We start from the raw sequence: 137,506 nt of genomic DNA, 5'->3' as shown, positions 1-137,506 counted from the left end.
ACAAATATATTTTTAGGTGTATTTTTTACTCCTTTTACACATGTGTGTCTGTAATCTCTTGTGTATCTATGCATATTCACCCTTTTAACATATGTACTATTATATATGTTTTCTAGCTATAAAATAATATATAATTGCATTTATGTGTGGTTTACATATACCCTGTATATGTAAAGTAACAGCACAAGGGCTTATTTGTGGCTATTTGTTCAGACCCGTGAGACCCTGCCTGCCCCAGCATGGACACAGAAGTTGTTGGAGCTGATCTCCTTGGACACCAGGATTGTAAAACTGCATGTGATCCTTCTGTACCCATCCCTTAGCTGAGGGAAGCCTGTTCACTTTCAAGTAGTAAGAAGGATGTCTGTCTCGGTGGTGCATGTGCTTGTACATAGCCACACCACACGAAGCTGTCCTTAGCATGCAGCTGCAGCATGTTTAGGTGTATGAAGTGGGCTGGGCAACTCCAGGCTGACTTGTCCCAAGGGAAACCCCAAAAGGACATGGATTGTAAGTCAAAAGTGCAGAAGAGTTTAAATGTTCTCAATCAGTGCTGTGACAAGCAGTGCAATGAAATGCTGCTTCATACCCTACAGCATACAGCATTAGGGGAGAAGTCTATGTATGCTTTATAGAGCTATGTTACATAGATGACAGTGTTTCTATTCCTAATTAACATATAATTAATGTTTGTGTCATGTTTTATTGACGTGTATCTCACTATATGACATTGCATAACATGCTATGGTGTGCCCCATGGTGGGTGTTGCACCCTCACTTCATGCCCCATGGCAAGTCCTAATTGCTTTCTGTTGCCTAAAGCTGCATCCCATGTGCCTGTCCTGCTTGGTCTGTGCTCATATGGACCAGTGCTGGGTTAATCCCTGGTTCTGGGCTCCAGAGGCAGCACAAAGGGAAATGGTCTTTAACTGTGAACCTGATTTTGCTGCTGCTTATGCTGGGGCAACTGCCCTGAGCAGGGCAAAACCCTAGAGTCACTCTGGACACTGCAGGGAGCATCTGGCTGAAAACTCAGGGTGGCTGGTCCCTCCAAATCCAGGCTAAAAATGCCAAGGTAGCTTATGGAAAAGGCACTGGACTCATCTCATCGCTGCAGAGTGGTTTGTTATGATCTCTCTCTGGATAATCCCAGAAAGTTGGGATTTCAGCCATGCAGTTTATTTTCTCTGGACTCAGAGCAGTGGCAGAGGTGGGATACCACCCTGCAGGCATAGCCAAGCCTCGCTTCATGGGAGGTCAGTGGTGAGCTTGGAGACTGGAATTGTCTATTCTAATTAGTCCCTTATGCTGCAGCCCTGCTGCTGCGTTAGGGAAGCTCTCTAATGGCAGTGAGTTTGGAGGAGGCTCAGTGGTGTGATGCCCTGTGTGTAAGGTGAGAGGGGGAAATAAATTCACTGGATTGCTGTGCCCAGAGGGTAAACAGTCAATATTTAACACGAGAAACTAAACTGCCTCCTGCTTTCCGTCCACATGGACTTAATTAGATGGTTTTGTTAACAAAGCAAAGAGCGTTTCCTGTCACTGGGCTGTTCCTCACCAGCACGGATGCTGGGAGCTGCCTGAGCCCAGAGCATGGGAGCAGAAAGCTGCCAGTGTGAGTGGCTCCAGTCTCCCCCGCTCCAAACCAGCCTTACTTTGTGTGTGTCTTGAGTGTGGCCAAATGGAAGCACCAGGGAGAAAGGCTCTCGCTAAACCTGTGTGTAACACATTGACAGGACGAGGTGGTGTCTAAAGTACCAAGACAACACCTACTGCAGTACATGGGGCAAGATAATGCTCCATCAGGCTTAGTCCTGGGAGAGGTTTGAGGCACAAGGCTGAAGTCCAAGTTGTATCAGTCCTTCACTGGATGTCAGTCTCTGGTGCTCCCCTGGGCAGAAGAGTGGCGATGTGCAATGGAGAAAACAGGCAGTGGCTTACCTGCAGCACTGGAATTTACTCACCTCCCACAGATTCAGTACATCTCTGGCTGGTGGTTGTAAACTGAGCGCAGGGGGGCAGAGAAGCCAGGCTGTGTTGTCCTCTGCTGGCTAAAGGCTTCCTGTTTGCCTGTTAGGAGCTTGCTGTCCTGCTGGGAGGCTCTTTGTGGTCCCCTTCCTCTTGTTGTTGTTTGTCAAGGCAGGAGACTGCAAACATCTTGAATTCCCCGTAGTGCAGTTGCTAGTTTTTGAGAGGAGGTAGATCCTTAGTTCAGCAAGGCAGCCTTGCACAATATAAATCAGAGAAAGACCCTTAAGTCCAGACTCTCATTGCCTTGACTTGGTCTGGTTTCAAACTGGTGAAATTGGTTCCAAGAATTGCCTCCAGCTGATCCCGAGCATGTTACAGGCCGATGGGGCTCCTCCCTGGCATATGGCTGTTCCTCTGCCGTTTGTAATGACTTGCAGTTGTTGGAGTGATTTGGAACAGCTGGAGTTTGGTGTGGATGGGGGAGTAGGAGCTGTCACAGCCATTCTCCTCCTGCAAAACACTGGCCTTTTAATCAGGCAGCCTGGAGATGAAAGGACGGGATCAACGCAACCTGCGGCTGAAACAGCTTATTCCAGGAAACTGCTCTGATGGCACCGGAGAACTGTGCTCAGGATGGAGGCTTTGATACCTCACTGTGCTGCGAAACCACACAGGAAGCAGGCTGCGAGCCCTGCAGGGCTTACAGGAGAGATGCAATCGCCTGAAACAAAGAACTGAAGAGGATGCTGGTGGTGGAACATGGAGGAGAATTTTCAGTAAGAACAATAACCCGGGATCCTATTAGCAGAAAGAAGAGATCTCCCTTGGTTACTAATGGCTGTCTTGCTAAATGTGCTGCTGGAGCATGCTGAAGTCAGGAGGACGGTGTGAAGCTGTGGCAGAGAGGTCTACAGTCTGTTAATGACTGGTCCTCTACCAGTCTCCTCAGACAGAGGAAGGTGCCTGGCTTACCCCCCCAAAAATCATTTATTCCTATTGCTATCTGACTGTTAAAACAGTTTCAATTCAGACTGTGTGGTAAGTTACAAAGACCTGCTCCTGAAGGCAACAGGAAGAAAACTCCAGCTTCAGTGAGAACAGGCTTCAGTGCAAAATGAATCCTAAAGATTAACTTTGAATTTAGGGGCATTTTCATGGTTTGACTGTAATTTCTGTAATTTTACCCCATCTCCAGAAATATCAGAGTCATCAAATACCTTAAGTTCTTCTTTCTGGATAATGAAGAGAAACATTCTGGCTTCAAGCTAGTTAAAATCAGTCCCTTTATCCCCGTGTACATCCAGCAGCTGAAGGGCAGCTCTGGTGGATGAGCTGCTGTTCAGGATGGTTCTCTATTGGGGCAGAAAGGTTTAGAAACAGATGACAAGCAATGACTTCCTGCTTGGCAAGAATACATGGAACACCAGCCGGTGCCTGCGTCCAAAGAATAAAGGTGACCTCCTGCTATTCGTGCCTGCAGGAAATACCAAAATCCTGGTGCTTCCTGAGGCTGAGCCATGCAGGAGCATGTGGCTGCTGCTGGCTTGGTTCAGGCTGTGCTGGGGGGACCTGCTGACAGCCAGCCCAGCTCCAAGGCTGCTTTGAGAGGTCCTTTCCCATCCTTCCCATGTACAGAATGACTTGCAGGGCTACATCCCACACTTGGCTCCTCTCCTTCCCATATCCAAGTGCTGGTTCTCAGCCGGGAGCCTGGTCCAGAGCAGAGCTGCAGGTTGCATCCAAGAGCAAGGTTGTATCCAGGAGCAAGGTTGTACCCTAGGGGTAACCCTGGCTTTACTACCCCACCACCCTTTACCACCTCACCACAGCCTGCTCTCCTCACTGCTCTTACCTGAAAGGGTTCCAGCGTCTCCCAGCCCGAGCTGTATGTGATGCTGGGGAGGATAAAAAAGAGCATCGGCACGCACTGCACCACCACTCTAGCAAAAATCCATTGGTGAAAATAGATGCTCTGCTCTCTTCCCCCGAGGTAGCCCCATCTGAGGACTTGTTTTGTGGAGAACTCCTAGCTAAGATGGACAGCTTGAGCTGGAAGGAGTGTTTAGATGATTCCTACCTGGCAACAGCTTCAGGGGTGTATTTATCCCGGAGGAGTGAGGTTGGTATTAACAGGGGGACCGTTTGTTTCCCTGCTTTCCTTTTCTATCCAGCAGCATCACAGCCACGTCAGACCCAGGGTCCTTCTTGCACGCCATGAGAAAAGAGCTGGTTCCTTTTACAGGGGTATTGGATGGTGCAGATATCCCTGTACCGACCCCAGGACCTGCAAGGGATGTACCTCATAGGACAGGATGCACACCACAGTGTAGAACTCACAAAAGCAAATTCGTGCCTCACATTTCAGCCCAGCAAGTCAAAGAGCAGCCTGATCTGGTCCTTTTCAGATTGCTCATGTAATGGAGAAGCAATAAAACTGCAAATCTGGAAAACTGAGCTCTTGGGCATCGTCTGTACAAAGCTGAGGACAATAATTAGCAGGATTCATTTTACTTTCAGTGCCCACTGCTCCCAGACAGGTTGCACAGGCAATTAAAACAGAGTGGCAGACAAGAGATACTGTTCAGAATTAGTAGACAGTATTAATAAGATTGCCTGATTTATGAAGAGACATATGTGATTTCTGCATAGAGGCAGTGTTAAAGGTCTCATATTTTTCTGTCTGTTTTCCCTTCCTCCCCACCCCTGGAGGAAAACAACTACTTTTCCAACAGGAACACTGTAAAAAGAACCATTCTTTCCTTTGGAGGTGTCACTTTTAAGTCATAATCCACCATTTTTTTTTTAGTCCTATTTAATTTTCTCCAGTGCAGATCCAACATTTCCATCAAACATCCCCAACAGTGAACAGTCTCTGCAGCCTGGTCTGATCCTGCTCCCCTCAGATCTCTGACAGTGGGGTAAATCCCATGGGAAGAGGTGTCACTCAAGCTGGAGCACCATGGGGGTTTGCACAACCAAGGCAATAGGTTGAAGAGCCACAGGCAGGAGGTAGGGAAGTGTTGGTCTGTGCTGAGGAGGTGCTGCACAGCAGATGTAGGGCTTTGCTTTATCTCTTAACCAGGGCTTTTCTAGTTTCCAGTACGTGACAATGCCTTGTGCACTGTGTCCAGCAGTTACAGTGCAGAGATGGCTGTTTTTAAATGCCCAATTTCATGTTCAAGTTAGCTGTTAGCAAGCTGGACTGCTGTTATGTTTAAATGAGGATTTGTGGCATGGTTTAGGGATGGACTTGGCAGTCCTGGGATAAAGGTTGGACTTGATGATCTTGAAGGTCTTTTCCAATCTAGTTGATTTTATGATTCTCTATAAAATGTTTATCACCCATTTCTCTTCAAACCCAGAATGAGTCCAATCCAGTGCAGTGATAACCATGGAAAGTGCTCTTTAGTCAGGTCAGCACTTCCTTCCCCTTGGGTAACACAGAGGCCTGTGCTGACAGAGTGGTCGTGCTTACACAGTGGGGATGCTCAGGACTGCCTGTCCACAGGATCAGGGGTGCTAAAACAGTGGGAAAATCGAGATTAAAATGTGGAAAGCAGTTGCTCTGATTCTGTTCTGTTCTGTTCTTACTCATGTATTTCCAAATCCAACCTTGTATCAGATCTGATCCAAAGCCCATGAATCTGAGTTTGCGCTCAGTTGTTTTCAGCTTCCTCCTGTTTGAGGGATACACTTGGGTTACATTCTCACCTTGTTCTTCCTCCACCTCAGTGGGGAAAGGGAAGAAATGAGGGAACACTAAACTTTCCTCAAAAAAGGCAACTGAAATTCTCCCACAGCCACCCATTTCCAGGAACTGGAGTTTTAAGTAGCATTTCCAGCTTCAGCACCGCGGGAAACTCCCAGTGCAAATGTGAGGGCTGATTTGTACCACAGTAAACCCAGCACAGACAAGGAGAGGCAACGCTCAGCCCCTGTGCTCTCAGGTGTAATACGTTGGGGACATAATGAGAAACCACCAAACCCGGGTGTTCTCAAAGCGAGAGCTGTGCGGAGTTTCACCTGTATTACACGCACTCGTACGTGAGCAAACACTTGCTGATGGGAGTGGGGCTGGCATCTCCGAGGCTGGTGTAGATGAGCAGCAACCTCCAAGCCCTCAGTTCAAACCCGACGCTCCGAAGCGCGGCTGCACCATCGGGTATTTCCCCTAGGTGTCCCCATTGAATACTCAATTTCAAACCGGGTTTTCGGCGGAGCTGAGGCTTTGCCAGGGAGGAGATGATGAGAACCTTCACACTTAACACCGGTTGGGTCCCATCTCCTCCAAAACAAACTCATGACGGGTACCCGCCGTGCTGACACCCGCAAACCCCCGTTACCGGGCGTTTGAAACTATTGGTGTTGGGCCGTTTCCACGGGAGATGAGCCAGGAGGAGGAGGAAACGTGCTCCTGTCGCTAAGGCTTCCACCTGCGGACCTATCTCCGCGCTCTGCCCGGGCATTGCTCGGCTGTGCCAAGCGGGGCCGTGCCGGGCCGAGCGATGCGAACCGGGGCCATGCGGGGCGGGCGAGGGCGGTGCCGGCTGATGCGGGGCGGGGTCAGCGGGGCCCGCAGGTGGAGCGGCGCCGGCCCCGGCCCCATGTGCGCGGTTGGAGGCGGTTCCGCTCCCCGCTTCCCCGGCGCGCAGCGGCTCGGACCTGCTCGGGGCCGGGACTCGGTTCCCCGCTGCTCCCCGTCCCCGCTCCGCTCCACCATGGCTTTCGCCAATTTCCGCCGCATCCTGCGCCTTTCCACCTTCGAGAAGCGGAGGTCCAAGGAGTACGAGCACGTCCGCCGCGACCTGGACCCCGGCGAGGTGTGGGAGGTGCTGGGGGAGCTGGGAGACGGAGCCTTCGGCAAGGTCTACAAGGTGGGAGCGCAGCGCTTGGCTCGGGGCTGGGGCGGGGGGGAGCGGTGGGTTTAATTCCCCCCTTTCAGTCGCTCGCTTTCGGAGCGGTGCTTTTGTGAGGCGATGTGGTCCTTGCCAAGCCTGGCGGAGCTCTTGGAAGTCAGCGGTCTCGGGCTGCCTCCAAGCTCTGCGGGTCTCCGGGACTGACACTCGTTGTATTCCTGTGGTCCTCGCCGGCGGGAAGCGTACAGCGAGCAGAGGAGCCCAGCTCCTCAGGAGTGGGGCTGTGTCCACTGCTAGGAATGCTTCATCGCTGTGTCAAAGGGCGGGGGGTTCAAGGCCAAATACACTGTTCTTTGCGCTCCAAAGCAACGGTGCTCGTACTGTTACCGGCTCTGAAATCTGTCTTGTGCTACAGCCGAGACTGGAGCCTTTTGGCAGGGGCTAGCTGAAAGAGCAGGTTGGGGATCCAGGCTCCTTGGGGGACCCACGCTACAGGGATAACTTGGGCCGAGAGTGGTGAATTAGCTGTTGGGCAGCTGCGTTTTGGTGGTCTCATCAGATCCCTTAAGAAGGTGTTGCCTTTTCACAGTTGAGGAATAATCAGTAACGATAGAGAAGGCCAGGAAGGGAGCTGGTCTGCTGTGGGTCAGGGCAGAGGTGTTTTACTGCAGTACCCTGGGATCTGTTGTAATGAATTGGTATTTGGTAGAAACTCTATAAAAATGGTCACTAAATATGCATTGAGTCAAAGTTCTAGTGAAGGTTCCTGTCTTACAGTAAAATGCAATTCCTAAAAGTCACCTTTAAATCCCTAATGTAGTCATCCTTCCAAAGGTAGCACTGGTAGCAATCAGAGCTTCTGTTACCAGTTTAGTTGGTGGTGTGTATTGGAAACCCTTTTGCATGTAGCCACGTTCACTCTTTTACTGGATAATTCTTTGCTTATGTTTGCTTATGTTTCTCATCCAATGATGTGAAGGAGGTAGCCGTTGTGAAAGAAGTTAATGACAAGACAAATGAACACTTAAGAGGCATAACTGGTTTAAATCCTGTCTAAACGCGGACAACATCTCTGAAGTGGATGACTTTCAGAATGAAGCTACTTTATACGTGGCTGGTTTGGTTTTGTTGCCATATCCTAATGCCTCTGGTGTTAATTCCAGCCTCAAAACAATAACACAATTAGCAGAGTAAGTTTATGAACTGTAGGCTAAGGATGTCAGCTCCTCAGGTAATGACCTTTCCTCACCTCCATCTACTTCCATCTCCTTTGATCCCCATTTTGACCCAAATGAGAATGTGGATTGCAGTAAACAAAGCAGTGGAGACTACATGTTTATAACCAGAAGCTGACTTCCTCTACAACTAGTACGTTTGGGCAACTGTCTGCTTTTCTGTTGTTTTAACGTGGTTTATCGGGATAGCGGATTAACGTTGTGAAGAAATCAAGGGCTATTTTATTCTTCTTAGTAAAGTTTTAATCCTCCATCTTCTTTGAATCTCCTCTCCACATCTTGGCTCGCCAGTGGGCATGGTTGAGTTTTGAAGAGTTCTCATGCAAGATTTTGTTTGCTTGTTTAAGAATCCTACATCACTTGGGTGCCATGTACTAGAACACCTTATTTTTAGGTAGTAGCCAGTAGCATTATTGCAGAGACATAGTTTCCTGCCATGCTAAGATTTCACTTGCATCTTGTTTTCCGCTGCCCTTCTCAATCTGGAGCAGCACCCTGCGTGCTGATGCACATAGGATGGCGATGTGAAAGATGAAGCTTGCCTTCTTGCTCTGCACAGCTGCCAGAAAAGCCCCAAACAAAACACCCCACTGTGTGCAAGGAGAATGTAGGTGGCCAAGACGCAATGAACAGATTTAATCATTCTCTTGAACTCACTTTAAAGTCAGTTTGCTTTTCACACAAAAGCGATCATTTAGAGCAGCTCTGAGTGTCTGTAGGGCTGTGAGAGTTTCAGGATGTTTGAATGAAGTTCCTGTCTGTCTGCTGCCCCTTTCCCACACACGGAAGTGCAGGGAGATGATATAATCCACCTATGCCTACATCCTGCCCTACGTACCATATGTTATACTTGCTCTGAAGAGCCTGAGCAGTGCAAAAGAGTGGGATTTGTATGCTGAAGAGTATGACCTGGGAGAAATTTAGACGTGGGTAGAAGAAAAAATGTGCTTGTTTTAGTATTATAAGACCAGGTTTGAGCAGGACGAAGGGGTGCTGGGCTGGGTAATGGTTTCATTGCCCTGCAGAACACTGTCAGGGAGCTGTGTCTTGGACTCCCCATGCACTCAGCTGAGCAAACTTGAACTGGTTTGACACAGTATGAAAGAAAAGTAGGACAGGCTTAATTTAAATATATATTAATTAAAAATAACCAGATCTGTATTGGAGGCTGAAATGCATGCAGCAGGCCATAAGAAACCTGCAGCCAGCAGAAACTACTGGGATTTCCCTGGTTTTGTACAAAAGCCTTTTTCAGCAGAAGAGGACCCTGATGGTATGAGGAAACAGTGAAACTCGTTGCAGAGGGTAATGAAGCTGAAAAGTAGGAAGGGGGTGGGGAGAAACTGTTTCTTTCTAGCTCTCATTCTAGTAATGTCTTGGTTTGGGTAAGTCCAGCAGGTATGATAAGGAAGCGATAGCAGCCCATAGATAGCAACATGCTCTGTGCCAAATACACCTTGTTACTCCCCTCATGCAAAGCTCCCTAAATTGATGCTCTTAAATCATTCATTAGGCCAGCAGCTGGGAGCTGTGACCCATGTGTGCTAGCCTGGGCAGGCTGCAGCACCTCTAGGGTTGTGAGCCTATAAAAATACAAGTTCCTAACTCAGATTTCTCTTTCTTCAGAAACACCTAAGATACAATCCATAGAATATATGGTGGTGGCTTTATCAGTTTGAAGTTAACTGTTTGTTTGTGTGTGCAGGGAGGGAGAAGTGGTAGTGGCACCCTAGAGAGCTGTGTTGGTGAAGCAACGCCCTGCTGATCTCGGGGCCATGCAGATGCTCAGCATGAAGCCAGCAGTGCAGGCTGCTGTGGGCTGGCTGCTCGGAGCTGCTATATCGCATCTCGGTCCTGCAAAACCTAACAGTTGGTGCAGCATTTACTATTGCAGGTAGTTGTGTGCCTGTCAGCAGGAATAGATGTGCAGGGCTCTTCTGGGCATTGAGAACTCACGAGCTAGCAGGGGATGGACTGGATCTTACAAGAGCATAGGCTCAGCCTTGGGATTGGATTGTTCTGCTGTGCTCATGTCTCTTGTGAAACGGTATCTCCCCTTCCCAGCCTGCGGATGGGGATGCTGGCCCCTGATAAGGCTTTCTCTTCATAGGGTGGGGAGCATGGGCTGCTGTGCTGCCCGCAGCCCCCAGTGCAGCCGGAACTCAAACTTGCCCTCCAACGGCTCCGTGTGCGGGTTCCCAGAGAGATATCACTGAGCCCCATGTCACAGTGCCTCACAGCTGTGCCTTTTATGTTGTTGTTCTTATTTCTTCTTCAGATAACGGCTTGGGTTATCTGATCTGTGAGGGTGGTATTGCTGCTGTACATGCTGCACACTGTAAGTGCTCCCTTTTGAAATGTGGGTAATAAGACTGATTTTTAAATGTTGTGCAGCTGCTCTATAAGCCTGGCTTTCACAGTGATGGGCCTGGAAGACCATCCCTGTCACCTGCAGACCTCTGTCTGCTCACCAGCTGAACCTGCACTGTTCTGGCTTTGCATGAGTCTGCTCCAGTGACATGGGCTCAGCTCTTGTTGGTTTGATTCATGGGGGATTTAACATGTAATTCCTGGAAAGGGTGTCACTGAGAGATGCTAATCTGCTGAGTTAGCTTAAAAAAATGAAAGAGAGGAAGTTAACAAAGGGGGGTGGTGGAGTTTCAGTTGATTGTAACTATGGCAGCAAAAGAAAAAGAAGAAAGATTAAATCATTGTCCCTTAGAATGGCTGAAAGGTTTTCGTACAATGTTTCAGCTGGGGAGGGAAGAGGAATGGGAAGACGCCACTCTTCTGGGCAGGCAGTGGCCCAACAGTGTTAAACCTGATAGAACTTTAAGCTCAGTGTTCACTTGAAACTCACTTTGAAACATGTGATGCCCCGTCTGTGCTGAAGTCCAAATGAAGCTTGTCCCTTCAGAGCCAAGGCTGTATGAGTGTGGCAAGGGAGAGGATACATCTCCATGGCCTAAATATTTTGTTAATGAGTTCAGTGCCATGGCCCAGAGCTTGGCAGTGCTGCTGACAGCGGGAGCTGTGGGCAGCAGCATGGAAGAGAAAGCTTAGATGAAGGCTTTGAGCCTTTCACCCTCTAGCGCGTGGCAGTCGTTGTTCCTTAGAAAAATCCCTGCTCAGCACATCCCATAATTCTTAATATTTTTATTTTTATTTTCTTTGAACATGCTGTTTCCTTGGAAAAAAAGATTCTTTTTCTCACCTTTGCGATGCTGCTGCGTGTAGAGCTGGGGTTCTCCTCATGAGTCTCAAGTCAAACCCATCCTTGCTGCCATACTGCTTGGTTGCAGGTCCTGGGTGGCACCAGCACTGCCAGCCTTGCTTAGCCTCAAGTCCTGGGAGAAAAGGAATTCGGCTACGAAGAGCGAAGTCACTTAAAACATATTCTTTGACACCCTGAGGTAATGGGTACTTGTTGACAAACTTGGCTCTCCAAGGCAGCAGGAGTGGTGCAGGCTTGTGGTTTGCCAGGGCTGGGTGCTGCAAACCACAGGCACAGTGAACTGCTGCCTCGCTCAACATAGCCCATCTGCTTCAGCAGCTGGGCCTGAGCATCACTGTGCTGATGAACCTGCTTAGCTCCTCTTGGAGAGGCGAATGCAGTCACATTCAGGATCGGTGTCTCTATGTGCTGTCTCTGGGATGAGGGGTTGGAAGGGGGCCCTTGTGAAGAGCAGAGTGTTGCCACTTAGTGCTGCTGGAGTTGAATTAACTGACTTCTGCCTCCTGGCCATAGAAAGGCACCTCACTTCCACCCCTGAATGTCATCTCTTCAAAACAGAATGCTTTTCCAATCCAACATACGGGAACCTTCTTGACATTTTCCCTTCCTATGCTGACACCTGCCTGTGCTTGTGTCCCCATGGCTCTTATTCTCATTCAACCAAACAAACTGTTTGTGTGGTATTTCAGTAGGTGGAAAGGACAGTGCAGCAAGTTGTGCCCCAGCAAAACCAGCTGCTGGTGGTGGACCTCAGTGCTTGCTGTTGTTGTCGAGCCTGCCTGCCCTGCATTTCTCTCTTGACAAGTGCAGGAGTGCTGCTGGGTGTCCTCCCTGGGCAGGCTGGTGCTGCAGAGATAGCAAAGGTCTCATCAGTTCTTTATTCTTCTACTGGGGCCTTTTCTCACACAAAGGGAAAGTGCTGACACAGACATGCCTGCTACAACAGCCTGTCTAAGCCATCTTGGGCATAGCAAGCACTCAGCCTTAGCTCACTATGTACCGAATTGGAGCAGAAAGCTGCTGGGAAGCTCAGAAGTGGCTGCATGGGGTTCTCCCCACCAGTTTAATTTTCTCTTTCAATATTGTGGCGTTGACTGAGTGAAGACCAGGCAGGAATGCTTCACTCACAGCACTGGCTTCCGTTGGAGCACCGTGCGCTTCCAGGGGACCAGTGATCTGAAGGATGTTTTGTACTTCTGAGTTCTAGACCTGTGTAGGCTGAAGGTGTTGGATCCATGTGGATCGTCCCTCTCTTCAAGCCTGGGGTGGGTGTTTGTTCACTTCTCACTCACACCAGGACCATGAGGTCCACTTGGTTTCTATGGGTGGGCTATAGTGGGGTATAGCAGCAAAAAAGACTCATGTTGTTCTGGGCTCTGCTGCTGCGCTTGGGTGCAAGGTCTGAAGCATTGCACGGGGCTTTCCTTGACTAACAAACTGCTGCTTGGGCTTGTTATCTCTCACCCTCTTCTACTGGGCCAGTGCTGAGCTTTTAAGGCAAGAAAAGGTGTTTGTGCCATGCTTTGGTCACGCTGAGTTTTGGCATGTCTACAGAGAAAACAAGTCCCTGGCTGTAGTTTGAGCTCTCTGGCGATGTTGCTTTGCCTCTAGCTTGTAAAAACCAGGGGAAGACATTTCTGCATGGTTTTTTATAGCTCACACTGACTTGTTTCACAAGCCACTTCCATTTCCCCTTTGCCGCTGCACAAGTGTTGCCACAGCTGCCAAAGCAGCGGCGCTGATTCAGCCTGACCCTGCTGCTGTGTGTATCAGGGCTGCCAGACCAGGGCTGTGCCAGCCTTGCTGCTGTCCCTGCTCATCACCAACTGCTCTGCTGGGTCTGCCAAGGGCTGAATTCAGCGTTTCCAAAGAGCCCCAAACTGGTGTTCACTTAGGGTGACAGACTGAAATGGCTCTGGGGAGCTTGTTGGGCACGGAACTTGTTTCAGCTCCCGTTGATTAGTGAACAATAATATGAGCACTGACTCAAGCCTGTCTATTCTGAGCTCGGTCACTGATGCAGACAGCTTGGGCAAAGTGCATCAGAAAGCAATTAGTCATTAGGTAGTCCCTGAGAAATACGTAAGTGAGCACTTGCTCGTGTACAAAGGCACACAATGGGAATGTGGTGTGGGAGGTGGGGGAAGTCGGAGCTGTCACCCCCCCAAACACAGCATCCACTGAAAGCACCAGGCTTTTTACTCCTGCTTCTGTAACTCGGTGATATGTGAAGCATCAGCTGTCCCACAGAGAGAAAACTTATAAGGAGGTGAAGAGTAGCTCACACCAAAAATATGGTGACATGATATGGCAGACCAGCTTAAAAAGGATTGTCCCTTGGCTTGGGAATATACTGTGGGCAAGCACATGTAGAGGACACGATTGGGTGCTCTTGGTGCTAGCTCTCTTTTCCACTAGTGAGTGAGAGTTCATGTGGGATTTCCCCTGCCTCACCTAGAAACTGGCCGTTGCCTTCAGCAGCAATCCTGCATGAGGAATGACCCAACAATCCAGCCTTCCGGTAATGTGTGCTTTAAAGGCTTAAAATAGTTCCTGCGTTTGTCACAATCTGGGTTTCACAATAGCTCAGAGGTTGAGTCACAGGCAAAGCCAAACAGCCTCTTCTGTCACCTGAACAGGCACCCCTTAAATCCATAAGCAGTTTCTCTATGCTTCTGCCTTCTAGGAGTAATCCTGTTCATCCCCTACCCCTTGGTATTCCAAGTGTGTTTGGTAACAGCATGTCCAGCACCCATCTTGCTCTGGAGGACTCCAGCAAGATCCTTTCCTTTGTACCCTGCTTGGCTCGTGGTGTTCCTTTCTGGAAGTGGTTTACTGGATAACTTTTATGGGGTATGTTTTCTGTTGTGGAATGCACGTTCCGATCCTGTTTCTGCACAGACCTGTCACGGGGTCTCTGCAGTGCATTGATTTGCACTAAGGCTGGAAGTGGCCATAAGGGCTTGTCAGGTTTGAAATGCCAAGGCTGTAATGAATCGAACTGGAGCTCAGCAGCACATCCTGGGCACTGTGCTGGCAGCTGCCTGCTCTGTTTGTTTAGTTTTGGTACTAAATTGCACTCCAGGGACAAATTATCCATGCCATTAAAACACCCAGGAGTGGAGGAGCTACAAGATGATGGAACTGGATGCGTGCTTTTGACTGGCCAGCTGTAGGCCATAGGCTGACATCAAACTATTTCTGTTATTGGAATCTCACCACTTTGGTGGGTCTTTTGCTCCTGTCCACAAATTCCACTGGAAAAAAATGTGAAAAGCCACAGATTCCCCTAAAGCTGCTCTTTTTGGGGGTGTTCTGCCTGAGAACAGAAGCTCTCTCCCCATCTCTGCATTCTCTACCTGGGCTTTTGCTGGGATGGAGACCCTGTAATGAGGCTGGCGTTTGCAGAAGACCTGAGGTTTGTAATTCAACCTGTGTTTCTCAGGATTCCATTTCAAACACCTAACAAACTGTTGGTGAGTAGCGCTAGGGTGCTTTCTTAATAGTTCTTGGTTTTCTTCTGTCCTCTGTATCATTGTCTCTTCCTTTCTTTGGCATTTAAAGACAAACCAAGCAGCAGCATGAGAGAAGTTTTCATGTCCCTTGCTGCAAGGTGAGGGCATGATCCCTTGTCAGGTAAAGGTGAAGCTGCAGAGAGGTTGGTGCATCCCTTTCCTTCCCTTCTGCATCTCTTGCTGAGTGAGCAGCAGATGCTGCCTCTTCTCAGCCTGGCACTATGCATCCCCTTGCTGAAAAGGTCATCATCCAGGCCTGCAGATCACAGACTTGGAGCTGCTGGTTCCTTCTGCCTGATTGCTAGCTTGGCTTGTTGAGGGCAGAGCAGGCTGTGTTTTGCTTTGTGCTAACATCTCCGGGCAGATTCACGTTCGTTGCACAAGGATAAGAAGAAATCAAGAAAGAGCCTTAAACCCTAGAGCATCATCTCATGCTGGGGATATCTGAAAGCAGCTCCGAGGGTTAGCAACGTTTGCCTTTGGCCTATTTGGGATCGCAACAAACCTTCCTGGAAGAATCTCTCTGTCGTAATACAACGTATGCAGGAAAATACCAGCAGAGAAGCCGCAGGAAATCACCAGATGTGAGTTGCAGAGAGGCTGCCTGGCGTACTTGGCCAAAACGTGACGCTGCCTGTACAAATGTGGCCTGCTGTGAGCAGCTTTGGGACCTGCTGGCTGCTGTGAGGGGCTGTGATGCAGCAGTCTGCCTGATGGCAGGCACCTGCCATTCCCAGGGAGGCTGAAGCCTGGTGTCACTGCTGGAGGACAAACAGATGGAGAGAAAATGAAGGTGGAGAAAGGGACAGAAGCCCCTTGGATTTCCAAAGCTCTTGTGGTGACAAACGTGACTTGCTGAGCTTTGTCCAGGAATGCACACACCATACGGTGGGGATCTCCCTCTGTCTTGTACGGTAGAAGCACCACAGGCTGGGTTTGGGCTCAGATCAGCTACAGACAACTGCGGAGCGGATGAGCTGTCCAGGATGTGTGAGTGTTGGTCCTCTCAAAGGACTGGGACCACCACTTTCCTCTCCACACTGCAGTGGGCAATGCCAGAGGAGATTAATCTTCCAGGATCTCCTTCCTATTTCACCTTCTTCTGCTGTCCTGCAGGGCTAAGGGTCATTTTGGTCCCCTCTGGGAAGTGCTGTGAGTGCACTCAGTTGTAGCTGTGACATTATCATAGGAGCAGGCACAGTACAGGGCTCATGCCTGCAGCACCCCTACCCCTGCGAGCCCTGCTCTTTCAGACGTTGTGTTCTTGCTTCCTGGGTTTGTGTTGTCCTGAGCTGACTTCTCCTTGCAGATGGTGGTGGTCCTTCCGCTGGTGTGACCAAGTGGTGTGACATCCCTGTGCCTGCTGGTCTCAGGGGATCTGGGACAGTGCAGTGCTCCTCTCCCCCTGGGGTGAAAGCCCACCTCACGCAGCTCATGGGATTCCCTTCTGTCCCCGGGCTGTGTCCCCTGCTAGAACGGATGAGGAAATGGAGATGGATGGGTAAATACCCTCATCTGGGACTGTCCAACGTGATGGAGAAAGGCAGCAGCTAATTCTCTTATGGACATCTTTAAAGGCTGAACATCAGGCAGAATGTACCTGCGCTTGTATCTAGACAGGAAGCTATTGCTGGCGGTTGCTGGGTTGCTCATCCATTAGTAATGATGAATGAGGTCAGTCTGCCACAATGAACGTGTGGGCTGCAGTCACTTCCTCACCCACAGCTTGCAGCCCTGTTTGCAAACCCATGTCCTCCAGCTCAGCATCCAGCATCCCTGCACTTTCGCCTCCAGAAAGCCCAGAAGGGGATCAGAGGTGGCAGAGTGGCTGCTGCAGTGGCTCCTTCAAGGCTTGGGAGTGAGAGCAAGTCAGTTCAGACCTCTCAGTAGGTGATGATGCTATAGGCAACCGGGGCATGCTCTGCTCCCGGGCTTTTTCACGTGCCTGCAGGGCCCCAGCATCCTGGAAAGGCTGAGCTGGCCAGGACCCTGCCAATGGGAAGCGTGTGATGGCTGACCTCCAAGGGAAGCCCCACCTCTTCTCACAATATTTACTTCCCCTTCTTGGACCTCTCCCAACACCATAAGTGCAGAGCAAACAGAGTGGGGCACCTCTTGCTCCGATTTGGAAGCGCTCTGCTTTTCCCTATGCCTAACTGTGCTCCCCATCTCCCGCTGCCCTGCTCTGTGTGCTCTCCTCTGGGCATCTGTGTAAGATGGTAAGAAACAAACCGCAGGAGCAAAAGAAACCAGCATCAGCTTCTGTCTTGAGATTGGGCATCAAGCCCAGATGGAAATGGATTTGTCCCCTGTGGTAAAGACAGAGCTGTCGATGCCAACTCATGTGAATGCAGCAAGGCTTCAAAACCCAGCAGAGACTCAGGGGTCCTATGCTTTCCTGAGTACGTTGTGTTGTTTTCCCCCTACTCCTTGCCCCCCTTCCCAGCCTATTCCTCAGTACACAGTTGTGCTATCACCTAAGCTATGTAAAACTGTTCACTGGGGCTTGCAGTGTTTATACTAGGAATTAATCATGCTGTAAGCTCCTGTGTAGGTTTTCCAAACACATATATATAAACTACAGAGCAGTAAGGAAGTTCACAACCAGACCTTGCCCAGCTCCCGCACTAACAGCACCCGCAGTGGGACTTCTTTCCCTGGGGGAGAGGCAGTCCAAAGCGAGTGTGATGGAAGGAAAATAGGAAATGAACTGCAGTCATGGCATAAGGGCTTGCCTGCATCCATGGGGAGCAGGATGGGTGAGGTATAGGGATTTATCCTGCCATTTGATCTGGTGATTCGATGTGGTGCTGGGAATGGCAGGGTGCTCCTGAGTAAACAGCTCCTGCCTGGCCCCCCCTACCAGCATGTGACACATCCTGGTGCACAGACTGTCTGGCAAACGCCCTTTTGGTGTTTTGTTGTTCTTGCACCAATTTGTACAAATTGCATTTGCGAAATGTGAACCTGCCCTGGCTATTTTGGGAGAAGCCATGGACAGTGCTGGGCAAATGATGCTGAAACAGTCCTCTATGGGAGCAGCTCCATCCCTGCTCACAGGCGCTTGTTGTTAGCCAAGTCTTTTGTCAGCTGCCTTTTCCTCATATGGGATGGGACACAAGAGGAGTGGGTGACAAGAAATGTGTCTGCAAATGCTTCCGGTCCAGCGTGGATTTACTGCCCTATTGCTGGTGTGTGGCCCCTGAGAGCAGAGCATCCCCTTCCTAGGTAGATTGCTGCTTGGGGAGTGGTGTCGGGGGGGGGAGAAGGTCAGCAAACCTGTAGTGGTATTGAGGAATGGGGAGGGAAAGTCAGGAAAAGTTTTCCAACCCCTGGATATGGAGGTTTTGGTGGTTTTCTGGTTATTTGGCGAATAAACTGGTTAAAGGGACAATGTACAATGGAGGGGGCAGCTCAGAAAGCATGTGTACTATTGTTCTTACTGTCATCTGAAACGCTCGCTGATATGCACCATCAGGAATCCTGGCCAGTCCTGGGAAATCAAAATACACCCGTCTTGAATTTGTCTGGATTATCTGTGTACTCAGGACTGCTAGTAATTGGAACTGTCACCTATGATATTATTGGAGAGCCTGATGCTACAAACAGTAGGATGCATCTCCTTTTCTAAAAGCTTCTTTCTCCGCATGATGGGAAGTGGTGTGGGCACAGGAGGCTGGAAAGAGGATGCTTTGGCCCTGGCACAGCATTCACCCTCTCTGCAAAGCTATGGGCAGGTTTAGGAAACAGAAATGCCTTTGCAAGTTTCTGTGCTTGTGGTGTGGCTGGTCTAGTCAAGCTGAGCATGAATTGGAAGGACTTGTTCAAGTACTGTGTGCTCCTGGCTCTTCTTGCCTTTGTTGTGCTCACACTGTTTTCTTTCTTGCAGGCCAAGAACAAGGAAACCGGTGCTTTAGCGGCTGCCAAAGTCATTGAAACAAAGAGTGAAGATGAACTGGAGGATTACATGGTGGAGATTGAAATACTGGCAACCTGCGACCACCGGCACATCGTCAAGCTGCTGGGAGCCTTTTACTGGGATGGCAAGCTCTGGGTAAGAGGCTGTTGCTGTGTGTGACCTGTACAGCTGCACATTTCTGCCCGTGGCAGAGGTTGGAGCTGGATGAGCTTTAAGGTCCCTTCCAACCCAAACCGTTCTGTCATGCTATCAGTTTCAAAGCCATCTTCATGGCCAGGTCCTCTTCTCCTTCTTAAAGTTATTGGCAAGTCAGGAGAGTGTCAAAGGGTGCGTTCAGCAGCTCTCTTACTTTGTCTTTTTAATCAGGTACATTTATGGCCTCCCAGGGCAGCCTTACCAGGGTTAAAAAGAGATCTCAGCTTTTGAGACCTGTACTTGTGTCTTGAGCTGTCAGAGCTGTGGGTCTCTGCTTGTTATGCAGGAGCCAAGGCCTGAGCCTCAGGGCTGTCACAGGAATAATGCAATCCATGCCTGGTTCATTCCTTGGTTAAGCAATGCAGGAGAGGTACTGTTCTATTGGGCAATGTGTGCTTATTCAGCGAGTGCCTTTTGCAGTGTCAGCATGCATCAGTGTCCCTTCTTATTTAAAAATCCATCACTAAAGCCCCCAGCTTCTCTGTGACACCCTGCTCGAAGGGCTGCCATAGCCAGCACTGAGCACTTCCACCCATGCATTGTCTTGCTTCAAGGGAGCTGGGCTGCAAGTTGCCTAGAGACTAGGTATTTGTGATGCCGAGCCCTGAGTGCGTTGAAGAATGAAGTAAATATGTACACTTCTGAGGAAGTGAAAGACAAACATCTCTGCTAGGAGGGGACTCACGACTTCGACAGGTTGCAAATGCAGCAAAACTAATAGCAGCAGAATTAGAAAGGCAAACACAGGCAGAGCTTGGGTGAGAGGTGGGGCTGGTCTATATTCCACTCTGCTCTGCTGGTTTCACCTCCCTGCTTTGTGCCTGACCTACACTGGCCTTGTTCATCCTATCTAAAATGTCAGCCCCCTCCCCTTTCCCCTTCCACCTCCTCCCTGCAAAAGGAAGCTTTGCCTTCCTTCCTGTAGGGAAAATGGATTGCGGGGCTCCTCAGCTCTGCTTTTGTCTAAGAAGTGCTTTGTAATGTCATACGCTTGCCGACCTACTAAATTTAAACAGCCTCTTCGAAGCGACTGGAACAAGAGCCTCCTGTATGAGGCTTTCCCGTGAGGGTAGATGTTACAGCTCTGTCCATTGTTTTGGGAGGAGGATCGTTCTCTTTATTTAATTATTTGAGTGGCATTTGCATTTCATTGCTCAGGCTGTTCTTATTAATGCTCCAGTGTTTTACTGGCTTTGAGGGAAGTAAATAAGTCAGGCTGTTATACTTATGGAAGGCTTCTAGTTTTTAGCAGGTTTTCCCTCTAAGTCTTCCTCTTCTTGGTCACCGGTGCTGCTGGGGAAAATTTGCATCCAAATAGAACACCAGCTTTCCTTGTCTTGTCCGTATCCCATCACCATTTCTTTGTGTGGTTGTTTTAGTCAGTGTTTTCCAGGACTGTTAACAAATGATCCATTTGATGGGTGCATGGACTCTGCTGTACTTTTGGCCTCATGTGGCTCAGGTTTTGAGCATGTGCTGTGAGTGCGTGTCTGGTCAGTGATTCCCTGTGGTTTCCCTGTCCCTGTAGCCTGGTGTGGAGAGACAGTGTTCAAAGTGACACAGGGGCAGCAGTGGGACCATGCAGGCGGACTGGCAAGGGGTCCAGATGTGCCCAGCCTCCTGGATGGCAGGAGCTCTTTGGCTTTGTGTAATTTACAGCTTTGTCTGAGCCAACAGCACAGGGGGGCTCAGCGCTGGGAAGGGCTGTTGCTAAATCAGCCCTTGTTGACTGCTCTCCGACTCTTCAGCTAACAAGGAAAATATGTGAGGAAACCTGTTTTTCAGTGGTGGCTGCTGCTGCAGAAGTGTCCTTGTCCCCCTGAGCTGCGTTGGGTCCTCGTGGCTCCTCTGTGCCAGGGGTTGGCTTTGTGCTTCAGTAACCAGAAGGTGACATGCAGTGTTTATGGAGCAGAAAACCTTTCTGTGCAAAGGGAAGTTGCTTAACCCACAGCAGCTGCTTTGGAATCCATAGCGCTGAAATGAAAGCACAAACCAGCAAATTCCTCATGCTTTTATACTTGATGGGCATCAAACTGAAGAACCCCAGCTCACACAGAGGGCAGAGCAGAAGCCCAGTGTGAACCACAGGCAACGGCTTGGAGGACCCCAGTGAGTCCGCAGGAATATAACTGGTGAGATTACAGCATCCGGCATGACCTTCCTCAGCATATAAATACACTGCAGAGATGTTGTGCCCTCACCAGCAGATGCTCTCACTCTGTTCCCCTTTCATCTTCTTCTCATTGCTCACGGTAGAGGCCAAGCAGTCTTGTGCTGGTTGAAAGCAGCCCAGGGATGGCAAAACTGCAGTCGCAGGAGTTTTCATGATTTTATTTGATTTTTATTATAAGCCCTGTGGCATTTGATGTTGTTTTGCATAAATCCCAGCTGCTGGAAATGGGGGCACCAAAGGAAAGCTGAGAATCTCATGCTATTAAGCAAAAAATAATCTGGTTTGAGTCCTTGTGGCTGGGCCACATCTTACAGTCCTTTTTCTGAAGAAGTGTGGAAACACAAAGGCAAACCCTCCTCACCCAGTATACATGCAGCTTTTAAAAAGGAACCATTTTAAAGCTATTTTGTAACTGATGAATGTGTCTAAGGTATGGGGTTTGGTTGCTTGAAATCAGTGGTGCTGGATTTACATTGATAATTATTAGTACATGAGAAAGGAAAACAACAGATCTTGTGTGTTGTGTCCCTCTTGAGGGCTATGTGGTTTGTTGGTTGTTTTGGTTTGGTTTCCCCCTGCCTTCCAAAACAACACAAAGACTGAGACCTCAAAGGAAGGGAGGAACTTTTGATCTCCTGCTTCTGAGTATCTCTGCTGCTTCCAAGTGTCTCCTCTCACAGACACAGGAGCAGTAGGACAATAAGATGACTTTGGAGTGATGAGCTCCAGCTTTCCTGTGGGAGATCTCTGCTCCGGGGGGATGGTGGGCACCTCCACCAGACAACCAACACACTGATGAGTGGGGCAGGAAACCCAGGATTCCTCCTGCAGGATCCTGTCGATGCTCCTTGGGTTTGCAAGATGCTCTGGAAATCAACTTGTAACGTCAATTGGCCCCAGGTGTTTAACCACAGGACTCCATCGGTGGTGGTACAACTTCCCTAGCAAAGCACCGGGGAATTCTGTTCCCCCTCCCTCCTTTTCTATAAACCATGGTTGCTGCAGCAAATGGGTTTTGAATAAGCAGACGTTTCCTGGAGATCAAAGCAAAAACCGCTGCACCATGCAGGTAACCCTGCCTTGCCAGAGCATTTTGGGGATGGTTAATTTAATCAGCTTAAGAGTTTCTTCTCACCAGCCCGCTGTGTGGGTATGTAACTGGTAGAGCTTGCAGATAGACACCAGCTTTGTAGCTCATCTTTGTACTTCCCTTAAGAAAAGCCTTTTGCATTTTCTGTGGGCAGGCTCTGACCTGCTCAGCCAGGGACGTTTTGGATTGCTACCCCTTTGATATGGATGTTGACTGGAGATTTGGGCATTCTTGAAAATCCTGTATCGTAAAGAAGTGTTCATTATCCCATGCACTAGACTGCTGGGCTATGTAAAGCATCTGCAGCTTTTAATCCTCAAGTTGGAAATAACCTTTTCTTTAAAACAAACAATAAAGAAAGCTGATAACCCAACCAGATTCCCTAAGGTTTTCCTTAGCAGAGGAAGGTTGCAGGGAGAGCAGCCTGAGCTGTGGCTGGATGCCCACAGGGGACCCTTCACATGAATGCTGTTCCAGGCCAGGACTCTCCAAGCTTCTCAGTCATCTGTCCCCAAGGAATCCAAGGGCTATTCGGGTCCCTTTAAAATTTAACTTGGCAGGAGTGCTGCAGTCTAAACTGGCCCTTCCTGCTTGGCCTCATGCTCCTGAAGCTTTGTACCAAATGTCCCCCTGAAGTGCTTGAATCTCTACAGTTTCCGAGTGTCAAGCTGCGCGTAGTGCTTGAGCATAGTGAAGGAGAGACCCATCGAAACAAAGTGAGCTTTGTTAAACATCTACCCAGTGTCCTGTTCTGTTCTATTCCTCCTTTCTCCCAACTGCAGAAACTTAAATCCATGCCAGATTTGGCTGTACCCTGAGAGCCCCCAAGAGCACACAGCACTGTGTTGCTGGCCAGGCCATGCTCTGGTACCCATGAACTGCTGTAGTGTAAGCATGGAGGTCTAAGTCTTCTTCTGCCCTCCTCTCTGATGTAAAACTGAGCAGTGGGTTGCATGAGACCAACACATCTGCTTTGGTTTGTGAACGTGAGCTTTAGCATTCAGGTCCCTGGCGAGTCACTGGAACTGCTATTTCTGGGTAAAACTGGGTCTTTCCCTTAAAGCAAGGATGGAATTGGAGTGATTTTGATCAACCACCTATAATGACTTATGCAGCAGGTAAATTACCATCGCCCAGCTGAGTTCAAGAGCACTTCTTCTACAGGTAGTAACATGACAATGCAAACTAGAACAGAAACCTTTTGTCTACCATCCTTTAGAGAGGGTAATGTTACAAGACAAGGTTATTGAAGCCATAATAATGCCTTGGGATTACATACCCTTGTCATCTATACTTCGTGGAATGTTTTATAAAAGAGACCTGGTGTTGTTATCCTGGTTATTAGAAGGGGGAGTGGAGGCACAGACAAGAATTTGCCTAAAGTTTACCCAGCAGGTAAATGGAACTTGGGAATAAGTCTTACGTGCTGAATCCCAGTGCAGGGTTATAACCATGAGACTATAGTTTTATGAAAAGAAAGCAGCAGACAAGAACCCCATAGGCAAATTAGCTTTCAAAACACTTTAAAACTTTGGTTAGAAAGGTATTTCAATAAGCCACGTTCCCACTTGGCTGACTTGCCCAGGGAAATGCTAAGGAATGGTGTTTGCATATAGATGAATACTTATGAACTATCTATGTATAAGAGACAGTGCCTTGAAAGCTAGCTTCAGCCTATGTCCTGGAATAAGCAATAGATTGCAGGTTTAAAGTTCTTTATTTCAGATATAGCCTGAAAGTTGTCATTTGGGAGGAATGGATGGCCTTGTGCAGAGTTATGGCTTGGGGTGATATCCACTGACTTCAAAGCTCTCACTGAAACAGTTAAATAGCATCTTGTGTGCTGGCTCCATCCACCTCATGTTGTGACTTTGGGGATGATCAGAACAAATAGTTGGTTCTAAGGAGATGCCAGGCACAAGTAGAAAACTTACCAAGTCCTTTGCCACCCCTTGAATGAGTTGTCCTGCTGGGCAGGTGAGGCTTTGAGGCTGTGTTGGAACTGCTGGCTGTTAATGATAAAAGACATCAAGAAACTTGTCCTGGGTCAAACTCCAGCTCTGAGCTGGAGCAGACTCTAGCAATGAGCTCTGCCCCTCTGAAATGCATCATGTGTTTCTGATGCTCCACAAACTTGGGACACTTGAGGTTAGTAAATCTTCCCACTGGAGAAGCAACTTGTTCCTTTTAGCTATTTAGATTTGAAAGGATTTTCGACGTTTTTCTACCCATCCAGTAAGAAATGCTCATGTGAACCGAGTGGCCTCTAAATGCTGATTAATCTTGGTGAGAGAAGGGGATCCCAGTCCAAGCCCTCTAAGCAGCAAAGGCTTTGCCCCATGCCCGGGCAGGGAGCCATTGCCTGGGTGTTTTTCTGGTTTCTATAGCAAACAAGAGTGCTGGCCTTCCTCTGGATGTCCCTGTGTCCCTGGTATACAGAGGCTGCGAGTCCAAGCGCTGAAAGGAGAGCTCATGAACAAGCCTGAGCATGTTGTAATTAACCCTCCCTGCACCACTCAGCATCCAGGTACCACTGCCTGGTCACAGCTGTGCTGACCCTCTCTGCTCTGCAGCTCGTAGCCGTTTCTGTTCCCTGGCCATGGGTGTACTTGAATTCTTGTCCCTCTGGGATGCTGGTTAATGAGTCAGGATGGTGAATTCAAAAGGGTCAGATAACAGCCCTTGTCAAAAGAAACGGAATGCCCTGTGTGATTCTAGCAAGGGAAGGATGCTTTTTGCAATGTCAAAAACATTCTGTTAAGCTAAAAGGAATTTTGATTTGTTCTGCCAAAATTTCAGTAGGAATGGGAATATTTCTGCCAACCTGAGGGGGTAGTTCAAGGAAATGTTTTGTCATCTCAGAATGATTTTGATGTGAAGACCTCATCCCCAGTCTCCTTCTGATCAGCAGGGAGCTCTGCATTTAAACAGGAATATGCAGTGTCATTTGACTTGGTTCTCGAGAAAGCTTTCCTGCTCTGAAACCCCATCAGCCTTGGCTTTCCTCACTTGCTGCCCTGCATCTTCTTGTTATGGGGACAGACCTTTTTTAAATTTCAAATATTTTTCTCTGTAGGTTATTTTGTTCAGAAAAGTTGGGGAGAAAAAGTTCATTATATTTGAAATCTCTGAATGGTGTCCTTGTCTGCAAGGGAAAATTGGCAAGCTTGGAGCACTCTCTTACAGAGAGCTAATTATTTCGCTTCCACCTACAGCATGCTTGTCATGTCAGGCAAGCTGTTGACATTTGTGCTCTGCTGTAGCAGCACAGAGGCTTCTGGTGAGTTCTGTATTGTTTTATGGCCTCTCCAGTGTGTGCTGAGGGCTGCTGTAGCAACAGGGAGCGTGAACCTGGTGGCTTATGCAGGTGCCAGTGGTTCTTGGGTACGTGGCCCCTCTTGTGTTGGTGGCCTCATGGGGCTCTAGAAGTGAGGTTGGGAAGTGTGTGTGTCCTCAGGCTGCTGTAGTGTCTTGCCCTGCCTTCAGCCACCCCCAGCAAATAGCTAGAGCAGCTCAGCCTTGCTTTGAATCACCACTTGGCTTATGAGCAACACTGGCGTAATCTGTTCCCCCTTTTCTTACAGCCCTTTTGCATGTGATGGGTGAAGAGTGTTGGGCAGGAGGGTGGTGGGCAAAGTGCCAAGTTACGTAGGTGTAGGAATGTGATCCACCTCCTCCCTCTGCTCAGTAATGTAAACTTGCTCCTTGGACTTCAGTCGGAGCAGGGCAGGCTGGCCAAGATAACGGGGGACTCAACATGCTTGCAGACAAAATCACTGGTCAGCACAGCCCTTGATTCCAAGGAGGTGCTCCCCAAAACCAGTCCCTGTGGTCCTGCACGCCTCTGTGCTATGGGGGACAGAGGGGAGCTTCTCCTGGGAGGGCTGATGGTATTGCCTGTCTCCTCTTGCAGCCAGCTGGACAGCATAGCTTCGCCATTAACCACCAGAACTCGGGTTCAGATGTCAAGCAGATGGAGTAAAGGACATGCCCCTTGACCGTGGCTAAATGTGGTTTCTGTGCCTAAATATATCCCTGTGTTCTTCCCACCAGCGAATAATAGCTCTGTCCTCTGGGGTTTGTGTCACTCAGAAGCTGAAGCCCCTTTCTCAGCCCTGGGAGGTAGAAATGCATTCAGAGATTTTGTTGGAGGCATGAGAATGGGCTTAACCCATCAGCCCAAGGGGTACGATGGGCTTGGAGGGACAGGGAATGGAACTATTTAGATTTCACCCTGTGCTTGGGGGTTAGGTGCAGGTGGGAGCTTGGACAGAAAATGGGGCAGCTTTTCATCGGGTCTTGCCATGTGTCCAAGCCATAACTGGGCTGTGGAGGCAGTTCTGGGATCTCTGGGTACACATGGAGGTTGCTGTCTGCATCCCGGGTGCCTGCTTTGCCTGTGGGACTGGACTTTGCTTGTGTGACTCTGGCACAGAGTGGTATTAGGGTAGAGCTTGAGATCTGGATCCATCATTTGCCTGTGTGCTTTTAGACAAATGATCATCTGTGTTCTTTGTGCAACACTTCATCTTTGCTGCAGCCAGTGTTGCTGGACCAGGGCTGTCCCTGCTATGGACTTTCTGTAAACCTCAGCCCCTGCTACAGATGCTCCTGACCTTACCAAAGTCCTCTCGGTACTACAGTAACATGCAGAGTTTGACAACAGAGCTGGTTGTTGCCTGTCTCTGTTTTCCATGGCATATGTATTATGGGGCTGAGCAGCAGTGTGGGATAGCCACCAGCAAGCTGCTGGGTGAGTTGGATACTGAAGAACAGGATGGGAAAGCTGGTGTTCAGTAGCTAATGAATGCCCACTGCAGGTAACAGGGCAGGAAACTTTCTGCTGTTCTAGAACCACAACTCAGGGCTGTAGTAAGATGCTTTCCTGGATCTGTGCTGCCTCCTCTAGAGACTGTCGGGGCTTTCAGCTTCCTGCTGCTCCTGCAGGGCTTGGGAAGGAGCCTGTCTCACCCATGGTGTATGATCCAGACGCTGGGAAAAGAGACCTGCCTTGCTGTGACTCCTCCATACCCTGTCACAGGTGGGAAGGTCTAGACAGCTTCCTTATGCTTCCCTTGCTTTTCCTGTTACTTGTGATGCCAGGAGAGTCATCCTGTGCTACAGATGCCATGGTGTGGGATGCATGAGGGGCCTCCAGGACTCCTGGTCCTGCCCTGGGAAGGGAAGCTTTGGCCCCTATGAAACCGGGAAGTGAGGAAATGTTTTGGTGGGTTGGGGTAGCACACAGGAGTGCTGTTCCCAAGGTGGGCTCTTCCCATGGTGCTGGGGAAGGGATGCAAGGTCTCTTGTGCCATCAGTACCCAGGACCCTGCCTGTGTGTTTGCTGTGCTGGGTCCATTTCTGACCGTGGTAGTGTGACTCTGGGTTCTGTGGCCGTGGGGCAGGGAGGTTGTCCCTGTGGGGCTCTGCTGGAGGGACTGACCTGCCTGTGTCCCACTGTTGGGGCTGGCAGGGAGAGGGGAAGGGCTCTGCAGCTGCAGTGGCAGCAGCTATTACTCAATGTGTCCGTTTGTTGAAACGCCGGGAGCGGTTCGTGCCTTGTGGTTTGCACCGGAGGTGCTGCTGCCTCAGTGATGCCTCGGCTGCCTTCTCACCTCCCAGTTCTGCTGCGGTGGGAGGAGGACCTGAACTTCCTCCTTTGGGCAATCCCCCCACAGAAAAGCAGGGCCTGTTCTCTTGCTGTAGCCTAAAAAGCAGCTTTGTAAAGTTCATCTAAAGGGGGTTTCTTTCCCCCTTTTTCTCCTGCAGCCCACCGTGACTGCACTGAACTGGCACTTGTGATGCCGGCAAGGAGGCAACCTGGAGAGCATTTCTCTTCAGCTACTCTAAATGGAGCACAGTTTACTTCACCACATTTACTTATCTCCCCACTCTCTCTATGCTGATACAAGCCAGGAGAGCTTGTGGCTGTGCTGCAGGGTGCTTTCCACTGTGGGTGACAAGGATGCTTGTAAGCTGCCCCATGAGCGTGTCATGGCCGTGAGGCTGTATGTGGGTGATGGAGGCTGCTACCACGGCAGGATGCTACTGGTTGCTTTCTCCCTGATAGCAGGCAGCTGCTTGAAGAAGCAAAACAAAACCCTGTGCTGCAGATTAGGAGAGGAAATTGCTGAAGTACTTCAGTTTTGAAGCAGGTTCTGGGCCAAGGAGGGTGGATGTGGCAGCAGACAGATCCTGGGGACACAGGCAACCTCCTGTTCCTGCTGAACCTGATGCTCAGGGCTCAGTGAGAAGGGAGGTTGCTGGATGATTACAGTGCCTTAGCGTGGTGTGCATCTGTGTAGTAATGGCATGATGCTCTGGAGCACCCCTATGCCTCCAGAGCAGTCGGACTGTTCAGTGTGCAACTGCAACAGCAGCAGTCACAGGAAAAGCCTGCAGGCACCCGCCACTTCCAGTGACTTGGGAGCAACTGGGCTGCCAAGGCAAGGGCTCCTCCATCCTATGGGACCTGGTGGCCTCCCTGGGCAGCCAGCTGCGCTCATGGGAAATGCCTGCCTGCCCAGGGCCACAAGTGCTGAGATGAGCAGCCCCCAGCTTTCCCAACTGATGGCTTTTCCTCCTCTCCCTTTTTGACTGGAAGAGGCATTTCTCCAGTGCTGCTGCAGAGGGAACAGTTCGTGGGCCTCTGCCCTCTGACGTGCCAGTTGGATGAGTAAGAGCTGCCGGAGGGTGGGTCCTCTCCTCTTAATTGGGCTTCAATTGCAAACCTCGGTTCAGGGACATCAGCTGTTCCACCCTTGGCAGCTGAGCAGTGCTTGGTAAAATTACCTTTCAAGATAAGCTTATTATTATTATTAGTTTATTCCTTTTTTAGTATAGAAAGTTCTAGGGGTTCAAACATCCCCAGGAGACAGGACTGCTCCTCCCTGGAGCAGCAGGAGCGAGGAGCAGGATCTCAGGCCTACCCTGCAGGACTTTGGTACCTGGGCAGGAGATGCTGCTTCTGGTTTGTCAGATCCAGGAGCTGCCCTGGGCTGTCACCTGTACTAAGCTTGTTTTCAGGGCTGGTGTCCCTCCAGCCCTCGCCTCATGTGAGGTGCTGGAGGGTTTCTCCTGGCAGTGTCCAATCTGCTGTGTCGAGCTGCAAGGTCCTGTAATGCTTTCTCATACGTGGTGCCCCTCACTCAGGTACAACTTGAAGACCTCTGTCTTTAAGAGCCCTTAATTGAGCTGTTTCATACATCTGTATGTCTGTTTATTCTCCTGGGCAGCCCTAGGCTCACTGGACCCTGCTTCCTCTCCTCCCAGGCAGTCACTTATTACTTGAGCAGCTCAGAACACAGCCCCAGCCCCCTCTGCATGCCCTGCTTCCACTCTGGCTACAAAATGCTTCCAGATCCTGCTGTGCCTAAAGGCAGGATTAGGATGAGCCACTAGGAAAAATCAAGGTCACCAGCAAAGCTCTTTAACTCGAGTGGACTTTTGCTTTCAGATTTAAGCTTGTGTTTCATTTTCCCCGTGCAAAAGTTTCTTGGAAGGGAAAGATTATGTGGCTTCTGCTTGCGGATCTCTTTATTCAGCTGTTTTGCTAAAGGTATAGAAGAAACGAGTCCTTTTTAAAATACAGATATAATCAAAATATAGAATTAAATATATGTATAATTTATATATAAAAAATTTAAAAAATCATATATATGTAACAGTCCTCAAACTGTGGTACAAAGGTTTTGAGAGGTAGTGGGAGTGGGTTCCCTTTTCTGTCTATAAACCAGCTGCCCAAATCTGTTCCCGTGCATGCAGCTCATGCATCCTTGTGGAGCTGTGAATGAGCCGGCACACTGGCTGGGTTTCTTTGGCTGTGATGCTGGAGCTGGGACCGTGGGGCTCTGGCAGTGGTGGAGGGTGGTGCTGCTCACACAGCCCAGTGATGGGAGCTAGCGGTGAATTTGGATGTGCCTGCGAGGTGCAGTTACAACTGCCTGTGGACTTTGGACACTAGGATGCGGATAGTGCTTAATCCCTGGGGTTTCTGACAGCTTTGAGGTGGCAGCAAGAGGGAGAACTCCTGTTTCTGCTGCATGTCCCTGTCCCCCCTGCATCAGCCCAGCGCAGCAGAGGGGCTGGGCAGCCTGCAGCAAGGAAGTCCCTGGATTTCTTGTGCAGAGGAAATCATTATAAACAGGATGTTTGCTCCAGCCCTGTTCCAGGCTGCTCACTGCAGACCCCGCAGGGTGCTCAGACCCCCCTTGCCTGGACCCCGAGCGGGAGGAGGAGGTGAGGTGTAGGTGCTACCCCAGTTTAGCATTGAAAGAGGCATTTTCAGGCTGTCAGCAGTGGGGCAGAGACCCCCGGTTTTCCGATGCTGGTTCACAAGGCTGCAGGAGCTTCCTCGGGTGTGGGTGTGTGAAACCTCTGTTTTGCGGTGCTGCTGTGGCTCAGCTAGCCCTGTGCTAGGTCACAGGAGGATTGCTGGGGACAGCAGATTACAACATGGGCAGCAGCCCAGTGCAGTGTAGAGAGGTGAAGTGCAGTGCTGAGATTGCTTCTCACCAGGGCAGTTACTGCTCCAGCTGTGGTTTGGGGACACCAGTAGTCAGCCCATATATCAAAGCTCATGGAAACAGTCCTAAGCCCTGACTGCACAGATGCACAGGCTCTTGTTCAACAGCTCTGTTCTCAGATCATCCCAACTCATTCCTCATCGCAGCCACAGTGGCAGGCTGCCCACCCCAGGGTGTCAGACCCGCTGCACAGCCTCTGCTCTCTGTGAGCATCTCTGCATCCTCCAGCTCGCACACAGACTGGCTGCTGCTGCTGCTGCTGCCGCCTTCCTACCTGCTCCAGTGGTAAATCGCTTTTCATGCCGAACTTGCTCCTGGAAGGAAGTGTGTGTGTGGTGTATGAGCGATGGGATTGCCAGTTGCATTTGTTTAAATCAGGTTTCCTGGGCTGAAACCAGCCCATTAGGATTTTAGATGCTCAGACAATCTGGCCGCACCCGTAATTATTCTTTGGCACCTCTGCCCTTGTTGAAAATGCATATTTGTAAGTTTTCCATATTTCCCATATTCCCAGTGCCTGGCTTGCAGCCTGCTGTGCCTGCATGAGCATACACAGTCATGCTGGTTCAGATGGACTGATTTCCCTGATTTTCTCATTGCTAGGCTGCAAACCCAGATGGAACTTCGAGATGAAATGCACCCCACACTGATCCAGAGTCAGGCTGCTTGTGCTGGGCCCTTCCCCATTTAAAATCTCAGTGTGTCTCACCAGAGCACATTTGGGCTGTGCCAGCCGTGCCCCTGCCAGGAGACCTTGGCACAGCACCTTCACACGGAGGCTCCTGGGAGGCTGTGGATGTGGCTGTCCCCCAGCTGGCTGCTCTGTGTGCCTCTCACCCCTCAGAATGAAAATCAGGGTTCTCAGTCTGGAGGCTGTGTGAGAGGAGCTGTGTGAGGTGCCAGGGGACTTTGTGTAGCGGGGGGGCACAGAGAGCCTGTAAAGCTGCTTGCTGAGCATTATCAGTGAAAGCACCGAAGTGGCCCTGGTGGCAAAGGCTGCTTTAGCAGGTGATTTGAGATGGGTTTTGTTAGGTTATGGGTCTGTTTAAGCTGAAGAGCTGAGCCTGGTAGCACAGCCAATATTCCCCTCAGGCTTTCTGTACTGACTGGCTGTTGCTTGAGTCTGGAGGCCACCCTCTTTGGGTAGGTGAGTTCCTGAGGTGCCTGGAGCGGCAGGAGCAGGAAAGGATTGCTCATGTGAGATGGAAAAATCCCTTGTACTGTGATTCAGTGATGAGACAGGAGCATTTGTAGGGCAGATTTTCTGTCTGCCGGAGCAGTGCAGAGATGTGACAGTCAGACTTCATGGGACAGATCTGCACTCTTTCTGCAGCCTCAGCAAACCAGAGTCGGCACAGATTTGTTGTCCTGGTTTGCCAATGGTTTAAATGTCTTCCAGTTGCTTCTCTCCATCTGCCTGCTTCAAATGCTTCCCCAGCCCTGGCCTCTGGTTTATTCTTCTCCACTTCCTCCGACAGTGCCTCTGTCGTGCTGCCCAACCTGCCTGGGTTTCTCCGCATTGTCTCCCTTCTGACTCTTGTTCCTGGGCCAGTTCTTGTAGAGCGGTTCTGCCTGGTCCTGCTCCCTCTTCTCCACCGAAACCAAGCAGTTGTGTCTTGCACTGTGGTCCAAGTTGATAGTAGCATTCCTCTTGTCCGTGTGTAGGAACTGCAGATCCAAAGGGTGGGATGTGGTTTGCCTGGAGTTGTAGGCTTACACCATGGGAAAGAGGGAGCTTGAACCTTGGCTCCAGGTCCAGTGCTTAGCGCTGCACGTGACTTCAACTTGAAGGGCTTAGAGAGCTGTGCTGGTAAACGCTGCCTTTGGTTTGCTCAGTTGTCCTCAAAATAAACCCTGGCATTTCACCTCTCTGGTATGTTGTCCTGTGTCACCTCGACAAGGAGAAGAGCTAGTTCGGGAGGTGCAGCATCTCTTCTACCTCGTAACCCCGCTGCTTGAGAGGTTAATCTGTTCATCTGAGCAGCCTGCCCTGAGGGCAGTGGGGAGCTGTGGATGGTACCCGAGCCCCAGCCTGGGCTCTGGCTGAGGTTTTTGCAGAGGTGAGGGTAGAGAGGATCAGTGGGGGGACAGCAGGGACCAGGCAGGACTGGCAGGACTCTGTGCACATCGCTGGGAGAGAAACAGCATCAATCTGGTGAATGTATCCAACCTCTTTATTGACATAGTTTCTCCTCAAATAGCTCAGAATCAAGAGAGCAACGAACTATGGAGCAATGGGGGCAGGAAAAAAAAACAAAGTTAAAACAAAATTAAGACTTGCCAGCCCTCCCCATGTTTCATTTGCCAAAGAAAACCCTGCCTGATTTCTCGCGGCCACGTCAGCTCCCAGCTATGACAGCTATCTCATCCTGTTGGCAAGGCCGCTGTCCGGAACAGCCATCGCTCCAAAATGCAATGGGAAGAGATGTGAACAGGGAGGAAGCGAAGCTGAAGCTGTCTGCTTAGGGTGGGTGTCCAGGTATGGGGCCAGGCATGATGCTGGGGATGTTGCAGTGATGGGGACAGTCCTGCCCCTCCCAGATGGCTGCTGAGGGCAATGTGCTGGATCCTGCCACAGGGCTTGGGTGATTGTTGGTGCTGGGGATGCCTGGGAGGATGTGCCCTGAGGAGCACAGAAGCCTCCTTATCCCTGTGTGGGGCAAAGGAACAGCTTTGCCGTGTGGGGAAGAAAAACCCAGTGCTTTTGTCTCCTCTTCCCTACCCAGTGAGCTTTGCTCAGAGAGATGTGGACCTGAGTTTAATTCCTGTGTCTTTGTTTCCCCAGATCATGATTGAGTTCTGCCCAGGAGGGGCGGTGGATGCCACCATGCTGGGTGAGTGCAGTGTGTGGTGCTGGGCTCCTTTCCGTGCTTGGGGGATGCCCTGAAGGCATTTCCAGCCTTCTGGCATGCTTTCAGGGGCAACCTATGGATGGATGGATGGTGGACGTGGGTGCCCCAGCTTCTCCAGCTACTGTTTCTCTCCCATGAGCTTGCCTATTTTTCACACCTGGAGTAGAAGGTGTGGCAGCCCTGCAGTGTTTCTTGAGCTACTTTGATGTCCTTTTGTGATTTAAATGCTGCTGGCATCAGCAGATCACAAGGCATGGGGAGAAGGGAGAGTCTGGCTGGAGGGGAAAGATGGCTTTAAATATTTATCTGAGGCACTGGGTCTTGGGATCGTGTTCCCACAGCTTCCTGGGAAGAGCAACAGAGCTGAGATGTTTAATCTGTTGTGATGAATCTCCCAGGATCTCCTTGCTGACTTCTCCATATGGTATCGGTCATCTGGCGAAGCAGCAGTGTCCGAATAAACTGCAGTTTGCAGAAATTCCAGGAATCTGCCCATTTTTAACTCCTCCCTTCCACATAGAGCCACTGGGACTGGGAGTGTGCGGGTGTTCCCCAAAACAGCCCTGGCTGGTGCCACAGCCCCTCTGTCTCAGGGCAGTTACGGACCCTAGGGGCAGTGACATCCCATCTACATGGTGAACGTGGTGTTCTGACATCTTCCTGCCTGGAGCCCCTGGGGCAGAGCTGCTTCTCCCCAGGGGTTATTCCTTTTCAGCTCTGATATTTCTAAAGTCCTATCTTGCTTTTTATTTCCAGAGAAAGTATGGACACAAATTTGCCTTTTTTGATTCAGCCCTGAAACTTAGTGCATTCTTTAGGAAATTCTTTAAAGCAGGCCCAAATCACTGCATCAAAAAGTACCTGTTACAAAGTGCTGGGTGAAATGATGCCTTCTCCCTGGGAAACCTCAGGAGGGGCTCCCTGCCTCTTGGGACATGAAAATCCCCCTGAGCATCTGTGGGGCTGTGTCCGTGGCAGTCGGTCTCTGGAGGACCTGGGAAGGGGGAAGATAGAAAACCATGAGCAAGTGACCTGCCTGTAGCACTATCACCCTCTGAATGAGAGCCAGGAGGAGCTCTGAGAAGGAACTCAAGAATGCTCCCAGCATCAGTAGATTCAGAGCTGCCTATTCCACCTCCCCATCACCACCAGCAACTGGTGTTTGCCTTTGAAATCTTTTATACAAAACCTGTGGCCTGTTGCACCTCACTTGTTCCAGATGCTCCAGGGAGAGTGAAAAGCATCAGCTTCCTCCAGAGCAAGGGAGATCTTGGTAAGGAAGAGGAGGAACAAAGTGGCTCACCCAGCATCCCCCAGCCTGTGGTTAAGCATCTGTCCCAGTTGCTAGGGTCCATCCATCAGCCCTCATCCTGGCTGTGTAGTTTGGGCAGCTGGAGCGTCTGCTCTGCTCTGCTGTGCTGGAGGAGGGATCTGCACTGCAAAGGGAGGGAGGGAAGCTCGGGTGATGCTAACCATCTGGAAGCTTGATGATTTGCAGAGCTGTTGCTTTGGAAAGTAGTCTTGGGTGGTGGAGGTGGCTGGGCAGAGCGCAGCAGGGAGGTCATACCAGTGGATTCAGAAATAGGGACAGAATGCAGGGTACAAAGTGATGGCTGGTGTCTGGTGCTACCTGAAAAACCAGCTCAAAGCAGTGGACAGGGATAACGTAGATGAGCATTTTATTGCTTGTTGCTTTGGGAAGTAGTGTGCCCCTCATATGTACAGGGAGATATGCTGCATCTCCATGGCAGGGGTAGCTCCTTAGGTGATGACACCACGGCTGCATATGAAGCTGCTGATTTTTCATGCTTGTGTCTGGCCCTACTGCTGCCTGCAGCCAAGTTCACCTCCCTCCTCCCGGCAGCAGCATCCCCACACTGGGTATGACCCAGCTTGTCTGTAGGGACCTCTTTTCCAAATTGGCAGGGAACTTACAGTTCAGACCCCTGTTGCAGGCGTGCCTGGCTCTCCCTCTCATGCTCCTTATCCGCTATTCCTGGGCCAGATGCCTCAGCCAAGCATCCCTGGGAGGGAGCTATAAACCAGCAGCCTCAGGCAGGCATTGTGCTGAGTGCTGGTTTAGGGAATAGATTACCTTAGCAAGCTGATTTGCATTGGTCTCCTGTGACTTTGACACATGGACGGTGGTTTTTAAATGGTCTACTGGACAGCAAGTGCCTTCCTGCTGCTTGTGTGGAGCATCGCTCCAATCCCTGCCCTGTTTAACAGCTCCCTCCTCCCCACAGAGCTGGACCGGGGCCTGACTGAACCTCAGATTCAAGTGATTTGCCGCCAGATGTTGGAAGCCCTCCATTACCTCCACAGCAAGAAGATCATCCACCGTGACCTGAAGGCAGGCAACGTGCTCCTCACCCAGGATGGGGACATCAAGCTCGGTGAGCTGGCCTGCACAGAGGCACAGCAAGTGTTTGCTTGGTGAATTCAATGGGAGAGCTGCTTGGGACCATCTCATGCTACATTAATGACAGCCATGTGCTGCTGGGAGCTGGACGATAGTGTTCAGCTATACCCAAGGATGGGGGAGATCAAGGGATGCTCTCTGCTTTCTGCCCTGCCTATGGAACATCAGCCACTTTGCTGCTGATGAGCTCAGGCAGGAGGTATGAGGCTCAGTCTGCTGTTGAGTTGTGTGCTGTGTTTAGCACCCAGCTGGGTACCAAGCCACAGCTGTACTCATGCTCTTCATGGACGTTCCTTTAGTGAATTTGTTTAATCCTTCTTTGAACTCAACTTTTATGCTTTTTGGCCGCTGAGCATCCTGTGCAGGGTGCCAGTTGGCATAGCTGGGAGCTGGAAGAATTCATCTTATCTCCAGAGCAGGTCTGGTGGTGACAGGGGGAGTTTTGCCAAAGGGTTGTTTTGCCAAGCAACTTGAGTTAAACTGACATCCAACTACCTGCTGGAGGGTGAGAAGGTAGCTTTGTCTGTAGGGACTGGTCAGAAAGATGCAGATCTTCTTTTGTACTCTGATGAGTGGTGCTGGTAGCTGTGGGTGCTCTTGGGATGTGTCTGTGGGTGCTGATGGAGACCAGGAGTCAGCCTGGGAAGATAGAAATGTTCCTAAGAACGGGGTGCAGATGGATAACAGCTCCTCCAGAGGTCATCAGGAGCGATCTGGAGAGCAAAGTAACCTGAAGTGAGCTTGGTACCCTTTGCAGGTCTTACCAGTTTGATTTGAGTCTAGTTGGCTTCAGAAGCTCTCTATAAAAGGGACATACTCACTGAAAGGCATCATGCAGTGACCACTGTAAGCAGGGCTTGAAGGGAAAAGAAAGAATGCAACAGTGCTTTGGTTTTTCTAGTGTAAAGTGAGACTTTTTGCCATGAAATAGCAGTCCTGAAAGTAATCTGCCATGGCTCTGCTTTTGTTTGCTTGTGGAAAAGAGCTCAACTTCCCTCTAGATGTGTAGGGTTTGGGTTACAGTAGGGGCGACTTGTTATGCCCCTGGCTTACAGCACATCGGAGGGGGAAGGTCCCTGGTCCTTACGTGTCCAAAAGCAAATCTAATTTCTGATGCTCTGTTTAGAAGAAGCATCACTTTGTATCATGTTCTTGCTTTAAATGTGTATTTGCTTTTAAACCTGCATTTCAGCCAAGTGTGCTGATTTAGAAGGGTCTTTAGGTTTTTCTGAAGCATCTAATGTTACTGCTCTTTGCAGCTGACTTTGGAGTGTCTGCCAAAAACATGAAAACCTTGCAGAAGCGAGACTCCTTCATTGGTACCCCTTACTGGTGAGTGACCTGCTTGCTAAGAAACCCTGTCTGTGTTCATGAGGAGCTTCACTCTTCTGAAAATCAGGCTTGCGTAGAAACGGGGGGCAGATGGCCTTTGGGATGTGATGGACCATAGTGCTTTACCAAGCACGGATGGGAGGGTTTTAACAAGGAGTCTTGGCCAGTGTCTGCATGTGCAAGGTTTTCCCTTGCTGAAGGGAGCTGTGAGCAGCCTGAGTGGTGTGGGAGCATTGTCCAGTGTCGCAGTGCCCTGAGCTATCGAGGGGCCACCATGCTCCATGCTTGGAGCAGTGAAGGACACACGTGTGCTTGCGTGTGTGTGCTCCTCGCTCCCTGCCCCCGGGGGGTGGAGTGGGCTTTGAAGCAGCTCCAAGCACATGGGAACAGCTCCTCGCTCCAGAAACACAATCTCTAAATCACCCGACTTGCTGAAGGAACAGCATCAACGAGGATTAATTTATTGTCTGCAGCAACGTCCATGCCAGATGTCAATGGCCTGGGGGTTTCTATGGGCTGTCTTGGTTGGTCTGCGGAAGAGGGAGGGAGTTGGACCCCTTAGAAAAGATGCTGCTGCTTCTGAAACCCAGAGCTAGGAGGAAAGGCTGATTTTATGGAACGCTGTGTATTATTTAAAGCATTTAATTGCTGTGGCAAGCCTCACATTGTCTGTGGTGTCATCCGTCCCCATCCGTGCTCCTTGCTCTGCCCCTTGCAGGATGGCCCCGGAGGTGGTGATGTGTGAGACCATGAAGGACACTCCATATGACTACAAGGCAGACATCTGGTCTCTGGGAATCACGCTGATCGAAATGGCCCAGATCGAGCCACCCCATCATGAGCTCAACCCCATGAGAGTCCTGCTGAAGATTGCCAAGTCTGACCCCCCCACGCTCAGCTGCCCTTCCAAATGGTGAGGGGTTTGGGGCAGCAGAGTGTGTGCTTCCCAACTTACACAGTGTTTCAAGAGAGAAAAAACCCACTCTTTTCTAGCAGTATTGTTTCATTTGAGAACCCAATGCAGAAATCGAGCTCGGTGCCATGACTGTGCTGACACTGTGATGATGTGCAGGCAGCACGGGGTGAGCTGCTGCTCACCCACAGCCCTGCTGAAATGAGGGTGATCTCTTGGCTGCTTTCAGAGCATCCTGGTTTTGTATGAAAGGCAGATTTTCCTCTAAACCTGGAGACAGCTGAGAGCTCTAGAATTTCTTTCCTGGAGTCTGGGAAGTCTCTTCTCCATTTAAAAAATACCAGCAGATTTTTCTTTTAATCATGATAAAACCCACTGCACAATAGCCAGCAGTAAGTTACTGCTGGGAGAGCACTGGAGCCACAAGCGTTGATACAGCAGTTCAGGTAGCAGGCAGGATCGCAACACCAAAACCCAGCAGGAGCAGGCAGCACAGAATATCAGGGACATGCTTTGTATTTCAGAGCTGTGCTTTGCAGGCTGAGGGTGCCCTCCTATGGGGTTTCTGGTCCTTCACAGCCATCCTTTCACACTTGAAGCTGTGGGGATGGGCTCTGGAGCATCCTTGTCCAAGCAGCTCCACCCTGTGCTCCCTTTGGAGGATGACTGCTGGTGCCCTTTCTTAACTATGCCTTGGCCCAGGGACACAGAGCCCAATGCTCAGTCCCTCTGTCTGTCTGTTGCCATCACAAGTAAGGCAAAATCTAGTCCCACATTTAGCCACACTGCTGATTCTCCTACAGATGATCAGAATAGCCGAGCACAGGGTTTCCCGTGCTGGAGTGAAACGATGATTCGTACCAGTTGCAAACTGGGACAGAACCTGCCCAGGGATGGAGCAGACCTCTGTGGTGTTCAGGGCCTTTCCCTCTCTGAGCATCTCACCAACAACTGTGTTTTAAGGTCCCTGGAGTTCAGAGACTTCCTGAAGAAGGCGCTGGACAAGAACCCAGAGACCCGGCCCAGTGCTGCCCAGCTGCTGGAGGTAGGGATCAGCACGGGACTCAGGGCTGGGTCTGTGTTTGTGTCTGTGTCTGACCCGGTCCGGTCTGTGAGTGTCCCTTGTGTGTACAGCATCGTTCTCCTTGAGGAGAGCTAAAACACCCCACTGAGGTGCTCATGGGCCCCAGGCTGGTTTCAGATTGTTTTTGTTTTGTTTAGAAATCTCATAGCACTTTTCAGCCACTAAAATGCTCCAAAAAGCAATAGCAATGCTTTTTCTATGTAGAGCTAACTGCAGAGTCCTTGTGGACAAAAGCTGGAATAGAAATGGCTCCCGTTGCCTGAAAACACCCGTGTGGCAGCCAGCTTGGATTACACCTGGTTATCCCAGATTCAGATTCAGCTCCATTCCTCCTGTCCACTTCCAGAACAATAGCAAGTATCTGGAAGCTGCTTTTCCCCAGTGGCTGTGGTTGGCAGGAGGAAGCATGCAACAGTCCCTGCAAACCCAAGGGACTCCCCAGCCTTTTGCTGCAGCTCAACACAAACACTTCACTGTGTGTCCTGAGCAATTTGAGCTCAATTTCAACCAAACCTTCCCTCTGTTTGCCCCCCAGACTGGCTCTTGCCCTATTGCTGGTGGCACTCTGGGCTTGGACCTGCACCCTGGAGTTCAGCCTGCTTGTGGAGACAGGAGACATCTCCTCTGCAGCAAGGGCCCCTTGTTTAAATGCAGCTGGTGATTTTGTTTGGGGGGCATTGACAAAGCAGCTTCACAGAGCACCATGCTTTGAGCATCTGTGTGCAGAGCTGGTGCTTAACCTTGGCATTGTGCTCGTTCTTGTTCTGCCTCATACATGCAGCACGTATCTGTTGATTCATCTGGGGGTTAAGAATGGTGATGCTGTCAAGAATTGTATCCTTAGGACTCTGTGATTGTTTTAAGCAGGAAGTGGTCCATGCCGTTGCTGTCCCCATGTGCTCACTTGGCTACAAGCTCACAAAGTCTGCTTTATGGCCACCTCACACATGTGCGTTGTGCTTGGCTTTTCAGCATCCCTTCGTCAGCAAGGTGACCAGCAACCGTGCCTTGCGTGAGCTGGTGGCCGAGGCCAAGGCTGAGGTGATGGAAGAGATCGAGGACAGTCGGGATGAAGCGGAAGAAGATGACTCGTTGGAGTCTGCCTCGGTGAGCGCTCCCAGCACCATGCTGGCAAGTTTGTGGCTGTGGTGAGGGAAAGAGCCCAGCAACTTCCCTAGGCTCCCAGAAGGTGGTTTACAGCTATTCTGGGCCCCATCAGGTGGAGTGGGGGGGAGCAGTTTCTTGGCCAAGGAGAGGCTGTTTTTTGACGGCTGCCTGTGCAGCTTTGTTGGGGGCCATGCTTCAACCTCCTCTGTACCAAAGGACAGTGATTAATCCATGGTGGAGTTAGCTATGGGAAAAGGTGCTTGATAAGCAAACTCCTAGGATGATTCTTAATAAGTTGCAGGTTTTGCAGCTTCCCCACTCTGCTGTTTCCTTCCAGCCAGTGTTCACAGTCCTTGGGACCACAAACCTGGAGAAAGATATCCCAGGGCAGATGTTCTGAAAGGGGAAAATCCCTCCCAGTAACTCTTTAGCTGTGGGTGACTTTGCTGTGAAGCGTGGGGACTTGCAGCTCTTGCAGTTGTGTTAAAGCAGTGGTGCAAAACCCAACACCTTCCCTTCGCTGTCTTTCCAGCCCCCTGGTAAGCACAAGCGGGACCCCTCTGAGGCAAGTCAGCTGAGTTTCGATGGGGAGAAGCCTCCAGAATCTCCTTTGCCCAAGGTAGTGAACGGGCCTGTGGGGACTGGCAAGGAAATCACAGATGGACATAGCGATAAACTCTCCCGTGAAAGGATAAACGGTGATGATGACAAGCTGGAGAACAACCACTCCACAAAAGCCCTTGCCAGCTCTGCCACCTCGGCCACCCAGGGCAAGCCAGACATCATCTTGCAGCCTGGCCGGCTCAGTAACTCAGTGGAGGGAGAGAAGCAGCCCGGGCCAGGCGGCAAGGAGCGGAAGAGCATCGTGGAGCGACCAGAGAGCAGCCACCTGGAGACCTTAATGGAGGAGAAGCTTGCCAATGGGAGCTTGGATTCCCCAGCTCCGTTCCCAGGCAGCCGGTCCAAAGGGGATTCAGATTCTGGCAGCACTTCGGCCTCCGAAAGTATGGACCTCACCATCTCCCTGTCTGCTGACCTGTCCCTCAACAGGGAGAGTGGCTCTATCTCCCTGAAGGTGAGTGGTGTGGAGGGCAGAGGGTGTGAAGAAGGAAGAGCAGCCACCCCCTGTTAAAAAGCACTGAGGTTCTCTTTTCAGCCAAAACCTGAAATTCAGATCCTTTCCTAGAGAGGCTGTGGACTTGCACACTTCAGCCATAGCCCCTTAAACTCCTTCCTGAGAAAGCAGCATGTTGTGCTCTATGTGGGGTTGAGCTTTGACTACAGGAGGAGAAAGTGAGTTGCCCCAAGTGTGACCTGTGCTTGAAGGTGGGGAACAGGTAAAGTAGGAGAGGACAGAGGCTGGTTGAGGACAGAGGGTCTGGGAATCTTGCTTTAGCACGGTGCTAAAGAACACCTATGTGCCTACATTCCAGATAGCTGGGAAGACTGGACTTGGTGCGTGCAGTATGAATGTCCAGGCTTGGAGCTCTGCAAATAAACATAGGGCAGCAAGGGGGGAGGAAGCCTGTCTTTAGGGAAAGCCTTTGATGGTTTGTTTTCTTTGTCTGTGGGATGCCTGTCCCAGCTGGGCTCCAGCTGGCACAGCACACACTGCTGGGTTAAATTATGCCATGAGGACATGGTGTGTTCTCAAGTGAAGCTCTTGGTGGAGCTCCTGCAGGTAGATGTGTCCTCTGCTATCTCAGGCCACTGAAGTCTGATGCTATAGCATTTTGGGTCATTGAGAAGCGCAAAGTAACCGTGCCACTCACCTGACTTGTGCAGTCATACACAGTTGGAGCAAGGGCAAGTGTGACACCCAAAATGTGATTTCCTAAGCTATCCATTGCTCATCACTCTGTTGCTCTCCTAGCCCTAGAAGAAAGCTTATTTGGGCTAGTGCCTCTCTTAATTTTTCCAACCTGCCATACATCTGGCCTGGTTTGTGTCAGCAGTAACTTGCATGAAGACTTCCCAGGCTTCTTGGCTTTTGCTAAAGCTTTCTGGAGGCTGGGAATGTTTGTAAGCCAGAGCCGGCCAGGTCAGCATGGCTTGGAGGAAGAGGCAAAATAACTGGAATGGTATTTGCTGAGCTTCAGAAGAAGAAATGTGTGTGAGTTGAGGGAGCAAAGTGGTGTGTTGCACAAGACCTTTATCCAATTGCCTGCATGAGTGATAGCTTCCCGGCATAGAAACGTGCTGAGAAAACCATTCTTGGCAAAACTTTCCTCCCCTTCTGTCTCCTGCTGTGAGCATGAGAGCCAGCATCCCCTGCATCAGCCTGCAATTAATGTGGATCCTTAATGAGGGAAGTGTGATGCTCTTGCATAGCAGTTTATCCCTCATCACTGCCTTTCCCATGTTACCTGGTCTCCTTGAGGCCAGCCAAAGATGAATACGATGCTACTCATGTAATTGCTCTCCCCAGCTGCTCCCCTAGAAAGGGAAAGGAGTTTGTGGGTTTTACAGGGAGTAAGTCTCAAAGAGATGGTCATGTTAGGTCACGGTTTGAGTTGCCCCAGCCAGAGGTATTGCTCAGAACAAAGTAAATGTCATCTCTCCAAGCACTCAAGGCATTCAAGCAGAGCTGTTCTGCAGAAGCGATGCTGCTGGAGGGCTCTAGGAAAGATGTTCTGCTGAAGCCTCTGCTTTGCACAATGAGCTGTGAGTGCATGGGGGGTACCAGGCTCTGCTGCTCCCTCCTCACCCAGGCTCCTTGTCCAGCCTTAGCTTCATGGGGTTAAACTCCCCTGTTCTGCCCTTGCCATGTTGCTGGTACTGCTGGGTTCTGTGCACAGAGTGCCAGGCAGGTTACAGCAAGAGAAGGAGCAGCAAAGAATTAAACCACTTCTGACTGTAAACGTTAACTATTACATGCATATATCACAGGCTAAACTGCAAAGTTCAAGTGACCATTTTATTATCAGACTTTTTTTTTTTTCCAGTTGCTTTTAATTTAGTCCAGAAGAAAAACAAAAACTAAACCTCTGGTAAAAAGTATTCAGGTCTTTTTCTTTTTTTTCAGGAAGATTAGGAATAGGAAATCTACAGGTGAGTTTGGGAGGCTGCAGCTGGCAGGAAAAAGGTCAGGTACAGGCAGAAGGAGATGGATAGGGTTTTGAAAAGGTAACCCAAACTTTCTCAGATACACCTGCTTCTGGAGGGAACTCCTCCTTTTGAGTATCTAGCTTGACTTTGAGGTCTGACCTGCGTGTGTGCTGGGAGTTCACAGCTTTGGCTGAAACCCTTGGGAGCTGGAGGAGGCGCACTGGGATGTGTGCTGTGAAGTGTGAGCACTCAAAGTCAGCATCCCATATGACCACAGTTTGTCAGATTCTTCTCTGGAGAGCAATTTACATTACAGGAATGTTTGAAAACACATTTTCTTGTGTTCATGAGAGGATGCTGGCCTGCTACCAAGGGGTAACAGGAAAGACCAGGAGAAAATGAATAATTCTGCTTTAATATCTATGTTTGAGTAGCTCCATGACTAAGGCAGGGAGCTGCTTGTTCAACAGTGGGGAAGAGCTTGGGGACCACTCAGAGACCAAGCACCAGACAGGCTACTGCATCCCCAGGTCACTGGGCTCAGGCAGTGAGTGAGGGTGTTATTGGGCACAGGGGCTGGTACAGACAGCTCAATGGTGGCATTTTCTCATTTGAACAATGCAGGAGTTTTAGCCAGCTGTTTGAATTCAGTTTGGGGCAGTAAGAGCCTTTGTGACCTAGGCTGGTTCTCATGCAAACCTTTTTGCACCGATTTGTCTGTTGGTTGAACCACTGCTATAGTGGCCTGTTGTTACACAGTGGGCAGGCTGCATGCTGTCAGAGCTTGTCTGACTCTTGTTGCAGCAAGCTTTTCAATGGCTCGCAGGAAGCTGTTCTGACATCTTCTATATCTCTAATGGCTATCAATGCAAGAGCAAGAGGACTTCAGGGAGCCTTTGCTCATTGCACCATTGTGCTTTCCTGTAGGGCTGCATGATTCAAGTCATTCATATCCTTGGGGTTTTGCCAAAGAAACTGAGTCCCTGGTCACAGTCCTTCAGCCAAGCCTGGGCTGCTGACCCTGCAGGGGGATGCTGACCTGCTGTGGCATTGCTGGGAGAGGACGGGTGCTCCTGGCACTTGTCCCTGCCAATGCTAATGTAAGTGAGCCTGGGCTGTGCTTTGTGGAGGTCACGGTGAGAGGCTCAGAGCTGGTTGCTATTAGTGGAGTATTGTAATGAGGACCAGGGGGACATGAGTGCTGAGCCTCTGGGCAGGGCTGGCTTGTTTCCCTGGCTCTGTCTGCAAGCACAGCCTGATGTGAGGACCTTGCCTGCCTCACATGTGCAAGGACATGGGGGGGTACCTGTGGGTCGGATGGTGTAGAAGCCTTTAAATGAACCATTTGCAAGCTTCCTGTTGCGTGGATTTTTTAGCACTGCAATTAAGGAAGGATCCTAGTGTTCCCTATCAGGTTTTGCTTTAGTTGGACATGGCAAGAAAGGGTTTTCACATGGTAGACCGCCTCTTCTCCAGGTCAGGTTTCTGCAGGGTAGCAATCACACTGTACTGTGGCATCATAGCAAGGCTGACTGGGGTGAAGGGCAGCGCCAAATCTGCTGCTGTTTTTTGCTTGATGTGGTTTCCCTGCTTATGTTCCTTGTTAACAATACCATCAAAATTGCTCTGAAACTTCCAGCTCTGCACCCCATGCGACAAACAGGGGAGCTCTGCTGCATAGTGTCTTCTTTCCCTCTCCTGCTGAACTCAGGATTCCCGGATGCACAAGAAGACGTTAAAGCGCACCCGCAAGTTTGTGGTGGATGGAGTAGAGGTGAGCGTCACCACCTCAAAAATCATCAGTGAAGATGAGAAGAAGGATGAAGAGATGAGGTTTCTCAGGCAAGTGGGTCACTGGGATGCAGGGAGGGCAGGGCACCAGCCAGGGCGGGGTTTTCTTCTCTGCAAACAAATCCAGGAGTGACCTAATGTCCTCTTATTTTCTGTCTTGATCCCACTTGGGTAGGACAACTGTCCAGTGTGGGCATAACTTCTTTTGTCCTTTCCTTGACTGGCAGAGGCCTTGATGTACTGGCTAAGCTGAGCTCTGTTTTCATGCAGAGAAATGAGGTACGCATCTTGGCGATAAGGTGCAGCAAAGCTGTGATGAGAGAGAAGCTTGTGCTGGGGCTCGCTCTGTCCCCTGGGGATGACTGAATGTGTCTCCAGGGCTGTAGATGTTCTGGCTCAATAGAAATAAGCACAGAAATGTTCTCAAGATGCTCCTCTTCCTTTTATTCTTCTATCTCCTCAGAATTCATTGACAGAAAGGCCAACAGGGTTGTAAACTCCTTGAGCACCACTTAATGTTCATGAATGTATCCTCCCTGCTTCAGCCTTTATGACTCCTTTGTGGATCTTACAGCTTTCAAACCTCCATGACCTGTTCTCAGGAAGAGAAGCTGCAGTTTCTAGCTTGGTTGCTATCAGTAGCAGCTCTGAAATGAAAAGGCCCTTCAAATAATTAAAATACAAACTGTTTTGCTTGATGCCTTAATCTAGGTTCCCTCGTGCTGTTTTGAGGGGCCCTCTGAGAATACAATTCATCCCAAGCACTGTGTGTCCTTGTGGCAACCTTATTCATAGGCCCTAATATCAGATCTATACAGAAGCTCATTAGCTACTCATTCTTGTGTGAGAAGTGCACATAAACCCAATAAAACACAGAGAGCGTGCATACTAGCATATAGGGAATTTCCAGGCACTGCTGTTTTCTCCTGGTCCACTCTGAGCTGTGGCAGCATCCGTGGAAAGAGGACTCTCTTTAAATCGTGCCTTCTCCATCTGTGAGGTGGGTGAAGAGACACAGAGGCTTTGGCTGGAAAGCATCAAGTCCCTGAACACCTTTTAGGAGGAGCAGTTATTCCCCTGGGGCTAGCTAGTGGGCACAATCAACTCTTGGCATCTTGATTTGCACTTAAGGGGCTTGTTTCTGGTTTCTTGGAACATGCCACGGTTTTGATTTGAAGGTGAGATCAGATGAGAGCACATCATACTGTGCCAGCTGATTTAATGGGGCTTGAGTTTGTTTTGAAAGAAGAAATTGTTCCAAAGTGCTTTTCCCAGCAGTGCCCCCAGGGAGAGCTGTACTTGATGCATCAGGCTAATGCGTGGCAGCAGAGGTCACGGTGAGGATCCTGCATGGGGAAGCTGCTGCTGCTGCTGTTCCTTTTGTACATCAGTATATTCCAGCTTAACCAGGCACAAACGTGTCAGGCTCAAATGCAACTGTCTGAGCAGAGTCTTTTTGCTTGATGAGTGATGCAGTGTTGTGACAGATAGACCTGAATTCTGGAAATCTGCCTCTTCTGCCCCCTGGGTGTGAGCAAGAACGGGTGAGCAGCAGCAGCTTGGGCTGAGCTGTGTTTTGAAGACCAGTGTGCACTAACCCAGCTGGCAGAATGTGTGTTTTGGGTGCTGGCTGGGGAGCGGTGCCTGCAGAGTTACCTTAGGAGCTTTGACAGGGCTTGTTTCACACAGAGTGAATGCTAACAGGCCTTACCTGTGCAAGTTGATGGTTTGCCAGCAGTTATCGTAATTAGCATCCTGCTTCCTTGCAGTGTTACAGAGCCTGAGAGCACATCAGTCAGTTGGCATTTACCTCCTGCCTGTGCTGAGTGCAAGTGGCAGGGTGCTACAGGATGGCTGCACAGCTCTCATTCCCCCTGAAGTGCTCTGGTTATTGATTCTGCCGTCTCCACTCAGCCACACACCCCTGACCTTGTCTGACTCTCTGCTCCTCTCTCCTTCTCCATTTTAACCCTCAACAGGCGCCAGGAGCTGCGGGAACTGCGTCTCCTTCAGAAGGAGGAGCACCGGAACCAGGCCCAGCTCAACAGCAAACACCAGCTGCAGCTGGAGCAGATGCTCAGGCGCTTCGAGCAAGAAATGGTGGTACGTGGAAGGGGGAAGCTCCTGGGTATTGGCTCGCTTGACTTTTCCTCTGCAGTTGCCTTGCAAACCCTAGTGCAGGGTGATGCTCTCTGGGTTGCAGCAGTCCTGGGGCATCATTTCCAGAGGAAGCAGGACTGCTGAGGACCCCCTCTGAGATTTGAGGCATGGGATGTGTTTGTGGAGGACAGAGGGTTTTGCGGGCATTAAGCTTATGCAACCCTCAGCTTGCAAAGCACCAAGTGCCTCTGCTGGCAGGATGTAGCAGGGGAAGGGTTGTTCTGGACCTTCCCTCTTTAATGATCTTTTCTTGTGCATCTGTTCATGGCTACTGTGAGAAACAGTTTCTAGAGCTGTTGTATTTCACAGAAAAAACCCTTAAGAAAGCAATGTGGCCAGCATGTGACAGCAGGAAATCTGGCAAGCCTTTAAGTGTAAATTGAATAAACTGGGCTTACATGTTTAGTCCCTACATGGGCAGCTTCCATTGAAGTAAAATAATTCTGTAGCTAAGTCCCTTTAACACTTTCATGAGCCATCTTTTAAATACCCTTTTATTAATTCACCTCATATGTGTGCCTGGTAACCCCAGCCTCTTGCAGCAGGCTGGGAGCCATCGCTCAGTCATGTGCTCTGTTGTATTTCTATAGTCTTGACGTGGCACATCTGTGAATTCCCATCTTAGCAAGTCCCTTCTCATTTGTGAGGTCTGTTCACCTTACAGCATGATGTGCAAAAGCCCCAAACCTGCTTTCTTTACCCGCTCCCTGGGGCAGTTTGCAACCTGCTTTTGCTGACACCTGGGTGCTCCATCCCTGCAGCTCACAGGGAGGATCGGCCCCAAGGGTGCTCAAAATTGGAAATCCTTGTCTGCAGTGAAAGAACTGTTCTGCATAAGCTTCACTGCCTGATGCTCACCCAGGACTATTGGTCCCAGTGAGATTTGCCAATCAGGACATAAGCAGAAGTCTTGAAAGGCATCAGCAGTAGAACAAGTTATGGAGCACTTTCTGCTCACGCTAGCGCTGGCATTGCCCTGTGCGCTGCATGGGGTGCTATATGGAAATTTCTTTCCTCTGTGTTTAGTAAAGAGGCTCAGTCCATGCAAAGCCCCCACCCCCTTATTTTATCTTCCATTAAAACAAACAAAACCACAAAAAAAATCACAAATTTCTCAGAAGGAAGAGGCGAGGAGGCTGAGGTTGACCTCTGTTCCCTTCCCATACAGGCAAAGAAGAAATTCTATGACACTGAACTGGAGAACCTCGAACGGCAGCAGAAGCAGCAGATTGAGAAGATGGAACAAGATCACTCGCTGCGCCGGCGAGAGGAGGCCAAGCGCATTCGCTTGGAGCAGGAGCGGGACCATGTCAAATTCCTGGAACAGCTGAAGCAGATGAAAAAGGAGGTAAAAATGGGGGTAGGAGGAGGGAGGAAAGCTGGTTTCCTGCATCTCTTTCTTCCAGGCTCAGCATTTCTCCATAGCAGAACTTGAGAGGGAAGCAGTTGGTGTTTTAGCAGGAAGCTCTTGCTTTTCTTTGGGTGTTGCCTGAGGTCCAGCTGTTTAGTGGCGTTTGGTGGGGTTGTCCTTGCCCTAAAGTTACCCACTGATAGTCTCATTTCCCTTCCCAAAGGTCAAGAATGAGGTTGAGAAGCTTCCACGTCAGCAGCGCAAAGGGAACATGAAGGTGAAGATGGATGACTTTGCCCAGAAAAAACAAACCATGGTAAGGCTGAGGGAAGATTGCCATGACTCCAAGATTGGGAAGTGCACAATAGAATCATAGAATCATAGAATAGTTAGGGTTGGAAAGGACCTTAAGATCATCAAGTTCCAACCCCCCTGCCATGGGCAGGGACACCTCCCTCTAAACCATATTACCCAAGGCCTCATCCAACCTAGCCTTGGACACCACCAGGGATGAAGCATAGACAGAGACATCCTTCTTTTAGGGGCTACCAGTTTTTAAAACCCCACCAGATGCTTTTCAAGTTGCAGCAGAAAGAGGGCTCATGGTGCTACTGCTGTTTTCTTCCAGGAGCAGGAGTTTTTGGCCAAGCAGAAGGAGGACCTGGAGCTAGCCATGAAGAATATAACTGCCCAGAACAAGAGAGAGATCTGCGACAAGGAACGCGAGTGCCTGAACAAAAAGCAGCAGCTCATGAGAGGTGGGTGGCAAAGGCTGTAATGATGGGTTTATCCAACGCTGGTCCTTCCCACGCAGCAGATGCTGTGACAGAGTTGCAAGCTGGCAGGATGGGATTGGGATAAACCAGCCTTGCCAGATCCTGTCTAAATGTTTAACAATAATAATACTTAGTGCTTTAATCTTCAAAGCGCTTTACAAATATGAACCAATTAGGCTTCATAATTGCAAGAAGTGATTCTCCAATCTGGTTTGCCACCAATTTCTCTTGGAAAACAGGAGGTGAACAATCACCCCCCACATCTGCTGCACTGCTCCTGTGTGTAAGGGATTGCTTGTGCTTGGGATGCTTTGTGTGACCAAGCTGAGGGTCCAGGGTGGGTTCCTGACCCTTTTCCCTTCCTCAGACCGAGAGGCGTGCATCTGGGATCTCGAAGAGTCTCAGCAACAGGAGAAACACCAGCTCATCAAGCAGCAGCTAAAGGACCAGTATTTCCTTCAGAGGCATGAATTGCTGCGGAAGCATGAGAAGGTGAAGAGTTAGCACTTTCCTATGCCAGTGCTGGTCAGCAAGGTGCCTGGGTGTCCCCAGAAAGGATGTTTCCTTTCTAGGCTGTATGTGGGTAAGGGTGGGTTAGGAGTTAAGGGGCTTGGTCATTGTCAGTGAAAAGGGACTAGAATAATGCTTGGGTCAGCCTACCTGCTTGGGACACGTATTCTGTGCTGCATGCATTTAATGTACAAGAAGTAGTTATGAATTTGGGGTCTTTTCTGGAAATCTGTCACTGTTCAGTATGTGGGATGATGGATTCTCAGAGCAGCAAGTGGAGACTGACACATCTCAATCACTTCTGCTCCCTTCCAGCCCCTTCTCTGCTTTCATAGCACGTTCAGTAGTTGCCCTTTACCTCTTGTCTGTCACCAGCCACCACTGTGCAATTCCAGGTGTGATCTCAAGCTCCCTTTGGTGTCCTCAGCACTTTCTTGCTGGCCCAAGGTGTCCCTCCTCCTCTGATACCCATCCATCTGCCACTGCAGGAAAGGGAGCAAATGCAGCGATACAACCAGCGCATGTTGGAGCAGCTGAAAGTTCGGCAGCAGCAGGAGAAAGCCCGGCTCCCCAAAATCCAGAGGAGCGAAGGGAAGACGCGCATGGCCATGTACAAGAAGAGCCTTCACATCCACTCCAGCGGGAGTGCATCTGAGCAGCGGGAGAAGATTAAACAGGTCAGGTCTTGCAAAGGGCACCAACTTGAGGCTTGGTTTGGGGTCAAGTACTTTGCTGGCCTCCTGGCAAAGGGAAGCTCAAAAAAGGCAACTGGTCCTGAATTTCTAACCCACTGCAGGTAGTTGGAGGCCTTTTCTTTCATGGCATCTGGTGTGGTTTTCAGCACTGCTTCTGTTGTGACCAGTGTTGGGGAGCATCCTTGGGGTTGTTCTTTCTTTCCCATGTAACAGTGCAAGCTGGCCAGTCTCTTACCCAGCTTTGGAGATGAGAGCAATGCTGCCTACACAGGCTTCTGCTTTTCTCTCTTCCAGTTTGCTCAGCAGGAAGAGAAGAGGCAAAAAGCGGAGCGGCTGCACCAGCAGCAGAAGCACGAGACGCAGATGAAGGACATGCAGGCCCAGTGTGAGAGCAACACAAACGAGCTCCAGCAGCTGCAGGTACTGTCCATCATGGCTCGGTCTCTCTGAGCTGCCTGTGTACTGTTTCTGCTCCAGCACAGGGAGTGGGTCATAAGAAGCGGCAGCAGAGGACAGTCAGTGAACTGGCTGATGTTCCCTTGCTCTGCCTTGAGAGGCTTTTTGTGGCCATGTCTAAATGTGGAGCTCAGAGCTCTGAATGCCTCTGGCTGATGCAAGTCCTGTTTGACCACAGGACTCACAGTCTAGAACTGCTAGATGCTTAATGGGTGTTCTGCTTTTTGATCTGTGTTTAGAATGAAAAGTGTCACCTCTTGATTGAGCATGAAACCCAGAAGCTTAAGTCCCTGGATGAGAACCACAACCAGCACATGAAGGAGTGGCGAGACAAGCTGAGGCCACGGAAGAAGGTAGTGCAGTGCCTCTTTGGCATGAGCAGGGTGTTCTGCTTGGCTGGTTGGAGGTGACAGTGTCTGTAGCTCCAGTGCAATCTCAAATACTGCTCTTATATGTGTTTCCTTCTGCTTAAGGCCCTGGAGGATGAGCTGAACCAGAAGAAGCGTGAGCAGGAGATGTTCTTCAAGCTGAGTGAGGAGGCAAATGGACAGACACCAGCATCCCCAACTAAACATGCCAAGTTTGTCCCATTCAGCTCTGCAGAGACCTTGTAACACCCTGCAGCTGGCAGGCCACCGGCTGGCACTTGCTGTGTCCTCCTGGGCTGCAGAGGGGCAACTTGGACTTGGAAGATCCATCCCCTCAGCAGCCTCTCCTTACAAGAGCACCCTCCTGTCTTCTCGCTCTGTCTGGGATAAACACGGCCTCTGTCCTGCACTGGGGATGTTGGCTGGAAGTTTTGGTGGCTTTCCCAGGAGCTGGCCTGCTCAGCATAGCTCCAGGCTGGGAAGCCATGCAGGACCCCTTCTGTATCTGTATTTGCACTGTTAACTGGATGCATCACCTCTCATGTGAGCCTGGTGCTCACTGGGCTTGTCAGCTCAGACTGAAGCAATAGCTGCTCTGAACAGGAGAAATGGGAGATGGCTCCTGACCTCTGCACAGGGGTTAGCAGCTTCTCTCCGCTGTGGCTGCTTCTCCCCCCACTCTTCTGTAAGGACAAGACTGGGGCAGTGCAGCTTTGGCATTGTCTTAGGCTAACCTTGGCCTTGTGATCCCTTAACACTTGCCTTAGAACTATTTCTATCTGCTGTGGCCCTTTTTTTGCTTAAGAAAGAGACAGTGATGTGGATATTTTTTTGCCTTTGAGGAGAGAGGTTTGGGTTTTTTCTTTCCTCTTCCTCCCTGTACAGGCTGTGCAGAACGGGGACCATCTGGACATCCTTCCAAAGATGCTTCTGCTTCTTCATTTGCTATAATTACTAGCACCATAGTCCCTCTGGCATCGAGCTAACACTGTCTTATTGGAGGCTGAACTATGGCATAATTAAACTGTTCAGCTGGCTGCAGGCTTTTGTCTCTTAAAGAAGTATATGAGTATGTGCAGAGGGGGAGGTTTGTAATGGTGTTCAGTCCTGCAGTGACGCAGTGAGGTATTGGCCACAGTCATGTGTCTTCTGGTAAGGACAAGTGAGGGGCCAAGGGGTGTTATTGCCAGAACCCATGGTCACGCATGTGCTTGAGATACTTGAAGTGCTCTGTATGTGTGGGCCATATGGGTCAGCCAGCCTGGCCACTCTGCAGTCAGGGTTACGGGCTGCAAAGCATAATTTGGAAGGAATAAAAGTCCTGAAGCAAGGTGTACGAAGGAAGAGGAGATTCAAAGACAGGTTATGGTGGCTTCTTTACTCTCAGCATCGCCTTCTCCACTGCTGCCTCCTCTCTTCAAGATGCGCTGCAGTTTCTCAGATGATTCCCCTGGCTTTCAGCTTAAAGTCACTTGGCAAAGTGGCAGCAGGTCCAGCCCTCTGTCCTTTCTGCTCCATAGTGATGTGTCTCTGTTGGACTGGTGTCCTCCACCTGCACAAGGCAGTGCTTGGCTGAGCTGCTGGGTACGACCCAGAGCACAGACCTGGATGGGGGAACAGAGACCTTTCGGGACAGCACCTTCTTTACACCACCAAAAGGTGTAGGGTAGCACTTAAGTTTTTCTCTCTGTTGATCTTTGGACAAGTTTGGTTTAGGTTTGCTTCCCTGGCAAGCAAAAAATGTTTCTTCTTTTAAAAAAAGGGGGGGGGGGGGAGGAAGAAAAAATAAAGTTGTTATTTTCAAGCCTCATATGTTGATTTAGAGACACACTGACATTTCAGGAGAAGGTGGTATGTGATGTGCTATCTAGGTACCTAGCTGAAGGAGTCAGCCCCCAGGTCTTTTAACACCTCTTTATCTGGGGAATGTGTTTGCTACCCATTTAGAGTCGATAACATATATTTACAAGCTTGCAAACTACCAAGACTACATCCATTTGGGCCATTTCAAGTTTCCTCTGAATCCACACCATTAATATCTATTAATAAGCATAGCCTACATGGACATCTAATGTCTGGGACACTTTGCAAGCAGACTGCATAGCAGCTTTTCAGGAACTCATGTGTCCTCCTGGAAAGACTGCCTGCACCATCTCCAGAAGCATTGACTGTGCCTTTTCAGTATGTAAGGTTGGGAACTGATATAAAATTAACAAATGCAGAGCGTTGTTCCTGAACCAGGACATGTGCTTGGTTTAGGCCTTTTAGTTGCATTAGGAATATGTTATAGCAGCCCCAGTGGTTTTGTTCCTGATCCCATTAGGGTCAGGCTGGAGCTATTCTATGAAATGGTTGTCACAGAAATCAGTACCTGGTGCCTGTCCTTCATGTGATCTCACTGCCTTCACCAGCCCAGGGAGTGTTTGCTCTCTCTGGGTGTTGTGCAGCCATAAGGAAAGGGACTACTTTGGGGGGCTTTTAAAGAGCTGATGTGGTGAACCAGTGGTGCATTTCTCCAGTCTCTGTAGCCTGGAGCTAGCTACAGTTTTGCTTTTTCTAACAGAGGGTAGGAATGGTTTTCTCCCCTGCCATATCCCTATTCTCTGTTCCCTCACTGGGTGTGCCAGGGCCCTAGCATCATGTCTGTCTCCTAGAAGAGGGCAGGGGAGCACATCTGATTGTCATGTTTACAGGGTGGTTATATCCCCCCCCCCTTTAAAAGGAGGATGTTCTTGTTGTTTCCTCTGTAGAAGGATCAGTGAATAAACCCAGCTTATTTCTGAGAGGGGATGGGGTGCCATTTAAAAAATATGGTTTTGAATTAAAAGGTTCTCTTAATATTTTTTTAAAGTGCCTCCAGTGGGGCCACCACTATGATGTAAAGACCCTTCTAATAAAGTAACAGACTGAGAAACCTGGGCATGTGTCTGATTCCCTGCCTGGTCACCGGCTGTGGCCTCAGACCGGCTTTGCTTCTAGGGTTTGCTGACTGACAGAAATCTCTAGAACCAGTTCTGGCCTGTGAACTGTGCAAGGCTGAACTTTCAGTTCTTTAAAATGGAGCTGGTTGCTTCAGAAACACTTCTGCTGCAGTTCGGTGTCAGGAACATCTTCGCTGCGAACCTGAACTCCGGTAGACCTCGGGTGGAGCAGTTGTTCTCTCAATGACTTGGTTGTGTGTTAAAATAGTGCTCGGCTGACCCTGCTTGGTGAAGAGGGAGTATTGCACCCTGTCATCTGAAGGGTGCAAACCACTTAACGCATGGCTTTTTCTTCCTTTTTAATTAGCTTGCCTGGCTTTAACAGAAGATCCCGGACAAATGCCTCAGCTCCCTTGCTCTGGTGGGATAAGGAGATGCCTCCCTCTGTCCTCAACTGAGGAGCCCTTGGATTTGGGGTTTTGTTATGGGGCCAAGATTAACTTCGTCTTCCCCTGTGAGTGCAGGAGTCAATCTCTGCTTGCTCCCTTAGGTTCGTTAGAAAAGCTCCCATCACCTCTGTAACCAACCATGTGTGGTCTGTTTTCTGTTTGGAAACTTTCACCTGCTGATTTAGTTATGATTTCTTTAACCCACATGCCCTACACCCAGCAAGGATACACAGCAGCTTTGATGTGAGCCCATGGAGCTGGTGTGGTTTTACCCTCATTGCTGGAGGCATGCTTTGGAGCCTGCCAACTTCTACCTTGGGTTTCATGCTGGAAGTGACTTTGCTACCTGTCTCCACCTTGGTTAAGGAATATTGCAGGCTGTGAGTTCAGACATGAGGTGCTGAAAGGAGAGGGGGTTGGTATGGCAAGTTGTTGCTGGTGGGGTTTTAAATGGGCAGCACGATGGTGGGAGAAGGACAAGAGCAAAGCATAAGGATGCTGTCTCCTTGCTCCATGAGATAGTAAGAATTGAAGTAAGGTGAAGACACATAATTAGTCACCTCCATCATTTACATGTACCAGGACTGCACTGTCTCCTGGGATACACTGGTCACAAATGGCCTCTGTCAATGTATCCTAGTAAAGCAGATCTCATGGGAGTATTTAACTTCACCTGCATGTTTTGGCAGTGCCTGAGGGGAGCTTCAACCATGAGAATATTTCTATTTATAAATACGTGTAGAAAATACTGCTTATTCTAGAATAATTTTCTACCATTCTGCAATGGTGCAAAGCTGGAAATGGAGCAAGGGTAAAAATCTGCCTTAATTTTTAAAACTGGAGATGACATCCCTGAAATGTCACTGGTGCTGCAGCAGCTGTAGCATGCTCAGCTCTCCTCATTACCTCCTCTGTGCTGTGTGCCCTGTGATATTTGGGTGTCAAGCTCCTCTGGGTTGCCCAAAGGCTTTTTCAGCCTTGCTGTGAGAGGAGAATGTGAAACTGGGGGAATAAAAAGCAGGGAGAGTCATGGAGTTGGGGCTTATACCTATTTGCCTTCCTCTTATGGCTGCATCTGCTGTCACTCAGTGCAGGACAGCTGGAGGTGAGCACTGCCATAGGCATGTCCCCCCAGAAGTCATCTGCACCCTGTTAATACAAATCCTGTTGTGTGTGTTCTGCTGCACTGGCCACTGGTTTAGTTCTGCAAATGCCAGCCTCCCCAGGGCTCGAGCAAGCCAAGCCTCTCCAGAGGCTGGGGGCTCTGCCCGGCTGATGGAGCTGTTTGTTGCTGCTCTCCTGGGTGGGATGGGGCTGGGTCGCAAGGACATGTGTCCTTGTCACCCGACCTGCCCTCACAAGCACCCACTGGGACTCCCCTGGGCCTCGTTTCCAGGCTTGCAAAGGGCGGACGGGTGATGTTTGCTCTTCTTTCTCTTGTTCACTAGGTGGCACGCACACTGAAGCAGTGGCCTTGGGCTCCGGGGCCCCGCTGCTGCCTGCACAAGCGCAGAGCTGAGCTGTCCCGTTGCACTGAAATGTTGGCTCACTTTTCTAATGGATTCATCATCCTCTGTGGCACACCTTTCACCTGATCTCTGCTTCTCGGCGGTGCTTCAGTACTTTGTCTCCTGCTCCAGCATCCTCCTTAGGAGTTTTCCAGGGTTCTCTTACCCACAGGCACATAGGGGCCAGGGCAGCTTCCACCATTTGAGGCATCCCCTCCCTGTGCTCTGCTCCCTGCTGCCATATCTCTGTGCAGGGTGGGTGCAATCTGCTGCCAAGCTGATTGCTGGGTGGCACCCACACCACACAGCCAAACCCTGCAATACTGGGGTCAAAGCAGTGGAAAATCCTGGTGGTGGCTAAGAACCCGTGCAATCCAGCCCTGGTGACACGGTGGGTAACCACTGCTTTGCTGGGCTTCAGCTACAACAATTTGCCCTCTGTTGTGGTAGGGGCATCACTTTTGACTAATGGTTGTGGGGGAGCTTAGGGAAGATGGGTACGTTTGTTCTGTACACAGGGGAGGACTGGGAACATTGTACCACCTGGCAGACACTCATAACTCTTAAAGCAAGCAGCAGTATTGGTCTCTCCCTGCCAGAATGACCGCAGATTGTGTTTTCTCAGCAGTTCAGGGCTGACTGTGGCACCCGGCTGTGCCCAAAGAGCTGGATCCTGCTTACAGCCAAGTGGAAACCCATTTGCATGTCTGAGCTGACACACGGCTTTTCAGAAGTCATTCACCCATTTGCTTTAATTTGATCAGCTGATTGTGATAGGGAGAAGGGAGAGTGCACATGGGTCAAGGAGATCTTGACTCTCAAGTATGTGGTGACCTCTCCTATGTAGTTATTTTGTTTGGCTTAACAATGCTTCAACCTTCGGTAGGGGTAGCCAGAGATAAGCTTTTTATCCCAAAGCTGCCCTCAGTTGCACCTGTACCCCTGTATCACCTAACCTCATCATAGGAAGTGCTGCTTTCCAATCTCTGCTGCTCCTGCAGCTACACCACCAGAGGTGAGGGCCAAGCACAGGACTCCCAGGTCAATCTCAAACCCTTCATTTGGGCTCCCTTAGCAAATGCTTCACAGTTTCCTTTGATAAGTAAAGATTGATAAATGATCATTGATAAATGACCAAGGTGCAGTAGAGCCCAAGCCAGGCTGTACATCTGCACAGCCAGCTTCCCAATGTGCCTCCCTCGGGAGGCAATCAGTTTGGCGTGCAAAGCCATGCTCTGCTCATCTCAACAACTCTCGTCAGACTCATTAATTAAACACAGACACCATTTTGCAGCATTAGCTGTGACTGTCTCCAAACCCTGCTTATTCCTGGGTGCTCATAAGCTGCCGGGCTGCAACCACTGCCTCTTGCAGTTGGGGTTCAGGAGTGATGGAGTCACTTGTGCAGGTTACAGTGCCAGGGAAGTGATGCTGAAACTTAAGTGCTTCCAGTTGATCTTCTGCATTCATCTGGCTCTCTTCCATCATTTGTAGGCCTGGAGTGGATTTATGCTGGAAGACATGGATAGAATAACCCCCTGTGTGTAACAAGCTGGCTGTCTGATACATGTGATTTATACCAGATATAAAGGAATATCCCAACCGCTCAGCAGCATGTGGCAGTAATGGGGCTCCATCCAGGGCAGTAAACAGAATAGAGCTGGAAGGGTGAAGGCAGGAGACAAGGGTCTGGTCCCTGGATCAGGTAGGTCCAAGATGCCATGAGAGCTCATTCATACATCCTCCTTTTGTTTTCCATGTCACATATCTGTGGGCACCTTGTGGCACAGGGAAATGGATTTTTCAGCAAGGGAATGCCCAAGGGTTTCATGCACCCCTGAGAAGGGGAGGTGTGCACAAAGCTTCCCCAAGCAAAACACTATCTGTGTCCCTCTGGAATGCTTCAAACTGGGCAGCAAGCAGATCAATCTGGCTATGTTAGTCTCAGTGCAGAGGAGGGACGTAGGGTCAGTCTGTGCACTCCTTTACCAGATTACCAAAACAAATTACCAGATGATATCAGACCAGATCTGCATTCACCAGAGCTGGTGAACCAGTGTCCCAGGCACAGTCACCCTCTCCCTGATGCCTGGCAGTCCCTCAATTGCTGCCAACTAGAACAAACCAGTGCCTGAAGCAATAGGGATGGCTGCAGCCATGGCATTCATAACCCAGTTGCCTCACTGAATTCCCTTCAGTGTGCAATTTATAATTGATTGCATCTTGTTTAGCGTGTTTCTGTGCTCCTTTCTGTGGCTCACAGAGCCAATTACCTGCTCCTGTTATCCCTGTGCTCCCCTTGCTTGTCCTTTAAGCCCTCAGCTCTTCAGGTTACATCCTTTCCTGAGCTGCTCAGTTGCAGTGCCCTCAGCTGCTCTCTACCTTAGTTTCTCCTTTCAGCATGTGAACATCAGTAATTCTTTCATTCCTCTCTTGATCCATTTCCTCCAGTGTTCCACACCTCAACATACTCTTCTCTTACCAACAGGATGATGCGCTTTGGATGTTTTCCTCACCAACCTTGGGAGGATTTGTACACCTTCCAGGGCTTTTAAAACCAGTAAAATTCTTATCTGCTCAAGCAGCACTCCACACAGTGTCAAAAGCTGCAATTCCACTGCTTGTTGGTGCTTTCCCAGGCTTCAGCTCTTGATTAGCTCTTCAAGGTCCAGCCTCAGCATCCATCAGGAACGTCAGGATTTTCCTGATGGCAGAAGGAAGGGAGGGCTCTTCGGGGCCCCTCCATGGCCTCCTGCGCTCCCACCCTCATGATATGTCTGATTGAGGAATGATGCTGGGGCCAGGAGGGGAGCGATGTGGTCTGCAAGTAAACCAGCCCTGCAGCAGCATGCCAGCAACGGAGGTCACCAGTGGTGTGACATCCCCTTCAGACAACCTAGCATCCTTCCTGCAGCAATCCCTGAAGGGGCACTGTGATCTTGGGCTTAGCTGAGTGAGAAGAGGATGAAGATGAGCCCTTTGGGAGGGTAAGGGGGATGCAAAAAAGCCCTGGCAATCTGCCTGTACCTCTTCTGGTGTGGTTGTAGTGAAGTTAACAGTGTAAGAAAGAGCCACATTTGAGGAGCTGCTAAGGAGTGAGATGAGTTGTTTATGATTAAATTAAATTCATGTGAAAACGAATGACCTGCCAGTGCAAGCCTTGAGTAACTTTATAATGTAATTAAAAGCCCAACGGGGAAGAGAGCTGTGGTTATGCCACGTGCTGAGAAGCTGCTGGGAAGAGGGAGGCCGTGGGTGGTGCTGATGCAGAGAAGTGCCTGGTCACTGCCTTGTCTCCTCAGCTGCCCCAAGGGCAGGGGTGGGCATCCAGGAGGGGTTGGACTGCCAGGTGTCCTGGGCAGGTCGTCAGCCCAGAAAGCCATCTTTTCCTACTCATTTCCTGTATCCTTTAGGGATGTGATTGCTTAAGGCGAAGTCATAAGCACCGCCTTGAGGGCTGTTGTTATGGGGCAAGAGCAGGGTGGAGAGTCAAACCCCGGTGATGGAGCCCACGCACGGGTCCACCGTGCCAGGCAAGATGGCCAAGCCGGGACCCCTCCAGCCACCTCCCCACGATGCAAGCAGCCGGCTGCCCCTCTGAAAACCTGCCTCAGACACAGCCGGGCCGCTCTGCCCTCGAACACAGCGCCGCACACCCCCCTCCAGCCCCGCTCGTAGGGCGGACACGCGTGGGGCGGGCGGTGCCGATCGCCCCTTTAAGCCAGCGGCTGTAGGGCCGCCCCGTCGGCCGGGATAGGCCGGGGCGGGCCGGGGCCGCCTCCCGCCCTCGGCAGCGGGCGGGCGGGCGGCTCGGCGGTGCTCGGCTCGGCGCTGCAGGCTCCGGTCCCGGCTGCGTGCGGCAGTGGCTCCCTCAGCGCTGCCGCCGCTTCCCGCTTGGCCGCTGGCGCCGGGCTGCGAGGGGCAGAGGCTATGCCCAGGCGGAGCATCGCGGAGGTGAAGGTGCTGGACGTGCAGAAGCGGCGCATCCCCAACAAGCACTATGTGAGTGGCACGGCTCGGGGCGCCCGGCTCCGCCGCACCCGGCCCTGGGCAAACAAAGGCCGGGCGCTGCCGGCCCCGCTCCCCCACGGCTGCCCCGGCGGAGCCCTGTTGGGAGGGAGGAGGAGAAGGAGGAGGAGGAGGAAGAAGAGGGCAGCGCTGCCGGGTCTGCCGCTCCTACCCCTGGCGTCTCCCGTGGGGATCACCCGGTGTCCCCCTGCCAGCGGGGGACGCGCTGCCTCTACCCCCAGAGCCGTGCTGCTGGGGGGCAGGCAGGGACACGGCTGCGGTGCGGACCCTGTGCGCGACCCGCGGAGGGAGCGCCGGAACGTGCCCGGGAGTGGTTGCGGAGGGGGGTGTCCGGATGGCAGCAGGCACCCGGAGGAGATGGGGTCTGCAGGGCACCCCCTAAGTGCCTCTGCGTTAGGGAGGGAGCAGCTTTCGGCGGAGGGGCTCTGGAACCTGCCGGCTGCGGAGTCCCGGGGCAAGGGACAACCCGGCTCCTTCCTTCTGCGCCTGGGACGGTGCCACCGGCCCTGTGAGACGTGCCCTCGTGTCCTCTGCACCCATTCTGCCGAGCTACCCAGGGAGCGCATTCCTGTACGCTCCAGGGCATCTTCCAAACTGTTGTGGGCTTGTCTCTTTTTGAAGGGGTTGGGCTTTTCTTTTTTCTATTATTTAAACTTTGGTGTGCTTCCAGGCATCCATGGAGACCTTGTGGGTGAATCCTGGCAACAGCCGTAAAACAAAAACCAAAATGTTCTCCCCGCCCCATTCGCCTCAGACCGGGGTGACCCAGTGACACAGTGCTCGCGGTGTAGTTGGGTTGTGAGGATGTGCTGTCTACTTAGGCTGGAGTATTGCATGTCAGCAGAGCCAGGCTCCCTTAGCTCTTGGGGGATCAGGGGCTTCTCCATGTCACCCTGGCTGTCCTGTGGCAGTGAGCAGCTGTTGGAGGGAAGCAGAGCGCAGGCCAGCTCTAGCCAGGATGGAGGGGTGGGTAAAGAGGGCTGTTACCTTCTGCCTGCATCCAGGGATGTGGGGTGGCTGCTGCCGCCCAACCCCTTATCACCCTTTCTTCCTCTCCTGCCCTGCCTGTGACTTTATCAGCCTGGCCCCAGCTCCAAACGTGCCCCTCTTCCTGCCGTGTCCATCTCAGACTTAAATCATCATAGCTGGGTTATGCATCCAATCTGGAGGAGCATGTACGTGAGGAGATTTGCTGAGTTGCGAATGCATTCTGTTTGTCTTGGCGGATCTGTTGCGCTGCTGCCAGGTCCTGTAACGCGGCTGTGAAGGGGTTGCCTGCGACTGCTCCTCTGCTCTCCCTTTAGGCCTTCTTGTTCCCTGGCTGGGGGCTCTGTGCACTCCTCGGGACCTGTGTCCCCATGGTTGGGACATGCACCCCAGGTGCTGGACACAGTCTGTTTTGTCCACTATCCCCACTCACTGTCCACCTGCAGAGGGGCATTGGGCAGAGCACACATAATTTGTGTGAGGCTGGAAATCTAGGACAGGGGTGTTTTGTACAGAGAGCTGTACAGCAGGGCAGCTGGGTGGGGGCACCGGAGCAGAAGCTCAGGGTTGATACGAGAAGGCAGCTCATGACAGCCCGGCCGCTTGGCCACTTGCTCCCTCTACAAGCAGTGACTCGAGTCCCCTGCCTCTAATCTTTACCTGCACTTGCCTCGGATCAAAACCCAGCAGCACTAGCCAGCAGGGCTGAGCTCAGGGAGGGGCAGGCAGTGTGGAGTGAATGGGAGCACATGCCTTGTTTGAGAGAATTGATAGGACCTAGGCAGTTTCACAAAGCCAGTTAATTATATGAAATCAAAACCTTCTTGTCTTTTTTTTCTTCTTCCTACTCCTGTAAAAAGAGGGAGAGGACGGGCAGAAATCACATCTGAGTCATCTTACTTTAAACTGTATCTGCTGCAACCACAAAGTGTATGCGTTAAACCTTTGCTCTCTGGCTTCTCATTGCTGAGCATCAATGTACTCTCCTCCATCCTCTGAGGCAGCCGTTCGCTGTCCCTGGGGAGGCTGGAGGAGCAGGAGCACTCCAGCTTTTCCTCCTGTTGCCTCCGCACTGGCCTGACCGGCGGGTGACCCATGGCTCAGGCTCAGCCTCCTCTCTGCATCAGCAAGAGGCTTCTCTGTGCCGGACAAAGGTGCAGTTGTCTTGGCTGTGGTGAGACCACAGCAGAAAGTTGTGGATTCCAGTTTCCCAGAAAAGTGAGATCAAACCAGTGTTTCAAAGACCTGGCTGATGCCTGCGGTGGGGAGGGGCTGTGGGAAAGGCCAGCTCTGTTCCGGCCAGCGTGGTTTGCCCGTCACCTTGGTAATTGATGCAAAAAGCATTGTGGTGCTCGGAACAAAGACTTGTCCTGTTTTTGCTGTTTTCATTCAAGGCAGGAGATGCAATGTTTCCCCAAATACAGGCTTAGGCTGGACAAGGACCCAACAAGGTGCTGAATGGGGTTTGGGTAGCTGGGTGCCAGCTTGAGCACAAGCTGAGCTGAGCGTCTGGGTTTATCTGGCACCTGAACACAGCCCCGTGCCCTCACATGCCTGTGTGCCTGTGAATGCTGCTGGCTTAAATCCCAGTGCAATAGAGCAGCAGTGATGCTGTCCTGACACTTCTCACAGTGAGTCTGGTGGCTGTGCTCCTCTGGAAGACTATGCTGGGACAACAGTGCACTTGTCCCATCTCCTGTCCATCTATACCCTGGTGACAGCCCAGTGCCTGACCTGAGGGCAGGAGGGCTGGGTGCATTCCCAGCCCAGGCATGTTTAAAGCCATTTGGGGGTTAGGGAAAATAGGAAAGGCCTCTTGATTGCTTTTCAGTGAGGTGCTGAGCCCTTTGGTGGGTACTGCAGTGAGCACCACTGGAAGGGCCAGGTTAAACTGCAATTAGCGGGGTGTGCTCTCTCCTTGCGGGCTTTTCTCTGCTTGTGCTACTGGGAGGCTCTTGCTGCTGTGGTGTTGGCATGGTGTGAGGCCAACACGTCTGCTCCTGCTCTTGTCAAACCAACTCTGCTCACACATGTGGCATGGCCAAGAGGGGAAGGATAACTGAGCTCTGAGTGATCAGGGCTTTGAATATGTTCTGCTGGCTGAAACTGTATCGCGTTGTATTGCGGAGCCACCTCTCCTGGGCTGCTAACCCTGACTGCTTCAACTGCACTTGTGCTGCTTGTGTCTTTAAGCTTTTTTCATGGGCAATACCTGGAAGGGGCAGCAAGAAATGATCCTTTTGCAGGTGTTTGTTGCAGGATGCACTGCTCTGACTCTGTCAAGAAAACAACAGAGCTTGGGATCTCAGCAGCCCATTGTCCAAAGGAAGAAGGGGACTCCCATCCTTCAGGATGGCTGCAGTGATATTTCCCATACAATCCTATGTTAAGTGATTACAGCTCATGCCCCTCAGGGACACTGCCGGCGAGTGCTCCAGGGCCATGCTGCAAGTCTGGAAAGGCAAAGCCCAAGAGCAAGGTTTAAAAATAATCATTGTGTGTGACAGCACAGCAGACTGTCATTGCTATGGTCTGGCCAAATCTCAACTTCTGATAAATGAATGTTTATTCAGAAAAGACCCAAAACAAAGCCATAGTTGAAACAGACTGAATTTTCCTTTAAAGGACTTCACGCAGGATCTTTTTATAGTTTTGTGTTTGTTATTCTCTAGTAGAAGCCCTAAAATAAAGCTTTTCCCTGCTAAATCCAGATTTGGGTTGGTTTTCTTCCCCTTATGCAAACTTCGGGACCTTTTGTTTTAATACAGCTGCAGTTTCTGTGTTGTTCTGTGTGTTAATAACAATACGATCTCCATTTCTACAACCCATCCACCAACAATGTTTCTATAGTTCATGTTGTTTAAATGGTTGTTCTTGAGCACAAACCAATGTTATATGTCTGACAGGAAGGAGAGAGCAGCATGCTGTCTGGCTGTGTTAGTTTGTTGGGAAACCTGGACTATGCTCTTGCAGGACTTCCCTTCCCAGCCTCCATGCATCCATGTATCGAAAGAGGAAATTTAAACAGAGCGTGCAGCATAGGTTTATTTTGCAAGCTCAGTTAACAAGGTTGCAAACTTTAAACAAGGTGAATATCCATATATATTGAACCACTTCATTTGTGCCAGCTGCCTTGTGAAAGTAATCAACAGTACGTGTTGGAATCTGGAGCCTAGCTGATAGCATCTATGGATCTTTTAAAACTGTTTTGATGAAAACCACATTCAAAAAAGTAAATGTGTTCTATTTTTGATGTGGAAATTGTGTTGTGATGATAGGTGTCTTCTCTGTCTCTCAGCTCGTGATGGTGAGGCTGTTCATGGTTTCATTCAGTGTCCAACCTAACCCCATTGGTTTGCTGGAATTGATTATGGAGCATTCAGAGAGCAGTGCTCAAATGGCAAGAGGACAAGAGCTGCTAATCCACAGGTTCAGTGGTTCTTCAGTGCTGTATATGTATAGAGCAGATGTCTTCTGAAGAACATGTGTCCCATGGATCTATATGTCACAGTTTCCTGGTCACAGTGTTCCATGCTGGAGCAGAGCTCTGTGGGGACCTGGCACAGCATCACCTTGTGCAGCTGTGATATTTCTGCTGTTATGAATCATACCGGTTGCTTGGCTTAAAAAGGGCATTGGGGCATGACTCCCCCGTGCTCCGCTCTCTGGGGGAAGTGACGGTGCTCTTGGTATGGTGGGAATGTCCTGTGGGGAGCCGAAGGAGCTGGGTGCGTAAGACTGAGGGAGCAGGAGGTTCAAATGAGTAGTGTAAAATGAATGCAGGGGCCGTTAACTGATCGGGGAATGAAAGAGAGCAACAGCAAAACCAGAATGCTTGAAGCAAGGCTGAACCCAGGAAGCTGCAGTCTTTGCTGTGGTGAGGAGTTCCTGAGTACTGGTGGCCTTGAGAGGTTTGAGGGCCTTCTCAGCATCCTTAGTGGTGTTTTGCTGCTGTATCCTGTGGTTCTGCTGTATCTCATCCCATTTCCTGTCAGCTGGCTGACACTCTCCCGCTCAAGGCAGGCCGCAGGCAGGGCTTTTGGAGCCTGTAGCTGATAGAAATGTGCACCCATTCTTGAGCCTGACCCCGCTCTGCTGCACAGCATTACAGAGCACACCAATCCTTCCTTCCCCCTCTCCTCTCGAGAGAGTCGGGACTTCAGGGAGTGCTGTTAGCTTTGTGGATGAAAACCAACACTCAAACGCAAACTCTCCGTTGTTTTTTCTTCCCTAGTCATGTTACTTAAGGCTGTTGAAAACCTTGAATGTCGCAGCTCAGTGGATGGGCCAAATCCTGCTTGGCACATGGCCACTGGGGCGGATGCAGCTCTGTGTGGAAGGCTGCTGCTACTCCATTCCAGCAGTTGAACTTCAGCTCCAGAGCCATCCATTGGCTCTGCCTGCTTGGAGGTCTGGTGACCTTGATCCCTCACAGCTTTGCTTTGGAGGGTATCTCTGTCTTCCGGCTGTTTCATGTAGCAGTGGGAAATAGGAAACAAATGAACCCATGTGTTTGACCTTCACTGCGACTGGGAGCAAACAAGCGGGTGCATATGTTGTACAACTGAGGGGTTGTGCTGCAACTGAGAGGGCTCAGTGGGTTGTCATTGTGGTCCCAGTGATTGGTGTAACCCCACATGTGTGTACTTTTTACCCAGCAGCTTTGTGAGTGCTGTGCCCTGGAGAGCCATACAGCAGAGCAAGAGGAGCTGTCACTGGGTTTTAGGGAGGATACAGTTGAAGGGGTGAATCAGAGCAAGGGGAGATGCCTGCTTTGTAGTCCTGGGTCCATGGGCAGGCTGGCTTGAGTTATTTCCTGTGGTCATGAGGATATGCCCGTCCTCGTGCTGCTGCATCTCTGCTACCCAGCTTCCCCCTGCATCTCTGACTTGATGCTTCTGCTTCTCTCATTTGCTAGACCAAGGTGACCACAGCAGCATCCCTGGTGCCCTGCAGTTACTGCTGAGATTGCTTCTCCATGCCTTTTCTAGAGCCAACTGAACCAACACAACTCTTCTTCTAGCTCTCGCTGTCCACAGAGCAGGAGAAAGGGGGTAACAAGGTGTCTGGGGACTAGCTGTCCTTCTCCTGCTCCAAGCTTCGATGTCCTGTCACACAAGAACCCCACACTCCCCTCCCCAGCCCCACATGCCTGCAGCAGTGGATGCTGATGGAGGGGGGCCAAGCACAGCAGCTTGCCGCCAAGAACTTTCTTTGTTTCCAGCCACCTCCCTCCTTTTTTTTCTTTTCCTCTTACAATTTCCCACTCCCTTTTCTGTATTAAACCCGCTCTAGTTTGCCTCAATCCCTCAGCTGCTTTGGTTTCTGTGCCCCTTTGAATCTGCTGGTGCTCCCTTCTCCAGGGTGCAAGGCTCTCACATCACTTCTCCATGTTTCAGGTTAGGGGGGAGTGCGGGTGGAATAGACACACTGATGCTTTTTCCCCTTTGCTGGCAAAAGATGCTTTAAATATGTGGAGTTTTCCACAGAGGTTTATTGTACATAGCCTCGCTGGACCTGAGACCACACAGGCTCCAGCCCATTGGAAACAGCTCTGCCGACAGCTCTGCCTTTGCTGGAGGCTGTTATGTCTGGCTTTGCTGTAGAAGCTCTGTCGAGTAGCTGGGGACCTATGCTGATGCCTGCTGGTCATGGGTGAGCAGAACTGCATGTCCCTGCAGCCCCATAGAGGTGTCTTGCCATGTTCCATTGCATTGCTTTCCTCCCTGCCATTGTTCATGTGCCTCTGGTGTGGAAATAGGAGGGTTTCAATGTGAGGAGCTCTGGTGCGGGGATGCTTTGGGGCTGGGGAAGCTCAGGGATTGCTGCAGGGCTGTGTCAGTATGGGTGTGCTGCTCCTGGCCTCAAGCTGGTGTAGCTGAATGGTGCTGAGCTCAGGGAGGACTTGCTGCCCCATTTAGCCATGCATTGAGTGCCAGCAGAGAGCTCCCAGGCCAGCCAGCAGCTGCCCTCTCCCCAAAGCCCTTCTTGCAGGCTTTATGCTTGCCCCTGTCCAGACAGGATGCCTTGCAAGTCTCCTTGGAAAACTTGGGAAAACTCCTCCATGGGAGGAGAGAGCCTGAAACTGCAGCTCTAGGTTTCCCTGCAGCTTCAGTCTGCCTTTTTCCATCTCGGATTTAAGCAGTCCAGGCTGTTTCCCAGGTCATGTTTTGTGTATGTCCGCAGTGTGTTTATGCAAGGAGTCCAGAAGTGATTCTTCCAGGAGGTCACACGGCCTCGTGTTTCAGAACGGGAAGCTGTTTCTGTTATTATTTTATTTATTTATTTGAAGTATCTGTTCTTAATTCCATTGCCTCAAGCCAGCTGCTTGAATCACCCCCTCTCTCTAGCCATGTTGTTGTACGGGACAGTGTGCCTATTGAGGAAGGTGCAAGAATGAAGGCTTGTGGAGGACTCCCGAGTCCTCAGTCCCTTTGAGTGGTGGAAGTCACCAGGACCCATTTCAATCTGCAGCACTGAGGCTCTTTATCAGTCCCTGGAAAAATACTTCTTGGGTCTGGCAGCTCCCAAGGCTTATGCTTGCTGCTCATCTCTTTGAAAGGAAAAAAGTAAAATAGCATGAAATCTCTGGCTGCCCTTTCAGATAGAGATAATTCCTGCTGGCTTCTGTCCCCTCTGTTCTCGCGCTCGAGTCCCTGTGACTTGGCCGCTCTGGATGTGTGTCTGAGCTGGCTCCTGCAGCCTCCCTGCCCGACCCTGGAGCTCACCCCCTGCCTGGGGTGCCTTCCTGCTCAGGAGGGATGTCCCGGATGTCCCTCAGGCACTCAGCCACTGTGAGTTGGCAGTGTTTCCCCTGGGCACCCTCGCTGCCATGTGGGCTGATGGCAGCTCTCCTTGACAGCTCTGTTACAGTTGGCCAGGTGCCACTTGCATTTCTTTTAGCAACCTGTCATCTTCTGACAGGTCCCTTAGGAAGGTTTTCAGTCCCACTTTCCACTGGCCCGTTCTCCCTCTGAGCTGCCTCTCCAGAGATGCTGGGGAGAGCAGTGACAGGCATGGAGTCATGCTACAGGAATGCCATGGGGACCGAGCTTGTGATGTGTGGCCAGACAGGCTGCAGGATCCCCTGGGCATCTTTATATTGCTGTACAGGGGACTTGGGTTTTAATGTGACCAAGGAAAATCTTGGGCAGTGGTGGTCCTGATGTCGGTCCCAGCCGGTGATTTCTAAGTAGTTCATATGTGACCAATTACTTGTAATGTAGGGAGTTTATGGAGCCCAAATCCCTGTGGTGTGTGTCAGAGTTCAACCTTTTGCAGGCTTCTATTTTCTGTGAGGGATGTGATCTGCTTTTGCCCTCCACAGGACAGAAGCATAGAGAGCATTTGGTGTTAATGTGAAGTGCTCCTCTCCTCTGTTATTAAAGATCCATCTGCACCTCCAACACTGTCCCCGTGTCCCCCAGGAGTGGAGGGCAGGTCTTGTTTTAGCCTTGCTGTGACTGACAAGGTTGTTCTGTCTGGAGGTCCCCCTGCTCTGTAACAATGGGCTTTCTGCAGTGTGGACTGTGGTTTCATGGCTCGAGGGCAGGGGAGCTGGTGGATGGAAGAGGAGCGATGGGGGGCTGAGTGTGCAGGCATGGGACTGGTTAATCCTGACAGCAGGACATTGTGTGTATGAGTGACCCTGGAAGCTCTGTGCTTCTCTCACCTTACTATTGCGGGACAAACACCATGAGCTGTATCTCAAGGATTTCAGAGGCATGGGCATGATTTTCAGCTATTCCCCCCTAATCCATGGCTGAAATAAAGCTAAAGAGGGTTCAGTCCTGGTGTTTTCTGCCAAAAACGATTGGGTTCTGCCTGGTGACTGCTTCCAAACCTCAGCTTGGCCTGTTGCCTTCAGGCATCAGACTGGTTGTGGGGTTTGACGTGGCACGTGTGCAGCAGCGTAGGCTGGAGCAGAGCAAGGGATGGGAGTGGGGCAGGGTAAGGCATCCTTTCCGGAGGGAGGGGAGCTGCTGGTTCCCAGGTTTCACCGAGTCAGCTAGTTCCCCTCCATGGTGCAGACCCTGCTGCTGGCCGGGGAAGGGCTGTATGTATTTAGATAGCTCTGCCTGTTGGTTTTGGCCAGGGGCCCAGCACATGTGATGGGGGTTCCAGAGCCCCCCTCCTGGGTCTGGCTGCCCGCTGCCTCCCTGCCATCTGCTGGGCTCTCCCCACCCCTCAAGGAAACACGGGGAGGGATCCGACCAGCTGCTCCCCTCTTCCCAGCAGTGCTTCCCTTGGATACGTGTCCCTGAGGCAGTGCTAGCTGCAGCTCTGGGAGATCCTCTTGCTCTTTCCATGGAAAAGGCCTGCTGGTGGTTTCTCTGTGTTATTTCTTTAAAGGACCATAGAAATTGGAGCTGGAGGAAACCCATGAAATAACTGTTTCCACATGCCCTCATCCACACAGCCGGGCTGGGAAAAAGCCTGTCCTCAGAGCAGCCTCTGCAGGATCAAGGGCTGTGGGAGCCAGTGATGGTGTGGCTCCTATCAGGACAAAATTGGGTTTGTTTGAGCTGGTACTTCATGGTGGCTGCTCCTGGCAGGTCATGGTGCAGTGCAAGGCCAGGAGGGGACATTTCAGACCAAGAACAATGCTTTAAAAACTGTCTCGATTATTGAAAGTGTCTTCCAAAAGCACCTGAAAAAGGGATGGTGCCTATGGGAGATTGGTGCCTCATCATCTCCAGTCCACGTGGAAACCATCACTGCGTGGCCAACTGCACCATTCATACCTTTCAACATCCACACTTCTGTTGTCAATTGAAGATATCAACTGAGTTACGTTTTCTGGTGTCTTTTTTAGCCCTAAGACAGCAGGGACTGCATTAGGTATTGGCAGAGACCAAGATCTGTGGTGGTTTTGGCCACCAGAATACCTCAGTGGGATGGGGCAGAGTGCAGGACAATGAATGTTTACAAGGAGAGAGGAACACAGCTGTACTGAGACTGTTCTTATAGATCCTGAGGAGCTCCTGCTCCTGAGGGCTTCCCCATCTTCTCTGCTTTCCACAGAGATGCCCCTGGAGACATTTCCGCTATCCAAATGGGATGTGCGAGACACTGCTATCCAAGCTCCTGACAGATTTGCATTTCAGCAAAATCGGAGTGAGCTCATCAGCTGGGACAACTGCTCCTTCCCTCAGTTGCAAAGGGTGTAATAAAGCGTGGTGTGCCCTCAAATCTCATGGCTTTATTACACTTAAGAGCTTCAAATTCATTTTGGCCTGAGCAAATCCACATCCTGATTAAAATCCCAGTCTAATAAGCTGTTGACTCCAAATAAAGGCAGGATAGGAATAAACAATGAAGAAAAGTTGGCTCTTCCTCCTGCCCCAGTGGAAGGCTTTCTCCAGGCAGGCAGCCAGCAGTGATATAACCCCATAAAGTGCTGTAGACTGGGTAAGAAAGCTGGGATATCAGCTGAGCTTCCAACCAAAATGAGCTCATGCTGGCTTGATGGCATGGCCTGGGGTGAGGGTAAAGGCAGCTTGGATGCTTACTTAGCATCAAGTTAACGCTTAGTTTTCTGATGGCATGGTGGTGACTGGATGGATGCTGTCAGGTACTTCAGAGGCCGTGTCATGCAACTTTATCCATTTTCATTGCAAACTGTGGCCAGCCAAGTTGTATCTGACCTGCTGAGGTCTAGAAGCATGTTCTTGAATGGACATTGTACCTGACCCAATGTACAGTACTTGTCAAGCCACTTTTGTGGTAAGTAAGCACAGTGTCTGGGCCTCCCTTGCAGCAAATCATAGTCCATCCACAGGTCCAACAGATGCTGTCTTGAAGAAGCCCTCTGTCTTCCTTGTGTTAATATGCAGAAAGAGCAGGTCTTTTGGCTTAAAAAGGGAATTTGTGAATGGGGAGGGTTGTGATTAGCTGAATAAAGCCTGTAAGATGATGATGAGTGAGTCAGATTTGTCTGGGAGATGCTGGTGGTGCCTGTGACACCCAGCCAGCTTCCTGCAAGTCAGCAGAGTGCCTGCAGCTGTGTTTGGGCTGATCATCTAGGTTAAGAGAAGTGGTCATTGAATTGCTGGGTTGAAAGTACTGAAGTCCTTTATTTTAGCCATAAGAACTTGCTTCATCTTGCTGCCTCTTTTTCCAACTTAATTTGGAAGTGGTTCCACTGGAAAGAGTGTGTCATTCCTCAGGAGTCTCCTGAGTCTCCTCACCTTGGAGGGTCATGCAGCATCAGCCCTTTGAGCAGCACAGTAGTTTTGATTAGATTGTTTTAGTAGAGCATTTGAGCAGGTTTGATGAGCTCCAATAATTCAGCGTTGTGCTACCCATTTGAATCTCCTTGTGTTTGAGTTTTGATGTTGGGCTGGGATGTTGGACACATTCCAGGACCTGGAAAAATGACAGAAACCTTGTGAAACTCTTAACGGATTCAATTTTAAATACTAAACCAGCATCCTAAGCATCCTCACACTGAATTAAGTTAGCTGAAGTTCTAGCAGGTCTGTCCACCTGAGCTTCTGAATGTTTGTTCCTGCTTCAGTGAATCAACACTGGAATTAATGGTAGAAATAAGCAGGACATGACAGTTAGAAGGAAAAATGCACATACCCTCATTCCGCTTAGCATTCTGCTTAGTCAATCTGTTATCAATTAGCGAAGACTGAGAGTGTTAAACGGGCATCTCATGGGGGGTCATCTTTGGTTTCTGTGAACAACAAGCAAGGACATTAGATAAGTAATTGCTTAATTCTGTTACTTGCTTCTTGTCTTTCATAGAAGAATAAAAACACAAAACAAAAAAAGGCTTTTCTTTTTTTATCCATCCATCACCAGTAAAAGCTTGTGAATAACCTGCAATTACCAGGATTGATTGTGTGCCAGTTTAAGGAGCAGGAGGTAATTTGCACCCCAGCAAGTTTAAGTAAACAAAACCTCAGAGCTGCTTATGGCAGGACAGATGGAGTTCCACACACCTTGTGGGTTTGAGTCTTTGCAAGCCCCAGCCCTGAGACCTGGGCTGGCGGTGATGTGTGGTGCTGCACCCTATGGGCTTTGGGATCTCGACATCAAACTTGGTGCTGGAGCCATAGATGGGACGGCCACAGCATAGTTATTAGCCCGTAATGTGGTTGTGTCTGGAGTAACTTTAACTGTGGTTTTACACAGAATCACCCTTTCACATTCAATGTATGTCCCTATTTAGGGATGGGGAGCTGTCTTAGTTCACAACTAGCAATAGGGATTTAGTAGACATCAGTGGGGCTTCATAATATACACTGAAATATTTTCTTGTATTGCTGAAATGACTTCAAGTTCTCCCATGAACTTCCCTGGTTGACATCCAGCAGTGGGGTTGCGCTGGAGCTTTAGCAGCTTTGGGGTTGTGGTACAGGTCACTGGGTCTCTCCCCTCTGATTTCTTCCTTTGTTCCTCACAGGTATACATTATCAAAGTCACCTGGTCCAATGGGTCCACAGAAGTCATATACCGACGGTACAGCAAGTTCTTTGACCTGCAGGTAAGCATTTCACCACTTCTTGGGGTTTTGGCTTGAAAGATGTGGTCAGTTGGGAAGCGCAGTTTTTGCCTTACACTAAGCACACCTTTTGTCATCTCCCAGAAGATGTTTTGGTTTGAGGAAACTTGAATGCGATTTTGGACATGCTTCAGAAACCAAGAACAAACCAACCCCAAGAGCTGGACTTCTTGCTCCAGTGCCTCCTGTGCATTGGTGGGGACACCCGAGGTGTTTTGCGTGTCTCCAGTGTTATGGTTCTGCTGTCACTCCCTGGACTAATGCACACAGGGCTGTGTAGGCGCGTTTGAATTCCTGCAAACCTCTGCAAGCGGTGGGGGTTTTGTTGGGTTTTTTTGTTTGCTTTGAGGAGATTTTGTTGAAGTTAGGCCCAAAGTCCATCCCTGCAGAGCTAATAAATACTGCTATCCCAGCAAAACAGGGCTGCTGTTGGCAAGTGCCAATTCCCTCTGCCTGTGTCCGGCTGGCTGGTGTTTTGGGGAGCAGGCACTGGGGAAATGCAGAGCACTGCCAGCCCAGAGAGCGGCTGCTTTAGCAATTACCTCCTGGTGCTGAGGGAGCCACGAAGAAAATGGAGTCAAGAGGGAGAGAGGAGGCTGGAAAGGCAATTGGGAGAGGCTGGGTTGCAGAAAACTGGAGCTGGTGTTCTGGGCGAGAGGCAGAGGGTGTTTTCCACCCCATCCATGGTGGAGATGAGCCAAGGGGTCTGGCTGAGCTTCATGGGCCAAAATACAAACGGAGCTGTTGGAACGGGCTTTGTGCAGATGAAGAAAGAAAATGCATGAAGGGATCTATGCACCAGCAGCAGCTGCCAAAGTTGTCACTGCCATGACACTTATGGTCTGTGCACAGGACCTGGAAGGAGCTGGGCACCCTCTGTTTGCAATTACCCTCTCAGGTGAAGCTGAGCATCACTTTATGCTTTATTTGAAAGGGTGCTATGGTTGCCTTTCCTGAAATTGCTGCATCCAGGCACAAATATGCTGTTAAAACTACAGCACATCTGGGTCTGTACAACAAAGCAAGCTCATGGGAATCCAGATGGTTTTCCTAGCTTCAGCTGGCATCAGTTCAACCTGCCTAAGCCTAGGATTGTGTGGGACGGCTGCTCACATCTGTGATGCCCTGTCTCCTGCCCAACAAGGCACCTTCTGCAGAGCCATGGATATGACTGTGAGGGTGAGCACATGGAGTAAACACTTTGAGAGCCCAGCTTTGGCAAGACCCTGGGTGTCCTCACCCTGCCCCATGATGCTGTTCCACAGCATCGTGCCAGGCAAGGTAAGGTAGGGTGGCACAAGTGGCTGCTGGTGCAGGCAGGGGTTAAGCTGTGTGCAGCTGCTTGTGTAACCAAGGAAATACTAAAGTAAATAAACAGGGAACAGCTGTTGGGCCACAGCCAGGGCTGGAAGGAAATGGAGCTCGATGCTTCCTTCTCTGCAGCATCTCATCTTCACTGGTGCTGCAAGGTGGTGGCCAAGCCCATGCCATCATTTGCTGCAAGGTGCACAGTCCTTTGGAGTTTATATGTGAAGTTTATATGTGATAAACTTGTGCTTCCAGATGTGCTGTTTTCCTGGGCTGCCTTGCTCCTTGTGGGGAAGGACATGTAGGGAAATAGTGGCTGTCCTTCCTCATTTCCTCCCCTTCCATCTTGGCTGGAGCCGTGCATGCTCCTAGATGGAAAGAGTCATCACTGGAGAGTGTGTGGAGCCAGAGACTCAAACTGCCTCTGCAAAACACCCTGTAGCATCTTTAGAGGCAGAGATACTTTATGTATGAATATATATTGTGTGTTTATATATACATGTGTATAAATATATAAATATGTATACCTTCCCATACACACATAGGAAGGTATAAAGCAAACATGTTCCCCTTCCCTGTTCCCTGTAGCTTTTCCTTTAAAAAAGAAATAACCACTCCTTTTTGGCTCTGTTGAAAGAATGAATGCAATTGTGGTTTTTCCCTTCCTTCCCCCTTATCACACATGCTTCCTGGTATCCTTATGTTAAACTTGTGGTGCAGTGCAGTGGAAATTGGATTGAAAGGCAAGGAGTGAAACAGAACCTCTTAGCACAGTGGAAAAAAAATGCTCTAGGTAGGACTGGTAGCATTGACTGTTGCTATTGCTGGAGGCCTTTATTATATGACTGTTGGATGACTCTGTGCCAAATTTAGCTCTTTAGGCAGAAATTTTCCGTGCTGGAAATTATTCATGCCTTTGGTTATTAAAAGTAGAAAACCACCCAAAACCCCCACAAAACAACTGATCGGCAAAAACGGTTCAGCTGCTTCTGAAGACATAGTAAGAGGGGAAAATCTTTCTCCCGGGTCCAGTTGTGATGATCTTTTTGATGTGTTGGAGGAAGAGTTGGAAACTTGATCACAGGTGATCCCTGTGTCAAGAGTCTGTCTTTCATGTTCTCCAGTGAAAATCCATCCAAATTTAATCGTACTTAGGGGCTTGAGCAATCACAGAACATGCATGTTTGGGTAGAGATATTTGTTAATTCCATGTCTATGTTCCCAGTGATTCTGGCTGCACTTTCCATGCTCCTGCCAGAAGCTGAGCAGGGTTTTGGGTTTTCTACAGCAGCTCCGGCCACATTTGGGTCAATGTTGGTGCACCCTCTTTTGTTGTCAGTGACCCTCCTGATTAACCCAGCCAGGAGGACAAGGAAGCCATTTGATCCAGGTAGGGGAGAGGAGAAGAACGTCTTGGGCCAGGAGTGAGGACTGACCCTGGGGAATGATGTGAAGTTGCAGTTTGGAGCAGCACAGGCACCATCATGTGAGTGGCTGGGGAGTTTCTCCTGATATTCCCTGTGGAATATCCCACAGCTGAATCGCTTGTCACCTTCCATTGTGGCCAAACAGTTATTTTAGGAGTAGAGCCAAGTAAAACACATGCACGCTTAGTACTGACAGCCTCGCTGGCTGGGCTGCTCCCACTGCAACCAGAGGGCAAAGTGTCCGTGCCTCCCCAGCCAGGCAGGAATGACAAAACACAAACTGCGCATCTGGATGCAAAAACACCAGACCAGGCATTCCTCATACTGGAATGGGGAATGTCAAAAGCCACCTTGCTGGTCGCAGTAATGCTGTGCTGTTATTAGCTAGGAGAGTTCAAGGTGTTGCCTGAATGCTGTGAACTTGCAGAGCTCTTCCCTTTGGCTGTCATTGATACCCGGAGGGTGGGCCGCTTCTGCGAAAGTCCTAGTTTATAGCTCACTGCTGTGAGCTATCAACAGCCTTCTGAGCACCACCCTGCTGTCCTCTTCCAAGGGTGTCAAGATCTTCTTCTGCCTAATTACATGCTTTCGTCCCATTGACCATGGTCACACAGGAGATTGTCACCCCCTTGCCAAGAGCTGATGATCAGTATTCGTTCTGCAGTTCAGCTCCTGTGTCTCAGCATGAGGCACAGGCTGCTTCGTTGTGGTCCAGTGTTTTGAGCAGATGAAGTAGTGGCCCTCATCCCTTGGGAAGTGAGCAGATCATACCCTTTCCTTCTCTGGGGTCATCAGAGGAAGATTTGGTGTACTATGCTAGGCAATGAAATTGGGAAGGGAATGCTTAAGCTGAGGAATACCACTTCCACCTCCTATATACTGCTCACTGCAGGAGGAAACTTTCAGCAACCTGGGCAGTGTTCAGGAGTGGGTTCTCTGTGTTCAGATTCCTACCACCTCTCCTCCTTGCTTTCTCCATTAATGTTTTCTGTCACACAACAATTTACATAAGAGCAACTTTATAGGGATTAAATACAAACCCTAGATGAAAATTGTAGTTCTGAAATTTGAAACCTCAAATATGATTTGTAGTAAATTTGTAACTACAACTACTAAACTCAGTTCTGCATGAATCTCTTGGCTGGAGGAATAATTTCCTTAGAACAGGACTGAGAATCATTCGTAATGCTCAGTATGCCAGATGTGAGCTATTGGGAGCAGATGGATGCTGTTCCGAAGAAATAAAGGCAATAAGATTGATGCTCGCAAGGATGCCAGTTGTATTCTGGACACTAACTGGGGTTGGCAGGTACGCTGGAAATGTTAGCTGGCATGGAAGTTGGTAATCAGATATGTGACTGGCTGTCTCTGATGGACAGATATAGAGGACTGGGGTCTTGGATGCCTGAGAGGTGCTTCCAGCCCTGCTGGTGAGGGAAGAGCCATGCAGTGAGTACAGGGCTCTGTTGGATCACACTGGATGCATCACTCAGGAGGAGGTTAACAAGTCTCTTGGAAGGATCCTCTTTAAACTGTTGGCTGTAAGAAGCAACACTGTTGGTTAGAGAACAGATACTGGCTTGTATTTTGTGTTTCTTTTATGGAAACCCCCAAAAAGAAACATTTTTTCCCCACTCTGTAATTATGAGCTCATCAGCCCCGATGGTGGTTGTTTCAAGTCTTCATGTGACCAGGAACCGCTGTTGTCTCACTGTGCTTCTAAAATGTCCTCTACACCCAAACCCTACGCTTTCACACCTTTACCACTATTACTGATCCTCAGTGCTTTCCCCGGAGAGGAGCTCTGCTCCATGTCCTCAACCTCCTCTGCCTTTCAGCTGCAGCCATTCTCTTCTCGACCAGGAGTCTGCCTGGCTCTTCTCAGTCCTGCCTTGTTTTGTATCTCGGACAGCAAGGCTTGTGGCTTTGCAGCTGGGAGCAGACTTCATTGCTTGTGAGCTGTGATGGAGCCGGGTCTCAAAGCTTCCCCTTGGAGCAGGCTTTGCTGTTCATGCCATGTCCTGCCTTTTTACCACTAAAGCAGCTCCTCTGGCAGGCAGCTGCAAGCCCTTAAAAATGAAACTGCCATTCATGGAATCATAGAATGGTTGGGGTTGAAAAGGACCTTAAGAGCATCCTGGTCCAACCCCCTGCCATGGGCAGGGACACCTCACACCCATGTCACCCAAGGCTCTGTCCAGCCTAGCTTTGAACACTGCCAGGGATGAAGAATTTGCCACTTCTGTTCCAGGATGCCCTCCTTGGGGACAAGTTATCCCAGGCTTTCCCCCTTGCACTCAGAAACCTTTCCTTCAGTCCTTGTCCTTTCATTGTTTGCCACTGAGAAGAGCCTGGCTCCATCCTCGTGACACTCCCCCTTTATATATTTATATACACTAAGGACAGGGTGATGCTGCATGGCTTCTTCTCTGCACAGAAGCTTAATTTTGAGCCCAGGGATAGAGATGTGATAGAGGCTGGAGTAAAGGCTCAATGCATGATTCAGACAGAAAAAATGAGAATTTTAAGCAACATTAAAACTGTCTCTGGCTCTCTACCTCCCTCCTTTCTGTGTGTGCATTGAGTGTGTTTCCCAGTCCTCTTGCTTGTCCATATGTTTAACAAATCCCTCAGGTTCATAGCTGGAAACTTTCAGCTTTGACCCACCTGGAGCGATGTCATCTTGGAGAGAGTCCTGCAGCCCTCAGGCCAACGGCTTTGTGTGTAACACAGAAAAAATAGGCTGTTGAAGTGGTGCCTGCTTTTACGAGAAAACTGGCAAAAGGCAACGGTCTGTGCATGTCGTCTCCATGTGGTGGATAGATTAGCCCTTTCGGAGGGGGTTCTGCACTACTTGTGTGCATGCAGCCACCAGGCAAAGATGGGGAGGGAGGGAAAGTCAGTGTCTTAGTAATTCAGACTGCATTAAAATGTGCTCAGAAGGCGTTAGCTGGCACACAGAGAAGAATTGTTCTCATCAGCCTGTTTCAGGCAGTTGGGCTCTTGAAAAATTAAAATGAGCCTCATGCATTGCTTCCAGTACTGTGAGCGCTGTGCTTGCCTTCCTCTTCATCTGCTCTTCAAGCTGGGCTCCTGGCAGGGCCCAGCATTCACAAAGGTGAAGTAGATGTTATCTTAATTCTCCAGATATGAAAAGCAAGGGGCAGACGTGCCAGGTAGTGTGAGCCAACAGCACAAGGCCCCTTCAGGTGGGAACACAAACCGAGGCACCAGGTAGATTACACCCCTCTTCTGGGTCATGCCTGGTCCTGGCGGCCTCTTTGATGCAAAAGCCCTAAGGCATCTCGGCAGTGCTGTGGCTGCAGGAGATGGATGGATGTCTTTCTGTGTTCAGGGATTGTAAACAAGGCTCTTTCGATAGCTATTTCGTAACAGGAATCTTATTTCAGCACATTGGGGATTTCTTTTTCCTCCAGGGTTTATGGAGTTCAGCAAAATTCTGCAGGGTTGCGTGTGTGATGTACTTTGTGGTTTCACCCTGCCACAAAAAGCCAGGATCTTGTGGTTAGAGAGCTGGATCATGAAAGACAGGCCCTTGCGTGACCAAGGACAAGAAAAACCCCACAGCTTCCTATGGTGAGGTTTCTGCTTTGTAAAGCAACTATTTGTTTCCTCTGTGCTCAGAGGACTGCACTGAGAGCTGTGAACTTAAGCACCATGTGCAGAAGTATAGAAACAGTGAGTTGTCGTAACCGAACCCAACAGAAGAAACGCTTCCAGTTAACTAAGGACTACCTCTGTCTGTAAAATCCAGCCTATATTTTTCCAGCAGTGCATCAGACATCGTCATCGTTCTCCTCCTCTCTCACTTCACAGAGAGCATGCATGGTCCAATGCACTTCAGCCTAGTTAAAAGTTGGCTCCTTAATTTTTCCTCTCTCCAAATGTCTCCCATTTATAGCTTTCCAGCATTTGGCAGCCGGGAGCCAGCGCATTCCCATGCATGCTAGCGCCAAGGCAGGTCAGTGAGTTATAATTGGCTCTAGCTGGCACCCTGACTAGCTGCTGCGTTCTGTGCCTGGCAGTGAGTGGGGCTGTGAGCTGCTGAAAGCCGTGCCTGCCTCTGGGAAATGGCAGCTTGTCCTCCCGGAGAGTCCATGGGGATGGAAGTTCCCAGGGCTGGTGTACACTGGGATGAGCGCGGGCAGTGCGTGTCTGCAGCAGAAATCCTTTCCAGTTCTCGTAGCTAAAGCTTTTTCTCGAGCAGCTGCTGGAAACAGCACTCAATGAGTTTGGGTTTATTCTAAGCTGATGGCCAGCATTTGCCTTTTCCTTTTGCTCCGAGCACGTGGCTCTGCAGGCTGTGTCTGCAGCCTCGCCAAGTTTCTGCCATCCTCCCTCTTGCCTCCAGAGCAGTTTTGCTTCTTGCTGGTTTGCTACAGGCCCTGAGGGCTCCCACTCACCTCCTGGCTCCCATCTCTGCTGGCTCCCATCAGATGATCCTTTCTTGTTCCCAGGCTCATCGCCTGGTGCTGCCATGGTGGCCTTGTGGCAAAGGAGAGCTGGCTCCTGAGCCCAGGCTCTGTTCATTCATCCCTGTTGGCATCCCCTGTCTCCTTCCCTCTGGAAACTTGGCAGAGTAGCTGGAGGAGGCGCGCTTTGCTTCCCAGCCCTGGGGGAAGGATGCCCCACTTAAAGCATTGCTTGGTGGGTGTAATCTGTAGGGGAGCTTCTGCTGAGTGTAACCCAGGAGAGAGGAAGCATAAAGATGGGAGGTAAAAAGTTTTGCCTCCTTGGGGACAGAACTAAGATCCTTGCTGACCATCTGGTGTGGGTTTATTTCAGTAATGTGTTCAGTAATGTGCTGTAACACAAGGCGAGGGGTTACACTCCTCTCTCTGTCTCTGGGTGAGCTAATGCCCTTCCACTCCACAGCTACTTCATGAAAAAGCCCTGGAAATTCAGCTGCCCCGTTCATGGGAGGGCTGAGGGGCATCCCCAGGAGGGCAGGAGCTCACTGCTGGCCCCTCTTCAGCCCATGGGGAGGTGCCTGCCTGGAGCTGGCTGTGGCCAGGGTCTTTGTTGAGGTTTGTGTGGGTCTGGCCTGATGCAAGAGTCTCAAATCATTCTTAATCAAGCTAATGCAGCTCAGTTTTCTGGGAGAAAGATCTGCAATTTATGTCATGTAGCAGCAGCTCTGGATCCGAAACAAACCAGCTTCAAGCTGCTTCTGGAAGAGCCAAGGATGGATAGCAGTAAATCAGTGCAAAGGAGTCTATCTCAGAGTCATGATTTTTTAGTAAAATGGCCAGGTTCTGTGTGTAATGCTAAATCTGTATGATACTGCATGGACCATAGCATGCACTACACGTATTTTGTGGGCATATAGGAAATGGAAGCATCTGTGCAGTTTTATGGTGAATGGGAGATGGAAATAAGAGCTGGGAGATACAGAGGGAGATGGTGGCTCTGGGGTTCTCCTGGCCTTGCAGAGGGAGGCGATAAAGCTGAAAGAACAACATGTTCTCATCCAGTCTGGATTTTCCACTTCTTTTCTATGCCTTTAATTGAATGTCACAGGTCTTCCACAGTGCTGTAAATCACTGCTCCCACACTGGCTGTTAAAAGTGCTTTTGGTGAAGGATGTCTTGCAGCCTCAGAGTCCCCTTGCAAAGAGAGGTGTAGACCTCTGCAGTGATCTTCCTTGTGTGCCTGGGGACAAGTGAAGAATTTAACCACTTGCTCTGCCTTCCCAGCACTCTGCTCCATGTGAGAAGTGATGCTTCTTTCTTCTTACTTTCCTCGCATGTTTTTTTCCTTTTCCTGTATTCTCTCTGCCTTGAGGCTTGTCATGCTTCTCATTGCCATCTCTGGGATCCAGCACAGACTTTTTCCTGGGTATGTGGCAAGCATCCTGTGGGAGGGATGAGGGAGGCCCATCTGTGCCAGCTGCAGTGAGGCAGCTCCACAGGCTGGACTAGGGGAGACCTCGCAGGGAGAAAAGGATGGGTGTGCAGGATCTGCCCTTCCTCTGTGATTCATGCCTTCCAGCCAGCTGGGAGTGGGGAGGGGAACCTCCTTAACCAGAAAATGGAGAGGGGAAAATGAGATGTGGTGCCAGTGGGTGGATGCTGTAGGGCTCCAGCAGCCAGCCTGTTCCCTTTTTGATGCCATGGTGACTTCGTGGTTTTCCTGCCAGTGGCTGTGGCTGTGCCTTTGCTTCTGCAGAACCCTGTGGTTTTCCACTGCCACGGGGTATTCCACTGCTGCAGGGTGCATGGCACCCTTTCTGCCCATCATCCCATCACCTTGTGGATCCCACACATCCCCAGGCTGGGTACTGCTCTACACCCTGTTTTATAATGACTCCTATATTCTGATGTTATCCAGTATTGCAATGTGAACAATAACCTGTGTGGAAAATGGTCTCCCTTGTGAGCTGGTGGCAGGAGGAGAGTCAGCATTTTCCTTGTCTTAATTCACCACTCTGAGCCTTTCTGCCTTACTGGTACCATATCTTGAGGCCTTTGCAGTAGGGGTGATTTACTGAGCGGTGAATTATAAATGATGTTTATGCCTGTCTTTACCTGGCAGCATGGAAATCTGATCTTCGAAATTAAATTTGGTGTAATTAAGGTTGGTGAATTTATTGTTTTAATACTGTCTTTGATGACAGAATGTTAAGGTTTGAACAAGAAAAAGCTTTCATTCAGATGAGTGTTTTTTTCAGTGCAGATAGCATATTAAATTGGCCAAACCAGGTATTTTTTAATGGACAAGGTGCTGTTGTGCACCTTGCAGAGAATTCCTTGTGGAGAATTTCCTCTGCAGGCTCAGCCTGCTGATCATTTACCATCAGCTGTGCTCTGGTACTTGACCTTTTTTGGAGAGGAAGGAGGTACTTTGTTATAGCAGACTTTGAGAAATGCCTCTCTTAGTGCCCAGTTTGGGTGTAAAGAGGTTTGGGACCCCTCTTGGGGCTGGTCCTCCCCACGCTGGCATCAAACCAGCTCACATCCCTGCAAGCTTGGAGGGGCTCGAGGAATGATGATGAGGAGGGTGGAGGAGAGACCTCTCCCTGTCTTTGTGCTGCAGGAGAAAAGTTTGGTTGGTTCAACCATGTTGTGCAGCTTCACTTTGGTGGGCATGTTGCCCAGGCACTGAAGAGCCATCCACACTGCTGATGTGTTCAGCCTTGCAGAGTGCAGCTTCTATTTGGGGGGATTTTTTGCTTGTTTGGGGTTTTTATGAATAAATATTGCTGGAAAATGCAGGAAATGTTTCTTAGAAAAGTAAGTTGTGGGTCTTGCTCTCTGTCTGAGAATTTCTACCTGTAGAGCCACTGCTGGCAGCAGGCATTGCTCCTTTCCAGCACCTCTGGTAGGGACCCAAAATCTTGGCATTCTCACTCAATCTCAGTCAATAGAAAGTTGCAATCCCATGGTTTTTAACTGCACACATACATACTGAAATGGCTGATGAAACAGCCATTTGAAGAAGGCTTTGTGTTTGGCCATGCAGAGTGCCAAGCTGGCTGGGAGGCTGTGCAGCTCCTCAAAATAGTGAGGTTTCCTTGCCCTAAGCTGGGAAGAAAGCTGGTGTTTAAATTTTAGCAAAGAAAGAAGCTCCGTTCAGGATGTGTAAAAAGTTCTCTTGGTTTTTCACTATTAATTTTTGTAGAAACCAGTTTCCTTTTAATGCATCACTTAAAATGTGAAAAAAATAAGAATCTCTTTAATTTTAGCTGTTGGGTTTTGCTGTTCAAACCGAAACGTTAATTGAAACGGATACTTGTCTGCTGATCTTTCTTCTTGGCAAATCAGCATTTTCCAGTTCCCCTCCTGTCCCCCTCCCACACTTCCTCTCACCTCCAGGAAATAAATCCTGCTGGCAGGTTCCCAGGGAGCTCTGAGGTTTCCATGTGGGGGCAGTTGCTTTCCACCTGCCAACAGGTGGCTGCTTTAGGCCCCAAAATCGTGCTGTTTTTTATCAATCAGTGAATTTGGCTGAAGGCTGTCAGGTTTTATCTTTGTGGTGAAAGAGAAGAGCTGTAAGATGAGGATGCTGTCAAGGTTCATACTCCTTTGAGGTTTAGCTATGCTGGAAAACCTTGGCATTCTTCAATCTCCCTCTATCCTGGTTGGATCCTAAAAAAGCAGGTGCAGTTCAAGGCATGTGGCTTGGGCTGAATTTTGTGTGAACTCTGCATTCTCGTGTTTAAGTGCATAGAAAGCTGCAGGGTTGCTGCGCTTTGCCTGCTGCTAGGGCTCCTCCATGGTGCCTCTGTGTTTGCTGGCTCTGGGCCCTGGTGAAAGGTGAATATCCAGGGTTATGACGGCATTCTTCCCACTGGAGGTGCACTGCATCCTGCTTTATGCATTCCCAAAGGCTCCCCACAGAACTCCCTATGGGCCAGCTCCGCTGCTCGGTGCTCACTCAACCCTTTCCTGGTCAGTGCATTAACTCCTCCATAAGCCGCGAGGGCCAGTCTCCTCCATCAGACATCGCTTAACAGCGCTGTTCTGGTTTTGCAATAAGCAGAGTGTCTTGGCAAGCTCCATTCCTTTGGCAAGGGCTGAAATCAGAAGTGCTCAGAGCCCTCTCCTGTCATCATGCAGACAGTGGCAGTGCCGGGCTCCTCTGCGGCTGTGGGTATGTGCAGTCTGCAGAGGCTTCTGCTCACCTGGGACTTCGGGCACCAATGAATTTGGCATCTTTAAATCCCACCATTTCTGTCAATGGAGGAATGCAAGAGCAGTGTGCTCCATGAGGGAAACAGGCTGCTGGTCTGGGGTGGGGATGCTGTGGGGACACTGGTGGGTTCATGCAGGAGCTGGGTTGGTTTCTGCTGTTCACCCAGGGCTCTGGGGTTCCATCAGCTTCTGTCTCTGCCAGGCAGTGAATTTTATTGTCAGATGGGAGAGGGTGGAAAGAAGCATGGTCATGCTAAGAGCTAAGGCGTATCTGTTTTGAATGGAGACCCTGGTTTTGGCAGTTAAACCTCAGGGGTTTGTAGTGTCTCGTTTTCTACCTGCAAAATTGCACTCGCTGCCATGGAGCTGTTCTTGATGGACACCACCATGAACCCAAGCAGAATATCCTCCCTTGGGTGGGGATGAAAAGCTCTCCATGTTGGCCTTTCTGCTGACTGTGCTTGCTTGGAAGATGGGGTTTGTGTTTAGGGAAGGAACAGCAGGGAAAACAGTTAGCAAGAAGTCTTACGCAAGAGGAGGATTGTGAGGCTGGTGTTTCTGACCAGCAGTGCTCTCCCAAGTGGTAGGACTGCAGTTTTTGCAGCCCTGCGTGTAGCTCCTTTGTCTCATCACGTTTGGGCCTGCCACAGATTGAAACCTTTGCATTAATTTCAGGGAAAGAATGTACACTGGTCTGCTTCTCCTCATCTGGAGTGGGGAAGGTTTGGGGAAGGGAGGGATCAAAGAGAAATCACATCATGAGCTATTTAGGGGAGAAGCTAGGGACAAGCATCTTGAGGTTCTGGCAAGCATGCAGCTCCAAGTGGGGTGGCATTCATGTAAGGTCTGTCTGACCTGTCACTGCAATGCTTGACTGAAGGTTGCCTCTTGGCATGAAGCACTGTGTTAGATGTGAAACTAGATCTGGTTGGAGTATTTGGGCACAGCCCTCCCCCTTGCTATGCCTTGGCTGCTCAACACATGAAATAGGACAAATGTGCTGGTATTTCCCCACTGTTGTTTCTATTTGCACAGCAGAAACTAAATCTCATGACTTCCCAATCTTCCAAGTATGGGATGCTAGAGAGGAGGATGTGGGTGAACATGAACTGTCTTTGCAGCCTTTGCTATGGATGCTGCTGCTGTGACAGCTCTAATCGTGGTTATGGTGGTGGTTCTGTGGTGTTTGTCACCAGCCTGGGGCAAGGGATGCAGCTCTTCCCAGCTCCCATGCTGAGGCTCCTTCCAGGGGTACTTCCCGTGTGACACAGTCCTGGCTGGAGGGATGTTCCCATGGACGGGATGGGGAAGAGGAAGCGGTGCAGACCACACCGGGTATTGCTGCTCTGTTCCCAAGCACGTCTACCGGCAAGAGTCATTTCCCACGGCTGGGTTGTGGTGATGAATTATGGATGCTGTACCAGTTGCTTGGTGATGTTAATGCTCTGCTCCTGGTGCCTGCATGGAGTGCTGCAGCTTTCAGCACTCATCTGTGCAGTCTGGGACCTGCTTACCCAATGCCATCTAGAGGCTGCAATTATCAGAAATTAAATGGAAAATGGATTAGTAAAGTACAGTAAAGAGAATGATGACTTCCAGGATTCAGCCCCAATGAATTGTATGTAAAGAGCAATGCCTTTTAATCACCCAAGAAGCAGACAGAGGGATCAGCAGTAATGTGAGGAGCCTGTAAATGGGAGACTGCCTGCTGTTCTTCTCCAAATCTGAGGTTTTCTTTTTCTTCTTTTAAACACTAGACTCTCTCCTTAGTTTCTCTGAATTATATTCTTGACAAGCTTACAAAAGGATGGAAAGCAAGTAGTGCTTTTTGGGGGCAACCAAAAATAGGTGGTAATTTTGGATCCCGCTATCTTGGGGTGTCTCACCCAGTGTCTTGCTGGAGCTGGGTTTTGGGGAGGTGCAGCTTTGTCTGCCCTCTCATTCCTTTCTGGGTGCCTCAGAGTGGGTACCTGGAGCTACTTGTTGCTTTTGAAAGCATACAGGCTTCAAATGTCTTAGAAAAATGATATTTTTTTTTTAATGCTCTTGTGGATGGGCACAGAACAGACATACATGGCTGTGGGAGCAGGACCTGGCTTGACCAGAGACACCAATCTGGAGACAAGGCTTTCTCCTTCCATGCCTCTCTCTTTCATCCATCTGTTGCAATTAGCACATTGGTGATATCGGGGACTAGAAAGTCCCAATCTCTCATAAACATGATAATCTTTTAGGGATTTCTGGGGTTTAAACTTCAAGGCTGGATGATAAAACAGGAAGCTTCTTACACTGAGGTTACCACAGACTTCTAGGGCTTCAGTGCTTGGGGCTGAGCGTATCCTTTGCTAGGAATCCCAGCATCCCTGGTGGGCATGCAGTGCCCATTGTGGTCTCAATTGCTTATAATGGAGCTGAGCTCAGAGAATCAGTGGGTGCTCAGGCTGGAAACATCTCCTGGGCAGTGGAAGCTTTTTGTCTGACTGCTTTTGAAGGACCATTGCACTTGTACCAAACCTAGGGATGTAAAACTGCCGCATCTTCCGAGCCCCTGTGTGAAGGCAGAGCCCACCATCTCCCCAGTTACAGTCTGTGTGGTTTATGGACAAGCACCTGGGGTAACACAGGCCTAGTTGTGGCCAGGGGCTGCTTGGATCTGGGGGTGCAGTGGGGTGCGCCTGTCCCAGCCCCGTGTCTGGTGCTTTCTCCATGCCAGTGAGCACTTCACAGGCACCAGTGTCTGTCTCTGTCTAATGCTTCTTCTGATTTCATAGGAAATTTCTCTTGCAGTAGCAGCTGCTGCCAATTTGTGCAGTGCTTTTTTCTCTGACCTCAGTTAATTCTTTTTTGTCTATTGCTGAGTGATGCTTAAAGTTTTCCATCAGTTTTTCACAATCCAGGCTCTGTGATGCCATTTCCTAGTGCTGAGGGGATCAGGAGTGCCTCTGAGTGGTAATGTGTAAAATGCGCTTGAACTCATCCCTTGCCCAGAGCAGCTGGAACTATGGAAAAATGGTGGTAGTCTGGAAACAGCTCAGTTGTGCTGCTCTTCAGCTCCCATTACTGCCTTTGAACTCTCAACTGGCTTTGGCCATTGAATGGGCATTATGTGATGCCGCACCAGTGGAGTCCTTTCCCAGGCTTGACCTCCTTTGCTCGGCATCACCACACTGGGGATCTGAGCTTGCTCTCTGTTGGTCCTTCTGTCTTCTGGGCTGTTGTGTTTTCATCCCCTGTGTCTTCACAGACAGTCCATGTGGATGCAGGGAAGGTGCCTGGGTCACAGAGACTAAACACCAGCAGTCTGTGAGATGCTGCCAGATGTTCTTTTTCCCAGACTATCTGCTTGGCAGATGTTGCCCAAACCAGCTGGCTCCAGGGCACAAGGGTGCTTTGATCTGCAAAGTTTCTGGTTCTCAGCACACAGCCATGTCCCTCATCACATCCCTGTGGGGCCAGGGTGCTGCTGTGACAGCAGGCAACTGCTGGACCTACATCCCTTTCCTACTACATTTGGGAATCAGTGGGATGCTGTCCATCAGGTGTGAGGACTTTTCTTCCCATAAGAGCAGACCTGACTGATGCCCTACTGAGCGCACGGAGGTTGGGGTGAGCGGTGCATGTGAATGTCCCCATCTGGAGTTTGCCACCACAGGGAAAATGGGGCAGACAGTGTGCCTGGCTGCCTGCAGCACTCCCTCTCTCATGAGGGATGGGGCCAGTGGTGATTCAGGACTGTGGGATGAGGGCAGGCTTGGCTCAGACCCATCTTTCCCCATGGCAAGCGGCTGCCTTCTCCTAGCAGGGAGGCTGTGGCTCTCACAAAGAGTCTCCTGTGATTCTGCCGCTATGCACTCGGCTGGACTCTGAAGCCTTTTGTTGAACTCTTTTTTTTTTCCCTTTTGCCTTTGGGGTATGTCAAAAGCTGACTTCTCTGCTCTGGGTAACAGACATGTCTGGTGCAGGCATGGATTAGGTCAGCTCTCACTTGCTAGATGAAGGAGGAATGTGGTTTTACACTGAGCCATGGTCACGCAGGCAAAGCAAATCCTCTTGATAAGAGAAGGGGGAAGCTCCCTCACCCCATGCCTGTGATTACGGCCTGGGGCCTGGCTCCAACATCAGCTCCTGGTGTTGTGCAAGAGTGGAAGAGTTTGTTCTCCTCGCCTGGGTATTTCATCACCCCCCAGCCTGTGCTGGTATATCTTGCTGTTCAGTGGTGTGAACCACCATCCCCTCTGTAACTTGGCAAAGACTTGCTTTCCTTCTGCAACCCTGATATGTGCCACGTAAGCCCTAAAGCTCAGTAATGGAGAGCCTGGGCTTTAGAGCAGCTTGCTAAACGCAAATCCCACAGTCCCTCAGCTGCAGAGGACTTGCTGCAAGAGCAATCCTGGGCCCTTCTGGTTCATTGTTACCAGGGCAGTGCAGGACCTCTATGTTTAACATTTCACCTGGCATTTTTCTTTCCACCAGATCAGATTTAAAAGAAAAAGAGGTTTTTGTCCCCTCCCACTTTTATATTTTAGAGGTAAAAACTTTTTCCACTATATGGAGACCTCATAGCAGCTTTCTAGTATCTGAAGGGGGCCTGTAAGGATGCTGGGGAGGGACTCATCATTAGGGACTGTAGTGATAGGACAAGGAGTAACGGGTTAAAACTTAAACAGGGGAGGTTTAGATTGGCTATAAGGAAGAAGTTCTTTACTGTAAGGGTGATGAGGCACTGGAATGGGTTGCCCAGGGAGGTTGTGAATGCTCCATCCCTGGCAGTGTTCAAGGCCAGGTTGGACAGAGCCTTGGGTAATATGGTTCAGTGTGAGGTGTCCCTGCCCATGGCAGAGGGGTTGGAACTGGATGTCCTTAAGGTCCTTTCCAGCCCTAACTATTCTATGATGAAGAACAGAGGAGAAGCAGCAAAGCAATGACACACATTACCTCTGGCACTTGGCTTGAGGGCTTGTTGGAGTGTTTTGCATACTTCTTAGAGTTTGAATCCGTCTGGGAGGCCATAGGGCCAGCTCACAGGCTGTTAGACCTGGGGCCATGATCCTTCAGCAGACGTATTGCTTTGGGGTTACACCATATGTATGGTGTATCCCTCTGGCATTACACCATCAGCTCTTATTTGAGCAAAGCCCTTCCTGAATGTCTGCTTCCTGGGAATACTGCTGAGCGTATGCATTCCTCACTCCCTAGGATCCTCTGCAGCCCGCAGCACTCTTAATTGATTCAATTAGGGTATTATCTTACGAGTTTCCTGTTAATGAAGAAGCTGTCTGCTAGCTGTTGATATAAAGCTGTGCTTGAAAAGCTTCCTCTCCCTGGGTGGCCCTGTTATCGCCTGTCCTATTAATGGGCAGCTCAGCCATGGAGACCACATGCTCCCAGGATGCGCACAGGCCTTCAGCAATGGCTCCCTCCAAAGAGACTCACTGCCCAGGCATTTCTGGGTTAATAAAAAAACCAGCTAATTGATAAGGTAAATTGGTGGTGGAGGTAAATGTGGACAAACGTGCCCTATCCTGATGTGCTGTTGTCAGAGCCTGGCTGTGGGCTGGCTATGCTGCTCCGGTTTCTGTGCCCTGGCCATTGCAGCCATATGAGCATCCTCCCTGCTGCAAAGGAATGGGTGAAAATTCTGATTACAGCAGCTTCCTGCAGAACTGAAGCACACCAAATACTTCAAACTGCATCTGCTCCAATATTTTATTTAATTTTTTTCAAGATTCTGTCACAAATACTTAGACATAATCTTGGAAGGGGTGAAACAATAGTGTTATTGTTCTTTTTGCCTTCATTTTTCTTCCCAACCTGGCTGAGTGCACTGCTGAGAGTGAGACTTGGCCTCTCTTTGCTCTCCTGTGCTTGGCAGGAAAGGCTGTGCTCCCAAAGGCTGTGTGTCTGCCTGCCCCATCTCCCCATCTCCCCGGGATCTTGGATGTCTGGGCAAGTCCTCCCTTCTGGGAATGTGATGTGAGCAGTCTTGTTTGGAGCTTGGATGGAAGCGCTTGCTGCTGATACGATTTGTGGGAGTCTTCCCATGCCAATCACCTCCCTTCCACAATTCCTTGCTGGCTGGGGAGCACATTTCCCTGTTGCGGCCAGGGAGAAAGGTGCTCTCCCAGGAATCCTGCCCTGACCTGCCTTGGTTTCTGCAGACCATCTTCTGATGCCTATCTGTGTGTCCCTCCCCTAGGGCTTGTGGGGTTGCTGCACTTTTATCCTTCTTCCAGCCCTCTTCCAGAGCTGTGTCTGCTCGGCTCCCCTGGGACAGCGCAGTGAAACAACCTGTGCTGTAGTCCCCATCCTGCAAAATCAGGAGCAAGATGGGCCAGAAAGGATACAGGGAACCTCAAGGCATAGAACCCTCCCAGCTGGCTTCCTCTGGCTTCCTGGTTGCACCTCTCAGGTCTGGAGCTGGCCTTTTCCCGTTGCTGTTCTGTGTTTTCTTTTGTGTGTGTAGTGCTACAGAAGAACCACCAGCCCATGACCCGTGGGCTGGATTCCGCAGATGTGTGCTCTTGTATCTTGCTAACACAAACTGCCTGCCATGGTTGCAGTGGCACCGGCGCTGTTTTTGTTGGAGTAAGGTTTTTAGCTGTTCTTCAACCACAGCCTTATTCCTTGTAAAACTGATGAACTAGTATTTGCTGCTGCCTCCTCTGGGGCTGCATGATGTGGCAGCCAGACCAGAAGGGTCCATGCGACCGACCTCTCTGCCTTGTTCCTTCTCTACCTTCCCTTTCTGTGTGTGCTGGAGGGGGCTGCAGGCACCTTGAAACCTATTTTTTCTGCCTCCACCAAGAGAAGAGATAGCAGCTTATGAATGCACAGGCATGATGGTACCAACCCATGGCGGGCAGCACAGGGGCTGGTCTGGCTGGGGTGATGCTCCAGCAGGGTGCCTGCAGTGAGATGGCCCCCATGCCACCTCCTGCTCACTGAGCAGCCACTACAAGAGGCACTTTGGTGAAGCCAAAGGAAATGGAGAAACGGGCTGAAGTTCTGGCTGGGTTTGGTGGGATCACATGGATGGGAGCAGATCTGGCCAGAGGCACAGCCCAGGCACGTGCATATGGGAGAAAACACAGCTTGCACCATTCGTGCCTTGTAGGCTCACAGTGCTCCCGGGAGTGAGAGATCCTCAGCTCGTGTTCAAAGTTGAGAGGAGGGGAAAGCTTCCAGTGACTCGAGTATTGTGTTGCTTAACAGCAATCAGATGTGCAGCGTTTGCAACTTGTTTTGCTCACCCTTTACCAGTCACAAGCTTTCCCAAGCTCTTCCCCACCTCTCTGCTGTAGCACAACAAAGGTGTTTTACAGGGTAACGGGGATGTGGTGTTTTCCCTTATTTTCATGGATTGAGAGAAGAGCAGGAGGGTGTTGCATGCCCAGAAAGGCTGGGGAAGTGGTGCTGCCCTGGGAGCCTGCAGTGCCTCATCCCTGCTCTGCTCACTTTGTGTCTGCTGGTAACGTCACCACAGTCACCAGTTACTGCTGAGTCTGGGAGTCATTTGCTTTGTTATGAACTCCCAGATTTGTTTTGAGAAGCAGCTGTAAACACGGTGCGTTTGTGCTCAGTGTCATCCTGGCTTTGAGTTATCTTGTTTTCATTTTGGAGAGAATATTTGAGAGCTTCTTTTGGTTTTCCTGTTGTCTTTGGGAGTGTTGGGGCAGTTTTTTATTCCGTCGCAGCGTGTAGGAAAAATTCCTCCTTCCTTCTGCCCCCTGCCCACCAAACCTCAAGAATTTTATCTTAGTGCTTTTGAGATCCAAGGGAAAAAAACCTCAACAGTTATTGGATGTACAAAGAGCTACATTGACAAAAAGTGCTTAGCTTTAGTGTTACAGCACTTTAAACAAGCTCATGCCTTGCAGGAGTCCACAGCCCTTAGCTAGGGGCAGAGACCTTTAAAAAGCATGTGGAAAAATAGGTGCCAAAGAACAAGAGCCATGAAAACCAGGGAGCCAAGTGAAACACATCCCCAGGGCGTGTTGGGACCCGCAGTTTGGCCCTGCATAAGCTCCATGTGATGAAGGGGCTCCCAGTGTTACGTGGTGGAGCAGCAGACAGGAGAAAGCATGACTTGTGCATCCAGGGCCTTGGTGTTGCCTGTCCTCCTGGGTGAGGGCTGCCTGCAGATGCCTCTCGTAGGATCAATGGCTTTGGCTCTCCAGTTGCATGACTTCCTCTCTGCATGAAATACGTTAAATATTCATTGGGTCAGAGGAGAACGGCTGTTTGGACTCTGCAGGTGCTCAGGGCACTCCCAGGGCAGGTTGTCTGCCATGCTTCCATAAGCACTTAATTATTTGTGCTGAATGCAATAGCTCAAATAGGAGAGGGCAAGACTCGTTTCAAATACCCTTAGGACTAGTGAGCTCTTCAAGTGATGGGAGGCTGAGCTCAGATCCATACCCCAGAGAAAATAAGGGGGAGTTTGCATCTCCCTCCCCTTCCTTCCAAAAGAGGGAGTATCTGAATGGTTGGATAGATGGCTGGTCATGCTTTCACCTCTTCTGCTCTGGGTAAAGTGCTAAGTCCAATCCAGATGGTGTTTTCCAGCAAGAACAAGTAAAGCAAATGCTGAAGACATTGATCCTACCAGGGCATTGGTAAAGCACCATAGCAACTGCAAGGAAGTTGTGTGTATGTGGTGAAGCACCAGTGCAGGCACCCAGTGAGAGCAGGAGGTGGTTATCACCTCTTTGCTGACTAAATGTACTAAGTGCAGTTGCATCAGTCAGGAAATCATTTATTTAATGCTGAAGATCCCATAAAACATTCATCCCTCAAAGCCTGCGTAGCACAGAGTGTTCCCCAAACCTGATGTCTAACTTCATGGCTTTTTGCAGGCAAACACGAATTGATGCTGAGTCCAAGTCAGTTGTAGTCCAGGAACTGTCAGTGCTGGGCTATGTTTGAGCTAATAAGCTTAAAATGTGCCTTTTCTGAGGAGCTTCTGAGATCTAGTGACCAAGCTCCATCAGGATGAAACTTAATAGTTTCAGAAGTGCAGGTTACATAAATCACCCATGCTGAGCAAAATTATAGTGATGAACAACATTGGTGGTGAGAAATAGTGGAGATGACGCTAAGGTCTTGTGCTTCTGGCACTGCTTTGGGTGTGTTTACCTCGGTGCTGTACTTTGGCTAATGGTGCTGTGTATGATGTCTCAGCACACTGTTGGTTAGGAGAACCAGCCTTAGAGTGGCCTTGTGTTGTCGAAGTTATTCACTGACTTTAATCACCTCTCTGCATTTCCTGTTCTAGATGCAAATGCTGGACAAGTTTCCAATGGAAGGAGGGCAGAAAGACCCCAAGCAAAGGATCATCCCCTTTCTGCCAGGTAGGAGAGTGGGCTCCAGGAAAAACTATGCTAGTTTTGTCATGGCAGGAGCTTTTTCCCAGTCTGTGTGTAAGCATACATGTGCTTTAGCTCTTACCTACTGAACCATCTGAGCAAGTTCTTGACCATGTCCATTAATGCATCTATATTTGCTAGCAATGTGCCCAGCAAGTGTTAAACCCCTCAGTCATACTCTCTCCCTCCAGAAGTCATTAGTGGAGGACTACAGCTAAGCAACCCTGCTAGCACAGCTACTCAGGAACAACCCGGCAGCAGCGTGCTTGTTTTCAGAAGGAGCCTGGCCAGCATAGCACAGGGCTGAGGATGGTGTGAGGCTCCCCAAGGAAGTGCTCGTATGCTGTTTTTCCTGTCCCATGCAACTCAAAGGGCCATCCAGAGAGAGGGAAATAACAATTGAATTCCACATGTTAAATCAAGCTGATTGACAGCCTTGGCTTCCTCCCGTAACATTCTGGGCTGGTTGCTCAAAGACAAGATTTCTGTGGCATGACGTGTGCCTTCCCAGCCCAGCCTACAGCTGAGTGTTTGTGTGCTTGAGGAACAGATGCTATGGTCTGTTGCAGACCTTCTGATGTGGGGGATTGCTTGTGGTTGCCCTTTGGTGCTGTTGCTACGGGGAAAAAAAGAACCCTAACATGCCTGGCAAACATAACCAGCCTGAGGGGGCCCTGGGAATCTTTCATGCACCCATAGCTAATGGCTTTGACCACAGAGTTGTCTTTACTCCCGCCCCCAAGTAGCTAATGGGCATATTTAGAAATGTCACGATACCATAATCACTTCCAGTGACTGTCAGGTCCATTTAGTGCAGCCCTTTGTGCTGTGCTCTGCCTCCCGACCTTTCTAGAAGCAGAAAGGCATTTAGGGGGCTTTACTTTTCTCTGACTGGTATGAAGAAAACCATTTATGTCCCTTTCTGAGCAAGAGAATATTGTTTGGGTTTCCCATAGAGGCATTTCTGATTCGGGCTTGTCCTTGCACTGTAACATTAGCAAAAGCAAAGCACACCTGACTTGAATACCGCAGAAAAGCCCTTGCTGTACAAGTACTCCCGCCAGCAAGAAGTGGGGAGGAAAAATGGAAGCCAAATTGGCAAAGGGCGTCACTTGGAAAAATTGGATGCATGGTTTGGCCCTGCTGCACTCGCATAAAACTCCCACCAAAATGCTGCTGTTTCTGGAAGCAGTGATCGGGCTTGGGAAGCCTGGTCGGAGCACTTCTTCTCACAGCACACTCATCAATATTTGTTCCTTCTTCTTGGTGTTGAAATGGTTTCCCTTTGCTAAGAGGCATGTCACCGGGATTTCCATCGGAGGGAAAAAAAGGAGTTGAAGTTGCTGGAAAATAAAGCCTGGTTCTTGTGTAAGAAGGCAGCTTTGGGGACTTAGGATGACCATCCTGTGGAGGAGCTTGTGCATTTGTGTGTCCTCTGGTATGCTTAGACTTGCTAGGTTTTATTATGTTCAGCTTCTGTGAGTACTGCATTTTGCTCCCAATGCCATTTTGAGCAACGTTCTGAGCATCTGAATTTCATTACCAGTGAGGATTTGGCTCCAGTGGCTTACTGAAAGTACGCTGCTTTCTGGGAAGCCCGTTGTAGAGTAACCTAAGACATTGTGGCCGCTGTGATTCTCAAAAACATCTCCTGTGACCCTGTGCCTTCTGCAGCTTTGGCTTTTTGAGAAACACCCTAAGTGTTCTAGACACAGGGTCAGCACCACAACCTGAGAAGGTGCCATTGGGTTTGTCTGTCAGGCTGGTTTCCTGGAACGGGAAGAGTTCTGTGATTACTCCGTAGTTACAACATCCAGCCCACAGGAACTCTGTTTGCTTTGTGTTGCTTTGTTTTGTTAATGTTTACTTTGAGGATTTGACTTCTTGGAAATTTCTAGAGACTTTGGGTCTTTTAAAGTTGGTCTCTGATGGTATCAGAAGAGGCTCTTGTATGTGTAAGTCCGTCAGCCTCCTCGGATTTTTGACATGGATGGTCCTCCGGAGCTGAGCACTTAAAGTTTGGGGCCAGGGGTTGTCCCTTCCCCAGCACTGGCACCACGCTCATCCCATAGCGCATCTTGATGGGATCAGGTTTTGCCTGGCAGGGCATTGCAGTGCTTCTGCACCATGGCTGAAGCGCCTCTGCCACCATATAGGGGAATTTGAAGTGGACTCTTGGCTGCTTCTGCTGGCTCTGAGCTGGGAGGCACAGCCTGCTTAGCTTCATGTGGTGCTGTGGATGGCCCCTCGGAACAGCTCTGATGGCACCCAGCCCATCCATGGCATCCACTGTGGTCCCTGGAGAGGAGTCAGAAACAGCTGGCAAGAGAGAAGAGAGACCTGCCACTGCCTGGCCCTGGGGATGTGTTGCTGGGCAGCTCCATCCTCGCCTGCACAGTCCACACTAAGGGTTACATACTTTTTGGCTGGGAGATGATGGTATGGAGACCCCAGGAAAGAATGAACTAAGAAAACAAATGAGCTCAGTTGGGCCTGCTGTGTAAGGGCTGTGCCAGATCTTTCAGGAAACAGCTTTTATAAGGAGAGTGGAGCCTTCCAAACATCGTACAGCCCGAGTGGCCTGGAGCAGATCCTGGCCAGTCTGCTTCACTGGAAACGTGAGCTCCAGCAAGGAGGGGTTGCCTGAGGCTGAGCTAACTTTGGCTGTAAAATTGCTTTTTAGGAAGCTTTAGCTACAGATAATAGCGAACTCCCAAGAAGGGAGCAGGAGAAATGGGGTTTGGTGAGATCATTTTAAGAAGCAGAATTATGCCTCCTTTCTACTCCCTTCCCAGCCTGCTAACCTGCTTAGCATGGGCATCAGTGCTACCCACAAACTTTGGGGCTTTTCTCCCAGACCAACTATGGGGATGTTCATAGCTCCCCACGAAGGCCCTGTAGAGGAGGTAGAGAACGACTCATCCATTTTCAGGCTTTAATACCTGACTTTCCTCAGTCCCGTTGTGTCTTCATCTGAGCTGGAGATGGGGCAAGGGTCCTAATTACTATTTTCTTCTCTAGCAAGATGAGCGCCTCTGCTGTAGCACTGTTGAATGGAGGGTCCCAGGCTCACTTGCAGTATGGCTGCCTTTTCTGCAGGGTTTCAGCTAAGCTGATGTGCAGACTGTATTACCCCAGGCAGAGTGCCGTGCTGGAGCAGTTGCTCTGTTTCTGACCCTTGAGCTGTCTTTAAGAAAACTACCTTACATTTTTCCCCATTACATAGAAACAATGGCCTTGGGAACATTGTGCTCAAATGAGACTGTGAGAGCCTAAGGGCTGTCTTCATAGGGTCACTATTTAGTTCAGCTTCATTTCACAGATGTCTGGGACCCCATCATTATGCTATACCCAGGACAGTCCCAGAGGCACTTTTCTTGTTCCCCTCCTTTTTGCCAGGATAAGCTCACAGCACAGGACGTTGCCAAACAGATGCTAAATGCAGGGCTCCTGGAAACACCATCTCCCATGCCTGCTTCCCCATCCTAGGAATAGCCCATGTAGCTGGCTGCTTCGCAGGCTGGGATTAATTAGATGTACATTTGGGGCTGCCTTATTTTGAAGTGAGTTTGGAACCCGTGCCAGGGAAAACCTGGATGTGATTTGAAAGGTGCAGAGAAGTGAATTCTTTCCGAGGCCGTGGGGCGTGGGGAGTCCATCAGGGTAAAGCAAGAGGCACAGATGGTTTTCCACTCTCGAAATATCTGGCTTGGCTCATGGCTGTGATCGGCAGCGTGATGTGTTTCAGGTTCTCTGCCCCTCCAGATTGCTGCAGATCCAGTAACAGCCTTTGGCTCAAGAGGAGCCTCAGCTATTTTGCTGGTTGAAATCCCTCTGCCTCCGTGGTTTTTTTCACCCCCTTGCTCCCCCTTATAACTTCAGCTCTGTCTGGAGCATTCCTGCAGGAGGGAGTGATTTGCAGAGCCCTGTTTCCCTATCTGTTTGTTTGGAGAGATTAACCCTGTTTGGAGAGATTAACCCCTCTTGTGTCCTGCCTGCTCTCTCACACTACTGGAGACCCCATTTCCCTATCAGCCCTTTCCCCAAGCTCTCTCCTGACACCTCTCAGTGGAGGCCACACTGCAGCTCTTTGCAGCCCCTCTTCCCCTGGAGCTGCTGCAGCACCCTGTGCTCTTGGTTAGTCAGACAAAGCAAAGCAGCCTTGATCAGCCACAAAGGGGGTTCTTCCAGTCCTGGGAGAGCAGAGGCTTCCTGGCACTAGGGCAGTTTTCATGGGCAGACAGAGTATCCTCAGTGGAGCTTCTCTAGCTGGTGCTGGCCCTGCCCCATGAGGGATGGAGCTCGTGCCCCCAGGGACATGAGTTCCATCCTCCTCCTCCTGCCCAGCTGGGTAGGAAATAACACCAATGTTATTTCTGCTCTTGAAGCTCTGAGGCCAGTGATGTGCAGAGTAAAAGCCAGCAGATTGTCCCCCTGTGTCCTGGACAGAGTGTGTAGGTGAAAGGAGTGTCACAGTGGGGTTTTGTAGGGGCAAGGAGTGTAGGAATTGTGACAAAGGAAGGTTTTAAGGAGAGACTTGAAGGAAACCATGCCATGGCATGGCAGTGTTTAAAGAAAAACTCTCCCTTAGGGTGAGGCACAGCATGGGACAGTTGGGACAACAGCTATTGTGGCACAGTGCTGGCTGGCCTGAGGTTCACAGGGACATGCTGGGTGTATGAGCTGCCTATTCATCATGTTGGATGAGCTCTGATATGTGGTGGCCCTCTGGCCACGGTGGATGGAAATAAGTAGCAGTGGTGGAGGGAGAGGAGTGTGCTCATGGATAAAGGAAAGAAAGGAGGAGTGGAGCTGCATTGCTGAGAGATAGAGCTTTGTAACCGGGGAGCTTCACATCCCAGGACGTTGTGAGCCCTATCCACTGACTGATGGAGGTTTGAAACAGCATCAAGGTGCTCCACTGTGGTTTTCCAGCTTTCCCTCCCAGCAGGGTGAAGAGCACTGACAGGTCCCTTCTATCAGGCTAGAGCTCAGGGTAAGGAAGGAGAGGAAGCAGAAGCACTGGGACAGCTTGAGTGCCAGAGCTGAGCAGATGATGCCAGGCAGGTCAAAAGGGAGGGAAAGGGTCAGACAGGGGAAGGGAAAAGCAGGCATGAGTGCTTTCCTTCTAGGCTGCTTGCTAGGTCTTCCTCCCTTTGCTGGGAAGAGGACAGGATGCTTGCTGCTGACTCAGAAATCCTTCAGGTGTGGTCAGACATTGGCACTGTGGTAGGCTGAGATCTTTTTGTTAGATTTGCCCCCCTCCCGAGTTCCTCCCCCTCTGAGAACCAGCTGGTGCCCCCAGTGCTGAAGCTCCTGTACTGGTATTTGCTTGGCAGTAAAAACAAATCAGGGTCAACAAGGAGATAAATAAGTAAACAAATGCTCAAGTTAGCAAGGGGAGCTGGAGATGTGGCTTCTGCTGCTTTGTTACTCTTCAATTTGTCTTGTCTTTGGGTAGGCAAGAACCTCAGCTGCTTGGAGACTCTGGAGAGCACAGCATGCTTTGGCTGTGCCGTCAGCTCAGTGTAGGGGCTGCGGGGCCTGGGGAAGAGCAGCAGAGTGAGGATTGGCGTCGCTTGCCCTTGGTGAATCCTCTGCTAAGGGTTGCTGCTCCTGCTCTGCTCCTTTCCTAGGTTGTTCATGGGGACTGGGGATGGTTGGGGTCTTCTGGACAGCACTGTGATACAGCTATCTTCATTTGCTTTGACTTTTAAGGAACTGCATATATTTCAGCTCTTTCCCTCTTGGTTTTATTCCCTCTATGTTTAAAGGATGGGTTGTGTTGATCAGATTTCTCCAGTCAAAATGCTGATGGAGAATAATAATACTGCAGGGTTATCATTAAAGTGCAGATGCATGTAAAACACCTAATGTCTGCTGGGAAAGTGGGTATAGCAAGCAAAGCACATACAATGCTTCAGTGCATCCACAGCTATATTAATAATATCATATTAATACATAATAATAAAAATATAAATATAATGCATAATAAATACATGCACTAACTGTTGTATATTCTACTGAAGAAAGAGGACTTCCTAAACTGTAACTTGTACACTGAGTGTCTTCAGAGCCGTTCTCCTCCTCAGAGGCACCACTTTTTCCCTGTAAGCTTTAAGAGGTTTTCAAGATCCAGAAAAAGCAGACAGCATGTCCTGGTGCCTGGGTGCTTCCTGTGAAGGGAGACGTGCCAGGGCAGCCATTCTGTAGTAGTGCCTTATCTTTCTCTTCCTTTTCCAAAATCAACTTACTTGACACATTCCCAGGTGATAAATGTTCAGTCTCTGTAGCTTTGGTTGTGTGTACAAAGGACACTGTATTTTACCCCACTTCCTTGTGCTAGCCTGGAGGGAGACTAAGTGCTGTGATTGCTCATGGGTAACATTAGGTATGTAGATAACAAAATCTAATCATTACTGAATGCTTGAGCTGTGGCTAGAGTGTGAAGCTGGTGAACTGGAGCCTGCAGCAGCTTTGGCCCTACCTGCTAATGGAAAACCCCACTAATCAGTCAGATGTCCAGAACTGCCTTCCTTCACGTGTCTTCCTCTTGGTATTCCTCGTGCTGATGTTGAAGCTGAGGGCAGGAGCCCTGCTATGAGGCTGTTAGAAGTAAAGTAAGTCTTGTCTGAGGATGTTCTTAAAGAAAAAGTAGAGCTGGTAGTTATTTTTCTCATAATGGAGCAAATCTTGCTGAGGCATCTGGGAGTCAAGGATCCAAACTGCACCAAAGGCTGTCCTTGCTCTTGCTTGATACTACAAAGGCAACTGAGACTGTGCCCCATTTGCTATCACTCTGCATCTGTCATGCTGCAGCTTTACTGAGTGAATAGTTCAGCCAACTGGGAAACCTTACCTTGGAAAATCAAATCCAAGAGACTTTTCCCTCTTCTGCTGGAGTAATCCTGAACTTTCTCCTCCCCTTTGGCATGAACTGTAGAATACTAGACCTTGATCTGGTCCACTCTTGACCAAATATATGCTGTGGGCAGAAGGGAGTCCTCCTGGACAATTAACAGGGCAGTAACCCAGCTTTGAGCTTAAGAGTTGTTACAAGCTCCTGGAGGCACCAAAACAGTGTAAAATAAAGAGCACTTGGAATGAGGTGTGGGTGATGAGCACCATTGGCTTCACTGTGTTCCCTGAAGCTGCAGCAATGAGGGGTGCAGATATGGGATGAATAATGATGTCATGCATTTCTTTTGCATTATATGGTCTTTGGCTATGTGAAAAGCGCTAGTGGACAGCACATATTTGCAGATATGGTCTAAGGAAAATGTGCTCATGAAAATACTGCATCTCATTGACCCAGCAAGTTGCTCATCTTTCCTTTCCAAGAGGGAAGTATTTTACTGCGCTCTCTTGCCTTGCCACTCAATGATTTATATAGTGCATTTGGCAGCACTGAAGGGTCTGCAATTATGTTAGTTAGGCATTTTGATTAAAGAACAGCTTTTTGTTAGAAAATAAACTTCCTTGTTGAAAAATATGAGGTCTAGAGCAAATCAAGAGAAGAGCTGGGTTTCCTGCTGGTTCATATGTTCTGTGCCTGGGCTAATGTGAGATCACTTCAGTTGTTGTGATATATTTATTCTCCAAAAGTATATTCTTTTTATTGTTATTCACTAGCATCTGTTTGTTGAACATTTAAATATTCCCACACCCAGAACTTATTATTTCAGACATTTATAATGTACCCACCCAATTAGCATTTTAATTTTGGCAGACATAAAAGCAAAACAGCCATTCCTTAAACAATTGCCAACAAAACTATTGTGATCCATTCATCTTTTTAAAAATCATCATTCAAATAGAAACGTAGGCAGCAAATACACCACAACTGCTGATGAGAAGGGAAAACTGTTGATCATTTGCTTGTCTGACAGAAAATAATTGGTATAGGCAAACAAAGGAACTCCGACCTGCTTGTTGCTCCCAGGCTTTCCAGACAACTTCTGTGTTTCCAGGCGACTCATCCTCAAAATCTAAAAGACAGATTGAATAGAGGGGTATTTTCTTTTCACTGTATCATAAAGACTGCCAGACTTGGCTCTGGCAGGCTGCAAGAAGGAAAGCATTTCAGAGCAGAGAGTTTCCCACCATGAATGTCTGAGGCCCTCGCTGTCAACAGGACATAAATGAGAAGCAGTCCTTCTGGTATGAGCTGGTCTGACCCTATGCTTTTCACCAGAGGGCAAACGCAGAGCTAGGACTGAGTACGATGGCTGTGTGTTCCCTTGGACAGTCCAGTTTTGAAGGCATTCTGCAATAACTGAGCCTAGCAGGAGATTTGGCTCCTCTATAAAGTTCTGATTCATGCTCCTTGCAAGCTGAAGTTGGGTTGGCTTAGTTCATCTCTGCTCAAAAAATGCATTGGCAGGATGCACAAGTCATGGGTGTTCCGGATCCTGGACAAGTGAGGGAGGAGCAGGGGAATGACCCAGCCCTGGTTTTAAAGCTGCTATAAGTGTGCTGCCATTTTACCACATCCTGTTCTTGGGTAGCTTGGTATCATCCAGCCGCTGGTTCCAGCAATGCCATGGTGCATCCAAGGGCTGTGTGACTCTCCAGAGTTTTCCTTGTTCTCATGTTGCTTGGAAAGAGGGTGTGTTAGTATTTGGTTGTGAGGGGAGTTTGGTTTTTGAGTTGCCCCATGGTGACCTCAGCGATAAGTGAAGGGATTGCATGGACAACCGCATCAGTTGCTCTCCCTGGGTTTGGTGGTGGAACTGGAAACCCAAGTAGGGACAAAAAGAGATGAGACTTTCCCGTGGTACAGAAGATATCAGGAGGAACTGTAGGAATTTCATTACCAGCCAACCCACCCCCAAACCCACAATTTTCCAGGCGATTGTATTGCAAAAGCAGTGCCAGTTCCTGGTGCTTTGGGAAGCTGGGTCTGAAATCCTACCAGATACCAGTCCTTTTGATCACCGTATATCAGTTTCACGGTCTGCTAATGGCTTTAGTCTCATTAAGTGCCAAAGAAGCTGTTCTCTGTGAAAGCAGCTTGAAGCATTTAGGACTCATTAGACTTCAAAGGAAAGAGGCCTGTACCACAAGCCAGAGGGGAGGAAATAGAGTGGGCAAGAGGATCCCATTAATGGAGAACACTAATAAACCCCAGACAGGAAGGAAAATCCTATAGGTCTGACTCAGAGCTGCAGTCCCAATGCTGGCTTCAAGGACCAGTTCGATGCAGGAGTTTCACAGAGAGAAACCCTCTGGCTTGGCTTCTGCCCCCACTAGACCCAGATGCCCTGCAACAAGGTTCCCACCACCAGTCACAGGGATGTCTAGTTCTCTGGCAAGCACTGTCATTTGCCACTTGACTTGTAAACCCAGGACTTGCATACCAGCAAACTGTAAGGTATCAGTCACATGCCTGTGTAGTGCCTGCTCTTCCATCATCGCTACATCAGTGAGAGAAGATGGGGATGCAGTTTGCTGGCAACTGTTTGTTCTCCTTGAGCATGATTGCTTTAACTGTGCTTTATTGTGATAAGGTACTTAATCTGTGGGAGGGAATGTTGAGGTTTTTTTCAGGTACTGGGCTTTTGGCAAGAAGATGCACAGGGAATAGGTCCCGACAGAGTGATTCAACAGAGAGTTCCTGGGTATTGTGCTGACCTGCTCTTCTCTTTCCATCTCTCCTGTTTAAGGGAAGATCCTGTTCCGCCGGAGTCACATCCGTGATGTTGCAGTTAAGCGCCTGATACCCATTGATGAGTACTGCAAGGTAAGGGGAGCTTTATAGCATCAACCAATGATGAAGCCACCTTGATCAGGCTCAATCCTGGTTGACTGAAAATATATAATGGTGTACCAGTGCTGGGAGGATGGGCAGTGTGGGCTATGTATGGTGGGAGAGACTGTGGGTTTTGGGAATCAGCCAAACCAATGGAAGGGATGTCATGGCTGGAATAACAAGTACAAGGATAAAGGTGAATTAGTAAACGCATCTTGACAGCGCTGCAGTCAGGCTGCGGGTGAAAACCACTGCTGGCCAGGATAACAAATGAGAGCAGAGTGATGGAGATGTAGTGCAAGATGTGCTTGGATCTGTGTGCTCCATACAGCATAGGAGAAGCTGATGGTGCAAAGTAATGACTTGGCTCCATCCAGGCATGATCAGCCCCTTGTCTTCTGAATCACTGAAATGTGCCAGCTACATACAGATGCACACAACTGTAAATTTAATTTTGGGAAGAAGTCCCTAAGTGGTAAGATACTGCAGCTGTCTCTTTCAGAATGATGCCATTAATGGCATAAAATATAATGAATCCATTTGACTTAACAACTGAATGTAATGGCTGATGTTATATGACCCACTTAAGGAGCCTCTCTCTCCTCCCGTTAATGCATTACCAAGTAATGACATGCACACTGTGCCTGGCCTTCCAGTTGCTGCTACTTAACCATAAAGCTGCTGAGCTGAAGGTGGGTGTGAGACTGATGGCTGCAGAGATGTGGAATGGGCAAGGAGTCAGCAGGAGCAGAGAGATGTCCCTGGAGGGCACAGTGGGCTGCAGATGGCAGCCACAGGGTCCTGGACACGCTCTTACTGCCATGTTTATCATTGGAAGTCAATGTTTGGAGGGTGGTGGTTTAGAACAGAAATACAAAATACCTCCTCCAGCTTGGCCCTGCTGAGGGGTTGGGTGAATATGTTGTGAGCAAGTTCCCACAGAAAACTGTGTAAGAAAGTTTTTGCTTTCTTGCTATCTGCAAGAGAAGTAGTGTGTCTTCTTCTCTGGGAGAGACCTGGAAATAAGGTGGGTAAGATTTGGGGTACAAGTAGGTGAGAGGAGCAAGGCAGGGACCCACTGCTTTCACAAGGCAGTGCTCTTGCTGCTGAAGGGCTCTATTCCAGGTCCCACTGTACTGAAAAATGTGGCAATTTAAGGAAAGGTGCAAGAAGAGCAGTAGAAGAACCAGACCAATTGGTGAGCGCAACTAGCGCCAAATGAGACTTCAAACAACTAGAGGAATAATAAGGCAGAGTGGAGGTCTGAAAGATCTTCCCATTTCTCCAGTTTATTCTCTTTGTGCTCTATATCTGCTAGTCTTTCCCCTAGTGTGAAAACATTCTTCCTCCTGTCTAAGGTTTTGAGAACATGTTAGTTGAAGGGTTGATGAAAGAGTTGCAATGCTGCGATGTTCTATCCCAACATGACTGGGTGGACCACTAAAAGAAGTGCTAGTAGGGAATAATCCTTCTGACTCCATAGACAATGGATTTCAGTGCAATAAGGCTTGTCTGTCTTCGGTAAATGACCTTTCTTCTCAGGCTTGTGGGCAGCAGGGCCTAGAGTTGCATTCTGAAGTCACTCCCAGTTCACATCTTTGGGTGGCAGAGCCAGAGCTGGGACAGATGTCACACTATTTGTGTATATCATGGGATGCCTGGAACTGGGGAACGGTACCCACATGGGAATGGCATCCATGCAAAACTTGGTCTTTGAATAGTCCTTCCCTGGCCCTAAAAGCCATGGATTGAGTAGTTTTCTCTCTCCTGCCTCTCACATGATCTTGATCGCAGCTGGCCTGTGATTAGTGGTCTGACTGTCTGCTGTGCTGGCAGTGGATATGACTGTGTGCTAAATGGCTGCAAGGGCTTTTGGGGGCATGCAATTAGGTCAACATGGAGCCACATCTGATCTGTGTGGTAACCCCAGGGCTTTGCAGATGTGGCTTAGTCTCTGATATAGAAATGAGTGGTGGTTCAGTCTGCCCACACCCCTGTCACAAGACTGCTGTGATAGCAAATGGACAGGAGAGGGAATTATACAGAAAATTGGTTAAGCATCCGCTCCAGGCCAGGCTGCAGCACTGCTCCCAGATCTCAAATCATCCTTTTAGTTACATGGAGGGTTTTTACTTTTTTGCAGCCACCGTAATCTGTGATTCTGATCTCTCCCATGAGCAGAGCCCAGGGCAGTGCTCTATCAGGCAGCTGCCCATCCTCTTTCCCTGCCCAGCCCTTGCTGCAGCCCACATTGGAGAGGATCTACCAGAGCTCTGGCCCAAGGCAAATACTGCTGTCCCAGACTCTGCCCGCAGCTCCCACAGACACACACATTCTCACCCTGAAAGTCCCACTGTTGAAGCCTGTCTTTTTGCAATAGGCTTCCTTGAAAGGAAAGGGGAAAAGCAAAGGCAGATTGTATCTCCTGCCATTCAACAGCACACATAGCAGTCTTCCAGCCCTTGCCATGACAAGCTGGTATCTCGCACTTTGGTCTCCTGTTGCTTCTCTGCCTGCCTCTTCCTGAGCTGCCATCCCCCAGTGGAACATTTTTGGGATGTGCTGGTCAAGGCTGACACCACTAAGAGTCTGCAATGTGTAAACTGCCCAGCCTTTCCCAAGGTTGATGGCTCCATATGCACAGCACAGCTAGGAAACTGAACCCTGTGATGGCTGGGAGGCTGGATGCTGGGATGGATGTCCCCATGGCTCTTACCTTGTGAAGGCACGCACATCCAAAAGGATGGAGCTGGCTAAGCAGGGCCTGGGCAATCTCTGCTTATTCTCCTTTAGTCTTCAGTTGCAGCAGGGGTGGTATGGTGGGTGTTACTTGGGGCTGTCTGGGTCTTGCTCCACTCCAGTGTGTGTTTGCTGTAGCTCTCCCCAGCCTGGCTCCACACTTCTGTGAGCTGGGAACCACATGGGTGCTGAGCTTGGTGCCATGACCCAGTCCCCTGCGCTCTGAAGGCCTGTCCTCACTCAGCTCCTTGCACACTCTTGATGCTTCCCATCACCACCGTATCTGTTTCATCCACAGGCTCTGATCCAGTTGCCTCCCTACATCTCCCAGTGCGAGGAGGTTCTCCAGTTCTTTGAGACAAGACCCGATGACTTGACGCCCCCCAAAGAGTAAGTTGATTGGGTGGCTGCCACTGCCAGGGTGGTGATGGAACACAAGCTGCCTTAAACTTGATGGTATCCATAAGACTCTGATGTTCATCAGCGGTTCCCTCCATGAGTCACAGGTCTGGGATTTGGAGACTTTCTTGAGGAGGGAATGGGGCTGTGCAGCTCAAGATGGACACCTCAATCTATTCAGCCAACTCTTGGCATAGCCTTCTCCAGTGGGGAAGTGGAAACAATTATCTGGAACTCTTGAAGAGCTGGTCTCCTCCTGTGCCACTTTCTGTTTGTAATGCCTGTTTCAGAAACATGGTTAGTCTGAAAAGCCTCGTTTCGCATGGCTGCTAATGACCTCTGCCTCATTTTAAAGGCCCTTGCCCTTAACCAGGTCCATGAGCCCCATCTATAATAACACTCCGGAGTCTTTCCATGCAAAGCAAGGAACATTTGTAAGGAATCTCGCGTGCCTTACGCAACTCTGTGTGGTTATAAGTCTTGTGACTATGAGCTACTTTGGCCAGGAGCCACCCATCTCTTACTAATCACAAGCAGCATAAATCTGATCAGCCGCCTCCATCTCCTGCTATGTGCTCTCTCTTTTTATGCTGCATGTGACATGATGCGCAGCTCTACCAAAGGTTGAGCAATGGAGGAGGCTTGATTAATTGTGAGAGGAAAGGCAGTAAATTGATTTGACATCATTCTGTATTGGAAGGGTGTGGAGGTAGATAAAGGGATTTTGTTTTTCTCCTCTGAGCAGCAACGCTGAGCCTTTCTCCAGCTAAGTATTACGATTGTGTGGACTACATCTCCTCCCTGGGTTTTCATTTATTTTCCATTCCCTCTCTTAATTCCCCCTTCCCCCATCCCTGCTTTCCCCCTTTGGCTTCTGTTTCTATTTGCTTGGCCTGTCATCATTCCTGCTGCAGCTCCTGGTCACTTGATGAGATTGATCTGAGGGCCCTGGAGCCCATTAACTGATTGCTTGCTGTCCCCTGGCGCTGTCATCTGTCCTGCCCAGCTATTGCTCACCACTTAACCTGCCACCCTGTCGGTCATCCCTTAGCAAAGGCAGCAGCTTCAGACCAAGCAAGAGACACAAGTTAAAGATGAGCTTGCAAGGACATTGGGTAGGGGTTTATCATGGTGTTAACGGCCCCTGGGGCTTTTCTGGGATGTGGGGAGCTGTCTGTGCATGAGTCTTTGAGCCCTGTGCGATGGGAGGGTGAGCTGCTTTGCAAAGGGAGTCAGCTATTGAACCTGCCGGTAGCTGAGGCACCTTAATACATGGTGGGTTGAAGGGCAGCTCCAGTCTGGCATGCACTTTCCTCACCTGTATTTTGTCTTGTAGACTGAGCCAGAAATCAGATGGAGTGGGGGCTGTGGCCAGAACAAGGAGCAGATTCAGATGTGAAGACCTTTGCATGCAGAGTGTCAGGCCCAGAGTGGTGCAGCTCTGGGCTCTGCTGTTTGAAGGTGTAGCTCCTGGATGTCTGACCAAGCAGTGATCAGTGCCATGTCCCTTGTTGTCTGCCTGGTTTGGGTCTGACAGACAAAGGGAGCAGAGGTACCACTCCAGACGTTGGTCCCAAGGATGTGCTTGCACTGTGGGGTCCGTCTTCAGGTACATCCCACAGTGTCCTTTGAGCAGCTCCCAGATGCAAAATTGCCCTCACTGCAGACTCACTGTGTGTCTGTGAGTGTTTGAGCAATGCAGTGCTGGATGAGCGAGTGGATGATGCATCACTGGATCCAGTGGCAGTCATATTCCCTCCTGTTGCTTGCTCCTCTCCAGGGAGGAGAAGCAAGCTCACAGTGCATATAATGACTTAGCGGGTGACTCCTGTCCATTTGCCTCCATTAGGAAAATGCTATAGCATCTCAAGGACATCTCTGTCGTGTTTCCTATCCCAGCCTGAATGCCAAAGGGGTATTTATTAGCTACAATTCCAAATGCTAATTAATAAAAGTCCTTGACTCTCTCCTCTGGAGAGATTGGTGGGAGCCCTTTCCCGAGCTCCAAGTGCTGGCTCGCCGCCACCTTACCAATAATGAGATGAGAGCTGTGATAGACGGCTGGGCTGGATCCGACGCGATGGCGTGTCTGGGGTTTGGCCGGATGTCATCATTCATCCAGCAGATAAATACTTTTCTCCGGGAATTTGAAAGGCAGCCAGGCCGTGAGCGGAGTGAAAAAGGAAAGGCAGCGTTTCATGTGGGATGGCTGAAAGGGGGGAATGAGGGAGGGAAACAGGACTGGTCAGCATGCTCGGTGCCAAGCCAGGCAGCCACTCTCATGGCACCGTGGCTGGGAGCCTTCCTACTCCCCATCCCTCACCCTGGCTTTCCTGTCTGACACCTCGAGTCGCAGCACACCCATGGGAATTGCAGCTGGTGTCACTGAAGGGACCATCCTATAGTGCTGTCGAAGGCACCCTCTGCTTGCTTTTGTCTGGGGTGCAGGTAAAGGATCCATCCAACTCGCATCACCCCAGGATGTCAAACCACATTCAGGGCCTGCAGTTGACTGCAGTCCATGGAGCTCTCCTTGCTTTAACTGCAAAGGGTAAATTTAGTCCTTGGATCTGGCAGTGTTTGGGAATGGAAAGAGAAGGCTGGACAGCCCATGCATCTGTGTTCAGGCCCCTGTCATGTCTGCTTTCTCCAGCTCTGGAGCTCTTTCTGGGCTGAGCCTGGGCTCTCCTTCTGCTTTCCTGCAGTGCAGCTCCTTTCAGTGTCCCTTTCCTGGTGTTTGGAGCACCAACAAAACCAAGTCACTTCAAACAGGAGAGCAGATTGAGGTTGTGATGATTCCACTGGCAGCGATGATCATTGTGACATGAATCCCTGTCCAGCAGACTCTGGACTGGGATAAGTCAACTGCTTCCACCTTGGAGGGCTGCCCAGTGATGGATCAAAGTGGGGCTGAAATCTAGAGGCATTGGCTAAATTTGGGAAGAAGTGACTCCACAGAGCAGTGGTGAGGAGCAGAAGGAGAAGAGAAAATCTCTGGAAAGTCAGCATCTGAGGGGATGTGGGATTTTCCTCTTTGGTGTTGGATGAAAGCCCTATGGAAACAGTAGTTTCAAAGAAGAGAAATCATCAAATTCCTCCCCCCTGCATATCTCAGCAGGTCTGACCAGCAGCAGGCTGCTTGGCGGTTGAGGTGGGAAGTTGCTGTGTGCACTCCCCCCTTACCTCCCATCCACCCCTTTTCAATTTAAAGTCTTTTTTAGCCACAGCAGAGAGTTTCTGGAATAAGGCAGGGGAAGTCTGAATGGCTGGGCACACCGCCACTGCTGAGTCAAGGCATTCAGCTGCTAACTGTCCTCGCCAGCTGAATTTCAGCTCTGCGACATGCAGGAGCCCAGGTTAACTCCACAGTGTTCCTAGGTCGGTATTTAATAGCTGTCCATGATGTACAAGTGGGGTGTGCTGGGGATGGAGCCCTCATCGTGCTGCTCCACAGAGGCTGCAGAGCTGCTCTCCTCTGTACAGGAGGCACCCTGGCCATGAGAAGCCTTTTTCGTTAAAAGCATCTTTCATTGCTGTGTTTTAGGTAGCTGAGCATCCCATCATACAGAAGACACCTAAAGTTGTGCTTTTGAACCTTTTAGCTTAACCTGATTTTTGTTTTCTTCCGCAGTGGGGGCACAGGCACCTACAAAGCAAATTTACTATCTCTTAATTTCTTGAAGATGTCCTTGAGCACCCCTCCTCACTGTGTCTGGAGGCTGTGGATTCGCAGTTTGAGAGCTACCAGCTTCAGGAGTTACTGATGCCTTTAAAAGGCAGAATTTCCTCTTCTCTCAAATATCTTCATTGTTACGTGCTGGTCTTGGCTGAGCCCAGCAGGTCTCCCGCAGAGGGAAGCCAGGGCTGAAAGGCTGATGTGGATTCTCTGTCTGCTCAGACAGCACACCAAGGCTTAGCACAGGGTTGGGGTGGGCAGCAGTCCTGGCACTGGGACTCTCTGAAGGCTTGTTAAGGAGCCTTTATATGTGTGGGTACCCTCAGAGTGCACATCCTCATCTTGCCTTCCTGCTATTTTTCCCAAATAGGGCTTGGCTAAAGGGAAAGGATTTGGGGATGTTTTAAGGGTTGTTCACCTCTGCTGCCATGGATGCTTGCTGGGGAGAGGACCAAGTGCAGAGGGAGTAACCCAGTTCATCCCTGCCTCATGCCCTGCCCTGGGAAGCATCCCTGGAGGGAGAAGGAGAATGGGCAGGACCCAGAATCCTGACTGGTTCCTGCTGTTAGCAAAGGGCTGTTAGTGCTGGGGGCTGCCTGTGGAAGGCACATGATAAGCTGGGACCTGACCACATGAGGAAAGTATTGCTGCTAATGAGGCTGAGCCTGCAGCGACTCCAGCAGCCTGTCCTTATTCTATTAATCCCAAGTCCTGGTGATGTGCGGTTAGGTGGGGGTGGCACAGGCAGGCAGGGTAATGAATTGCTTCCTGCATGCAGGATGACAGGGTCTCCAGGCAGGCACCAGCCACAGTAAATCATAGAAGGGAGAACTGAGCTAAAATAAGACTCAGACCTGATGTGATCTGACTGTGCCAGCTTGTCTGCCACAGGGGCTGACTGAAAGGTCCTGCTTAGGGCTGCAGTTTGGTCCAAAGCGCCAAAAGAGGATGCTAGACAGATGCATATTTCCATTGTTAAAACAGAGCTAATCTGCTCCTTTCCCTTGTTTCCATAGATTGGAAATGCAAACTTGCAGCAAGTGTCTTCCAACAGCAAGTCTCTTCCCTTCTGCTTCCCTATAGTGTTTTGTGTGGTTACTTTTCCCTGTCACTGAGCATTCCTTGTCATCCTTGTGTGGTGTTTGTTTGCAGGATAATAGTGGCATGAACTCCTGGGCCAGGTGACAGGGGATTTAATGGAAGAAGGGTGGGTTCAGATCCCTGATCCAAGATGGAGTGGCTGCCCCATCTAGGAAGCTATGCCAGGAGCTTTTGCTGGTAAACTAGAGATCTCTGAGTTGATGGATGTTGGTTTGGGTAAGGATGCTTGCTGGCTTGTGGCTTTTGAGCCGTGTCCTGCTATCCAGGCAAATTACAGCTGGTATAATGAATTGTTTGTTTTGCAGCTCTCCTGGTGCCTACTGCGGATTCACCAGGTTAGCAAAGTTTATGCAGGCTAGGTCTTAGCTCCAAAATAGTATTCTCCTTCGCTCTCTGCTGAGCACTGTCTTTCCTAGATGACAGCAGATGGGAGTATCAGAGGGGTTGAATCCACGCTGCAAAAATACTCTTTGTGCCAGTGCAGGCCACTTGCATGGGCAGAGTAACTGATCTTCTGTGGTAGCAGGGCAGCTTTCTGAGCCTGAAGATGCAGCTTGGCCAACTGTCCAGTGGTTAAGCACAGTAGTAGCACTGACACTGCAGCGTGGGGGACAGGAGCTCTATTCAGTGCTCGGTGGAGCGTTTGCTAAACGTCATTTTTCCCAAACAAGAGCTGTGTTGTACCCCATTTCTCAATCTCTCACCTCCATAACCTTTGCTAGCATCTCCAAGCTTGCTCTATACTTACAAAATGACCTACTTCCTGTTAACTATCTTGATTACATTACTGTTATACATAAGTATGGCTTTTTATGGGAGCTAGAATTTTTCTGGAGATGTTTCCTTGCAATGCTGACTTCATCTCTATTTCATCTTTCATGTTGATGGTGGCTCCAGTCTGGTTGGCTTCGCAGCAACACAAATTACCTTCCTCGTGTTGGTGCTCCACTGCCCCTCTCCAGCTCTGTGAGCACCTGTGGGGCAGCAGGGATGGTGCAGGGGTCCCCAGGACACCTTCCTTCCATGAGTCCCACTGCAAGATGGGTTCTTGTGCATGGCAAACTGAGAACCACCTCCCTGCAGCACACAGGTCTGCCTAGCCTAGCAGCCACCAAGTGTGAGTGCCTTAGGAAGGCAAGCAAGCCTGTAATACCTCTTCTTTAGGCACTGTTGTAGCCTTTAGGGTTCTCCTGGGTTTAATTAACTTTTCTTCCCTTAATTATGACCCTGTAAGTCCATGAACAGTGTCAGTGTCCACAGCATCCTGCAGTAAGGAGTTTAACAGCTTGCCTACATATCATTGAAGAACAGTCTGTGTATCATGCTTTGTGACTGTGCTGTGACTGCTCGGTTCATTTGCACAGCCTGGCTGTTGGAGTAAGAGCTAAATGAGTTTCACAGTGGAAGGCAGTGGCCTTTCCTTCTCCTCTTCTTTGGAACCACCAGTTTCCAGGCAGCTGTGCATGTGAGCTCTGCAGCATGCCTTTCTCTGGTCCACCGGGAATGGAGGAGGAGGAGATGCTGACGGGGGTTTATTGCTGTTTCCTGTCTTGTCTGAGCCTCTTGTCCCCTCTGAGGTGGTGGGCTGGGGCTTCTGGTCTTCAGACCTGCAGCTCTTTGTACTTGTGCCAGGAACAACCCAGCAGCAAAGTGAAATTGCAGCTCTTTCCTTGCCCCCTCACTCAGACAGAGCAGGCGGGGGAAGGAAACAGGGGGATCAGTTGCAGTAATAGGTTTAGCAGATGGCAGGGGAAAAACCAAGTTATTTCCATCAGTGCCCTCCTGTCAACACGAGGGTGCCATGCCCACCACAGTGCTCATCTGGCCTTGCTTCACCTCCCTCCCCTGCCATACTGCTGCACTGGGGCAAGTTTAATGCAGCTTAATGATAAACTCTGGTTTAGCTCTGCAGTGTGGTCTCTGTTTAGAAATGTCTTTGGGATGCTCTGTCCAGTAGCTGGTATTTAGGTCTTCGCACAGTCTGTGGTCTCTGACCTTAACAGATAGTCTCCAGTTTCTAGATAACAATGTCCCATTTGTTTCTAGTCCATCTTTGTTGCATTTCATTTAATTCTATTGATAGCTCCATGGATGTGTACCAGAGGTTTAAAGTGCAAAGAGAAGGAGGGACCGGGAGGATAAGGCACTGTAAGCAGAATGCATTGCCAGGATGGGTGGGCAGGCTTTGGAGGCAGCCAAGTCCCCACATCGCCCCATTGCTCTGGGGGAATAAAATGTCTTCAGTAACTATGGTCTGAAAATGCAGATAAGCCTGAAGGAAAGCAAAGCATAGCCCAGCTTTGGCTGGCTTTCTGGCTGAGCATGGACAGGTTTCTTTGGTTAGCCTGGAAACAAAGGAGAGGGGAGGAAAGATTGTTTTGCCAGTGGACTTGATGAACAGACCAAGAGGCTCCTGGGGTCTACCTGGTCTGGTCCAGCTGCCTTTCCAAGCAGCAATCAGGCAGCTCAGAGCCTCAGGAGGGTCCGCTTACCACCAGGTGACTGTTTTCCTCCTTGGAAGCTCCAGTGCCTGCTGTGTGCTTTTCGCTGTTCCTGGAAGTAACAGGGATAGATGCATGTCTCCTTGTACCAGAATATTTCATTTTGGCCAGATGGTCTTGATCTGCCATGAGTGTGAGTCTGAAGAGCAGGGAGAGCAGTCTCCTCTGTACGGGAACAGGGAGCAGCCACCATCACACACACCACAGCAGCAGTTCAAGGCCACAGTGGTGAATTACGTGGAAGTGTTGAGAGCCCTTTTGTAGCAGCATGGACTGCTGCGGTCAGGCTGTGGACAGGGCTGGTGCACTTGTTTGGGTTTCAGGCTGTCTGCATGTCTTGGTTTGTTCCCCACAATTTTCTAGGCCCATGTCTTCCTTGATTTGGTGTTTGCTCTTTAATTGTGACAGACCCCAGATGCCATCATGTGCCTGGGTTTGAGGCTGTTCAGCGACCGTGTTTCTTGGCAACATTCAAATAAGAGAAGGGACCCACAACCTGTGGTTTCTAACCCATCTCATCAGTGGTGTGGCCAGTGCTGGCCATAGCAAGAGGGCTTGTACTGAAGCTACCCCATTGCCTCCTCATAGCCACCAATATCTCCTGTTTGCTGTGTCCTTAAGGTACTTGAGCTGCACAGCCATGGTACTCATCCCTTCTACCACACTTGTCTATATGACTTGTCCTGTTTTGGGGTATAAATGTTTGCCCCTTCCCCAACTGCTCTTCGCTCTTGTCCCTGAGAGCTCAGGATGTGGAGGAGCTTCAGTGTTTCCCTTTCTGTCTGTTTTCTGACTGGTGCCCACTTCTGTGGGAGCTGTGGTCTGTGCTGGGAGCAGCTCTGGGGGTCTGGGCTTCCTCAGCTCCTGACTGTTACTGGACAGTCCCAATCCACCCACCTTCACTCAATGACATGGTGGGATTTGTGGCTGTCAGACCAAGGCTGAGGAGGCTCACACCAGCTGTGCCTTCCTGGGTGGGTTTGTACTTGGCCAACAACCCATCTGCCCCATCACGCTGCTGACACTCTTCCTTCTCTTTTTCAGGGAGCCCATTGGAAAGAAGAGATCTGGTGAGCAATCCTTTCCTCTCCACTGGTTCCACCAACTCCTCCTTCCACCCATACCCATGGTCTCCTGGAGCAGGGCAAGGGCCTGGCCCCATGGCAAGCCAAACCCCTGCTGTTTTCCCCATGGGGCTCTCCAACATGGTGTGCCTCCTCCACCCACATGGGAGTTCACTGCAGTCTCCAAGTCCTGGTCCCATGTCCCCTGTGCATCCCGTGGCGCTCCCAAAGGTGGGATGGACGCCGCAGCTCTCTGTGCTGCGCTGGCCCCCCTGTTCACTCATTAACCAAGTTGTTGCCACCGTTGCTGCCACCCCGAGTTCATTTCCCTCCCCACCTCATGCCTTGTCTCCCGTCCTTTTGTTCCTCCATCAGGGTTTATCCAGAGAACGGCCTCTTTCCTGCAGAGAGGTAGTAACAGCCGCTCGCTGCCCGGCCCTTGCTCTTTCTTTGCCTTTCACCAGCGGGACATCTGCTCGGGCTGGGTGGGCAAGAAGCTGTCACGTCCCCTGTAGCTTTCTGTGGTGGCTGGTGGACACGGGGCAGTAGTGGAGAGGAGGTACGGCGGGCCGGGACTGGCGCTTGGCTGTCGGTACAGCTCCACATGCAGCGGCTCTGTCACAGGTCTGGGGTGAAGGGCTTGGTCTGCAGCCAGGAGGATGGGGATGCAAACTTTCCCATGTCCAGAGGAGGGTCTGAGCTGCGTGGTGGCCAGCGTGAGGTTAAAAGTCCTCTGATACAGCAGCACATTCTGCTTCATGATTGCACTAGTTGGGACCCTTTGGGTGGATGGCTGGGTCTGGGATGCCCTAACCCTGATCCTCAAGAGGGGAACATCTCTGGAAGACCCCCTAGTTGGTGTGTTAGCAGTTATCTATGCTTGTCAGAAAGAGAAGGAGAGGGGAGGGGAAGAGCCTTCAATCTGTGAATTAGGGAGGGCATCTTTCAGCTACCAGAGCTAACAGAGAAGGTATAAAAGGTACCACGAGGGTCTTTGGAAGGAAGGTTTGGATGGAGATTCTGCTGAAATAGGTTGTGAAAAGGATTTTGGCCGTAGAGTTGGCACTGCCATAAACCAAAGTGGTGTGTCTTCATCTAGCTTTGGAGGTAGAAAGAAGCTTGCTATGGGTGGGGAAAAGAACAGGCTGCATTTTTTCCCCCTTCTCCTCCCTTTTGATAAAACAGAGGTAAAATAAAGATAAAATCTCCCTCATCTTAAAACCAAACCCTTGTGTGCTGGCTCAGCAGGAACATTTGGTGTGTAGGGGAAGGGTGTTGCATTTCCCTATGAGATCAGTGTGTGTTTAGATCATTTTGAATCCTGTCCACTTGTATTAGGCAAGAAAAAAGAAATCCTTTCTGGGGTTGAGAAGAAGAGGAAAAAAAAATTCTGCTGCATAACTCAGTTCTTTGAGGGCAGAATTCAATTTAAGGATGCTGGCTGTTAGAGAACCAGGAGCTTTTTCCCTGTTTGTGTCCTGCCGTTGTCCTGCCTTCCAACTGCAAGTTTACATGCAACTTCACTATGCCATCCTGTTGGTATGGTGGGTTTGTAAGTGACAGAGGGATGTTGCTGAGGTCAAAGAGAAAACACTCCTTGGGATGTTGTTTGCTTGTCACCATTGAGAGGGAGGAAACAGGGAGAGTTTAGGAAGTGTCCAAGCCAGAGCCTGCTCTGGCATTACAGGTTGCACTGTTTTGCCCATGGCATCTGGCATATGTGCAGTAGCCATCAGAGAAAGCTGTTTGCATGCAGTAACTTTACAAAGGGCTGCTGCCTCATGCCAGACATGTTCAGAGACTCCTCTCACTGAGTGGCATTTTGTGGCATTATCCCGCTCCCACTTACACCCTGAGGAAGTTTATCAGTTTCTCAAGCCAGGCCTGCTTTGAGGTAGCAAATCTGCAGCAAGGCACAAACAAAGCTCATTCATTATGGGTGTCCCTGAGGAAGAGGCGTCCAGTAGCTGTGCACAAACACAAATCATGAGTATTTTCCAATGAGCAACTTCCCAATTGCTGATGTCTCCCAGCATTGCTGGAGAGGGGTTGCACTGCTCTTCAAGAGAGTGCTGGGAAAACCTCCCGAGCTCCTGGCAGAAAGCCCTGTTTGAAATGAGATTTAAGCAAACACTGGGATGCAAAGCGGGTTAAAGTGCTGCCTGCCCTCAACCTCCCGTGGTGACGAAGAGACTCAAGTGACATTTGCTGTTGTGAGGAGGGCCCAATGCAAGTAAGCATTGGAAATAAAATCTGTTTGCTCTGCTTAGTAATTTTTTACCAGTATTTGTAATCCCACATCTCTGAGCCTTAGGTATGGGCCCAGGCTCCGTACAGCCTGCAGCTTCCAGGGGGATGGATTATTCCTCAGTCTTTGGGATTCTGAGGGCTGACTTTGCCACTGATTTACGTACATCTAAAAGCAGTCATCATGTCAGTCCCCAAGACTGTTTTGAGCATTTCTATTCAGTCATGGGTTCATTGCAGCCCTCACTTAGTGCAGGGGAACCTGAAACTGTCTGCAGAGTTTGTATTTGGAAGGAGCTGCCCAAGGATGCTGGCAGCAAGCTCAAATATCCCCCTGCCAGCTTTATTTTAGATGCTTTCTTATGTGGCCACATCCCTTTTGCTGTGCTATGCAATGTGTCTACAAAGCCCCCAAACCACAGCATTCATTCTAATGAGATACAGTGAAAATACGGCTCTCGTATCCTACAGCAGCCATAGGGAGACTTCTCTAAAACTCCAGTGGTGAATGATGTTTTCATGTGATTATTTTCCATTTCTGAAAAAATCCCGGGAGAGATGAGAGAGTTGCAAAAGGTACAGCACAGCATCTACTGCCCATTTCATGTGAGAGCAGAGAGAAAGTCACTTTTGCAGTGCTGATCTTCACAAACCCATGGGAGAGGCTGGGAGAAGAGAGTGATCCTAAGCACACTGGGTCTGATTAGCACAGGCCAGAGGACTAGGAGGAAGAAACTTTATCCAAAGAATTACATCTTTGGAAGATGTGTTAGGCAAGGACTGGAGTGTAAGAAGAGTGTACAGCTTCAAAGCCACATACCTGTGCCCCCTGTGCCTGAGTTCTTTGTTTCCCTGTGGAGGCACCAGTGTCCAAGCTCCATAATAAAGTCCTGGCTTTTGTCACTGATACTGCAAAGCGAGAGATTGCAAAGGCTAGAAACATCACAAGCAGCCCCATATATATGAGATTTCCTACTGGTTTTGTCCATCTCAGCACTTTGGGTGAATGGCCAAGTTTCTGGTCAAGCAAAACCTGCAGAGATTTCAGGCTGACCTATATGTGACATGTCTGGAGAGCAAGGTCACTCTCCTGAGCAGTCCTTGGGTCGGTAGCTGGGATGTGCACTCCCTGAAGGCTGTGTCTCCCCAGTGCCTCTCCGGCATCCACAGTAAGTGTCTGTTCTGCAAGACCAGTCTAAGGACCACTGTGTATCATGAGCCAATGCACATCCGTTCTAAGGCCATGTCTGTGTCAGTCTCACAAGTGAGGGGTGCTCAGGATACAAAGGCTGTGTTCCTGCCTACACCTGTCTGCAAAACTCACTCTCTTGTGGGCTCTGGACTTTATTAATGCTTCCTCTGCTCCCCAGCTGCAGAGCTTTAGTACTGTCTCTCATCTTAGATGGTAAGGTTTACACCATTGCTATTTTTAAGAGACCCAAGTCTGCCCATATATAGGATGTTTTGTTGTTTATTTGAGTGTGGTTTTTGTGGTTGAGGATGATTATGCCAGGTGAAGCTGCTCCTGAAATTAACTCCTACATCTTCCTCCAAGCTCAGATTACAACTTCTGTTGTTGGTTTAATAGGTACATTGGAGCATCCAGAATTGCCTGCTGAAACTACAAATAGCCTCAGAGCAATGAGTGTAATTATAGCGAGGGAGGCAGAAAAGAGAGTACTTCTCTCTTCCTGTAGCTGTTATTCTTCTCGAGGGGGTTGAATAGATCCTCTGATCACTTTAAGCACAAACCTTTAATTGAGCTAGTAGAACAGATAGTCCTAGCATCCACCATTCACTTTAGAGGGCTATTTTTAATTCTGTCTGGTGCCCCACCTCTGGGTTTTAGTACAGAGGAAGCTTTCATTAGCGGTAACAGATCCTCTGCACTTGGCCAGCTCACCTGGAACTCTGCAGAGTGCCGTTTATAGCAGAATAACATGGACAATTTGCTCTTTCCTTTAAATAAGACTGCCCTGAACATACATTGTTCATTTAAATCTTTGTTGTGGTCTTTCTTTCTCAGAACCAGTTTGAGAACTTGTGACCCCTGTGCACAGGAGAACTGTGTGAGGCAGTGGAGCATCCTAGGATTGATGAAGACCTGCTAAATCTTGTCCATCTCTACTCATACCCTTCTGGGATGAGTGTGCCACTGTAGGTTTCCTGCTGGCGATCCTATGCTCTGCAATAGGTTTCCTCATGAAAAATATCTTTTGTCAGGCAGAGTCCTGTCATGTTGGGTCCTCTTGCAGGGCAGGTGCACTTGCCATAGAAACATGTTCCTGATAACGCAGCCTGAATTTCTTTGCTGTGTTTCACATAACTGTCCCAAGAGACCACTCTCTATGTAATTTCACACCATCCAGAGACTGGGAGGTAATTGTCCTGTACATCTGCTGTGCTATAGCAGCTAGAGGGCTGGGTCAGATGTGATTTCTGCCCCAACCCAAAGCTTGAGGCTCTCTCTTCAGAGTACATGCACAGCCCCTGTACATACAACTTAACAATGATGCTCAGGTGTGTGACTCTTGATCACTGGTGCTATAATAATTAACACTGTCCTACTTCCAAAGCATTTGGCAGGTATTAATTAATTCTTACTGCACCTGGGGAGAACAGGGTAGTGTAATAGTGCCCTTGTCTGACAGGCTGTGAAGCTGCAAGCTGAAGTGCTGGGTTGGAGGCCAGAGCCAGGGCTCAGAGCGGAGAGGAGTCATGGGCAAGAGTTTCTGACAACTTTTTGCTTCTTGGAGACTTCTGGAGGCAGACGGGGCAAGTGCTGGTGGTGTTATGGGTAACCAGAGTAACCTCTGGGTAGCCAGAGTTTGTTTAGCAGGAGGCTGAGCCAACTGAACACCAAGCTTGGTGGGGCTGAATAGGCCAGGCTTAGCGCTGAGCACACTCAGAGTGTGCTATGTTAGTGTGCAAAGCCCTCGGTCACCACAAGCCTTGGTGCAGGTATGGGAAAAGGATGGCTTTGCTGGGTTTTTATAGGGACAAACTTGAGGCCATGTTTCTTAAGCAGTGACTGATGCAAGTGGAATCCTCTGTTGCGGTGCTGACATAGTGAGCATCACTAAGTGAAGGGTGTGCATCTGTATCCCGAGCACTCTCACAAATGAAGACGTGCTTGCAGAATATAAACTAGCCGAGCCCTGCCGTGCCTCGCTGCTGGTCTCCTGCCGAGCAGGGGCTGGCGGTGCTCCCGGGTGTCCCTGGCCTTAGCTCGCAGTGCCACCCGCAGCCTGCACGGGCTCGGTGCAGCTGGAACCGCAGCATCCCTCTCTCCTCCGGGTGTCGGGCTTTTGTTGGTCGGAGGAAACCTTTGCTCCCTGTTGTATCTTGCCGGTTTGCTCCCCTTTGGGGTACTTTTTTATTATTTTCTGATGTTAAATTTTGATCTCAGCAGGAGGAGCTGAGCAGAGTTAGCGGAGCAAATAACAGAGTGCAAACCTTGCTGGCAAGCTATGGGAAGGTGACTGAAATACATAAGGATAATGGTGACAGGGGGATGCTGCCCTGTCCTACAAACATCCCTCCACCTGGGTGTCCAGGCTGTTTAGCCAGGACCCACAAAACTCGCTGCAGGCTGTGTGTGTGTTGAGTTGGGATCTGAACTGGTCCATGCATTGGGACAGCTGATGCTAGCACACAGACAACTGCCCTGAGTCCCTTTGGTGTCTGACAGCAGGGTCCAGGCTGCTGTGTGCATCTGCAGTGGTGGTGGGGCTGCTTGGACAGCTCTGTTTGCGAGCAGGAAGGTGGGTAGCAAGTGATGGTTGTACCCATCTCACCTGGCTGCTGGTTTGGTCTCTCCTCCTCACTCTGCCCAAGTCTCTGGCTCACACCTCTCACGCTGGGGTCCCCAGGGTGTCCTGGAGCTGCTTGCAGGCCTGCAGGTGCTCGGGAGCGGTGGTCCATGCTCTCGGGAGGTGGTGCTGACCCTGGCACACGGGTCGGTTCTTCTCCCCCCTGTGCAGGAGCTGACTCTGCATCCGTCGACCCCTTGGTGCTGGAGCAGTATGTCGTGGTGGCGGACTACCAGAAGCAGGAGAGCTCCGAGATCAGCTTGTGCGTGGGCCAGTTGGTGGATATCATTGAGAAGAATGAATCAGGTACAGAGAGTCTGGCTTGGCAGAGGGCTTCGGATCTACTGCGTTGCACAGCAAGGGAAGGAATAATAATCCTGTGTCGTTAGTGTTGTCCTTAAGCAAAACAGCCTCCGGGCACCTCACAGGGATGTCCTTGGATGGTCAGCTGAGGTGGGATGTGGAGGCAGCTTCAGTCTGCAGGCTGTATGAGCACAGACAAAGCTTCAGGGCTGTCTCTAAAGGAAAGGTCTTATCCCTGTGCTGAACACCAGGCACCATTCATCTTTTAAAATCTCTGCTTTATGCTTCTTCATGCTGAAGCACCCGGGCAATGGATCCTGAGGACAAAAGCCATTCCTGGAGTTGGCAGGCTTGTTTTATTGATAGGGGGACATTCTCTTAGTGCCCAGTGAAAGGCCTCATTGTGCATTCACAATTCTTGCCTCTAAACACAATGAAGCACCCGGCCGTGAAGCAGGGCAGGCAGCTGAGCTATTTGCTTACTTCAGAACTTAAACTTGCTCTTAACCTTTGCAAAGGACTCAAGTCATGTCCTGGGCCCAGCCTCTGGAGTTTGTTGAAAAGGGGAATTCATTCCCTGAAGGTAACAGGAGTTGCTTATGGGGGTTTAAAGATAAATCATGAACCTAGATTTTAGAACTCGAGAGAGCTGGTCCCCAGAGCATTGCTTGCACCTGCAGCTGTGTTGGGAAATGAGGAAAATAAAAGCAACCCTGGAGCAAGTGCAGCCTATTAGCACAGCCAATTCAAAAGCTATGGCAAATGATTTATTTATCCCTGTCAGCCTGGTTTTCCCTTCCGTGCAGATAGCTGCTGATTCCCTCCCTGACAATCTAGTTGTCTTTCTAAATGACTCACTGGTGAGGTTCTTTATTTCCCCCCCAAAGACACAAATAGTTTGTGCTTTTAATAACTGAGGAGCACGCATTTATTTTGATTGGACACCCAGGGTGGCCCAGGACTGCTTGTGGCCGCTCTGGAGCTGGCTGGGTTTCCGCTGGGAGAGCTCGTGTTTTAATCCTGCCTTTGCTCTTAGCTTTTAAAATCTGCTGTTTCCACAAATGTAAAGCAGGCGAGAGCGCAGCAGGAGTCAGCTACTGATTCACAGACAGGGGCCTCATCTCTGCTAATTAGCCTGGGCTGGCTGACCCAGGTTGAGGAAAATGAGCCACAAAGTGGGGGGAAAAAGGGAGAGCAAATGTGGTGGCTGGAGCTGTTTGCTTCTCAGAGCCTCTCCCATTCTTCATGGGGAGGGAGCTGTACCTTTGGATGTTACTCAGCTGTGATTCTCCTGTGGTGCTGTCTGTGCTCCCTGTCAGATAGTGCTTGGCTCTGTTACTTTTTGGTCACCCCAGCTTCCCATGTAGGCATCAAGGAGAGGCAAAACCCCCAAGGCTCGTGGTTTGGAGTGAGTTTTTTGGGTGCTGGGAGCCCTGGGCTGAGCTGCCTGCTTTTTTCTTCTCAGGCTGGTGGTTTGTGAGCACATTGGAGGAGCAAGGCTGGGTGCCAGCCACCTGCCTGGAGGCCCAGGATGGTGTCCAGGATGAGTTCTCCATGCAGTCCGAGGAAGGTAAGAAGGTGCTGGAGACATCTGCCCCAGCTTCTTCCTGCTGATCTGCACCGAGCTGCTCACAGGACTGTGTAGCCTTCCCTGACCTGGGCAGGACATGAGCCCGGGGAAGGAGAAGCCCACACGTGCTGTTCAGACCTATCTGCCCATGATGGTTCTGCCCATCCAGTGCTCTGCTCCAGTGCTGCAGCAGGAATGGGGCAGCTGGACACTGGTGGTGTATCTGCTGGCCTTTCTGCTCCCCACAGAGGGGCTGAAGGTGCCACCTCCAGGTCCTGCCATATCAGGACCTCCTTTAGGAGCTGTTTGACCTGCAGCAGAGGAGGAGCAAAGCTTAGGTCCTAGGAGAATTCGTGTGTCTTCTAAACCCATGCAGGACAAAGAATACACAGAGATCACCTTGTGAGAATAACAAGGTTGTAGCCTTTGCTCAGAGCAAATCTGAAATGCCCCTGGAGATGGAGGTGGGAGGGGGGCTCAGACTGGAGGGGTTCTCCAGGTGAGTACAGTCTCTGTGCCACTCTCTGGTGCCAGCCCTGTCTCCTCTTGGACCCGAAGTGCCACCTCCTTATGTCCTCTCTTGTCCTTCTCCTGCTTCCCCAACATGCTCTTCCCAGTCCCATGGAGATACTGGTCTCTGCCCAGGCACGTTGGCCGCCGTCGGACTCTTGGGGACTTGTACACCAGTGGATGGGGTCAAGGTGGACTTCACAGAGACTTGTTTGGCTGCCCGTGTTTTGTGCTTGGAACCATGTCTGCATGTCTGTTTGTTTGCTTTGCATGTGATGAACCCTGCTTGTGTCAGTGCTCAATGCCTGCCATATGTGCTCCTCAGCCTGCTGTTAGGTCCACTCACATCCATCTCTCTTTCCTCTATCAGCTGCTCCTTCACACTTTCTGAGGCTTGTTTTGGGTACAGAAGCTGGAGTTTCTGCTTTCCCCCAACATGTGTGCAGGCTTATTGCAACTTGCTGTTGAACTGCCTTAGTTCCTGTAATAGTAACTCCTCTGAGCTGTGATCCCTGGGTTGGTGGCTCAGATGGGGTCAGGAGGAGAAAAGCCTGCTGGGTGTAACAGGACATTTTCTGCTTTGACTCCTGTGCTTGAAGGGAGTGGGAAATAGGGCCCTTTGAGGGCTGTGCTGCTCCAAGGAGGCAAATCCGGAAAACCTGCACAATGTGGATATGTGAATTTCCAGAAGTTTGGAGGTACACATTTCCCACAATGGTCTTCACCCTATTGTGGCACCGCATAAGTGCAGGCAATTGCTTTCCTGGGTTTCTTCCAGAGAAGACAGGACAAGGTGAGGGAAAGGGATAGATGGATGAACCTGTTTGTCTGACATGTTGTCTGCATGGCTGTTAAGATGTTTCCCTTCCTCTTGAAGGGAAAAGCATCTGTGTCCCTGCTTGCCATCATTTGGTCTAGTGGACAGGACATCAGACTCTTCTCCAGGCTCACCACATGGCTTTGACAAGTGTCCTGGGGGACTCAGATGTTGGAAGTTCTTGTAGACCTGCCATTGTAGAGCAGTTTGAGAGCTGTGCGTGAGAGCACATCTGTATGTGTGGGGTTACTCCCTGATAGCCATGGGGTTTATTTCCCTGTATAGGGGACAGTTCTTCTCTAAACACACTAAGGGATAAATCTGAACTGAAATGGAAGCATGGAAGGGCTTCTTAAAGAGCAGGTGAAAGAAGAGTTGTCATATAAAAGGTAGTCTTTAGTCCTAAGGGAGAAGAGGACCTGTTGTAGACAATTTCTTTGGGCCAGACTAGCTCCCCAAAGTTTACATTTCCAAAGGCAGCTGGGTTTGTTTTGAAGTACATTTCACTGACATTTCTCTTCCAAATGGTTGTGTATCTCTGTGTGTTTGCACCTATATTACAACAAGAATTATCATTTATATAAAGCACTTTTAACCGTTGTTCGACCGAGTCCAGGTTTCCATAAAACAGTATCTCTGTGAAACGGCATTTTCTTTCCAACAGAGGAGAAGTACACCGTTATTTACCCATATACCGCGAGAGACCAGGATGAAATGAACTTGGACAAAGGGGCTGTGGTGGTGGTGATCCAGAAGAACCTGGAGGGCTGGTGGAAAATCAGGTATGTCCCTACCCCTTGCTCTTCCCTGGCACTGCAGCTGGGGCTGTGCAAAGCACATGGGATGTACAGTCCAGGGGCGAATCTAGGGAAGGGCAGAGAACCAGAACCCATTTCTCTCCATCCCTACAAACTAAAGCTAGTTGACTTTCAGGACTTCAGCTGACCATAGCCGCTGTTGAACATCTTTAAAATCCCCTAATTTCCTGTGCTGGGAGGTGGACTGCATCACAGCATCACATGCCCCAGCAGTGTAAAGGGAACCAGTGTGAGAGCATTAGTGTTACATCATGTGCTGCTGGTAGGAAAACCAGTGAGCGTTCCAGAGGCAGGCTGGATCTTCTGACTGTGTTAGGAGGTGAGAAGAGAAGGGCCGTTGTTTGGGCCAGGTCTGCTGTGTGCAGGGTGTGCTGAGGCCAAAGACTCCAGACCATGCTGAGCTGATACTTGTGTTCTGCTGGAGGCTCATTTTCTCATGTCTGTGGTCTTGCAAAGAGCCGGACTTGAGCAGGGTGGGAGGACATGCTGCAGTTTTCTTAACCTTGCATTGAACCTGTGGTCTTGGCAGCAGCAGAGCCCCAGAAAAACATCCACTGACTTTTTTAAGTGGAGGAGGGCTGCCACGAGAGCTCCAAAGGCAACTACTCAGTAGCTGGTGCCATCTGAGCGTAGGGGCTGCAGCCCAGCCAGCGGGGAGAGGTTCTGCTGCTGCCGTGGGACCCGTTAGCATGGCAGGACACTGCGGATGTGGGGTTTCAATCGCATCACGGGGCTGCTTTCTCTGCTGAACAGTGCAGATTTAGAGCACAGAAGGGACCCAGGCTGCCAGTGTGCAGGCAGAGGCTTGTGCCTTCTCCAAAGACCAGTTACATCAGTCCTAGCAGCAGCCCTCTGGTTTTCCACTCCGCTTCCTCAGCCAGTATCATTCCTGAACTAGTGCCATTGCTGAGGTGAAAAGGAAATGGGGCTTTGTGCCATTCCCAGCCTTTGGCCCGCTGGCTGTGGCCAGCTTGCACAGGGGTGTTAGTCATGGCTGGAGCTCTCCAGGTCTGTGCCATGAAGCATGACCAGCTCATTCTGCCCAGATCATGTAGCATCTTCAGTCAATGTTTGCTCTGAGCTCAGCTCGGGAGATGGCCAATGTCTCAACACCACTGGAGCGCAACGGGCTCCTCCTCTGGGAAAGGACTCATGGTCCTGATCCAGCACAGAGGCTCAGTGCAGTGACACTGCCATTGCTACCACCACAGGTACCAGGGCCAAGAAGGCTGGGCCCCTGCCTCCTACCTCAAAAAGGGGAGTGGAGAGATGTTCTCACAGAAGCTGGGTTCAGGCTCCTCCACCCATTCCTGTGCCTTGGATCTGGATGGCATCTCCCGGCAACAGGTCCTGGCAAGCAGAGAGAAGGATGTGCTCGCTGGCCAAAGGGATGGGAGATCCGACGGCCGTCCCCTGCCCAACGCTGACATCCGACGCAGTAAGTGGCTGGTCTGGAGGAGGCCACTGGTGGCTGGGGTGCAAGTGTAGCCTTTCCTGTAGGCTTTTTAGCAATGTAAGGGGGTGTGAGGGAGGCAAAAGGCTTGTAGGTAGTGTGGGTTCTGCAGCAAGGTCTGGAGGTGGCATTGCACAGGGACAGTGCTGCCCTGGGACCTGCTGAGCATCAGCAAACGGGATGGGGATCCGGAGATCCTCTCCTCTCAGAAGTTGGGGCATTTTTACCCTTCTGGAAGCCAGGTCTTCTGGGTCAGACCTGCAATGAAAAAGCCAGTACACACGGTCACCTCAGCTGTTCCCCAGCAGCACCTGATGGTGCAAAGCTGGTTCCTCTTCCAGTGGGACACCCTCAAAAGCTGGGTGACCTGTGCTACTCAGGGCAGACAGATTCCTCCTTCAGCTTCTTTGCCCATGGGTCAGGTTGGTCCTTGCCTTTCTTTTTTCATTGTTACTTGTGTGTTTTGAACACGTGTGACCAAAAGCCAGAAATTCAACAGCATCTGAAATTCTTCTTCCACAGAGTCACCAAAGATGAGGCAGAGACCCCCTCCTCGCCGAGATCTCACCATAGTAAGTGCCAGTTGATATAAGAGAGCTACAATGGCAAAGAGAGACCAAGGAGCTCTGAAAGGAGCTCTGGTCACTGCTTATTCTTTGCCTGGGACTTTGTCTCTGTACCATGGGCTGTGCTTTGGTCAAGGCTGGAGTACACACACTGCCTCCCTGATGTCTTAAGGCTCCTCTCTTTGCACATGGTCTTTAAAGGAACTTTTGGCCAGTCTGTTCTGCACGGCTGGGTTGCCAGTGAGAGGCTGCAGGCTGGCTCCCTCCCTCTGGGGAGGGTGACTGCGGCCAAGCAAGAGCTCTGGTGCTGGGCAGTTTTCTGCTCAGCCTGGAAATAGTTTGCTTGTTTGTGTTGGTGGAGATGCTGCATGGGCATAGCAGATGTCCCTGCCCTGGCTGCGCTATCGTGGGTCTCTGCAGGCTGGTAGCCTGTGTGGATGTTGTATCACACCTGCTGTAGAAACATGCTGATGCGTTTTCTTTTCTCTTGTCATAGCCACGTGGTTTGAATCTACCCAAACCTCCTGTCCCTCCTCAAGTGGAAGAGGAATATTACACCATCGCTGACTTCCAGACCACCATCCCTGATGGCATCAGCTTCCAGGCAGGAATGAAAGTAGAGGTGAGACTGTTAGTCTTCCCACATCTTCACATCAGTGCAGCGCTCCTGACTCCCATTGCTCTGGGACCTGTTTCAGGCAGGCGGTCCCTTTCCAGGCAGGGAAGGTCTGCTCACCATGGTATTTTGGGTGGAAACTGGGCATGGTGATGCATGTGATTGCCTCTGTGGACTGTTAATATCCCAGGCTCTCTCAGAGTGCGAGAGACACCTGTATGAGCTCACAAGACTTTGGAGTCCGTAATGCTCTTGGTGGCCTCCTGTCCTCCTGTTGTGCAAGTCTGTGGGTGCTGTGTTGGAGCTAATGGAGCTAATGGAAATTAAAACTGCAGCACAAATGGGGGTAGAGATTGTGTTTTCTTCCTCACTTAGGCCAGGTTAAAGTCAAAAACCCTTCCCAAATTGCTTTCTGCTGGCAGAATTCCTCCTGCAGATGTGATTTTGCTTTTCAAAACGTACGCTGTGCCTCCTTAAGAGGTCTTTCTCTTCACAGCTGCCCCAGTGGGCCCCTCTCAGGTCCCAGCCCCACTCAAAAAGGAGCACTCAAAAAGGCCAAAGCGTGTCTGGCAGTGTCCGGTCCACGCAGCATCGCTGCCGGTTGGTCGCTCCAACAGTGCCGCGCAGTGGCCACCGCTGGTACCCGGCATCCCGGTCCCGGGGTAGGAACAGCGCAGCGGCAGCTCCGCGACGTGGCGATGGCGTTCCTCAGTCCCTCGGGAGGCAGGTCCCCTTCCCTGCCAGAGACTGTTACCAGGTTCCCCTCTCATTAGGACACCCATGCAGTGATTATATTGCTTATGGATGGAGAGGCACCGGGGCCATGTGCCACCCTGACATCAGTTCAGCGACACTGAGCATCCCCTTTTGTGCAGAGAGCACTCCTGTATGGATGTCTGAGGTTTCCTTTCCCCTTGGCAGGTTATTGAAAAGAACCTGAGTGGCTGGTGGTACATTCAGATTGAGGAGAAGGAAGGCTGGGCCCCTGCCACATTCATCGATAAGTACAAGAAAACCAGCAACGCATCCAGGCCAAATTTCCTGGCTCCACTTCCCAGTGAGATGGCTCAGCTCCGGCTTGGGGATGCTGCGGCTGACAGCAGCACCAGTGAGGAAGCAACAGGACCATGCCGTCCACTGCCAGAGGCCCCTCCTAACGGTATGGACTGTGGTGGGAAGTGGGCCAAAGACTGGAAGGGGAAGGAGGCTCCCGAGAGCGGTGACCTAGCCTTTGCTGGTGGCTATGAGGAGATCTCGGACCGTGACACAGAGGAGAAGCCCAGCCTGCCACCCAGGAAGGAGTCCATCATTAAATCGGAAGGCGAGTTACTGGAGAGGCAGAGGCCGCCCCCCAAGCCCCCAGGCATGATTTTGCCCATGATTCCACCCAAGCAGTCAGCAGCCCCTAAGGACATGAAGAAGCCAGAGATCAAACCAGAGAAGGGCAAACTCTTCCAACTGAAAAACGAAATGGGACTGGAATGTGGACATAAGGTGTCAGCCAAGGAGGTGAAGAAGCCAAACCTCCGGCCCATTGTCAAGCCAACGAAGCCAAAAGCTGAGCCTGTGGAGGACAAGCCTGAGCCCATCACCCAGAATCCATTCTTGAAGTCAAGACCTCAGATCAGGCCAAAACCTGCTGCAGCCCCCAGGACTGACCCAGCACCAGCTGATGATAAACTGGACATCTGCAACCTGCGGAGCAAGCTTAGACCTGCGAAGTGCCCAGAGAAACCCTCCGAGCAGGACATCACTGCTGGCGAAAGCTCCTTCAGTAACACCATGGCCTCTTCAGAGGCTTCTGGAAGGTTTCAGGAGCGACCAAGCATGGAGAGCAAACCCCTGCCCAGACCGGACAGCCACACCACAAAGGAGATGCTACCCAAACCCCCCCTGGGCCCAGCAAACCCCCTGGGTGCCAGGGAGCCCCCACCACAGCGCCCCGTGGTGCCGCCTCGCAGACCACCCCCTCCTAAGAAAACAGGGGGTCCTGCCTCCATCCCCACAGCAGAGCTGAGGGTCCCAGCACGGGAAGCGCCCGAAATCAGGTCATCGCCAGTGCCGGGGAGACCCATGCTGGTTCCTCCGAAAGCCAAACCATTCCTCTCTGCCTCCATCCAAGACGAAGCCAAAGTAAAAAGCAGCATAAGCCCAAAGGTCATATCCAAGCCAGTGGAGAGAGGGGAAGCCAAGGAGAGGACCTCAGCCCCTGTCTCCAGTCCGGACATCACCAGGGAAGCTCTGTATGTGGCAGTGGCAGATTTTGAAGGTGACGAGGAGACCAACAGCTTCAAAGAAGGGACTTTGTTTGAAGTTCGAGAGAAGAACAGCAGCGGCTGGTGGTTTTGTAAGGTCCTGACTGGGGGGCCATGCTGGGAGGGCTGGATCCCTTCCAATTACCTGCGGAAGAAGCCATAGGTGCTCCTCTGCTTGCACAGCCGGAGGTTCCCTGGTCTCTCACCCGAGTATTTAATTAGCAGATTAATTTATAGTTTTCCATGAGGCTGGCTTTAAACAAAAGATAATACTCGAGATCCCACGCATCCCAGCTGGTGCCCATTGGCGGCAGCGTGGAGGAAGCAGCTCAGCCTTCCCTCCCCACCTGTGTGCTTCCATCCACCATCCTCCCCACATCTCCTGGAGCAGCCAGAGCTGCTCTGGCCAAGCTTTGTGGCATGCAATGGCTACCATGGTTCTCTGTACTGGGGAGATGGACCTTGGTAGACATGGTTCCACCTGCACGGGCTGTGGAATGGTACCAGCCAGGGAAATCTGGTTGTGTAAAAGGATTTGCCTTCCCTGAGGCTCAGGGTCATGGCCAGATGTTGTAGGTCCCATTGCTTAGTCCAGGTGTGTAGCAGAGCCATAGGGAGCGTGGCAAAAAGGAGGAATGATTGCTGAGAATGGGGTCCCTGTAGCTCTGTGTGCACATGCAGGCACAGGCGTTGCCCTCACCCCCTGTTACTTGCTCCCCCCTGTGCATGCCATGGGGCTGTCCCTTGGTCCTTCCCTGCTCTAAAATGACAAGTGTTAACTTCAACATCCTCCTGGTGATAAAAAACCACAGACAAATGCACACACACACACATATATAACAGGTCCTCTCTGTGCTGATCCAGGACGCTATGCAGGCTTCTCCCGTGCAGTATCGCAATCAAGCAAGAGGTGTTTTGCTCTGGTAGCTGAAGAATACTATGCAAGGCACAGAGGACCAAAATGACCCCAGGAGCCCTGGATAAAGGATGCTTTGCTTTCATTCCCACACAGTCTGCCCTGCCTGTTGGACTAACAGGGGACCACCCGTTCCCATGACCCACAGAGCTTCCCAGGCTGGCGGGCAGCAGCCAGGAGGTGGGTCCTTAGTAGGTGCTGATATTATCAAGTGCAATGCAGCATGTGGGAGTTCAGCTCCTCGTCACAACCAGTTGTGAGGTGTGTCTGGTGCTCAGGGGCTCCCTGCCTTGTTTCTCACCCATCCGCCTGTCTTCCAGGTACCTTGCTCTCACCGTGCTTGCTGGGCTGTTTGAGGGGCTTCAGGGCAAGCAGAGCCTGGGGTTTTTCCATGCTGCCATTCCTGCTTGCACAGCCTCATCTTGCCCACAGTGTTGCTTGTCCTAGCAGGAGGATTGAGCGTAGATGAGCTGTCGTTCCTCAGTGCTGCTTTCTTCCCTCTGTATTTGGCTACTTGCAGATTTAGGGCCACATTTCTCTCTCCAGAAGAGCTTTAAACCAGTGCTTCTGTGGGTTTCTTGTTGACCAAGCCCTGTTGCCCTTTCTAGTCTAATTGCAAGTGTTGAGCACTGCAGCTGCAGCTCTGCAGCCACATTGTTTTGCTGCTGAAAATTACAGTTTTCCCTTTAATTTGAGGCTGGCAGAATTGAAGGAGTGCTCTCCACTCCCCTAGATGCTCACTGCCTTCTCTGTCCCCTGTTTTCTTCTCTGGAAATGTGGAGTTGAAGGTATTTCTGTCTTGAAATGGTGAAAATGGTGGTGCTTCAGGCCAGGCTCATTTTGGGAGGGTGATGGGGCAGTTTGTCCCAGTCCTTCTTTATCAGGTGGCGAAGTCCTGACCATCCCAGTTCAGCCTCATATCCAGAAGCCCCAGGGTTTGTGTTTAACCATGGGAATTCATTCACCCCAGTCTGCAGCTGATTCCTCTTCCTCCCACTTCCAGTTTCCTCTGGTGGCACATCAGCTCTGATCAGGCTGACTCACCTGAGCTGGCAATAAGCAATACATTTGCAACCCAATCCAATAACAGATTTCTTTGCGTGGCACGTTGCGAGGTGTTGATGTGCTCCCAGGAGTGCTGCAGGGTGGGCTGGGGGAACAATGATGCCTTGTCTCTGCGCATCTCTTGCTCCAGTAAATCCCTTTTGCTTTGGAAAGGAATGGGGACAGGATGAGTGAAGCCAGAGCTGGCAGCAGCCCAGTCCAGCCCCTGCTGTATCTGGGGAGGGGGCTGGAGCTGTGTCCGCATCTGCTCTGGCAGTGTCACACAGCAGGCTGGAAGGGCTATGAGTCCTTCCCAGTGGCACTGTGTCCTTGTTCTCTCTTTTCTGAATGGCCTTTTAATCTCAGAAGCGTCTCTCCTTTCTCTGCCTCAAGAGACCTCGCTGTCCCCAGCTTTCCTCAGGAGGAGGAATGCTATTTCTGTGACCTCCATACCAAATGAGGGCTATTGCTGCTTTCCTCCCAGACTGAACCTCAGAACTGGTAGTGCTTCATTTTGCTGACACAAGTACTGTATTTGGCTCATTGAGTGTGTGACAGGATTGCTCCCTCGTTCCCAAAGAGCTTCCAAGGAGGCAGGTGAGTGCCCAAGTAGGGGATGACCCTCAGCAGGGTGCCAACACCTGCAGCCTTACCCCTTCCTACCACTCTTCCGTCTGCAAGGGGACCACAGGCTGGACAACGGCTCCTATCAGGAAGATGCTGAGAGCCATGGGCTGGCAGGGCTTTGCCCCCCATCCAACATGTGCCCTCTCCCTGGTTGTGCCTCCTCTCTGTACCTCACACAACAAATGTGGCCAAACTCCCCGACTACCTCGTGAGGAGGAGGAGGGCAGCCAGGGGGCTTCGTACCCTGAGCTTGGCCATAGGGCACATCACTCCAGCAGCCAAAGACCAACCTCCCTCCTTCCCACCACCAATGCAGCAGCAAGGAGGGGCATCACCATGGCTGGGGGCAGAAGAACCGGGTGCTTTGAGGTCCTTGCAGCTCAGCACATCCTTGGCAGGCTGGAGGTCCTCCCTGCACCCCGCAGGCTCTCGAAGCCCATTTGTTTGTCTGTCTTGCTATATTATGTGTGTATAAATCTACATTACTGTGGGAGGGTGGGGGGGGCAGCAGAAGATAGATGTAGCCGTGTAAATGCCGTATCTATACTTTCACCATTATGGGGTTGATTTCTTTTTAATTTGGTGGGGTTTGAGGGTTGATTTTTTTTTTTTTAGAGTTTTTCTTTTTTTTTTTTTTTTAAAGAAATAAACAGAAATTGCTTGACTGGTTTCAAGCACCCTTGTGACCCCGTGTCTGGCTGGTGTATGTCTGGTGTGCTGCATGAATGCTGTCATAGATGTACTCAGGCAAAAGTAGGTATCAGAGCCTAAGTGCCTTCTGGCAGAGGGTTGCATGTGTGGTATTTCACACATACAGTGCTTGGGAAGGCTAGGCAAGGAGGGGGAAAAGGACATGGAAGAGCATCTTCCACTAGCCTGGCTCACTGCTGCCCAGCCTGGATAGGTAAGCCTCTTCCACACTCATTCCCTGGCTTTCAGGTGGCCATAACTCACCTAGTCCATGCAGATCCTGCAAGGGCTGGAGATTTGGGCATCATAGAATCATAGAATAGTTAGGGTTGGAAAGGACCTTAAGATCGTCTAGTTCCAACCCCCCTGCCATGGGCAGGGACACCTCGATCTAAACCATATTACCCAAGGCCTCGTCCAACCTGGCCTTGAACCCTGCCAGGGGTGAAGCATTCACAGCCTCCCTGGACAACCCATTCCAGTGCCTCACCACCCTAACAGGAAAGAATTTCCTCCTTATATCCAATTTAAACTTCCCCTGTTTAAGTTTTAACCCATTACCCCTTGTCCTATCACTACAGTCCCTAATGAAGAGTCCATCCCCAGCATCCCTATAGGCCCCCTATATCATTAGGCATTGCTCAGCACTTGAGGTGGCAGAACACTAACAAGGGGCTTTAGCCATGGGAGGCTCAGTTTGGGTTGGTACTTGCATCATGGTACCCAGGCTGGCAGGGGGCTGCAGGTGCAGGTGACGGGAGCAGGTAGTGGTCCTCCATGCTCTCCCCAGGGTTGGGCCAGCAGCAGCTGGAGCAGATCCTCACACTAATGGTAAGTATGGTGCAAAGTTGCCCTGTGGCCTGAGACTGGCAGCATCAGCCTGTTGGCAGCTCGCAGGGATAAACTGAGGCAGCAGAGTTTATAAAAAGGCCTTTTGGTGTAAACAGCCATCCGGGCTCCTCCGCCACCTGCGGCTTGTGAGGTTTTCCATGCAAACACTTAACTGTGGACGTGTTCTTGCCAGGGCAGAGTTATGAATGAACTCTTCCACCCTGCTTTAGACCACATCTGAGGCTGCCTGACTGGTGTCTGGCTTCAGCTGGTCACATTTAGAGATATAAACAGTTTAGAGAGCAGCCTTCGGCTGGCCTCTGCTTGTGAAATAGCGAGCCAGGTATTGCTGCAAACCAGAGAAAAAAAAGAACAAAATAAAACAACCCTTAAAAAAAACCACCTCCAAAACAAAACAGAATTAAAAAAAGAAAAAAAAGAAAAACAGAAGAAAAGGAAAAGCAGCTCTCCTGTCTGTGCCTGCATCACCCCTTCCCTGGCCAGCCACCGTGACCCCAGGATACCACGGCCTCAGCACAAGCACAGGAGTGGGGCCACAACTGCAGCTGCCTTGCTTGAGATGGTGCAGGTTGGATGAGGAGATTGGGGCACCTGGAGAGGGCATCCGCCACAGGACACCCTGCTTTAGTGAAGTGAGCAGCCCAGCTTGGAAGGGTTTAAACAAGCCAGGAATGCCCCCTACCCTACCCTCCCCTACCCATCAAGGGACCACGCAGTGATGTGCAGTGTCCTCCCAGGAGCAATACAAAGCTCACACAAGGTATTTAAAGGGCATGCCAGTAATTTTTCTGAAGCAGAGGTGCCTGCCTCTGTGCATTAATAGTGCCAGGCTTTGGAAAGAAAGGATTTACTCACCCTGCAGTTCAAACACTTCAAACGCCCAGGAGCACACTTTACAAGCCAAAGTTTTATTTGTTTCATAAACAAGTAAAATTATATTAATGTAAAACAGATAAATGGACAAAAGTAAAACACACAGCACTGAACACAACGCTATAGAGCACTGACATGTAGAAGTGCAGCTCCCTCCCTCGTGCGATGCCCTCCCACCCCCTAGGTCCCCCAGATGATTTGCTTGAAAAGCCTAATACAGAGGTCCAAAATCTGATTCAGCTTAAACAGGATGTACAGGTCACAGTACTGAATCATAAAGGTAACGATAGGAGAGTAACTGTCTCAGAAAGGGGGAAGGTAAAAGAGTTTCCCCCACCTCTTCTTTTTCTTTCTTCCTTTTGTCAATTTTTAAACAAATAGGTTGGGGGGGGGGGGAAACCATGGAAATAAAATACTTTTTCACTCCAATATATATATAAAAAAGCAGGATTCTCAGTGAACACAAAATTCTATAAAACTACCATTGATCTGTGTTGGTTTTTTTTTTCCCCCAGATATTTTTTTTTCTTTTTAAAATTTGCTTTAAAAAGGATAAAAAGTGCACGGACACCCTTATAAGGCACAAACAGATCTTCTGTACAAATCATATATCATCGGACTGTTTAAAAAATAATAGCAATACGAGTACTAACAATTAAATCTGTAAGAGGCTACCTTTTCCTGGCAATCCTTGGTTTTTAAGAAGCCTATTCTGGAACATTCCTGTTGCTCTCGGATAGGCAGGGTGACACATCCACTGCTCTCACCTCCCGCTTGCTGCACGGCCACACTCTGGACCCTCGCTGAGCTGCCTCCCTTGCTGGTCCCACTGGATGCTGCCCTTGTGGAAATGGGACTGGGCTGCTACAGCAAAAACACAACCTCTGCAGTGTCCTGAACAGCTTGGACACAGCCTGGAGTGGATTCAGTATTCCTCCTTGCTGGATTTAAGCACAAAAAAGGAAAGAGAGCTACACCAAAGAAAACCCCACCTCAGGCATGGAAATAGCCCCGTCCATTGAGGACCTGAAGTGTTAGCCAAGCACATAGGCTCTGCTCTGCTTGCACACCCACTGAAAAGGACCAGGCACCCCTGAAACCAGAACAGCAGCCCCAGGGATGGCCACTGGCATTTGCTAGCCCAGACCAGACCCAAGCTAACATCACTCGCTGTGGATACAGACAACTTCCCTTGAATTCATCATGCAAAGGCTTCCCAATGCAGCCCACCCACCAGGCAGGTGCCAACCCAACCTGGCCTTTCATCACCTGCTCACATACTTTGCCATTATCATGCTCTTAGTGCTGCACCCACTGACCACAGCCAGACCCTGATCTGCCATAGCATCATCTGGGAGGTCTCTGTGAAGGCAATGCCTGTGGTCCCCGGGCAGAGGGGCTGGACAAGGCTCCAGCTTGGAAAGATGCCCTGCTGCCACCTTTTGCAAAGGTGTAAGTGGACTCGTGCCACAGATGCAGTGCCAGTGGCTCTGCTGAGGGGTGGGCATGCTCGGCAGCATCACAGCCAGCGGCATGAGCCGAGTTTCCCTAAAGGGCTCTGGAAAGCCAGCAGGCTCTCGTGCCAATGCAGCAGGGCAATGGGTAAGAGCTCTCACGCTACAGCAGCCTCTCATTTATACACAGAATTAAAATGTTATTTAGCTCTTCAAGATTAAAAAACCCGAAGTTTTTCTCCATGCCCTGCGAGCCAGCAGCACAGTGCTGCAGGAGGAGGATGAGCTGCTCCTCAGTGTGCCCTCCTGACGGTGGAGCAGGGCTGGGATGGGGCCAAGTGCAGGCTGGTAACAAGTACAGCACTGGTGGCACCATCAAGTGCCAGCACTGTGAGAGGTGGCAGCGCACCCATGGCTACGGCACCTTGGAGGAGAGAGTAAATGGCAAGGCAAGGTGACAGATAGCAACAAAGTCAGGCTGCCCCTCTAGGCCCTGAAACCCTGAGCATACAGGGGTTGCTATTGTTTTTCCTTTATTTTGGACAAAATTATGGTAATTGCACCTTTGTGAAGGAAGCTGTTTCTATGCACTTGGTGGCACAAGGTCACCAAGTTAAAGTGACACCAGCCCTTCTCTTATCCTATCACTTGCATCCTCTCTCTTCCCCTCTTTACAAACCTGGACCAGTTAGAGACCAACCAGACGCAGGCTGAAGGACTGGACAGGAGCCACACAAGTGGGCAGAGGACGGAAAACAGAGGGTAGCTCCTGCAGGAGCAGAAGGAGAACACCAAGTTCCTCAAACCAGCACCAAGACTGCATGCTCAGATGCTGCCCAGCTTATCCAGGTTGCTGCTGTTTGTAGCTAATACCACACCTGAAACCCATTTACTACTAACATCTACTAATAGTCCAAGAGCCTTTTTCATTCCTTCTCCCAAGTAAAGCTAAGTGAGACAGATCTCTGTTCATCTCAACAAGTTCTCATCTACTGTTGGGACCCAGTGTTTGGGCAGCTGGGAGCAGTGCCAGGAAACCTGGAAAGGCAGGAGAAAGAGCAGGTAAAATCAGCAGATACAGTCCCTAGAAAAAAGCTAAGTCTGCTGATA

The 137,506-nt window shown here is 50.1% G+C and overlaps 2 protein-coding genes across 5 annotated transcripts; both read left to right on the top strand.

Moving 5' to 3' along the window:
- The first annotated feature begins 6,543 nt into the window (after positions 1-6,543).
- Positions 6,544-52,621, top strand: STK10 (serine/threonine kinase 10). Its single transcript, XM_061372821.1, has 19 exons — positions 6,544-6,845; positions 18,702-18,866; positions 33,500-33,548; positions 35,813-35,962; positions 37,248-37,320; positions 38,039-38,233; positions 39,197-39,278; positions 40,290-40,424; positions 40,957-41,499; positions 45,184-45,314; positions 47,243-47,366; positions 48,592-48,771; positions 48,998-49,090; positions 49,403-49,532; positions 49,918-50,042; positions 50,549-50,737; positions 51,050-51,175; positions 51,451-51,564; positions 51,685-52,621. The coding sequence occupies exons 1-19, from the start codon at positions 6,576-6,578 to the stop codon at positions 51,823-51,825; spliced, it is 3,015 nt and encodes a 1,004-aa protein (XP_061228805.1). The 5' UTR covers positions 6,544-6,575; the 3' UTR covers positions 51,826-52,621.
- A 7,641-nt stretch (positions 52,622-60,262) lies between these two features.
- SH3PXD2B (SH3 and PX domains 2B) lies at positions 60,263-133,213 on the top strand. Of its 4 annotated transcripts, XM_061372815.1 has the most exons (15): positions 60,263-60,459; positions 72,890-72,970; positions 93,652-93,727; positions 103,408-103,484; positions 106,531-106,622; positions 114,954-114,979; positions 115,349-115,384; positions 121,204-121,338; positions 122,801-122,905; positions 123,523-123,606; positions 124,897-125,014; positions 126,262-126,488; positions 127,026-127,075; positions 127,566-127,691; positions 128,607-133,213. In XM_061372815.1, exons 1-15 carry the CDS (start codon positions 60,388-60,390, stop codon positions 130,101-130,103), a joined length of 2,802 nt encoding a protein of 933 aa, XP_061228799.1. In that variant the 5' UTR covers positions 60,263-60,387; the 3' UTR covers positions 130,104-133,213. The 4 variants fall into 4 exon arrangements, with proteins under 4 accessions (XP_061228799.1, XP_061228802.1, XP_061228803.1 ...); XM_061372818.1 differs by lacking the exon at positions 115,349-115,384; XM_061372819.1 differs by lacking the exon at positions 123,523-123,606.
- The last annotated feature ends 4,293 nt before the right edge of the window (positions 133,214-137,506 follow it).

This window comes from Neopsephotus bourkii, unplaced genomic scaffold, assembly GCF_033783945.1.
Source record: "Neopsephotus bourkii isolate Nb327-2 ecotype Australia unplaced genomic scaffold, CSIRO-AGI_Nbou_v1 NB_1622, whole genome shotgun sequence".
Taxonomy (NCBI): domain Eukaryota; kingdom Metazoa; phylum Chordata; class Aves; order Psittaciformes; family Psittacidae; genus Neopsephotus; species Neopsephotus bourkii.
The sequence above is the reverse complement of the archived record's forward strand: the minus strand, read 5'-3'. Positions and strand labels throughout refer to the sequence as shown.

What these genes read in the sequence shown, in the direction of transcription:
- SH3PXD2B (XM_061372815.1), top strand. Translation starts at nt 60,388, where the DNA reads ATGCCCAGGCGGAGCATCGCGGAGGTGAAGGTGCTGGACGTGCAGAAG. An exon ending in CACCAGTGGATGGGGTCAAG is followed by an intron (nt 123,607 to 124,896) that starts GTGGACTTCACA and finishes TCTTTCCAACAG; the next exon opens with AGGAGAAGTACACCGTTATT. An exon ending in AGGCAGGAATGAAAGTAGAG is followed by an intron (nt 127,692 to 128,606) that starts GTGAGACTGTTA and finishes TCCCCTTGGCAG; the next exon opens with GTTATTGAAAAGAACCTGAG.
- STK10 (XM_061372821.1), top strand. Translation starts at nt 6,576, where the DNA reads ATGTGCGCGGTTGGAGGCGGTTCCGCTCCCCGCTTCCCCGGCGCGCAG. An exon ending in GGATGGGGACATCAAGCTCG is followed by an intron (nt 35,963 to 37,247) that starts GTGAGCTGGCCT and finishes TGCTCTTTGCAG; the next exon opens with CTGACTTTGGAGTGTCTGCC. An exon ending in AGCTGAGGCCACGGAAGAAG is followed by an intron (nt 51,565 to 51,684) that starts GTAGTGCAGTGC and finishes CTTCTGCTTAAG; the next exon opens with GCCCTGGAGGATGAGCTGAA.